The sequence below is a fragment of the Dermacentor albipictus genome, chromosome 2 (assembly GCF_038994185.2).
Source record: "Dermacentor albipictus isolate Rhodes 1998 colony chromosome 2, USDA_Dalb.pri_finalv2, whole genome shotgun sequence".
Taxonomy (NCBI): Eukaryota; Metazoa; Arthropoda; class Arachnida; order Ixodida; family Ixodidae; genus Dermacentor; species Dermacentor albipictus.
Window position 1 is genome coordinate 125,513,872 of NC_091822.1, and position 123,313 is coordinate 125,637,184.

At 46.9% G+C, this 123,313-nt stretch overlaps 1 protein-coding gene across 1 annotated transcript; it reads left to right on the plus strand.

Moving 5' to 3' along the window:
• The first annotated feature begins 44,835 nt into the window (after positions 1-44,835).
• Positions 44,836-120,275, plus strand: LOC139055539 (uncharacterized). The gene is made up of 13 exons (XM_070533042.1): positions 44,836-44,977; positions 47,676-47,789; positions 50,855-50,908; positions 53,807-53,845; positions 55,426-55,514; positions 63,902-64,213; positions 68,871-69,111; positions 78,164-78,335; positions 91,200-91,339; positions 96,881-97,013; positions 100,186-100,359; positions 109,084-109,218; positions 119,907-120,275. Exons 6-13 carry the CDS (start codon positions 64,120-64,122, stop codon positions 120,105-120,107), a joined length of 1,290 nt encoding a protein of 429 aa, XP_070389143.1. The 5' UTR covers positions 44,836-44,977; positions 47,676-47,789; positions 50,855-50,908; positions 53,807-53,845; positions 55,426-55,514; positions 63,902-64,119; the 3' UTR covers positions 120,108-120,275.
• The last annotated feature ends 3,038 nt before the right edge of the window (positions 120,276-123,313 follow it).

Consider the following 123,313-nt stretch of genomic DNA (forward strand, 5'->3'; position numbering starts at 1 on the left):
CAGTTCGACACCCAGTCCATCCACTGTGCGCTGATGGACGGCGGAGCACACGTATTTACCGAATTTTTTCGGACCTGTACCTTCTGTTGACAAGTGAGGCCACTCAGGATGCCAGAACCATACCATTGGGTTCGAGCAATGAATATGCAGGGTGATTTTTTTTTAGATTGTAGAAATCTTTTATAGAAAGGCTATGGAAATTTTCACAGAGAGGTTCCCAAATGAGGGAGATATAGTTCGCCTCTGAAAACGTGTTTCAAAAAAGTGATTAACGAGAATTTGTAAATTCAATTTTTTATAGCCACGAAGGCAATTCTTTATGTGGCCAACTTGGAATCACTCACATTCTAATCCACCTCTGTTTGAAAGAAAATCTTGTCAATCGTACTTAGAGATATTCATCACGAAATCGCAATGTTCAATACAGCCAATATCAAAAACGAGCTCCCAGATGCTACGTCAGACGGAAATTCCGTCTGACGAAAGCCGTAACGAAGTTTGAACGCTGATACGGCATGTCGTCGCAGATGCTTACCTCTCGAAACACACCTTATAAGTACGTGACGTGACCCGCCGTGGTGGCACATAGTGGTTTTGGCGTTGCGCTGCAAAGCCCGAGTGCGCGGGATCGAATTCCTGACACGGGGACGAAATGCTAAAACGCCAGAGTACCATACATTGGGAGCATGATTAACAACCCCAGGGGGTTAAATGAATCTGGAGACCTCAAGCGTTCTTTCACCTTAACATTTCTGCACATTTCTTTCTGGCAGCCTGGCTGTTAGTATGCGATGAGTCATTGGTGCCACTCAGCCCGACGTAAAGCTCCTGCACACTTATTGGGAACGTGTCTGTGGCCGATGTCTGTGTGAGGGCGAATGCCACGGCTAGTTTTTCTGCTTCCTGCGTTGTTGGGTCTGGTATGGTGGCGCCGACGAGGAGATACGTCTTTGTCGTCACCGCGACCGCTTCGGTTGTTATTCCACGGTATGCGGCTGCATCTGTGTAGAGCACCTCCGTGAGGGACCCGTAAGTCTTGCCCAGGGCCCCGGCTCTTGCTTCTGACCGCCCTGGGTAGTATGCACTTGTGGGGTTGGGGGTGTAGGGAGGAAACGTGAATATTTTTCTCTGTGGGATGGCTGATGGCGTGACGTCGCCAATCTTCTGAAGTTCTCTGGGTTGTCTATCATCTGTAGGGGAATCCCACTTGATTTGTTTAAGAACGTTCTGTCTTCTTTGGGTGCATTTTCTAACTGGAGAGGTGGCCCTCTACTAGTTCTTCAACCGTGTTATGGAGACCCATATGGATAAGGCTGTCTGTGGACGGGTTCATAAGGAGACCAAAGGTTTGCTTTGTGGCTTTTTGAGTGAGTGTGCTTAGTTTGTGTTTGTCGGTTTTCATCACCACCATGTACGGCGCTGCATACGTCAACCTAAATAGGATGAATGCTTGAACGAGGCGGATGGTGGCGTTCTCTTTCATGTCTCGATGTCCATTCGTTATTCTACGAATCATGTGTAAGAGCTGCTGCGTCGTCCTGGTGAGGTGTTAGAGCATTTGCTCGAATTTTGCATCAGCTTGTATGAGGAGTCAAAGGATTCGGAGTGTTTTGCAGGGCTTCATAACTTGACCCTCTAGGATGATCTGTACACTATCTTCATTCTTCTTGGTGCGACGCCGCCGGACCACAAGAAGCTCTGACTTCTAAAGCAAGCAGACAAGTCCGCTCTCCTTTCCATATTTGTTTACCGTGTCTGCTGCAAGTAAGAAGGTATAATGCCAGCCCATTTATAATACCAATAGCAACAAGCGACAGATAGAGAGATAAAACATCTTTATTAAAGAGTCCCTGCTGGGTTCGAAACGCGAACGAAAGGGCCGGGAGGCTGGCCCAGTAGAGCTCCCCTTTCCGTCATACTTACAAGTAAGAATCAGCATATATATATATATATATATATATATATATATATATATATATATATATATCAAAAAGTTTATTTGAAAGAAAAAAAAATGCAGAAAGCGAGTGGGTGGAGCCCCTAGTCCAGGGCCCCAATGGCTTGAGCGGTTCGCCGTGCTTGGTCGAGGAGCGCTAGTTGCATCTCCCGATCCTCGCTGGCGAGCCAAGTCTCCCACTGCTCCCTTCCGGAAAGTTTGCCGGCTATTTTTGGCGTATTAATATTGGGTGGCCTGTTCTGGCAGTCCCACGTAATGTGGGAGAGAGTTGGCCGGCCTCCGCACCAAGGACAGCGAACGCTGTACAGCGTTGGGTGAATGGCATTTTTCAAATAAAGGTTTGGAAATGTGTACGTCTGTATTCGGCGCCAGTCATAAGAGTCCTGCCTGGATAGGTCAGGGTGTGGTGGACTGTACTTTCTTCGCTCGCGCCGCTGGTGCTCAAGGATGTGTCGTGGTAAAAAGGGGTATTCGTCATAGTGGTCGACCGCTCGGTTGACAAAAGCACGAGCTGCGCCGTTCTCTCATTGCCCTCGAGTCCTGCGTGACCCGGGCACCAGATGATCATGTGTTTCTGCGTTAGGTTGGATCCTAATAGGTGAGTGGAGCTGTGTCGTAGCCTGCCGGTGAGGAATGGTCTACATGCGACTTGGGAATCTGTAAGAGTTATCGATGATTGTCCTAGAGCGTCCTTAGTTTTAATAGCTAGCGCGATGGCTGAAGCTTCTGCGGTATTCGCAGATGTAACTCTAGCCGTGGCGCAAGTCACAAGCCCTTGATATGCGACCGCTCCTACCACTGCGAGGGCGTAAGCACCACATCAAGCGACATCTTTGTAGACTGTATCCGGGTTTCCACCGAATTGCTGCATTAACTTTCGAGCTCGAGCACTTCTACGTCGGCGGTGGTATTTTTGACTCATGTTCTTAGGGATTGGGGCTACTACGATCCTTTCACGAAGGACTCTGGGCAGAGATTCGAGTTCTTCTCCCGCATACTGTGGACGAGTAGGGTAACCCACGCGGCAAAGTAATTTTCTGCCAGAGGAGGTTAAGTTAAGCCGCTCCCGTTGAGATATGAGCGTCGCTGCCCGTAGCTCCTCGTAGTTATTGTGAATCCCGAGGGCTAGCAGGCGTTCAGTAGAGGTTCCCTATGGTAGGCCGAGAGCCGCTTTGTACGACGTTCTAATCAACGCATCTAGGGCCTTTAGTTCTGTTTTCGTGGGGTCCTGGAAAGGGAGGCTATATGTGAGACGACTTAGCACAAAAGCCTGAACGAGCCGGATCGTCTCTGTTTCCTAGAAACCTTTTCCGTGATATGTTACTCTATGGATCATACGGGAGTTCTGTTTCACCGTAGTCCTAAGGGACTAAATCCCACCAGTGTCGAATAATGGTGTGGTCTACTCGTTTGTTGGTTTGCAGCCACAGTCCGAGGACCAGCATTTTCTGGACCTCCTTTATCTGGCTGTCTCCTAGAAAGAGGTTCACCGGCTCGTGAGTTTGACGGCATCGACCTCGTATCCTAATAAATTCTGATTTATCGGGAGCGCAGCTCATTCCACTGCTGCGAGCGAAGGTTTCAACAACGGTCGCTGCTTCTTGCAGGATTTCTTCTTTTTGTCCAAACGAGCCGCTGGTTGCCCATAGGGTAATATCGTCTGCATATATTGCGTACCCTAGCCCAAGTACGAAGTCGAGTTTTTTGGCTGAGCGTCTCATGCCGATATTGAAAAGAAGGGGGGAGAGTATCGCCCCTTGCGGTGTAGCTCTATTGGGCATGGGAAAAGTGTCTGAGCGCGTAGTGCCAATGCCTATTGTTGAGATGCGAGAGGTCAGGAAAGAGCGGGCGTAATCATAGATTCTTTGTCCACAACTGATGTCACTTAGCTCAGATAAGATAAGTTCATGTGAAATAGTGTCGAATGCGCTTTTTAAATCAAGAGCCAGGACGAGATGTTCCGCACCAACCGTTGTGTTGCATAGAACTTCTTCGCGAAGTAGCAGGAAAACATCTTGTGTCGACAACTGTTGGCGAAAGCCGAATATGTTAGTGGGAAATAGGTTGCGGTCTTCAATGTAAGACGTGAGACGTGTGTGGATCACCTTCTCAAATAATTTGCCAGGACAAGAGGTTAGTGATATCGGCCTGACATTTTGTAGATCATGAGGTTTTCCTGCTTTCGGAATAAGCATGATTTTAGCCTCCTTCCACTGTTGTGGTACTACGCCCCTCTCCCATATCTGTTCATTAAAATACCGGGTAAGCTGTTCTAGGTGCTCGTCGCTCAGGTTCCGGATCATAGCATTTGTGAGCTGATCTGGTCCTGGAGCCGTATTTCTCTTCGCAGCTTGCGCTGCCGCGAAGAGTTCTGCCTTAGTTATTGGAGCGTCTAGCACCGCGTTTTCTTGCCCTTGGTATGGCAAGGTGCATGGGGGAGTGATTACTGCTCCTACGTACTTCTCTTTAAGCTTAGTGAGGAGGGCCTGATCTGTTCCTGAAAACTTTCCGGCAAGTTTTTGAAGAGTGCGGTTGTTGGCCGTTTTTGTTTTTCCTGGTTCCATTAGGCTGCGAAGTATCGCCCATGCCTTGGAGGTGTGTAACGTTTCGCGAAGTGACTCGCAAAAGCTCGCCCAACTCGCTGTCTCTAACTGCTGTGCGTAAGCGTTTGCCCGCTCTTATATTTCAGCAATTCTGTGGCACAGTTTGCGATTAAGTCGCTGTTTTTTCCATCGTTTAGTTAGCCCCCTTCTGGCTTCCCACATATGTAGCAGATGGTTGTCAACTACCGGCGTTTCCGCTGTGAGCGCTAGCCGCTTAGATGTTGCTTTGTGAGCGTCTCGTATGTGTGTTGCCCACTCTTCAGCGTTTTCAGGTGATACCTCCGGCATGGGGATTTTGCGATAATTTACCCAGTTCGTGATTACCACCTGGCCACAGGGTCGCCGAGTTTTCGGGGAGCCTACCGACACACTGATAATGAAGTGGTCAATGCCAAGATTCTCTCCTAGATTGGTCCAGAATACCTCGTTGACATTATTTGCGAATGTGAGATCTGGAAAGGTGTCTGCACTGACACTGTTACCTAATCTTGTCGGGTTTTGAGGGAGAATGATGAGTTGGAGATCATATGCTTCGGTCGCTCGCTCGAGCTCCCGGCCTTTGGGGGTGTCTGTTCGGTAACCACAACTGGTGTGAGGAGCATTGAAGTCCCCAAGAAGCAGTAGTCTATCCTCGGTGCCGGAGGGACACATGACGTACCTAATGATGGCCTCAAAATCGGCCCTCCTTTCTTTAGGTGGGCTATACACGTACGTGATTATGGTTTTTGCCTTGCTACGCTTCTTCGGTAGTATTGTTACAATTTGATGGTTGATGCTGCTAGTCGCCAGATAATCTATACTGATTGCTATGTCCTTGAGCACCATCGTCGCGACCTTAGGGTAGTCTGGATGGGATATCGTGTAGTAGCCAGTCAATCTGACCGGCTTGTTACCGATCTCTTGCAAACAAATAACATCAGGTTTGACTAGCACCGTGTTAATGTATCGTTGTAGAGCTGCCGCCCGTTTGTGGAAGGTGCGGCAGTTCCATTGCCAAATTTCGAGATATTCGTGATGTACTCGCGTTCTACTCGCCATGAATAGTGCTTTCACTGTCCGAGGTCGATATGGGTCGCGGACGGCGGTTAGATTGAGCGCTGGGGCTAATGATGGCTCGCTTACGAGCCGCGCTCTTTGCACTGGCCACAGATTCATCGACGTAAGTTTTTAGGCTTTGAAATTCTGCGTACATCTGCTGCTGAAAATTTTGCATAGTTTGTAATTGATGCACAACTTGTTGGAGTGTAACCTCCACAGAATTCGGCGTCGTTATAACCTCGAGAGGCGTGCCTGCTGCTTTAGTATGTGCTGTTTTGTTCGTTTCGGTACAGCGACTAGCTTTGAGGGAGTCCAACTCTCGCTTAATTTCTGCCAAGCTCTCGCGGAGGAGTCTGTTCTCGTTAATGATCTTCCGATATTCGGGATTTTCTGTTATAGGAGCAGTAGTAGAAACGACCCGTGCCCAGCTTACCGTGTTATCTTGTGGCGCTTGCTTGGTCACAGTGGCGAAAGCCCCCGATTTAGGCGGTTTTGGTGATTGGTAATGAGGTGGGTTTTTGGGATTGGAGTTCTTGACCTGGATCGACGGCGAGTGTCTGATACCTCCGGCGAAGGATCGGATGCGGATTCTCCATCGTCGGAACTGAACCAACGTAAGCGTTGAGGTGGCTTCGTTGAGCTGTCCTTCCGGGTAGTCCGTTGAACGCCAGTCCTCTGCGTTCGTTTGGTTTGGGGTTTGATACGTTTTTTACAACTCCGGTCTCCTGTCATGTGACCCTCCCCACAGGCTGCACACTTGGGAGCACACTAATGTCCGGCTACAGGGTCCCGTTGTCCACATGTACGACATACTGGAATGTCCGGCTGGGGACAGACGTCCGATCGGTGACCAATTTGGTGACACACTTTGCACACCTGAGTGGTAATTTTGTAGGGATAGCAAGCAAGTTCTCCGCCGTTGTAGTAGACATACCGCTGCGTAATACCTCCAAAAAAGGTGATAACAGCCGTTTTAGTGTTACGGAACATGCGCGCTTGGAGAATTTCCACCCTTTGCGTGCGTATGCGTAGATTCGCTTTTAGCATTTCAGGCGTCGTGTGCGGGTCCAAGCCGTGAATGACACCCTTGGTTGTCCCGTCACTTGTCGCTACGTAGGCGTTGACCGAGTGAGGCCGGCCGTTGATGTTAAGCATTTCAATACGTCTAACGTAGTCCGCCACTGTCTGGTGCGGCGTGGACACGATAAAGATGTTAGAGGCAGGCTTGATTCTGAGCAGAAATTGCTCACCTGATATTTTCCCGTTGCATGCAGCAATCACGGCATCCGCCAGTAGTGGACTAGCCAGGTTCTTGACCGGTAGCCCTTGACGCGGTCGCACCACTATCTTAAGATCATCCTTTGGCAGGGGGGGTAACCGCCTGTATGCTGCTTTGTGTTTAGATTTTCCGGTTGCTTGACCAGCGGAAACTTGCTGATTCTTCAAGGTCCCCGAATATTCCAGTGCTTTAGTCTTCTTCTCTTTCGCATCCTTTTTTTTTTCTGCCGAAGCGTAAGGACCGTCTGCCAATCCCCATCTGTTTGTCTTTGGCTCTCTGTCCCGGCGTTCTGGTCGCTGGGTCCTTTTGGTGTCGTGAGGTTGTGAGCAGCGGAGTCTTGAAAATCCATGCTGTCAAGGTCCTGGCGCCGCGTGTCCGTCACCCGGGAGGGTCCGGGACGCGCAGGTGCGTCAGGCGGTTGATTTGCAAGAGCCATCGAGCGGTCGGTGGGAAACGGCAAGAAAGCCGCTTTCCATATGGCTTCCGGCGAAAGCGGCCCGGCCAAGGGCGGTCGGTGAAGATGGCGTCGTCTTCGTGGTTGGGGAGCGCGCCGACGACACGTCCGTTCGCTTCCAAGGTGATACTCTCTGGGGTCAGCTGGGATCGGTCGATGCCGCTGGCCTTCACGGACACATTGGTGCAAGCAAAACTTACATTCGAGGTAATTAACACAGTGTAATTGGCTAGCAATCACGGAGCCGATCTGTGGCTAGGGACGAACGCTTCTTCTTCCAGAAACAGCAGAAATAAAGTTGGGCGCGTTTACCACCTGTTTATCATCTCAGCCCATGCTATTGAATCTCATGTTTCCAATCTCAGTGATGCCACTTGACACGCTTTTATTAAACTCGTTATTCGTTTATTATAAGATGTGAATGAAGACAGCCATCGATTTGCTGCGTTTTACCGTTTAAAATTGCACTCGATAATAACTGCATTGTGGAAGACAAATACGCAGTAAAAGTGCACTTTGGTCACTTATCGCCGGTTGTTCTAAGAAGGACGTCCGCGGGACGAATTTTATATGCTGATGACACGTATTGGCTATATCGAACAAATTCTTGAACGAAGCCGCTCGGGTACTACATTGCGTTGTGTCTAAACTGCATGATTGGTTCGTTTCATTTTTATTTTGAAGACTAACATATGTTTTCACAGCTAATATAGATCTGTAGCGGATATTTTACGTAATCATAGCAGCAGCATTGACTTTGATGCATGCTCATGTCATTCGGTAACTCTGGTAAGAAGCACAAAATACCTAGGTCTACGTTTCGACAATACGCTGTCATGGAATGTCCACATTGAAGTGCTCGCAAGAGCGTTTGCATGCAGTGTGCCACTCATTTGCATGCCCTAATATGTTTGTGTGCTGCAATTAACTGTCTGTAAAGGGGTTTACTAATTACTTGGCGCATCAATTATAAGGTATGAAATAACCATTGTGTAGACAGAACTTGATTACTCGCATCATACAAAAAACATCTGCAGCCACTCTTATGGCACACCTTGTCGAGCACGTACCGGTGTGACATATTGTTTCTCAGGCTACGAGATCCCTTTGAGGCCTTGTATAAGAATTAATTTTCTACTAATTTATGGAACTTGAAGCTTAAACCTCTTGCTGCTTACGTCACATAGAAAAATATGTTGTGGCTGATGTGTGCACGAACTATGCAAGATGGCTCGTGTTTTATACATGGCGGCAAATTTTAAAAACTAAAGTAAAGTGGCACCTCAGGATCCTCTAAATAGGGAAATAATTGTTAAGGTAATTGGTGATACGTAATGCCGAGGTTTGCTAAACTTCTTTAAGGAATTTCTGAGCATGTATACAAATGGCTATATTTGGCTATGCTATCTACTTTTTTTCAATATTTTTCAACCTATCGGAAGCTGTTGCTGCTACACTGATTGGCAAGAGATATTTGCTGTCAATGTCTTTCTTTTACCAGACGGTCCAGGTCCGCAAGGCGATCTCTCAGCCCAGTCCCACTGCAGTACACGCCTCATACATGCCTCGTATCGATGGTGGCAATACGTTGTTTCAATATATTCATTCTATGCTAACGCATTACCGTCGACAGTCGTCGGGAGATGGGTTCTATCTCAATTTTTCATTAATTTTTATATGAACGACAAGCTAAAGCCGATCGGTGTTCTTTTCACGGTAAACTATGGAAATGCTTGGCTTCCTCTCCTGACTACTCGTTCCGCACATTTAGAAAATCCAGGAAATGCGAGAACTTCAATTCACCATTTGACGTGCAAAGATGACAACGGCTCGTAGAAAGAGCCATGTGTAACATAAAATTGATTTGTCTTTATCAATCTTCTTGTGCCTGCGGGCCAAATTGCTCAGGTACAAGCAACAACTACACTTTGCTAAGCAAACAACTATACGCCTGCAATGAGGCCGTGAAACGGCGAGTACAGAAGATATTCTCAGATTGAGTCCCGCATCTGCCAGTTTTGCGGCGAAGGTGTGATGCTCTTCTGTGGACCGTAAAGAAACCGCAGTTCTGCAGAGATTGCGGATGTACTGGAAGAATATTCGCCAGCCATCGTATTAAACGACATTGCACAGTATACAAGGAATGCTATTGATGAAGCTACCTACATAGGGAGCGAAATGCGGGGAGCCTTGGTTGTCCAGAGTTCTTTCTGTTCTTTTTTTCATCATTTTAAGTAGAAGGTAAAATGTGCGAGCTATCTAGCTTAACGGGACCAAAGATTTCAGTGCGCGTCGGTCAGTTTTTGTTATTCTTAATCAGGTTGCTCATTGTATCGCGGAAAACAGATGTGTAGTGCTCTCTTGGATCGTGAGTCTTGAGTGTAAAATGATTTATCGCTATTATGTTTGTAAGCCTCACTGGCTTGGCAGCTTATATATATTTCAACGACGTCCCCTACCTATGTGCAGCCTTGATGATTCTCTTTCAGATCAGCCAGTGATACAATGGCTTTAGTCTGTTAACCGGTGAGATTGCGGCGGAGCGCAATGCATACCCCGTACGTCTGCAAAACAGCAAGTTGCATGGCTCTGACATATAAATGGAGGCATTTATTTCGTTGGTATAGAGGAGAAGGGTCCAGTGCTTGTAATAAGGTAATGAGGAAAGGCTACACTATCAGGGCATACTACGTTCGAAGTTGCCTAGGTCGTGAATTAACTTAAATCTCCGGGGCCACTAAAATTAGGCCCCGGAGATAAGACACTATATTCACTAATTGACAGGTCGTGAGTGGACAGATATACAATATTGTCAAGGCTCCTTGAAGCATTTTTCCGCTGTGGGCGTGGGTATTTGAGCTGTAGCCCTGGTGGTTCTGCGCTGGAGCCATTAATGGTTCTTATTTTTTCATGTGCAAGCTTTTTGACCTTTTATTATTAAAATCAGCCAGCTTCTCGGCTTGTTTAACTCGCTTGATCTTGATTCTTGAGTAGTGCGGTTCCCCATTGATGCTTGTAATAGCTTCAAATTTGTGTCATCACGCTTCAACAGCAAAGTGTTCGTGAACATTATGCGCTGTTTCTGAGAGCTGTCGTTGATTTTCAGTGCTTTCCGCGTAAGAGAGTAGACGAGCATGGGTGCTGAGATCTGGCAGCGCGCCCAGCAAGAAACTGGCGCTACCAGATCTCAGAGCCAAATAAATTACGTGCGTTTGCTTGGTCTTATTATTTTCTCTAGATGAGGTACAACATAAATTCTGCGCCGGTGAAAGTTGTGGTCGATCGCCATGGCTCTGTTTCTATACATTTTTTCAGAGGGTACGATGAAGGGTAACTATTTCCTCTAAAAGACCTTGTTGGTAAAAGGACATTACCTGTTGCCTTCTGCTAGAACATCCTAGATTGAATTCCCGTTGTTAAATGGCCACAGTCCGGATTTCAGAAATAGCTCGACATTTTCCGCCAGTGTGCGCCATCCGCCGTGTGCCGTCTATTCACGTGATGCGCCCTGCAGCCCGGAAAAGAATTTGTTCCGCCACGTGGATTCACTATTGTGAGTAGTGGATTCCGCTTCATGAGTTATCAACGCACGAATATGTGATTGACAACGAGTCGGTTTTTATGACCTTGCTTGCCTTCAAATAGTGCACAGAACTTTTCGCCAAAGTGTTCTCACCAGGGTGGCGTACTGGCAGCCCATTGCTTTCCTCTCGTGTCGATGCCTTGTTCCCGTGGAGTTCGTGCCATGGTGGACACGGCGAGGTTGACGTAGCGGCCAAATACTGCTGCTGGCTTCATGTCGTCACTGTCGGCTGCAACTTACTTATGAGGCCTGGAGATGATTGCGACGCTCTTGTTTAATGAAGGCTGCAGCGTAGACTGGCGTCCATCCTCAGACACGTTAATTGGAGCTTCGTTGGTCGATAATCCCACCAGTAAACTGATAACGCCATAGCTCTTCTGTCGCACATTTGGAGGGTGTGGCTGGTCAGCAACAAAATACTCTTCGGGCATCGAAAACCTGGATCGAGGCCCTCAACTGCGAGGACGCTCACTAGGGGGTGCCACTAGAATTCATGGCCAAAGTAGCCAACTAGCCAGGAGCGCCAGCAATAATTGCGAAGCGGCCCATTGAATACTGATGCTTACTATAGTTGCAGCATGAAACCAATTTAGGTTTCGCATTCCTTGTAAGCGGTTTCCGCTTCTCGGCACTATGAGCGTCGCGTAGATTCGTCGAACTTCCCGACGTTCCTGCCTGATACTTTCTAATATGTCTCGATAATTTGCTAACGCTGCGGGTCGGAGACGGCCAGCTGCATCATTCGTTCCCACGTGAAGAACGGGAGAAGACGTTGAGTGGAGCACAAACGCAGCTGCTAAGTTTCATTTCGACGAATGTCGAAGCGTGCTCTCTAGTGGCGGAATCGACCTTAACGTGATGCATAGCCAGGCCGAACAGTAGGCGTAGATGGCAGTTGTCATAGTCTTGTTTGTAGCCCCAATTTGTAGCTTTTTACTGTTTTGGGGACGTGGAGTATATCATTGGTCCTAATGAGCTTTCTAGTGTACATGTTAGTGCATTTATTGTTCGCAAACAAGAGTTGTTTGTCGTGTATTTGGAATAGCCGTTAAACCTCATCAGGCGTTAGACGTAGAAGGGCCACGCCGCTTGATTCTGTGAACGCTATTATTTTCTTAGCCCCCGGCATTGGAATCTGGAACTCAATGCTATATTTTGTTTCACACGGAGACCTCAATCTGTTCAATCTGACAGCAAATCTGTCGGGTGAAGTTCTGCAGAAGAAATCCATAGGAAAAGTTGGTCTGCATGCTATGTGCACCAATCTCCAGTCGTCAATAGTTGCTGCTCCCGTTGTTTGTTTGAATTATTCTGCCATAACGGAGGTAGCACCGTAAAGAAGAAAAGCTAAGCTGGACTCTACGTAGTGGTCTCCATTAGGACGCAACCAACATTCGTTATAATATTATACATGCGTGCGCAGCATCGACGACTTTTTTCATCTGTTCAAGGTCAGTGTTGAGTTTCGGATCCTTAGCTCTTCACAGAAATGTTCAGTGACTCTAAGCTCGTCTTGAAGGCTTGCTGAAAAGATAAAGCAATTGATCTATATTTAAGCATGAGTCTCATCGGCGGACTCTTATCACCCTAATTTTGATTTTAATGTCTTTTGAAAGCCATATATGTATTCTTTAAGCTTTCCGCACTTGAGAGACAGTAAAGCTTTATTGAGAAAACATAAAAAAGAGAAAAGAAAATATTGGCGGAGCCCCTAGGCCAGGGACTCACTTTACACACCAATTCACACTATTATTGCGCATATTCTTCGCGTTAACCGCACTGTCGACGTAATATTGACGACGGTTGTTCAGCTATTTCAGTTTTATTGACTTTCAGCTTTTAAAATTTCGTATGTTCTTCCAGATTCGGCGCTTATTAGCCTACGTGCGTGATTTTTCCCTCATGGTTAGAATGTTATTTGCGTCCGCTCTATCTCCGTTATCTTGCATGCTAACTCACCGTATTTTAAGCACTCGCCACATCCACCTTAGATATTGCGACGTGGTGGCAGCAGCCGCGAATCTTTTGCATATTCGTCAGCAGCACGACTAATACGGAATGTCGAACGCCATAAGGCATCGCACGTTCTTGTTATTTTTGTCCTCAGTGTTTGTGGCGCATAGCCAAAGTTGAATCGGGTGGTTAAATTAAGAGAATAAAACCAAGAGAATTAACAATTTCAACGTTGCCACATCGCACTGGCAGCGGCTAGCCGATGACGCTCAACTTGGTCCTCCGCGCTCCAGTTCTCTGGTCGGCGTCTTCACCGCGACGCTACCCCACTGGCAATGGAGTGTCGTCCCGGACCAAGCTACGGTGGGGCACCGAAGGCGGGCACGAAGGGCTTAAAGTGACCAATATGAACAATGACCGCTTTATTGCGATATCAGTTATACGAAAAGTCCAAGCGAATTTTTGCCGTCGGCATCGGCGTCGTCGTCGCCGTGTAGCTCCGCATATGCTTAGGTATATTTAGGTACATATACAAAATGTTCTGCCGCCATATGCATACACAAATGTAAACTAACTTGCAGATAGCAGCTAGCTAGCAGATTACGTACAACCGGATGCATTGCATGCAACTATAATATTTCTTAAATGTGCTCGTGCATAAATACCCATGCAGTCCTGCATAAAGATTCACGGCTACAAGCATTTGAGATTTTTCGACTGATTCCATCCGCGTGCATGATTTTCGATGTGCAGTGCCGGGTGGACTACATATTTAGAGAAATTTCCAATAGATTGCTCATTAGCAACCGCAGCAGCGAGTGCTTATATATAATGGAAATGTATTTGGCAAAATGTATGGTTTACGTAGCTAGTATGTAGGGTGCGATCCGGACTATTTTAGCCAATTTGGGCAATGAAATTATAAGATTTAAAAAGAACATGGTGCAAGACATACTATGATAAAAAGACCAACAGTCCAGACCTCTGGTGGCTGAATTCCATAAGTCTTAAATTCGGATCTTACTGCATCGCCTTTTTTTTACATTATTCTTCGTTGAACAGCTTCACTAAATTTATGTTAGCTCGTACACCCTGTATTAACAATAATCGACAAATAGTTTAAGGCTACAGTCTGTAGATTAGCTATAGACAGATCTGCAGGAATCGTCTGCAGACAGCCTGTGTACTTATGACCTTACACTTTTTGTAACCTAGTAGAAAGAATGCGAGTCTATAGGCACTCTATAAAGTGTCTGTAGATTAATGAAAATTCTAGGTTGTAGACAAATATCTGCAGATTGTCTATAGAGAAAAGTGTATAGGAATATACAGTTCTACTTTTGTAGACTGAAGTCTATAGAGTGTCTATAGACAAATGTCTAAGATAGTCTATAGACATTTGCTTATAGACATTTTATAGATTTCAGCCTACAAAAGTAGAACTGCGGTATAGCGCTGTGTTTTTGTAGACTGAGGTATATGGAAAGTCTATAGACGTTCTGTACACAGTCTATAGATACTGACTTTTTATAGACTAGTCAATGAAAATGTATGGCCATAGGGCTATAGACTATCTATAGACTAGTCCAAAGAAAGGTCTATAGACAGTCTATAGACTCCATAGACAAACGTCTATAGACTGTCTATAGACTTTCTATTAGAAATTTCGTAAGGGTATTCCGTGTTTTTTTTTTTTGAGCGAGACCGCTTTCTCCTGAAGAGGCTTGTCCTTCTTGTGATTTGAGGCTGCGCTGGCAGCAACCCTGGGTCCCGTTGCGGTATAGATCCTGACTTCGCCCACCAGGGTCCTACGCCTTCACAGAGGCCGGTAAAGGTACCCCCGGCACCGGTCTTCAATGCGCATAGCGAGGAGTACTGGAAAGGCCAAGTGTTGACGACTCTAACTGCAGCTGAATCGGCCATTCGAGTGGCATTTTATTTCGGGGCCAAGGTCACGGTAAGGTTCTTGCGAAGGGAAAACGAACGGTGAGAGTGCGTCTGGGCGCTGGTGCAGATTAAACTTCACAGCAGATTCTTTTCTGATGATGATGATCCTTAACTGCAGCGTGCACTAAGAGCGATCCAAGAACCAGCCGGCATAAACCGTTATGCAGTTAAACCTACACTAAGGTGAGAAAAGAAATGTGCAACCAAAAAGGTGCTGCGAAACAAGAATAGCTCGTCATTTTCCAATTACAGGAAATGAAACGAAACCTTTAATGTAATTGTAACGCCGAATTTTGGAAATCCACCACTCGTCAACAAATACAGGCATTGTCGTTTAGTATGGAGCATCTAACATAGTGTCGGCAGTCGATAAATGTTAAGCATTGGACACGAGTGTTGAAGGTCTCATTATTTGAGAACAATACATTTGACACATTTCTGAAAACGAAGTAGATACATCATAGACTTGTTTTATAGTAACTTAAGATCATTCGCTTCTAACTGTGTATGAGTTGTACCTATGAAATTTGCATTTAATTTTAGGTTGGAGGGATATTTATAAATGTTGTGCCCTTTTTTGTGTGCTTTCGAAAACTTCTAAGGTTGCCGAAAGTAATCACTGCCCACACAAGCAATTCACAACTTTAGCTTTAATATTTCTTTCCGATGTGGTCGTCATCACACAAATCACTTTAGCGGCTGCCCAAAGAAAAGATTTTCGGGGCGTTTCACACGTACGGAGGTAAGTTCCATCAAATTTTAGTCTGTTCTTAAGACGAAGAAAACATTTGAAAGATTGTGGCATAATCCGATGCACCAAAACAAAAAAGAATTCTAAGATGCGACTGCCAAGTAGTTAGGACTTAAATTAGCTCCTTGGCGTACAGCTTGTTCGCTAGTAAATTAGATTTCGGCTCACTGCCTCCTTCTTTTTTTTCGCCAGAGCTTCTGGGGAAGAGCTGTTCTCGCACAGGGAGAGAAGTTCTAATTATGTCAAGAACTAAAATGTCGGAAAAATAAGCTTGTTTTCGGTGATTGACGATGAAGTGGTTTCAGAGGAGCCAAATATTTGCTAATGTTTTCATTCAAGACTGTATCCCTATGTGTACTGGTGAAAAATTACAGACTTGAGTAGATAATGCTTAAGGACAACGTCATGCTATTCACTACTAGCAGATTCACTATGAAATCGCTGTGAGACATTGACAAAGACAAAGAGAAACTATATAGTACGCCACGAATGTATATCTTCCGTAAATGCTACAAATTTATTGAATGATTGGGTGCCAGACCCAATCTATTCTAAAGGAAGGTCGTTCAGATAATTCATTATTGTTGGTGCTTCTCTACCTGAATAATATAATATTGCTCGAAGCTTCTCAGTTTATTGGATGTGGTTGTGCGTGCGATGTTTTGGTGCACATTCAATTTACAATCTGGCCTCTCCACCCCACATAACTTTAGCAGGAAAATATCCCCCAAGCATTCCGACCCCCATTTGCTATTGTCGCAATATTCCGTGTCTTCTCGTGCGCTAATGCCTTCGTACTGTCGCTTTGCGCTTTCGGTTGAACCAAGCGCATATATAAGTCATCGTTTTGCATTTCCTTTTCGGAAAAGATAGCTACAAAGCCTTCTTCCAACAGATTGATATCGTAGTGCTGACGTCGTAGCGCTCACTCAACTTTGTATGGCTAGATGTTCGTTCTCCTATTATGTGTCTTACGAAGCTCGAAACTGTTCTTGCAGTCTTTTACGTAAAATATAGTGCCAGGCTAGTAGTGGCGCCAAAGAACAATGCAGAAATTCATGCAAATAACTTTCACGACAACCTTGAAATGAAAGAAGCGTTTTTTTACGACTCACTGCTGAAGCAGCCTCTAACATGGTTCCATCCCTCTTTGCAGGACTTTCCCCGATACCAGGGATCTGCAGTTGAAACATGTCGTACGAAAGGCACATGAGGTGCTTGAGACTGATTGCATTAGTGCAAATTGTCATCCATCACGTGACCGAGCCTGCGCTCTCTGCACGTCGGACGTGCTCTGTTTTAAAGGCAGTGATGAAAGTTAACTGGAAAAGGGTAGGAAATATGTTTTAACTTTGAACGCGTGCACGTATACTAAAGCGAAACCAGCGTGATATCGTAGAAAATTTCGTGCATGGAATCTGTTGCAGCAAAGGTCTGATCGCTCATCAATGCTCCACACAGGTGCCATGTCGTCGGTTAAACGAGTGCCTTTGGGCAAGAGACTTGTTAGCCTACCGTGTTTAGTATGTCACCAGGTCACATGTGTTGACGGGCAGAGTATTAATCTTTCATTCAGGGTGAATATCGTGAGCTCCACGAATAATGCTGATCCATGGTTTGTAAAAGAAGTGTCAGAAGTCGAAGCGGCGCATGGTTCTTTACAGCGAAACCGTTAGTGCGACTCGCGCTCAACAATAATATGTGCCTGTTTTTGTGATTATCCCTAAAAACTAGATTAATCATGAAGTCTGTGCTTTAAGAAAATGTGAAATAAATTAGGGGTGATATGCAGCCAACTTTCTAATTGTGTGGGTTAATTAGGGGTTAAAATAAATTGGCAAGACCCTTGTTTTCGGCCTGCTTAGAGGCGGTATTGAATATCTTTACTGAGCTTTACCACCTCCCTGGAAGGACCGAAAACGGCCCAGGTTTCACATTTAGAGAAAAATGAAGGGGCCACACTAGGACGGACATCCACCGAAAGTTTGAAATGGGCGGGCTAATCATGTCATAGACTTGGCGCTCTTTGGCAATTGCGCCATTAAAACCTAGCAATCAGGCTAATCATGCGCTTGAAAAAGAATGACTAAATTCTCACAAGTTTCAAGCGGTATGCGAAGCGTGCATTTGGTTGTGCCGATCACCTCGGACAAGTATGCGGGGCACTGTTTATATTTCGCCAAAGTAGGAAGCACGGATCGCAGCTGTATAGGATATTTACGATTGGCTGTTTGGTTTGGAAAGATTGGCTGTTTAAAAGTTCACGAGTATCCTACTACCGTTATCCACAATGTTTCTCAGAGCCATAAAGCATATGTGAATGTCATGAAGTTCAAATGCGGTGAAAATGGAGGGTATACTATCAGTAATATGTGGCGAAACCTTTCTGTTTCTGGGTTCGATACACGTGGCGCAATAATTGCAGAAGATTCGTGTTTATCTTGTTTGCGTTTTGCGAAGTTCTTCGTAGGTTTATTCGGTTTATTCAACCAACCAAGTTAGTCACATTGTTATAGTTGGCGAAATAAGTACGACTTTAGAAGTAACGTGTAGGTAGGTCAAAGTGTGTGATATATTTGTGGTCTTTCCAACACATTACGTATACAGGTGATATGCAGCGTTATGAGCCTATTTTACGAGTGGGGAGACATTTAGCCCGCAAAATTTAATAAAATGGGTGCATTGCTATGGCACAACTGGGTGCGAAGTTGAATGCGCCTGCATCAAATGCAGTCTTTGTACATCATTGTTTTAGCAAATGCATAAAAGCGTGATACGGCCGTTCTGTGTTATCTTGAACTGTGTGCCGAGCAACCTCAAGGTTACATCAAGTTTACGTACGGCGAAAATAATGGACACGTTATGACTCGTGTGTACGCAAACTTAAGAATTGTTGGGTTAACTGCGGCCTTCGCAATGAATTACGTATTAAAGCGCTCCGGGGCGTTAAAGGAGAGTTTCACGAACGGCGACAAAGCTGGACGGCTGCTCTTACATAAATAAATATGCCACCGAGAACAATCTTACGATAGGGAGACTACTGTAGCAAGGCAGTACGTGAAGTGATATCAAGTGTAGAAACTACAGTTCGTCCTGAAACATTATTCATCAAGTATGCGAAAGTGTGATTTGGCCGCTATCGGCCATGTTTCCCAATTCCTCGTATGAACTTTACGTTCTCTACTCATTGCAGTTAGAGTTGCCCCCATTTCCATCAAGTGTTCACTTGGTGGAAATGGAGCTGTCATATATGTATTGTGTAGCGAAATTCAACTTTCCTGGGGCAATCAGGAGCACTAAAAAGGATTACTGAACTTTCATTTGTTTTGGTGTTTTCTTCCTTATACGAGGTTCGAAGTACGTTTTTCCGATGCCCTGGACGAGTTAAACGAGTTAACTTGTTTATGTTTATTTAAATATAGGCACTGGCTATGAGTGATGTGCAGTCAAAGTGTAAAATGTCTGAAATAATCAAGTCAATAACATAATGTTACGTATGTAAGTGATCTGGGACGCTATTGAAGTACTTTACGAACAATGAAGAATTTATAGCGCTGCACTGGGAAAACACTGCACGCCACCGATATCAAATTTAGCGGACACGATGCAAACAATATGGCCAACGTATTCGCAATGTCAAGTGTCTGTGAAGAAATTACTGCATTTATTAAAGAAAATTGAACAAGTTCAAAGGAGCGTTATATGCAAGCCAGATTTCAAGTGGGCTAGTCCTATTTGCGCACTATATTTAATGTATGTGGCTAATACTACATCCAACCTAAACTCGAGCTTCACGAAATACGCAGGATCACTGGTAATTGAGTTGTGAATCTGCAAGGTTAAGCAAATCACTTGTCTTGTTCTGTTTGCATTGCTAAAGTAAATTCAGTATTGTTTAAATGGTCAATGCGATCACTTCTCTATATTATCCATCCTTCATTCTCATTCACAATAGCTAACGGAGCCTGAGCACCATTCATTGCTGCTCCGGCAGTTGACGGTAATAGAAACAAAAAAGAAACATAAACATAAAAGGAACAGAGAATTTTCTTAATAAAGAAAGTTGTAGCGTAGAAATGAAGCGATTTCTCAGCATTTGGCGGGCTTATTCGTCAAATTTACACTGCCGATGAGACTGCTATAAGCATTCCGTCCCAACTACGCACAAAAGACGTGCGATTAAGTAGGCATTGTATAGTAGCCAAATAAGTAGCTTCCGAATCCATTTCTTAGCGAGGACTTTCTCCGGATAAGAGAATCTGATCTCAAAGGCTATGCGTTTACTCTCAGGATACGCCGGGAGCACTCCGTGATTCGGAAACACGTCATAGACGCCATGCTTTAAACATATACTTCAGCAAACGGTGCAAAAACGTGACACAAGAAAGGAGCACATGGCACAGGCGTTGACTCCCAAAGGACACGTTTATTGCGCCAGCGCGAAATAAATAGGCGGAGAAGCATGAGTGAAAACCTAAACGGCGCGATAAACATGAAAAGAGTGACTCGAGGTTGCAGATGGACGGAGATGCGTTAAATTTGCTGATACGAGATTTCCTTGCCTAATAACCGGATGGGCGGTGAACTGATGCATGAAGGAGCACGTCGGATAATGGCAAATGTCTCCATAGTTTCGCGAGTGTGTTGTTCAGCATGCTTTCCGATGGAGGCGAGTCGACTAAAACTGGAGCATGCATTCACACGACATGCAATGCCGAGCAGAGATTGCGGCTATAGTTTTTGTCTTTCGTTGTTGGCGTGCTCCAGGCGGCGATCTTTAAGGCAGTGTCCCGTTTGTCCTACGTATAAGTGCCCTCAAGCTCAAGGGTATCTCATAAACATCTGCAAGTATGCAGCTGGTGAAAGGCGCCTGGAGAAGTTGTTTCGGTGGCACGCCACGTAGCGGTTAAATATCGGTAGCATCGACATGCACTGACGACACAATGGTTTCGCACGGAAGGCATGCCTTATGGTGTCAAATAATTTGTTCGTATACTTTTCAGCTCGAGCGAGGACGGTGGCTGGAATCGCTGCACTACCCTAATAAGGAGGAAATATGCTACGTAATGCGTTTTTTTCCGTGGGCTGAACTCGTGACGCTCCAGAAGGGACCGGGGTAAAGTGCACTCTTTTATTGTACTGTTGGTTACAGCGGCACGTTTGTGGGATTTCTCGTTCTGGTTATTGTATTTGTGCCTGTTTGCCATTTGAACTGCGTGAAAATGTTTATTCTCTGCGAGCGTACTGCCTCACATTGTACAAAGCGAAGGTACACTAGAAGGGAAAAAAAAAAGATTCTGTTCTTTATTTCTTTCTTTGGTAGTGTACAGTATGCGTTATGGATCGTCAGTGCTGCATAAATGAGAGGGAAACGAACTAAATAGTGTGGAGAATACTACTAGCAATGACACGAACTCTTCTTAAATTTCAGTGCGGTTTTGTGAAAATGGTTCCAATGATGACATGTAAATTCAACGCAAGCTGGCAAACACGCACTTGCGCGAAGTTGAACTCCTTATCCCACTTATAGACGGGCTTCCCTCCAGCTGAGAGCTTCTGCGATGGCGAAAAAATCCGTGCCATCGAGTGGGATAGATTTCGAGAGAATCGTTAACGTCTGCGCGACATTTCCGGAAATAGACTCTTATATAGTGCCGCACGTACAACAGAAGCGTGCATAGCAAACGCACTATTGCTTATTGTCGGGCAGACGTTGCACATATTTAGAAGCCGTGCTTGCTTAGTGGCTTTGGCGTAGTGCTGCTAACTACGAGTTGAGGGGATCAAATCCCCGCCGTGGTGGCTGCATTTCAACGGGGGCGAAATACGAAAACGCCCGTGTGCCGTGCATTGGGTTTCACGTAAAAAAAAAAAAAAAAACTCCAGGTTGTCAATATTATCCCGGAGCCCTACATTACGGCGTCCTTCATTATCAGATCATGGTTTTGGCACGCAAAACCCGAGAATTCAATTTTTAATGTTGCGAATATTTGTATTTAGAGTAAGCAGATTCCTGCTTTTTTTCTTTTTACTTATTTGACAGTCTGTTTTACGACCGCGTAATGAGGGCGACAAGTCTTTGACAGCGTCACATATCCAGACCTGCAATTATTGCAGATTGCATCACAGCGTTGAGCCCTCGCTCGAACACCTGGTTGCGGCTTTCATCTTAGGCGCTGACGTCACCTTATCTCCACGCACCACCGCTACAAGGACCGCCAACGCTTATCCCCAACTGCATTCTGCGTTTTTCATTCGTTATTCGTAATTCTTCTGAACATCCACGCCACGGCCTGTTCGCGTAGTGCGGTTGTTACTAAGAAAATTCGGGCCCTCCCGCTTCCCCTTATTGTCTCTTACGTCACGTCGAGGTCGCGTCCCGACACATTTGGCTTGTCGCTTTCGAACGCTCCAGGGCATTTTGGCTGTGCTGCTTACATGCGGCCGGTCGAAATCAATTGCTTGGAACGCACTCGCCTGGATCATTTCAGAGCGCCGTGCTCCAAATCAGGCCTCTCGGTGACGCTCTCACCAGCGCGACCGAGATGCGACGTACTCGTTATCACGTGGCTCCTCCGATTGCTCTGTAGGAGCAGTTGGACGTTTGGCTCTGGAAGGATTAGTCTGGTTCGAACCTAGGGAGGGCTCCACATCTCTGCAAATGCGCGGTAGGCACCATTTGCACTATATGTTTGCCCAAATTTCACCTAGATACGCTTATTGATCTGGCTTCCAATTGGACAGTATGCGGCAATGTATACGGTGCAGATGTATAGTTAGGCAATAATGTTAAATTGAGCTAGTTTCTCAGCACTCGCTGTGAGCAGCTGTACGTTCTCGTAAAAGTACCAGCAGTCGCATACTAAAGACGAAGTCTTTTAAATTTTGTAGATGGTATTGTGACAGATATGTCTAAGACAGCTGTTTCAAATTGTTTACGAATTTACGGAGGCGACGCGTGCTACGGGCTTGGACGTGAGTGCAACAGGTGTGGCGGGCCACTCTATTTAACTGCTCAAACACAAATATAAGTTTCCAAAAGTTACGTTGACGGTGCTGCGGCCTAGTCTTGAAGCTAACAGTACCTCGTTCGCTGAACCAGGGCCCTGTAACGCAGACCTATTCCCATCTGCTCACGCCGAATTTACATAATCGCCGACGCAAGGACCGGGGGGTGACCCGCAGCGTTGCTTGAAAATGTCGTTAAACGCTCCCGTCGTTTAAGGGAGGACATTTTGTTTGATTTCAGAGCGAATTGGTTTGCCTTGACAGATTTCTTTCATCTTGGATGTCTGACCTGAGGCAAGAAGAACGCAGAAATGGAGAAGATTTCGATGATGCTGGATTAAAGCAGTGAAAGTAGATAACCAGCTGAGAAGAGCAGTCCCGACGTCGGCGGTTGGTCCGCTTCTCCCTGCTCAGGTTTCGGTGTCTCGCAAAAAATCGCGGTGGCGTGCAACGGAACAGTAAAAATGCTTCTAAAATGAATCTTGAGCTAAGAAAAATTGGTTGAGTGATGCCATGTACTTGCTGAAAGGGCTTGAAAAGGTAATACTGCTGAGCAAAAATATTTATTACACGCAAATGAATCGATTTCCCCGGCATGTCCATGTAGCCAGTGTCATAGCGATTGACGGGCAGCCATCTTCTATTCATTCCAGAGCGAGCAGTCTCCGGCTATTAAAAAAAAGTTCATTTTTGTTTCTCATATTATTGTACAAGGCCATCTGACGTGCTTAAAGAGAATTAAATTCTTGTGTTTTACGTGCCAAAACTATTATTTTGTTATGAGGCAGGACGTAGCGTTGGACTCTGCATTAATTTTCACCGCCAGGTGGTTTTTAACGTGTCCAATGCACGGGACACGGACGTTTTTATAGTGCTCTAAATCTTTCTAATATTGCACGACCAACTAGCCCACTTATCCATCCTTTTGGCAAACTGCGCCCTACATAATGAAGGCGCTAGAGTACGTAGACTGAAATCCTGCCCTCAGACGTAAATACATTTGCGTACCTCTTTTTTTCTTACCTTGGTAACTTCGTTATTTAGGGCACATTTTAACGCATCGTTCAGGCTTACTTGACCACGAAATAATGCGAATCTTTTTTTTTTGCGTGTGTGTCCAGATGTAAACATTTTTCTGCCGACGAGTTTCTAGTAGCTATAAAGTGTGGTGTAAATTATAGTGTAGTTTGCTTTAATTAATCTGGTGAACAACGCCCGCGCGCAAAAGAAGGTCTTGGACGTTCTCGTAACTCTACATACCCTTCAAGATGTGTGTTATGACAAGCGAAAAGCAACAGCTTTGGTTAGCTGCACTGTAGTTTTGAGGATGACAGAGTGTATTCCTCGTGTCTGTGATTTATATAGTTGAGATATCTAAAAAAAAACATAAGTGGATGTTTTGAGTTTACGGCTTTTAATTAATGGTCGGTACAGTCCCAACCAGATTATCCAGCTATCGAAGCGATATTACAAACCTTAAGCCAACAAATCTTGTTGTTTTCATGTAAAAGCATGGGAACGGAATGCGCTTGGCTTGCCAAACAGTATTAATCAAATCATGTCGTGGCATCTTTGTTTGATCATTAAACAATTTATTCTCTACAGAGAAGCCGGCTACACAGTAATTACCAACGATGCCAATTTAAATAACTCCACTCCTGTGGAGACAAATTACCCTCTCGCTCTTAATGCTAGAGCCATGTGGTCTCTTCCCTATACACAGCACAAAAATCTTAGTGGACTTGCAGATCGGGAGTGATAACGCGTATGAGGTTTTTTATTCGGCGAAGACACCAATCTGTATAGGTGAAGTCGAGGCACATTCCAACTTGCCACAGAGCAAATTGCGGTTCGCGCGCTTTTCGACTCATAGCAGCGACATATGTATACAGTCCATTCAGCTGTAACTTCTGGAGCATTTCACATAAATTGTTCCATCAATTTTGCTCAGGGATTCCTATATAATTACGTGGGCAAGGAGAAACAGCTTTTCTGGGCGACCACTCCTCCAAAGTTGATGAGATTGGTTGCTTTTATAATAAGAAGCTTAAATTTAGAGAGGGTAGCAGGCAGGTTCTTGATATACGTTGTCAATTTGTTTAATAGAAATTGTTGAAGGTGACAAATATTTCAAAAGACAACGCTCCCATGTTTACGACTCTCTAACTCAACAATTAGAAATCGTAATATAATTCAGTAAATTGCATCTTATACCACATCCAAAACGGACCAACTTGATGCATTCCAAATGGCTCCCAAGTACACCACTAATGCGTCAGTAGGAGTTTTTCAGAACCCTTGCATCATCCTCTAATGCATTCGCGTAAAATATAACTTGATGTTTTAAATTTAGTGCTTTAGTTCTGCCAACAGAAGTAGTTTACAAAACTACGGTGTCTGTTCTTGGGGCAGTTGCGGTTTCGTAAACTTCCTGCTTCTACTTTTTTGCAAAAATATTCCGATTTTTTTGTGTAAAATAGTTAAACCTCTAAATATAAATCCCGCTTCCAAAGGGTTCTAAACTTCAACTTTTTCTCTCAAATACAACAAGATTCACTCAAATCTATCCAGGTGTTATCCTAGAAAAGCATTTCTGCCTTTTACATATGTTTGAATAGGCGACATTGAAATTGGAGCCCAGCTAAAGCTCCCACTACACAAAAAAAATTCTATCAGTGCTTCAAAAATAGTACATGGACAATAATTGAGGGCGAAGCGGTGCAATATCGGTAAGCACTGCACGCCCACTTAGGCCATCAAAATATTTTTCTCAGAAAGCGAGGTGCAGTAAACGTGTGGAAAGCGTGAAGACATGGGAGCCTCCTTCTCGCGTTGGCCCGATCCGAAATTGATTTTTCGCTGAACGAAGTACGACGAAAGACGCTGACAACCGATTTTATAGGATACGGTGAAGTCACTTGAAGTTTTAACATGATCGCTTTAAAAGAGTGCCGCCAACAGGCAACTTATCAAGAGGTGGAGCCAGTACAGTTGAAACTTTGTCAGTTTGTGCATGTCCTTCAGGTGACCAATATATATATATTCATTGTTTTGACGTCGTGTCCATGCACATTATTTAAGCAACCACTCAAAACTATTTGTTCCGAACGTTATTTTTATTGGTGTAGCTTTTCAACCACGGGGCATCCACCCCGTCATGCTGCTCAGGGCAGCAGCTTTTATGTGGTTGCTCTTTCCCTTTCTATAAAAAGAACAAATAATTAATAAATAACTTGTCGAATAGTTATTTAAGCAAATAACATTGGAATAATTAACTGTTTACTTAACATTTTATTAAAAATATTATACAGAGACGGAAATGTCTTTACACCTTCGGACAGGGAGTCCATTGTAACGAAGAGGGCGAAAATAAGGGAAGCCGGGTGCAACAGGTCCTTCTACAATGTCGAAACATTACACAATTGCACAATTTCTGCAATAATGCCACAAATGAAAAAAATTCGGAAGCGACACTTAAGACTGAATACGTGTGGGAAAGGGAAAGCATTATAGTCGCTTTGGTGAAAGCTCTTTTTTACGCGCGTTCTTTGTACACGCAAGCTCTCGTCTCCGTTCTAGCTGCGTGTCGGTAAGGCCAAATTAAAGCGCGCTCGCTTAATTCCCGGGAGGAGTTCATAACTCGAAGAAAGACTCAGCGGCATACATTACATTTTAATTTTATACGTACATTTCATACACTCCTGACGTGGCGCCACCTCCTCCCCATTGGCTGCGCAGTCACGTGCCCAACGACGCACGTACTAGGCCACATGTTTGGTCAGCCAGATGGCTGTGACGTGACCTGTGCAATGACGCACAAACTAGGCACCATAAACTTTCCTACAGTATACTAGATTGAACTGTGGCGCTGCAGTCATAGTACTACCATGGGAATGATGGGAAGTATATGGATTTGTCTGATTTTCGTGCTTGTGGATTCAGACCTTCTTGTGACTTGTTCTGGTGATCAGTGTTAGGTAATGCCTAAAACGAGTATATATATATATATATATATATATATATATATATATATATATATATATATATATATATATATATATATATATATATATATATATATATATATATATATATATATATATATATATATATATATATATATATATAATGAGAAGCCAACAAACACTGACACCAAGGACAACATAGGGAAATTGCATGTGCTTAATAAATGAAATAAAGTAATGATAAATTACTAGTACTAGTTCACATACTAGTTTACTAGTACACATAAATACCCAAGAAAGTGGATGGGAAAACGCCGCCGCAGTAGCTCAATTGGTAGAGCATCGCACGCGACATGCGAAGGTTGTGGGTTCGGTTCCCACCTGCGGCAAGTTGTTTTTTCATCCACTTTAATTTCCATTAATTTATCATTACTTTATTTCATTTATTAAGCACATGCAATTTGCATATGTTGTCCTTGGTGTCAGTGTTTGTTGGCTCCTCATTATATCACTAATAAATATCGGGTCCCTCGATTAACCCCCATTCTTCTAGTTTATTACTTAACGAGGGTCTCGAATCCGGCAACATTGATGCCTTCAGGTAGCATATGTGGGTTTATTGACCAGCTGCCTTCACCCGAAAAGATCACGTTCTCGTGACGCCTGCGGCAAAAAAGACGTTCCACGTCCGCCGCCAAGGTCTATGAGTGGGGCCGCTGGCTAACACTCCCAGGGTTCTACTAGTACACATAAATACCCAAGAAAGTGGATGGGGAAACGCCGCCGCGGTAGCTCAATTGGTAGAGCATCGCACGCGACATGCGAAGGTTGTGGGTTCGGTTCCCACCTGCGGCAAGTTGTTTTTTCATCCACTTTAATTTCCATTAATTTATCATTACTTTATTTCATTTATTAAGCACATGCAATTTCCCTATGTTGTCCTTGGTGTCAGTGTTTGTTGGCTTCTCATTATATGACTAATAAATATATATATATATATATATATATATATATATATATATATATATATATATATATATATATATATGTAACGATAACCTGCGAACACTTGTTGCGATAGAGTTTAGCCCGAAGAAAAACATCGAGCATAAATGAATTTTTTGTGCCCAAGTTGATACTGGCTATCAGTATTTGCCGCTTCTAGTGCTACTATTTGTTGTACTATCATTATAATAGGTATCAATGCCAGTTTTTCCAGCATTGTCTTTGTTGACAAGCAACCGCATTAAAGTAATCTCAACATGGAAAGTTCTAAGCGCATGTGTAATCACGCCTCTGAAAGTTGGCACGATGTGCCCATATGTGAAGGATGCCAATTTATGAGCTTACAGTCACCAAATTCATTCCGTGACTAATTTTATAATATCATACTTTCAGAACTTCTGATGAGAAATGCACTAGAAGTTTAATTTTTGTTTCAATATGCAGACCGCGAAGCCCTCTATCAAGTCCTTTTTTCTACAAGCTGCGAAAGGATGGTGAGAAGCGATATATGTATGACCACGGTGAGTAGCGTCAGAAGCTGCAGTCACAATTTATTCAATTTTGGCATTATTAGCATTTCGCTGCTGTAAGTTTCCTTCGCAAACAAAATGCCACATCTGGCTTTCTTTCTTCGGCCTTTTACAAGGTGTAAAATTTTACCAAGTTTTGGACACGGACTATGCAACCTGGGCCCTCATTCACAACTGCTGGGAAGGCAGTAAGTAAGAGACCAACGAGAAAACTACTGAGATTGAAACAATCATTCTTAGTACCGGCAATAGACAATTGATAAGCGTACATACTATATTCATTCAAATGATTCGTGTCCAATTAAATTATTTTTTACTCTCATTACTTCCAACAGAGACTGGATCGTTGTTTATCATTGCCCTGAGAGAACCAACGTCAGAGATACCTGCGAACATAATGGCAAGGATTCAAAGTTCTCTTGCAAAGGCTGGACAGACCAAGAAGTTCTCATGGAATCGTTCTCGCTGTATGCTGCAGAAAACGTTCAAGGAAGATTCTCGTGCAAAACTGACAACAGATGCGGGGATAATCCCAGATAAGAAGGTGCCTCGTGATGAGCTGAGCTTGGTTGATGGACTGGTCCCAGAGCAGAAGGTGCCTAGGGATAAGCTGAGCTTCGTGGATGGCCTGGTGCCAGACAAAAAGGTGCCTCGTGATAAGCTGAGCTTGGTGGATGGACTGGTGCCAGACAAGAAGGTGCCTTATGATAAGGTGAGCTTGGTGGATGGGCGGGTGCCAGACAAGAAGGAGCCTCGTGATAAGCTGAGCTTGGTGGACGGGCTGGTGCCAGAGCAGAAGGTGCCTCATGATAAACTGAGCTTAGTGGATGGGCTCATCCCAGAGCAGAATGTCCCTCGTGATAAGCTGAGCTTAGTGGATGGGCTGGTCACGGACAAGGAGGTGCCTCGTGATAAGCTGAGCTTGGTGGATGGTTTGGTACAAGACAATGTCAAATGAGCCAATAAACGTTTTGCTGATAGCACGAAAGTATACTAAAGTATTTTTGAGTAAAATAATAACTGTATTTTTTCCGCGAGAGGTAGAATCCTTCTTGGATAGCCTGCACATCTACCACATCCCCGAGTTGTAAAATTGGAATCTGGTTGCTGTCACTTCGCGAAACGCAATAGAACGCTGAATGATACGAATGAGAACTAAGGAAAACAGCAGCAGTGCTGATTTTAAATATACGTTAAGAAGGGTTCGCTTCTTCAGACAGTCACCCATACCTATATCAAGGCTTTGTCTTTCATTATTCTTCTTGTATGGTGACATACATAGTCATGATTGCAGAGGTATCAAGCGGTTATATACATCTGAAACCATGCTTTGAACGAGACCTATAGGTCATATCTCATTTTACATAGTAAACGTTTTACCTTTCAAATATTTGCAGATTCCGTCCATCTGCTATCTTCCTTCCGTCATTTCAATTTTGTTAGGTCAAGTTTTCCCATAAGATCGCTGCAGTAGTTGCCATGCATATTGCTGTTGACAGATGTTAGCTTGAAATCCTGCAACAGAATTATTCCGCAATGATTGTGCACGTTTCACGCTTTGAAAAGGACAGTGTAGAATCATTGCATTCTGCCGGTGCTAACGTATGGGGTAGAAACTTGTAGCTTACAATGAAGCTCGAGAACAAGTTAAGAACCATCCAAAGAGCGATGGAAAGAAATATTTTAGGTGTTACGTTAATAGACAGGAAGAGAGCGGTGTGGATCAGTAAGGTAACGGAGATATTCGATATTCTAGTTGACATTACAATAAAAAATTGCAACTTTGCAGGCCACCCAATGCGTAGGACGGATAGGTACCGATGGTTGCGAATCGATGTTGAGGATAGCAGAAAATTTGGTGGGGTGTTGAAATTAAAATATGCACAAGCAAGTTGCAATCAGCTAGGGCAAAACAGGGGTCATGAGGGATCGCACTTCGCACTGCAGGGTACACATATATAGGCTGCTGCTGCTGCCGATGATGATGATGAGCTCGTAATAAGAAAAGAGAGACGAGGTGTAGAAGTGCGGTCTTCAGAGGAACTGCAATTTCCAATTTCATTCGTTAGTCACAAATGAGCGCCTCGTATAGTTTCCCTATAGTTCGATGTACTGTCTGTTGATAACATATTATTCTTAATTTTCCTAAAACCCTTTTCGCATGTCATACCTACCAATGAATGCAGAAATCACCCTTATAAGCAGATAGCGAGACGAATACGAGTGTAGGCAGACGACGAGGACGATGACCCACGAGGCGTGCCGCCATCCCCTACATTTATTTGGTAAGGCAAACGAACAGAGCGGAGACGACGCTGCGGCGACCAGCCCGGGCCATAACGATAGCGTGTTACGCTCGTGACCCGACCTACGTGATGTGCACGGACGTGGATGACTGATGACGATGCGCGATGCAAGAAATTACGCCACAGTGGGTATCCCTAGGGGATTGATATGATTTCCACGAAATGAATTTTAAACAAAGACTATGGAGCCAGAGGAAGCATAGCGCAAATTAAATTGTATTTTCATATGCGAAACCCACCATATACAAAATCCGCAGATGTGCCAATCTACAGAGCTTGTTGGAACTACCCAAGCTCGGGCTACAATCGTAATTAAGGTGTAAGCATAATATTTAGCGCTACAGTAAACAACAGGAATATGAAAGTGCCTAAAAGGACAACTTGCCGTAGACGCGAAAGCCAAAGCCAAGCCCTCATATAGGACATTGCGCGTGTTGCGCTTTACGAATTGTCCTACCGTGGTTGCGAGCTTTCATGTACTTTTCAACACCCGTTGATATGCAAAGACAAACCTTGCAAGTGCGGACCTACGACTCTCACGGCCATGACAGTGGACGTAGAACGTTCTTTATTGAACCAAAGGCATCAAGTAGTACGCAAGTTCAATTGGAAGCAACAGGCCAATAAGCTCAACCCTTTCCTGCTGCCTCACCCAGGTAGCACAAAAGACATACGTAAAGTTTTCGTAGCGTTTATCCAAGACGATAAAACGGTTAAAAGAAGACACGAATGAGAGAACTTCGGCGGGAAAACGTCGTGTATCTCTGCTAATGTCCGGCTGAGTGAGTGAGTGAGTGCGTAAAGTAACTTTATTTTGGTCCAGAGAAGACGCAGGGAAGACCCCGAGCCACCCGGCTAGTCCCACGTAGGGACCGCCAAGCCGAGCTTGACGGCCCAATCGCGGGCACTCTGGACAGCCAGTGTTTGGTCGTTGAGTTCGGGGCTGCCCAAGAGCGCAGCCCACCTATCGTCGCTGAAGGAGGAGTCGGTGCATTCACACTCCCACAACACATGGTCCAATGTTGCCCTTAGTCAACAGGCAGGGCAGTCCGCCCTGGGATACCTTTCAGGGTATATGGCATGAAGAACCGCGAGGTTAGGGTATGCACGGGCTTGTAGAAGTCGAAGGGTAACCACCCGCGCCCTACATAAGGCGGCGTGCGGGAGGGGGAAGACCCGTCTTGACAGATAGTAGTGCGTGGTGATCTCATTAAACGTAAGCAAGGGTTCCCCGCGGGGCTGGGCGACTGCTCAGGCGGCGCGGTCAGTGAGTCCTCGCGCGGCTTCGTGTGCGCCCTCGTTAGGGTTAGAGGGAGAACCTTCAATCGACCCCAAGTGAGCGGGAAACCAAATGAGAGAATACGGAGAGATACTTTTGGCGCTTTGGAGAATGCGGAGGGCCTGGGGGGAGACCATACCGGTTTGGTATGGTCTCCCCCCAGGCATGGTACTGGTTTGGTTAACATTGTACTAACAAGAATTATCAAGATGCTACTTTGTTTACATTGTCTGTCGTACTTACAAATATTGGGCAAGATTTTACGTAGTATTGTATAATTAGTGATTACTAACACACTGCATTGTTTATTTTCCGTACTTTATTGTTATACTTCCCGTTTTCCCACTCCCCTCTGTAATGCCTTCGGGCCTTGAGGGTACCATAAATAAATAAATAAATAAATAAATAAATAAATAAATAAATAAATAAATAATGGCTTCCTTGGAGTCACTATATATTATATTGCCTCTCTGCGACCATCGAGCACAGCCAGCGTGATTGCAACCTGTTCGGCTACCACGGGCCTCGAAGTGCGAACCGAAGCGCAGCAAGTGAGCCTTGAATTGGAGTCTACGATGGAGACGGCGAATGCCTCTTGTTAGACATATGCCGCGGCATCCATGAAGCTTGCCTCAATGCGGTTACTGCGGACATGCTCGAGTAGAGCTATACCCCTGGCCCGACGTCTGCCGACGTTGTTTGCGGGTTGCATATTGCGGCGAAGGGGCGCGATGTGCAGGTGAGACCTGATGTCGCTGGGAATCCGCATGGCGTCGGGGCACTGGTCGACAGGATTGAGGCCCATCGCGCCGAGTAACTTGAAAGGTTTACGATCATCTGAAGCTAATTTTCGTGGGTGATGGGCGCGATCAGACATCGTTGTTCAAAACACGCGTTTAGTTTCGCCTCGCGCGACTGGCCTATGCCGCGCAGACGTCGTCAGCTGCACCCGTTGGCACGGTCTAGGCCAATCGCGTGAGGTGAAACTGATCGGGCGTTTCGAACAACGATCTCCAATCGCGCCCCAGATGAGTAGAAGCGTCGGTGTTGACTGTAAGAGCCATGGCGCAGTGCCAAGTACTGTTCCCCGCGTGGCCGGCGAATCCTCTACCAAGTCGCACAAAATGAGCCTGTTAGGAATAATAAATCCTTAATACCTCCTTTAGTAAGCTACGATACTTACAACCACAATGGGAATGACATCCTCCAAAGAACAAATGGCCACGTCTTGTCAGGTGGCCAGACCAAGCCCTTCATGTCAAGAGTGCATGAAATGAGAACATTGTGACAAAGCAAAAACACTTTATTAAAGTGTAATGCTTATGCAAGGTTCAAACAAACTGTGTGAGAAATGCAAATAGAAGGAAAAGCACATCAACAATGACAAAAGTCGCAGAAAGGATTCGTAACGAACTCGAAAGTGAACATTCACTAGCACATAAACAAAATTCCAAGTACACATACAAAAATGAACAGAAAAACCTGGAGTGTACTAAAGTGTCTAATTTATCATAGTAAAGTGCACGTGCCATTAGATGGACTAGAGTTATGCAGAAGTGACATCGGAGCGAATGGAAGAAGTAGACTGAAAAATGCAAGAGCATGAATTGGATGGTAACTGCCTCCAAGCAATGTTACCAGTCAGCTAGAAGCTTGAAAAGAGCACAAAAAGAAATACCACCGCATACCATCATAAAGCAATACTGTGACAGTAATAAAAAAAATGGGAACAATGCAAAATTGCAAATATTGCCTTTAGGATATATCAAAGAAGGAAATGGCGAGAAAAAATAACCATACAACAAAAAAGCAATACAGTGAAATTAGTACAGAATACTTAAATGGGGGATTCAGTGTAACAAGTGAACACTACTGTAGTACAGCGAACGATGAGACAGTAATGCGGCATGTTGCCACTCCAGAACGTGAGAAATGAATACGCAAGCCTCATATTAGAAACTTACATAAACATGGTAATAAACTGGAATGCACTAGAAGCTGCATTTGTGTAACAAAGGAAGCAATGGTCATAATAAATAGTAAGTGTTTTATCTAAAAAGCCCTTTACAAGAGGCAAAGTTGTACCTCTATGGCAAAAACAAAGTTGCAATGAATAATTTGCAAACCAGCAAATACATTTATTAGCACACTGACATGTCACACTTTGCGCACATCTCCAGTCTCCTAAAGTAAAAAAAAAGCACTCTGAATGAGAAAAACGTTGAGAAATGAGAAAAATGAGAAAAACACATGTAGACCAGAGCAAATTCTTTGCCAGTTCATTCACACTTTCACATCCAAAAACATTTGCCACAAAGTCCAGGCACAGTTCCACTGATGTTTACCAATTCACCCCCACTTTCACGTCCAAAATATTTGGCACACAGTCCAGGCAGAGCTTCACAGATAAACAGCTTGAGAGCACCTTACTGATTATTGTGCAGTCCTGCTGCTGGAAATAGAACTGCCGCATATGCTGGTAGTGGTTTCAATGTAGACACACTTGCTGCGCTGGACAGGTATGCTCAGATATCTGCACTGCTGCTCCATTTTGTCGAAGTAGACACATTGATGCACTACGGTGGTAATTGAAATGTATGAATACACAAGTATTGGCTTCACCAGAAAGACTTACCCACATACCACCACTGGCATATATATGCACTTGCTCTTCATTCAGTAGCATTGAACCTAAAGTGTTCCCTATGTGGGAGCCATGTGTAAAACCGGTGTCACACGACCACTCTCGATCGCGATCAAGCCCGATCCGGATCGAAATTATCGATGCGACTGGCTCACTCTCGTAGCTTGCGCAGAGGGGCCAATCACGACCGAGAAATTCGATTTGTAACGGACCGCATAGCGGCTAAAAGAGCCCCGTGTGAAACCGGTATCAAATAATGCACAGACATTCGCTAGGAAACTGTGTTGCACAAGGACAAAGAACTGCGACATGCCCTGTTGTGCGAAGCGCGCGAACGGAACACATGGATAAATATATATATATATATATATATATATATATATATATATATATATATATATATATATATATATATATATATATATATATATATATATATATATATATATATATATATATATAACTGCGAGAGCGCTTCGCGAACTCCATGTGCACACATGGCACCCGCACGAGCTCGGCAGGCCGCCGTAAAGCGCGAAGGGCGCAAAGCGTACATTCCGAGACATGTCCCAAACTGCAAAGAATCGTACTACCTAAAGCATACAAGTTATTTTATACCAAGGGCATACTCGACGCACGTATGCAGTATCCACAAGCGAGTTATGCAGCGTACATGCTGTATACATTCGCCAAATAGTAAAACTGATAACAAGCACAAAGCTAAAGGGACTCAATACATTACTGCCATTTGAGGCGTCAAATAAAATCGGATTTGGCCGTTTGATATATTGGACACAGTATATGGACACATGTGGTACCCGGTAATACCATGAAATACGCATCACGTGGGTAAAGGGGGCGAAAACACAATCTAGAACCTGAAGCGCAAACGACAAAAGCACGGTATGGTGCACGCAAAATTCTGTCAGTGCGCTGTAGCGCGAGGGAAGAAAATAGGGCGAGCACTTGACCTCACCTTTTGGGATACCGCAAGAGTACTGAATCATAAAAAAAAAGCCTGTTTGAACCAGTTCCCTTGTCTGCAACACTCTTGCTAAACGGGAGACTGAAATACTACGATGACGGCTCTATTGCGGAGATCGGCAAGGTGCGCACAGACAGACATTTTGCCGCCTTTCTTCGCATTCTGCAAAATGCTTTCCTGTTAAGATCACGCATAGCGGCTGATCCCGACGCTAGGGACACACAGGCACGATTTCTTCCCTCTAACTTTCGTCCTTATACTGCCCTTAACGCCTTAATTACAGCGTCAGTGAAGAGGCGCCTCACATAACATGACAATGAACTTGAAGAGCTGATTAGTGCCCTCCACTCCGCGCCCTCCAATTGAAAACACTACTGATTTCCAAATTAAACTACACAAACAGATCGCACAACCCAAACTAATCACAGAACGTCGTTTTCTTGACGGCGAAACCCTGCAACACTTACATGACAAAGGGCAGCGGCGGCACATTCAGAACAGCCGCTATCATACCACAGCGCAATGCAAGTGCGATAACGCTATTATGCCCGGCTCAAACAGATCGCACAACCCAAACTAATCACAGAATGTCGTTTTCTTGACAGCAAAGCACTGCAACACTTATATGACCAAGGGCAGCGGCAGCACATTCAGAATAGTCGCAAACAGACCATAGTCCCATGCGAGTGCGATTACGCAACTATGCCCGGCTTCACGAACAACATGGCCGCCTTGGTCACATAACAATTGAAAACACTACTGATTCCCAAATTAAAACCACACAAACATATCGCACAACCCAAACTGATCAGAGAATATTGTTTTCTTGACAGCAAAACACTGCAACACTTACATAGCAAAGGGCAGCGGCAGCACATTCAGAACAGCCGCAAACACACCACAGCGCAATGCGAGTGCGGTGACGCGACGAAGCCATGACGACGCGACTATGCTCAGCTCGCCCGGCTGCCCGGGCATCACGAATCACGTGGCCACCTTGGTCACATGATTTGACGATGGTATCGCCACCTTGCGCAAGATTGCATCGCGTTGATGGGTTGTTGAATATTGTAAAAGCCGCTAAAGAGGCTGACGCGCCGTGGCATGGCGGTGGCGCCTTGAGTCGTTTTCAAAACGTATTCACCCCTCGTTTTTAAGCTGCCTGGCTTCCAACGTCATCAAAACGTATTCACCCCTCGTTTTTAAGCTATCTAGTTTGGAACGTCTTTGATGCGTCAATTTCGGTCAAAAATCGATTTCAGACGTTGAATCCCTTAATACGACATTTTCAAGACTTTGTGTGCTACCTGGGTCAGGACAGCAAGGCTGTAAAAGTCGAGGCCCTTGCTGAGCAATGATAGAGAACATTAAGGGAATTTGGAGAGCTAATTTCATCCCATTTCTTTTTCTAATAATATATTGGATCGCGTAAATGAAATATTTCGCCTGTGCTTTCTCACCCTCACTGTCTTTTTTCCTCCTATCAGCGTGAAAAATTAAATTAAATTATGGGGTTTAACGTACTAAAACCGCGTTCTGATTATGAGGCAATCCGTAGTGGAGGACTCCGGAAATTTCTACCCCCTGGGGTTCCTCAACGTGCGCCTGGCTTAAGTGCACGGTATTTTCGCACTGATAGAAATGCGGCAGCCTTCACATGAGTGTAAGTAAATTGTGAACAAGGTTACACTGTGAACCGATTGTTGCAGAAAGGTCGCGTATATTCTGCGCTAATCATAGGCGAAGATCCTCTACCGGTTTTTCAGTTTCCTGGCTTATCCGGCGTCCATTCTTGCGCCGCCGTGGTCGTCAGTTTCCTTACCGCGTGTTCAGCGGAACAACATTCGGATACCGCACCATTGCCCTGTGTTCCGTTTATCGCGCTCTTCTTCTCCCGTATGGAATACCAATTCATCCATCACTGAGTACTTCTAGGTGCCACGTCGATCGTGCTTTTTTTTTTTGTCAGTCACTAACAAAAGACATACATCACTCTACGGTAATGCACCGTGACTTGAACATCTCCGTCTAGTTTAAGTATTTGACGTGACGTCAGTGGCTTAGAACTTGACGCATGCAGCCGTATGCTTTCTGAAGGAAGCCCGTTTGTTTCTCAGAACACATCAAACGTGCCGTACTGAACGAAGAATGCAATAAAGGGGTCAATGATTTAGTTGGGAGAGAACGTGCAAAGCGGCTCGACCATCTCTGATTTTCCAGGCTCATTCAATGAACACATGAAGTAGTGCGGCATAGTCGCCCATATTACGTTAAGGCGCGAGTTTTGAATTCTTTCACTAATATTCGAGCTGCCTCCCTTGTCCGTGGGACGCCACCCGAACCCCATCGATTGCTATAATGAATTCGTTCAGGTTAGTGCATAAATGCTATCGTGAAGGTATCGCCAGTTTACTCTACAGAACTTCATGTGTGCATAAACACAGTTTATTTCTTCGTGGTTTGGTTGATCATCTCATGCACTGAAAAGCAAAAAATGGAAAATAGTTAGTTTGTATATAGCGTACAACCTTGATGTATATAAACAAACAATCTCGGAATAAGCAGTAATGAATAACTGGGATTTGCTAAATGAGCTAATAGCGTTGTGATGAAGCCTAATATTTCGGAAGGATGGTCTTGAAAGCCCAGCCATCAAAGTAAAATTTGGGTATTCTCTTGCTTCTTTTTCAAAATAAAAGTAACGTTCACACCATCGGTAATTAGGGTCGATGCCATATGTGAGCCTTAATTCCTGTGTTGTATATTCTTAATATTACAGGCTGAAAAGTTTAGAGAATAAAATAGATATTCAGCGATAAATCCTTCTATAGATAAATGTATTAGAACTTATGCTGTGACATTTGATTGAAATATGCCATGTTTATTAACCTTACATAAATCTTTGCAGGCTTCACATGTAAGGAAGCTTGTCCCACTGCTTTTGAAAAACTGAGCATGCATATTCGGAAATGATTACAGGCAAACAATGCAGGCACACCCAATCACAGCTCGAGTAAACCGGAATAAGATATGGACAAAAGTGGTTTATTATTCATTTTTAGGAAAGGAGGGGGGAAATATATAAGTAGAAGGCAGGAAGGTTAACCAGAATAACGTCCGGTTGCTTGCCCTACACCGGGGGGAATCGGAAAGGGGAAAAACAAAGATAACAGGGAGAGAGAGGAGGGAAGGAAATAAGAAAATTGCGGTGAGTTCGCTGACGTGCGTGATCTTACAGAAATTGCAATAATAGTCACAGATGGTCGCACAAGCCCCTCGTCCTTAAGAAGCACAAAGGCGCCCTCACTGCTTTATGGGCCGACGGGCGATGGAGGCGGTGTTCCAGTAGCACCTGCACAAAAAGCGGCCGATTGTCCAGTTTTTGGGAAGCTTTGGCAAGTTCTTGTCTCTCTGGGGTATATAGTGGACAGTGGCACAGCAGGTGGTCGATGTTTTCTTCGGTGCCACAGAGCTCGCATGCTGCACTGTCAGTCACTCCAATCAATGTAGAGTATACCTTTGTGATGGCAACTCCTAACCAAAGGCGACAGAGCAGCGTAGCTTCACGTCGAGGAAGTCCTAGTGGAGGTCGGAGTTGCAGGGAGGGGTTTAGTCGATGCAGTCGTGTAAGTCGTAAGTTTGGCGAGGTCCACTCGGTCAGTGTGAGACTGCGTGCCAGGTGTCGAAGCTGCCTTGCGGCGTCTGTCCTCGAAAGCGGAATTCGAACGCTGTGCTCTTCTTGATGTGCTGTGCGAGCAGCGTTATCGACGGAAACATTGCTACTGATTCCACAATGGCCAGGTACCCATTGAAAAACGACCTCGTGACTTATTTGTTGGACGTGATGGTAAAGTTTGACGACTTCGTATCTCAATTTGTCAAGGCATTCGTGTCGGAAAACTGACTGCGGGCACTGTAATGCCGGTTTTGAATCACAGAACACAGCCCATTTTCTAGGTCTTTCAGAATCAATGAATTCCAGTGCTCGACGCAGGGCCTTTAGTTCTGCCGCCGTTGAGGCCGTGACATGCGATGTCTTGAACCGCAGTGTCATTTTTGGCATTGGTATAACCATGGCACCACCAGAACTGCACGACGTAGTCGATCCATCGGTATAGATGTGCACGTGGTTGCTGTACTTTTCATGCAAATGAAGTAAGCTAAGCTGTTTTAGAGCAGGGGCCGGTAGATCTGTCTTTCTGTAGTCCTGCAATCATTATATGTACTTGTGGATGGCTCAAACACCACGGAGGAAACGCTGGCTTGGCCGCAGGTGCGTACCCTGAAGTAAACGACGCACGATGTGCACTGACAATACCGCTAAATGTCGAGCAGGGCCTTGCAGCAGTGAGGCTCGCCAAGTGGTGGGAAGGGGTCCTAGCACAATGCCTCAGATGCATACGCATTGTCTCAACGGTAATGTGCGTCGTGATTGGGTAATCCTACGCAAGGGCAATGGTTTCAGCCATTGATGCACTGCGTGGTAAGCCAAGACATATCTTAAGGGCTTGGGCTTGAATACTCTGAATCGCACGCAGGTTAGTCTTACAGGTGTTGGATATTGCAGGCAGGCTGTATCGCAAAAATCCAACGAACAACGCCACGTACAGCTGCAACATAGCGCGTATAGATACTCCCCAACATTTTCCTGCAAGGAACCTGAACAGGCGACAGATAGCAGTCAGCCGCTTTTTCACGTAATTCACGTGGGAAGTCCAAGATAGGTCTCTGTCAGTTACGATTCCCAAGAACCTGTGACTTCTGCTGTATGGTATAAGTTGCCCGTTAAAATATACGCAGTAAGCACACATTCGCTTCCTCGCGAATGCCACCATTGCGCACTTCCCGCATGAAATTAGAAGTCCTTGTTCACGAAGGTAGCAAGATGTAATTGTGGGTGCCTTCTGAAGCCGAGCGCGAAGCTGAATTCGTGTCACACCTGATGGCCAAATGCAGATGTCGTCCGCATAGATGGAAAGTCGTACGGTGCTTGGCAGGATGTCAACTAATCCATAGAGGGTGAGATTGGAAAGAGTCGGGCTAAGCACTCCGCCTTGAGGGACTCCTCGGCTATCGTAATGCTCGGATGTCGGGCCATTTTCTGTGTGCACGTAGAATGATCTCCTCTGTAAGTAGCTGCACAGCCACATATATGTGCCGCAAGGTTCTAGTTAGAAGGTGCTTTCAAATAATATTACATTACATTTAAATAATATGTAAAACAACACATACAAAAGAAAAGCGCCGGCTACGGGTCTGCGTAACAATCAGAAGAATGCTGAAATTTTTTCTATTTTTCTTGCTCGGTGGAAATAGAAAACATCGAGGCAGCTACTTCACGTAAAATAATTGACAACGAACTTCTCACGTAGGAAACGCCACCGCAGGTGAAACTCACAACTTATTTTTGGTCGTTAATTGCAAGCGGGAGTTACTTGCCCCATTTTGGAGGATTTTTAAGTTCATTTTAGAGAATTCCATGGTCAGAGATGTTAGTCACAGTACAATAAGTCGCACAGTCGTCAGCGAACATGTGAATTCTACAAGATACGTGCAGCGGAAGATCGTTAATGTACATTAGCAAAAGCATATTATACTATAAGAAAGAATATGTTTAATAGGAACTGCAGCATATACGGAAATTTCAGGAACGCCAAAGAGCCATACGGCGTGTTACCAGCATGACGACTCCTACAAATACCTGTCTGTAAAAAAAAGGTTGATTGCTCCCTCTCTCTCTCTCTCTCTCTTTCACACTGTGGTTACGTGGCAAATTTCTCACTGATCAGCAAGAACAAAACGAAAGCCTTTTTACATGTACGGATCGCGATGCATGGGGCAGTTGAACAGAAAGAAGTCTTGAAAAAGTTTCGAGGTAGAGCTTTATATCTTAATGTTTGGCTGCAAAAGCGTGATTCGCTTCTGCAGCGGCGGGTTAGTATCTGTATGTCGGGGTTGTGCTAGAGGCATGGTCACGTTATAGTAACGGGTGCTGCCAAGCAGATGAGGCCGTGAAGAAACTACTGATACACAGACATGGCGGCCATGCTGGGAGGGTACGTGATCATCAATGCTCGTATTTACAGGTGCGGCGAAAGTCTGCCTGTAACCATACCTCCGTAATCGCAAGTTACACAGCTACTGGTAGATTTAGGAATAGCGTTCAGAATTTTCGGGATGAAGATTTAATTACATAACTTGAAGAAAGGAACCGCGCAAAAGAGACTCGCTCTGCCCCCCCCCCCCCCCCCCCTATACACACACCACCAAGGGCGGCACGAAGCACGAGCCAAGGCCCTGGGAAAGACTTACTGGTCCCTCAAGGAGGTGGTCTACACAGATGCAGCTGCATACCGTGGAAGAGCCTTAGCGGTCGCGGCGACGACAAAGACGGATCTCCTCGTCGGCGCCACCATGCCAGACGCAACAACGCAGGAAGCAGAGGAACTGGCCGTGGCATTAGCCTAGCCCTCACACAGACATCGGCCACAGACATGTTTCCAATAAGTGCGCAGGAGCTTTAAGTGGGGCTGAGTGGCGCCAATGACTCAACGCATACTAACAGCCAAGCTGCCAGAAAGAAATGCTAAGAAATGTTAAGGTTAAAAAAATCTTGAGGCCTCCAGATTCATTTAACCCCCTGGGGTTGTTACTCATGCCCCCAATGTATGGTACACGAGCGCTTTAGCATTTCGCCCCATCAAAATGTAGCCACCGCGTCAGGAATTTGATCCTACGCCCTCGGGCTTTGCTGCGCAACGCTCAAGCCACTATACGCCACCACGGCGGATCGCGTCAAGTTTGCGTCAGGGCATGTTTCGCCCCGTAAGCATCTGTCACGATGTGCCGTATCAGCGTTCAAACTTCGTTACGGCTTTCATCAGAGGGCATTTTCATCTGACGTAGCTGCTGGGAGCTCGTTTTTGATATTAGCTCTATTGAACAGTGCGATTTGATGATGAGTATCTGTAAGTGCCATCGACAATATTTTTTCTTCAAACAGAGGTGAATTAGAATGTGACTGACTCCAAGTTGGCCACTTAAAAAATGGCTTTCGGGGCTCTAAAAAGAATGAATTTACAAATTTTTGTTAATCACTTTATTGAAACACGTTTTCAGAGCTAAAATATATCCGTCTCACCTAGGAACCTCTCCTAAAGATTTCCATAGCCTTTCTATAAAAGTGTTCTACAATCTAAAAAAAAACACCCTGAATATCCATTGCTCGAACACAATCGGGTGGTTCTGGCTGGCCTGGCTAGTCAAGAGAAGGTAAGCGTCTGGAAAAATTCGCTGAATGCATCTGCCTCGCCTTCAGCAACGCACAGTGGATGGACTGTGTGTCGAACTGCCTATTCTGTCGTTCTGCCATGCGCCAGTGGGGCTGCGCAGCATTGCACCACGCTTTCAGGATGCGAGACGGGCTTAAGACTTTCCGTAGGTGTCCACGCTCCCTTTGATTCTTCAACCAGTTACCAAACTTGCTCAAGCGAATTCACGGGCCACATTTGCACTGTTTTATAAACTTCGTGCGAGATGTAGTGCTTCATAGTCACGTGTGGCATATGTGTTTGATACCGAATGGTAAAGCAACGTTAAAAAGCAAGAGGCGAAAAACTTAAGGATGCAATTTTATTATTTTGAGGAATGTGAACAAGTTATAACCTTAAAGAATGCGCCTGCACACTTGCCGCTGTTTGATGTAATAATAATAATATTTGGGGTTTTACGTGCCAAAACCACTTTCTGATTATGAGGCACGCCGTAGTGGAGGACTCCGGAAATTTTGACCACCTGGGGTTCTTTAACGTGCACCTAAATCTAAGCACACGGGTGTTTTCGCATTTCGCCCCCATCGAAATGCGGCCACCGTGGCCGGGACTCGATCCCGCGACCTCGTGCTCAGCAGCCCAACACCATAGCCACTGAGCAACCACGGCGGGTGTTGTTTGATGTACCTGTTACGCGAGCCATTCGGGATGTGTCTGAATATGGGCCGCGTTATAACTTTCCGCAGACATATTTTTTTTTCTCTCAATGGTACCTGAACGCTGCGTATAATCCTGCTGGGAACTCAGCACCTCCCATCAACATGGAGGGTTCGACGTGTTTCTAGATGCTGCCGTTCAGTTGACTTTATTGTGCAGCAAGAAAACGCTTTCAGCCAATCGGTGTGGTGAATAAGCGAGAGGCGACAAAGACAAAATATAGCGTGATTTTCTATAATATCATAATGTCCTCGATCTATGCCTTTAACATTTCTGCAAAATGAAAGGTTTCATAAATACTGTATTGAACGGCTCCCGAAACAGTGCCGTCCTTCTTGCCCAAGTTTACCATTAATATGCTTTGACAGATGTCACTGACAGCGCCTTAAATGAGAGGGAAAAACCAATGTCGTCATCCGCAAAACCTGTCGCCTACTTTGATCTAAGTCACCCATCATCCACCGGGACAGCGGCACCGCTTACCTCATTTGTGGCGAGGTGCCAGCTTTTATCGCAGTGCTTCCCGCACCCGCATCGCAAGTCTTCAAAGTCTGGCCATATACGATCAACCGTAAGAATTTACGGTCTTTACACATGCGGACATTTATTCCTTAGGCTTTGCGAACCAAACATTTTGCACGTAGAAGTTCTCAGGAGTAGGTGCAATTAGTTCAAGAAACGCAGAAGGCTTTGCAAACCGCTATAAACAATTCCGCACTAAGCATTATAGAGCCCACATGACCCACGGTGAAAATTCACGCGAATGACTTTTTATCACAGAAATAGACAGTCACCAGAAATAGGCTCCAATAATTTCCAGAAGGGTCCTAATGAACGCTGATATTTCTATTCGGATGAAAGCTTTAAAGCAATTGACCCGCCCAGGTTGCTTAGTGACTATGCCCTTGCGCTGTTAATACGAGGTCATGGGATTTATTCCCGGCCATGGCGGCTGCATTTCGATGGAGGCGAAATGCAAAAAAAAAAAAACCACCCGGGTACTTAGATTCACGTACACGTTAAAGAACCCCTGATGGGTAAAATTATTCAGGAGTCCCTGTCTACGGCGTGTCTCATATAAACAGATCGTGGTTTTGGCACGTAATACGCCATGATATATAGTTAGTTAATGTTTTAGCGTTTAAGCGATTCCCATTAAAATATAAGACACCTGAAAACAACCGTCGACGAATATTTCATAACTGACAAATAAAGAGAATGACTAAATGCACAATGGGAGGTGAATAATTCTACTATACTACCTCTTAGGATCGATTCTAGTGCTATACGAACGTTTCTAGCATTTATCAACTATAAAGTGCTGAGGCAATGTGTTCAATAGCATGCTTATTGATATTGCAGGTTGTGATAACACGAATCCCATTTTCACTCTGATATAGTGAGTCTTTTAACAAGAATAAGACTGCAGGCATCACTGTCACAAACGTGCTTCGGTAGGACATTTATTTGTTAGAAAAAGAATGGGGTGCGGTTTTTTAGAGCACGAGCAAGTTTGCACAAGCGCGAGTAAGCAAAGAAGAAGAAGAAGAAGAAGAAGAAGCGAACCTTTCCTGTGCGCTCGTTCAGCTCGCTCTGGGTCTCAAACAGCATTTACGGCGCCTCAGCAGGTGACAGCAAGGTCGTCCCCGACTTCTACAGCAGCACCGGGGGTCCACCTACCGGCTTCACCGCGCCACGATGGGTAAGCGGTCCACAAAAGGCCATCAGGGGTCGAAATAGTGCTAGTAGCTGCTTAAGATCTCGTAAACCACCTAAATTGCGCCGGTAAGATCTGTAGAACCAGTATACAGTTAGGTACATAAGAGAAACCATGTCTCGAACGCGATGTTACGCGGCAATAGGTAGAACGAGAACAAGGTGAAACCAGGAGCCAACGTTTCGACGAGTGGACTTGTCTTCTTCAAGGGCTTGAAGCCTTGAAAAAGCAAGTCCACTAGCCGAAACGTTGGCTCCTGCTTTAACCTTGTTCTCCTTTTGCTGATTGTCTTGAATTTCCTTCTCCCGCCTTCCCTGTGTTTTCCCCGGGGTGTAAGTAGGCATACATAGACCCAGTGCCGACGCTGGATTTGGATTAGTCCTGCTGCATTTGGAGTCCCTAATGCGATACCATCCATGCGAAATCATGTTGACAGGTGAGCAATGCTGATATCAAGGACGCGAATTTGCGAAGAGTTGCTCAACGTCTAACTCAACTCTACGCCAATGAAATCAGTTTGTCTAGGTAGTGCTAGGGTCGGCCGATTACGTAAGAAGTACTCGCATGAGTTATCACCTGCAAGTAGCACCTCCAGCATAAGGTCCCCAAAGAAATCAATTTAAAATCGAAGGGAACATTGGCAGGGGCAACGCACCTCTGCCGCTGCATTTGAAAATTCCTGCGCGTAAGAAGAATTTTCCAGTTAAAATTGCTTTGCGGCATGAATAATGATCTGCTTCTCATCGGCTTTCGGAATAATACCTGCCGTTCTACATGCCCACCGGACGCTTCTTATACTAGCTCTGCTGTAAATTTTGGCAGTGTCTATATGGTGCCGTGCTCTTAGCTGTGGGAAGTCGGGTATCGATATGAGAATGTGATGAAGAAGAACGTGAGGACTTGGCAAATAGTTGAAGTGGCCTCATTATCCTCACATAGTTGAGCCTGTTTCCACTCCATGTAAACCTCGCGTATGCGTTAAAGGTGGTTCCATTTCAATCTTAGATTTCGACTGTGTACCTTAAGGTAATTCACCCGCCGTGGTTGCTCAGTGGCTATGGTGTTAGGCTGCTGAGCACGAGGTCGCGGGATCGAATACCGGCGACGGCGGCCGCATTTCGATGGGGGCGAAATGCGAAAACACCCGTGTACTTAGATTTAGGTGCACATTAAAGAACCGCAAGGGGTCAAAATTTCCGGAGTCCTCCACTACGGCGTGCCTCATAATCAGAACGCGGTTTTGGCACGTAAAACCCAGAATTTCTTGAAGTAATTTACATCACAGTTCTGCGCTATTTATCGCGTCAAGATATGCAATGTCGATGTAAGTGCTGAGAGCAAATTCAAAGGCGATACATACTCGGAGCGCGTGGCTGTCCGACCCTTTGTGCAATACCTGCCTGCTCGGGACAGTGATCCCATTCATTTTGTTATCAAACGAAAGCGAGTGCGTTGGTGATTGGATTGCGATTGTACTCAGCCCCACTCATCGATCACCCAGCGTTCATCGATGGTGGAAGAATGGTCCGTTCGGTCATAGTCTATGCCATCCGAGTATCGCATTTCAATTGTTCAGTGCTGCACAGTGCACAAGGAATGAAACGTGGCGGGGAGCATTTAGTAGAACCCTTGCTTATGTGCAAAATGCTCGAAGGTACAATGTTCCGTCGCTAGGCATGTAGCCACCAAAGGTGACGGGGACTCCAACCTAAGTTTTTACACCAAACTTAACTCTACGTGATGGCGGAAACGAAAGTATCTGCGTTAGTTAGCCCTAGACAGACACGTTTCATTGCGTGAGCACTGCAAACATATATTGTGCCAGTGCTGCTGCCGTCGTCCTGTTCCTCGGCCACTTCCTAAATGCTGTGTTCCCAGACTGTATGAGTGTCTTGAATTCCTGAACGACGAATGCCTGCCTTTTAAAGGCTTCACACAGTAGTAAGCAAGTGGCCGTTATTCTTAATTTTGTCAGGGGGATTTGGCATCTAGCTGCTATACCGTAGCGAGGTGATATTCTGTACTTCTGATAGAATCGTCACTGCCGGCAATGCGATCAACGATATTATTTTGTTATCGGTTAAATATTGAAGGCTACATTTCTGTCTTCAAAGCACCTCCAACAGTACATATATAGAGCCCCTAGAAATGTGAAATGTGCCCGGCTGTACTTGAACAGAACAGAAACACAGCCGTGCGTGACACTCTATTCGGTTCATTTTGCTTATTTACGAAGCTCTGGCGACAGAAAAGTTTACCGAGGACGGCTATATTCAAGCGTTCCGGCAAGGACTCAAGCAGGTCTCTGTGATTATTACGGAGTAATAGGGCGCGAAACAATGCGAAGGCCACGGCGTGATAGAGCGCCCAATTTTCTGCACACCTTTTTCACTCTCTTCTGACGATTTTCTCGCTCACGATTTCTTTTCCGTCCTTTTTACATCACGTTGTCTCGCATTACATTACATCGTAACAGGTAGGCACTAAATAGCACAACAAGTAGTGATAGACTCTGTGACATCGTAGACAATGTCTGGAGGCTTAGCAATTACACCTAAGGACCATTTTCTAAACCCTTAATACTGATCGGATTATGACACTGTTGAGGTGCGCTACTGGTGCATATGCGTACAGAAAAGAAACGCCATTAACACGAGGTGTTTGCGTGTCTACACGTCTGCAGCGGACCCAACGCATCAGGGGACAGCCACGTCGTCTACAATGCTAACAGCCTCTTCGACGACGATTCCAAGTATGAGTGTCGACGCCAGTGCGTCATCGCACCGCAAACCCTCACGTGAGTGCCTGATCTAGAATATAAACGAACAGTAGTGTTAGAAAGAACGGGCAACCAATAATCGGGGCCAAGTTGGAACATGGTTTTAAAATCTTACGCTGTCTTAAACATGGCCAGGCTTAGCTTGGTTAAGCCAAGAATGCGTTGCATATTGCGCGAGTTGGGGCCCAGCTTTTTTTCCGGCTGTCGTGATGTCACGTCACGTGGTTGCGCTCAAGGTCAATGGTGGCTGCCCGGCCGCGCCCAAGGGCTGAACTGAGTGAGTGCAATATGCAACGCATAAAAATAGAAGCAACTTAATAACAAACATAGCAAACTTAAAAGAGAATAGACCCACATATGAGACGCGCAGCAATGAAAAATGGCTCATACCCTCAATGGTGGCTGCCCGGCCGCGCCCAAGGGCTGAACTGAGTGATTGCAATATGCAACGCATAAAAAAAAGATCAGCAGCAGACACGCGTGACCGCGCAGAGTCGCCGACCAATATCTAGCGAAGCGGTCTCTGTCGATACTGCGAATTTCGGTCGCCTGTAAGATTAAATCAAACACTTAAAAACGTCGCCCCCATTATAATGCCGTTGAAAACGTTGAGTTTTAACCAAAGACCATATTTCACCAAACTCACGTCCGCGTTTGCGCGCACGTAAGCTACATGGTGCACCCGGTTAACCCTAGCGTTGATATAAGTGGCTGTTAAAGAGTTTTGCTACCACAGCGGCTTTAATTCTTCGCCGTTTGTGAAACGGTTAAAAGCTGTTTTCCTGTTGAGAGCGAAATAATAGGTGGAAAGAACGCCTTCAGAAACCATCTCAGGACGGCTGTTGACGTTAATGTGATTAGCATTAATGTAATACAGGTGCACATTGTACTGCCACAATTGCAACGCGTGACGTATGATTTGTGTGTTTGTTGCAAGCCTGTACTACTTCCCTTTTACATCAAACGTGACACTTGGTGTTACGTGCGATTTCCTCGAGACAGTGTGAAACACGGCGGATAACGACCGTGCAAAATTTTCCAGTACTTGATGAACGAACTTTTGCAAAGCGTGCAATTCTTCCGCACGCGGTTCGCTTCGCGTAGCCGAAACCCCCCTAATGTTCTCCTCTTTCCCGCCAAATTTTGTTTATGCGGAACTTTTCTCAGAGGAAAGCGGGCTAAGTTCTGCGCCATTTTTAACGGCGCCTGATTGACTCCGTAGAGCTTGCATACGTAATGTACTACAATCAACATACCTGACATACTAAGAAATTTCTCTGCATGTGACCCGCAACCTTCCTTTGTTCACTAAATATAAAGAAGGTGCCTTGCATACTTCACCGAGGTAAACAAAAATGTGCTATGTGGGACACGGAGTGCACACAAATAAGGAAGAATCGAGTATCCAGTAAATATTTGCAATGCTCGTAAATAACCTAGAAACTTTAATCATTCGGTACACGTCACCCCAAGCCTGGCCCCAATTTGCGCCCAATAGAATTCGGCGTCGCATGCAGTTGCTTTAGGACACTGAGGTACATTGCTGGTAAAGGTCGTGCAACACTTTCGAGCACTTGTTTAACGTATTCATTGCAAAATGCATGACTGCCTTAAGCTCGTGAAAGTGCGCCTACACGTTTCCCAGAACATGCCACGGAAACCATCGCATTGTTAATTTCGACGTACGTTTAGTGTTTTTTTGACGACATTAGGAAATCTCATGGATCATGAGATATGCTTCTAAGGCTTTTCAACACCTACATAAATATGTTTTCTACAAAAGGCTATAATTCGCCTAAACACTTTACACTTTCTTCGCAAATAACCTAGAACATGGTCCCTATTCTAACCGCATTTAAATAACTTGCTTAGTCTACATCACCAAGATGATCCCGAAGACCAAGTATATGCGTGAAATTGAACAAGAAACAAATTGGGTAAGCTGCGTCAGAGACGCCGCCACAGTAGTGTACGTGAATTGTCTTAGTTTCGCGCATTTGAAAGCCTACAAGTCTGACTTTTGTTATAGCTAGCGGGTGTATTTTTATGCGAAGCATATTACTAGAGCTCAACCCAGCTCCTCAGGCGCGGCGGTGTCGCCTTCAATACCACGTGACACCGTGACGTCATGACAGAGGAGAAACGGGGCTCCAACTCGCGCCGTTGCTCGCGGCGTCGCCTTCAAGGCTGACCACGTGACACCGTGACGTCACGACAGAGGAGAAACGGGGCTCCAACTCGCGCCGTCGCTCGCGGCGTCGCGGCGGTTAATAAGCAGCTGCGCTTGCCTCTGCTAGACACTCACGAGGTGAGATGCCTCCTGGATACAGAGCTGCTCATTGGAATGAGAAGCGAAGGTTGCGGCGTGCTACAGAGACTGTTTCTAGGTGGCTTTGCTACGGCGCAGCGACTACGTGCCCCGCATCGGACGCGGTGAGCGTCGAGCAACGCAGCGTTCGGCGCGACAACGAAATGTGCGCCTGAGCAAGCGCCGCACGCCTGAGCCGACGACACCGGCTTTTCTGCGACACGAGCTCCTTTACGCTGTCGCGTTAAAATTAAGGCTAGTATGCTTCGCATCCTGGGCTTAACCCTAGCTAAGCCACAGCCAGTTTTTGTCTAATTTTGCAATCGTGATTGCTTCGTATTCGCCCCATTTTTTCTAAATATGAACTCCGGGAAGGACATTGTCTCGACAGCATACCGTGAAGACGCCCATATAGCGGGCGCGAGCCCTTTTATTAAGACACATTGCACCACTGCAAAAAGTTCATATTTATGGTACGTTTGGCCACGATTATTTTTTCTGTGCAGACAAGATTTTCTCAAACATTCGAATTTAATCGTGCAATAATACGATATAGTTACGTCGGCTAAAGTTTAGCGAAAACCTGGTGCCATACGGGCCTTCTTGCGATTTCGTGCCACGAACATATGCGACGAAGTATCAGACATCTTCGACAATCGCGGTTACATCTCGTTGGCTGCCTAAAGCGAATGTACTCGTAAAGAATTTCGCGTTCGTTACCACTTTAAGAGGAAGTTATTTTTTCATTGCAAATTCGAAACTTTCATCCGTGCAGGGCGCTCTTCGCCCACGGCCACGAAGGCATCGACGGAAGTTCTACCACATCAAAGTGAGAAGCAGAATTTGTGCTTGCGCCGCTTTATCATGCCAACAATGGACAACGAATATGTATGCTTGGCTTATTACAGAAGCAGAGAACTAAGCAAATTCTCTAAAGCTAAAGCGTGCAGATGTGCATGTTAATGGAGCTTGTATAGGGACTAATTTGCCTTCCATGCCAGTGAGTTGCACTATAGAAGTTACTTGAAAATGCGACGAAAATGGGGTAGGTACAAAACACGAGGCGATGTGACAAATGGTCTCGCATGTTTCTTCCTGTTCGCCCCACCCTTGTTTTTTGTCGTGTTTACCAGTAACCTGAGTAGGGCAACTTATTCGCACATGTACAAGAGTGGTATCTGTACAATGAAACGTATCTTGCTTGTGTACTGTGCCGAAATTAAAATATATTGAAAGATTATCGCTTTTTTCACACACATTTTCGCGGGCGCACGGAAACGCTCACGCACAAGCACACACATACACCGATATGCGTACGCAAGCTCGCACTTAAAAGAATGTTGACAGAGATTTTTTATGTTTCTTTCATACTCGGACAAGGCAAGAACAGTTGACGACGGGGAAGTGAAACTTGTAGAGTTTTCGGTGTCAGCGGAGTTTTAATTGCTTCGTTTTAAATATTTCAGATCAAACAGCGTATGCTGTAGAAATTTGTTCGTATTCCTGCTGAGCTAAGCTGTGCATGGCTGTTTGTTTTGTAACAGAATTTGCTATAACTCTATATTTTGCTATGCACGAAAAATAAAGCCGCCATTAGCTCAAGGGACCGGGGCTTGTGGTAACCATTGTAACAAAAAAAGCTACGGCTCTCGAGACATATACGTCATAGGTGACCTTTGTCCATGTCAAATCGATATCAGCGATACTACGAAATAGAAAAAAAAAACGTTTCATGCAGCTAATACAAGAAGACGAGGGCTCAAGACATCGGTTGGTTAGATTATGCGTAATATGGAGTTCCATCTGTTTGAGAACACTGGCAGTTAAGACCAATGGTGCGACCAATATTATCAGAACTGCTATAATTTCGTTCATAAGTACAAATTAATGTTTACGAGAATTTTACGAGTAACAAGGTCACTTTTTACGCATTGCTCCAAATTGTGACGACTTTGTGGACGAAGAAAGAGCAGAGTTTACAGTTCTGTATTCTTGATCAAAGGTAGTTGGTGACGATAATCTCATGTAATTGTATTTCTTTTTAGGAGATGTGTAAGTATCATGGATTTCTACATCTCTTTGTAACCTAGGAATAACAACATTACAGTGTGTTGTGCGTCAGCACGTAGCACAAAAAAATTGAATTTAAGTGTACATGTTTACAGTACAACTGATATGTTTTCACAGCAGCACAGCGCTGTTCCAATGAAGATGCGTACGCAGAATTAATGAAAAAAAGGGAAAAGAAAAAAGTTTACGTTGTATAATACCAACTTTATAGGCAAAAAGTTGGTATTATGCAACCGAAACTTCTATACTGGTATTAAAACTTTTTTAGAGAAACATATTAGTGGGACATTCGCACTACCTTGCAATAGCAGGCAGGAGACGAAGTACACGCTGTGCGTTCGAAACTATAGCGATGGTTAAATAAATGGTTGGCGATTACAAAAAAAATTCCCCATTTAATAATAATCTATAGAGTTCTTGCAGTTCAGTATCATTTTCCCTTTGGCTATATAAATTATGCCTGCTCCGTATATGGAGAATAGCGTTAAGAACATCTTACAAAAAGCCGTTTTTGAACAACAGTGAATCTTGCCTACGTCAGTGGAGTGCGTTTCTGCGACAACTGCGTCCGCAGCGAGCACTGTAAAAGCCGTGTTGGCCTTGTGGCTATGGACTCATGCTTCTTAACACGCTGCTTAACCGGCCATGGCAGCCGCATTCTTGTGGGGCCAAAATGCAAAAAAAAACAACTTGAGCGTGCAGGGTGCATTTCGGTGCACGTTAAATAACCCCAACTGGCTCATAAACATCCGGAGTTCCCTCACTACGGCATGCCTCATAATAAAATCGTGGTTTTGCACGTAAATCCACAGAATTTAATTTAGTTTTAACATTTGGCTGCCAGAAGATTTTGATTCGGCATTCCTTTATTAAAAAGGAAATACCAATGTTGGACGAGATGCGCGGGACTATACCTAAAGAAAGTTTTCTGCTGAATATGCCGCAGCTTATTTCATGCTGCTTGCTGTAGCCTTTTTTTTAAGCGAAGGTTTCCTAATGGCCCTGAAGTTTCCTTTTCCGTGCACAGCGAAGGCCACGACTGACCAAAGGCACGTAGCAGTAGATGTATATTGCACGGAGTCATTCAATCGCCGTACGATGTGGTACTCGTTTACCATCCTCGATTCTCGTGTGGGGCACCCGAAGCTATGGCGTGAATATTTAGGCATCAATTTGTTTACGCTGATTTGTGACCTTGACTTCTGTGGTGAGATTATGCAAAATGTATCTACACTAAGAAAGTATAACGTTAGAAGCTCCATGTGCTTGAAAAAGTAAAATTATACGTCCCGGGGCATCCCGTACAAGAATTCACAGGGTGCCTTTTGGACTTAGCGCATTAGTAATCATACGTTATTCTCTATTACATTTCGTGCACGTGTGTCACCTAATTCGTGCGCATGATGTTTTTTTTCACTGTTGCTCGTATTTTTTCAGTGCTGTGGAAAGATATATTAAGGAATTATTTGTTGGGATAGTTGCTCAGTATTCTGTGTGAGGAAAGCTGTCATGAGATTTGTAGTGGCACGCAAAGGTACACTATTCTGTGGCCACCGAATCTGGCAGAAATCGTCTCCAGATTGAAGAAATATTTCGTGCGCCAACATTTGCTCTTCCGCTAGTGCAGTTTATCAAGTCGGGCTTGATATTTTTGCAGCCCGTCACCCCGGTATCGACAAAGTACTGGAGCTCCTTGGTAAGGGCCTTCTGGCTTTCTCAACGTCTCGAACGCTTCAGGCGTCCATAGATTTGCAGGCCTTTCAAATGCACGAACGTTAAACCTGGGAGTACGCCAAAGTAAATCTAGTTATTTTGTGGTGGATTCGTTATGAGGCGGTAAACTACCAAACAAAAAGAAAATGTTTTCAATGTTCGCATGCAATAACCCGAGGAGGATCGAAGTGTGATTTGGCTGCCGCGAAATTACATTAATAAATTTATACGTTCGGTCATATTGACAAGCGTACTCGTGTGTCCTTTCTGCAGGGACCGCGTTTCACGCTCTAACGAGTGCTAAAGGTATCCCCCAGTGCAAGGCGCACCCGTATGCATCGGAACTCTCCAAAATGTTATCGTTGATTATGCCTGATGTCAATGTTGTCGCTGAACATTGTTTAATCAGATTGTATGTGAGACGCGAATGTGCCGTACTTCTGGAAAGTACGTGAGCACCAGCTATTACGCCGAAGCCGATGACGAGCCATGTATAAATGGCCGGCATGTGCGACCTGTAGATCAGCTTTCGACAATCTCCGACTGCGCTTGCCGCAATCGTCGTGGTTTGAGTGGCACTGGCACAAGCTCGCCTATTAAAATCTTGAAGTTTTGAAGTGACGCTTGTGACAGCGTCTGGTTCAATGCAGTCACGACATCGTGAAAATATATTCCGGAAGCGTGTTTCAGTGGTCAAGCAATTGATTAACATCAAACATAATATATCTCAATTGAAGAGCTATGGCTAACATATTGCTGGCGGTATCGTCGAGAACATTCATTGCATATGGGTAGTGAAAACGCCCAACAAAATGTCGCTGATGACCAAGTGTTCTCGTCTGAACCATGACTCGGTGACAAAAGGTGATACGTTTCATTGTTTTCTGCTCACAACGCGACTATATCCGTTAAGTAGGTACCGAGTTTCGGAACATTTATCTATAACAACTATTTCAGTATATTTCTCTAGCTCTGCTTGATTATTCCGACACACACAACACCAACTGGGAGGGCACACAGTTTCACGAAAATAAGGCTCATTTTTGGCGTTGCCTACCAACACCACTAGAAAGAGACGCGACAAACGATGTCTCTTGATCAAATAAATTGCCCAGCAGGCTAAGCAGCTTCGCCGCTGACAACTGCACAAGCAGGAGGACTACATTTACGACTGATTTTACTGGCAATAGGATAATAGCAGGCTTACGACTATCTCTGCCCTTCAAGCTAATTTTGCCATTTGAAACACCGATATATATCGCTCTCCAATCTCTCCTATTTTGCATATGTTGAGAAGGGCCAGTGCAGACAAAATCGCGCTCTTTATAGTTAAGAGTTGACCAGATAGGCTTCTTGCATATGCCAAAAAAATTCTACATATATGGGTACTAAAGGCGCGTTCCTGAGAGAATTTAAACTGCGGACTCGCCGCTGCAGAAAGGAGGAAAGAAAATGATGAACAACGTCCGCAAGACTATTGCCGCTTTATTACGGTCGTCAGATTTTTTTTCTGAAGTGCACTTGCTAGTTTGTCAGGTATCTTCACCTAAATTATCTCCCCAGGCAAGCCAAGGCCGTCTTGAGTATTCTGTTCGCCTTCCTGGTCATACTGCTGGCCGTACTGTGCTACACCCTATTCAATTTCTTGACAGGTGAGTAAAAACTACGTCGATAAGCCTCGATTTTATAAGTAGTATTAGGAAAAGTGCACATGATGTTATGGTACCTTTATTGAGTGGGATAAACGAATTTTTGTATGTGACGCCATTTAGTGGGCGCCGTTAAAATTGACAAATGCTTCAAACTTATGCAGCACTTCTATAGCCTGGTACATTCATACCGAGTAATGAGCGGAAGCTCTTGGCTTTCTACGACACGCCGCTCTTTCTTTGCCGCCTATTCAGCTGCGGTAGTGATGGCTGCCGCTCTATCCATTAACTGATCGATAATAAAGTTACATTAGGTAATTAAACTAACCTACATCAGCACATATATAGCGTTCGGTGCCTTACGTACCTTAAATCCAAGCCTCCCAAGCAAATCAAGGCCATCTTGAGTTTTCTGTTCGTCTTCCTGACCATACTGCTGGCTGCACTGTGCAACGTTATGGTGTGCCTCCCGTACAATACTTATAGTTTAACGTAAGGAAACGGAAACATCAAGAACGCGTTCAGGCACACGGCATCATCTGGTGCCTCATGCCAAACCTATTCAGGCCGAGACAGTCTGTTGTCATTCATCGTGGCACTGTTATGCTGACGAGTCACGTAAGGCCTACGGATGCCAGAATAGCAAGACTGTACCGGAAATCGGGCACGTGATGCGTTCACAACCAGCGCTTCAGGTGAGTTGTGGGGAATTCAAAGTTTACTTCAACATTTAATTGTGATCAGCGACAGCAAGAGCGCATCCATCACAGCAAATCGCTCTGAAGCGGCAGCCGCGGGTGCATGCTTCCATGTTTGGCACCGCTAAATTTGTCAGCGCACGTGAATATCGCGTACGATAAGCTTGCCAAATAATGTTCGTTAGCATAGCGTAAGTAGATTACGGAAACGAATTAGCGTAGGTAGCATGCGCGTCACGACGCAATGCTGTTGCATTACGTACGTAATGCTTCTTACGTTTGCTTGCTTACGTTGCTCTAGAAGTCTATTCTGTCATCAGTGTGCTCTAAAATTTCACTCACCCTGGAGAACAGCGTCACTGCTTTAGACACGCAAAAATAGATACAAATGGGGTGAGCACACCGGCATACGACAATTCACGAGTAGCAAGACAAAGTGGTCACATGAAGATGGCCGCATGGATTGTTCAGTACATTCAATGTGACTTTGCTTCCGATGCGCGAAGCCCCCCTTGATTCGCTGCCGTTGGTCGATATTAGCAAGGACACAGTTTAAATTATTGCTAAATGAAATGTTCAATATGAGCAACTGAAGTGCAGCTTGGTGAAAATGAGGGCCTTTTGTTAGAGGTGAAGTACGAGACATTGTCACCTCTTTGTCGGCAATCAATTAGCGAGATTTAACTTAGTGCCGCTTCAAAGGCTCACAAGGTTCACATGACCACGTTATTTTGTGGTCAGCGGCACTACGTACTATTATTGAACAGCACTTGTGCATTTCAGACATATAGGACCGCATCCGTTCATTCATTGTTCATATTCAGGAGCAGACGCGGTGTCTGGAACTGTGGCTGCCTTGACAACAAAAACATCTCAAGGCACAAGTCAAATGCTGCGAGAATGCGCTTTCAGAATTTGTGTTGATTGCTTCTCGTCTTCGTCCCCGTGTTCATCAAGTTGTTTTGTTCCTGAACGTGTATCCAAATGAAATGAAATGAATTTTTTTTATTTTCATTAAAAAAGATTGAATAGTAAGTTTCGACTAAAAGCTGCACAAGTTGTTTGACTGGGGCCCTGAGACCTTGCACAGCAGTAGCGTACAACTGTTAGCATGACTCTATCCATGTGAACACTAGGAGAGTCTACATAAAAGCACGAAAAATACGTTCTAAATGATTATGCTGGATACCGCTGTTGAATATTATGCTCCGAAAAAGAAGAGAAGACGAAGTGAGAAACGAGCGTGGAGCCGAGCGCGCGCCTGCATTTTTTTAGTTGTTTTTGCAAGCGTCAAATAAAGAAGACGTTCTCTACTTCAGCTCCGCTTCCTGGTTTTCAACATATGGTGCCATGACCAGGATATCAGACCTACAGTTGAAGACCCCTAACGATGAAGCGAGCTACCTGAAGAGGACGACCGACCGACGCGATCAACGCGACGACGCTGCAACAGAATCGAAGAACGATCCGCGTCATCGCGAGGCCTACCATTCCCGACGTGACGACATGGAAAGAATACGACGGAAGCGTGCTACCGTTCGAGCGGCGGTCACCAGGATCATCAACGACATGACAACTCTTATGCAGACGGAACCAACGCCATATGGTGAGCTGACCGACCATCTTAACCTATTGAAGATAAAGGAAACTATGCTTACGGACCTTGATAACCAAGTAGAAGAGCAGGTTACCGATGATAACCTTGAGGACGAGCTTCTCAGCGTCGGACAGTATCAAGAATCTATCGTCCTCGCGAAGTCCCGCGCTGAACGCATTTTATCCGATCAGCAAACAACGACTACGCGCGAATCTCACGATGACTTTCGTCAAGCACGCGCACACGTTAAGCTACCGAAGCTCGATGTGCCGAAGTTTCATGGTGACCCCATTAAATGGCCGGAATTCTGGGATCAATTTGAGTCTACTATTCACCAGAACCGATATATTACCGACGTAGACAAACTGAAATATCTTCGGAGCTACTTGATGGGTAAAGCGGAAGGTGTCATCAGCGGCCTGTCGACAACTAACGAGAGCTATAGCACAGCTATAGAACTTCTCAAAGAAAGATTCGGTCAGAAGTCACTGATTGTTAACGACCACATGCGTCGCCTTCTAAACCTACGTAAAGTTCGTTCTTGCGAAGATTTCGAAGGGCTTCAAAGGTTGCATGAAGAAGTGCAGACTCGCGTTAGATCCCTGCATAACCTTGGCGTCGAAGAAAAAGAATATGGAGTGCTTCTGAAAACTGCTATAATACAAAATCTTCCGCAAGAAATGGTACTCCGTTATAATCAGCACATCTTGTCTTCGACAAATACAGGCGTTACTAGTGACAGGCTAAATGAAATGTCTGTTCTTCTAGACTTCTTGAGCCTTGAAGTAAGAAGCAGGGAACAGACTATAATGATGACTTCTTACAAGAGAGAACAAGCCTCAACAGCAAAACGACAATCTAATGAGCATTTCCAAAGTTCTGCATCTATGCTAACCGTGAAACTGACTCCAGAGAGTTGTATATTATGCGGAGACAAAAATAACTCGGTGGATGTCTGCACAACGGAACTAACATTAGACGAAAAGAAAGAGAAACTACGGAAATTAGGATGCTGTTTCCGCTGCGCTAGACAATTTCACAAAGCTAAGGAATGCCGAAACTGGAAGAGACTAAGCTGTGCGAAATGCAAGGGGCGACATATCACCACAATGTGCGACCCGAAATGGAAGCAGAAGAATACGGAAACACAGACAACTGTTTCCAGTTCGTCAACAGATTCGCCAAAGTGCACAGTTCTTCTGCAGACCGCCCAAGTTTGGGCTCTGGGCACTGGAAGCAAATGCTTTGTAAGAATGTTGATTGATGGTGGCAGTCAACGCAGCTTCATCACGGAAGAATTATCTAGGAAGCTGAAAGCCACTGTGTTAGCCGAAGAGCAGCTCACCATCTCGGGATTTGGAAACGTTTCAGCACCACGAAAATATTATCGAAGAGTACGAGTCACGCTGCATAGCCAGTACGACTCAAACTCACTAGAAGTTGAGGCGATAGAAGTTCCCGAAATATGAAATGACTTGTCAGCATTGACAGATACGAATGTACTTGCAAGGTTGAAAAGCAAGAACCTACGTTTGGCTGATGTCAACGCAGTTCAGGTCTCGCCTGAGCCTGGAATAAGCATCCTTATAGGTGCCGACTATTACTGGAAGCTTGTCAGCGGAAGAATTCATCGACTGGACGACTCCTTGACCGCCATCGAAACTGTAATAGGATGGACGCTTCATGGAGATACCAGAAGTCCACCTAAGTACTACAAGCAGGAAACCGTAAGGAACTTCAACATATGCCTAACGGAAGACAATGTTTCCCAGCAACTGAGGTCTTCCTGGGAAATAGAACATCTGGGACTGACTAACGAAGACAGACTTTCGAAAGATGACGCACACGTCCTGAAGAACTTCGCGGAACCAACTATTAGAAACAATGGTCGCGATAAAGTTGAACTGCCGTGGCGCAGCAATTGTTCCCAGCCTAAAAATAACCGGGATATCACGTTAAAGAGGCTGGAGTCCGTGCAGAGAACACTACATCGAGAACCAGAGTTTCCGAAGGAATATGACACTGCCATTAGGAGTTACTGTAACAAAGACTACGCTGAGAAGGTCCCAATGGACAGTACGAGTGAACATATCACGTACTACATGCCACACCGAGCAGTAGTGCGACGCGACAGAACTACGACTGAAGTACGGGTGGTAACCGACGCCTCTTCTCATGCTCCGGAGTCACCTTCACTTAACGACGTCTTGTGGACAGGACCGAATTTGAACCCCAACATCATCGACTTACGGCTGAAGTTTCGCAGCTTCAAGATTATAATTTCCGCCGATATCGAAAAAGCGTTTCTTCAAATATCGCTAGCTGAACAAGACCGAGACGCGTTTCGTTACATCTGGTTTGAAGAAGGATCTTCCAATATTAACGAACTGAGCATCACAAGAATTCCTTTTGGTGCCTGCAGCAGTCCCTTTGTCTTTGCTGCAACTCTGCGACACCGCTTCCAACTAGTAGAAGACAAATACCCTTCTACTGCCAAACTATTGAAAGATCTTCACAGGCTGGAGGCCACCAATAGTGTGCCGGCTACTCAAGGGCAGTCATGGAATTCTTGGGCCGAACCTACCTGCTTCAGGAGTCCAGAAAACGAAGAAGCTGATACAGAGGCAGAGACAGAGAAAAGAGAAAGCGATGCCATGAAATTAAGAAAAGAGGATATGGGACTTTTCGGATTTTGTCTAGCGTGGGATGATTTCTATTTAGTTGTGTGTGAAATATGTAACCAAGTCACAAAACCACACGCTCTGCGAAATCACTTGGAGCAGCGGCATGGGAGCACCGACACCTTTGGTAGGGGTGACGACACTGCTGACACGTGCGTGCTCCAACCGGCGGGTGGAGGGAAGTCCTCGGGGCACAGCTCCCTGTCATTGTCGTCCTCATCGTCGTCTTCAACGTTATCGTCTTCCGCCCTGCGACACTCGAGCGGGCCTACCGGGCGCCCGTCGTCAACAGCAAAGGCTTCATCTGGGTCCGCACTGTCAGGGAGGCACATCAGTGGGGTGAAAAGACTAAAACGCAGCAACCACACGCTGGCCCCCGTTGTCCAGGTGGAGCGAATGGCACTTCCACGACAGTCTCAAGCCATGGCCACCCGCAACAGCTCGCCAGGCCTTGAAAAGGAATTACCTTCACCCCAGCAGCCACCACCTTTAGCCCCTGGAAGGCTAGGAATGCTGTCTGGGCCGGGGCCAGGGCAGGCCAGTCACATAACACCCGACGCATGCACCATCCGCACGTCAGCAATGGTGGCTGCGACGGCTTCCACTGCGGCACCTACGCCCATCAGGAAGACACATGCCAGCAATGGTTCCACCACGAGTATAGCAAAGTGCTCATGGTGCCGACGGCTTTGCCGATGGCAAATTTCGCTCATGCAAAGTGCGCACTTCTAGTGGCCACACGTTGCGGAGGCCGGCACAGATGCGGTACCACCTAGAATCTGCTGGACAAGCTCCGTCTTGAAAAGGAACAAGCATACGCAAATTGTTCGGCCGGGAGCTGTTGAATATTATGCTCCGAAAAAGAAGAGAAGACGAAGTGAGAAACGAGCGTGGAGCCGAGCGCGCGCCTGCATTTTTTTAGTTGTTTTTGCAAGCGTCAAATAAAGAAGACGTTCTCTACTTCAGCTCCGCTTCCTGGTTTTCAACAACCGCCGAAAATCACAATGGTCGGCCACTGTACCATTCAAATATCTACTACTCTTCACCTAACGCAATTCACATGTAAGCACTCTGGTATTCTACATACAAGGAAAAAAAATTCTAATGAAACACATTGAATAGTGCAAAATATCACCATGATAGTAACATTAACATTCTAGTATCACAGCTAACAAAATGTGAACGAGGCGGCCGTTTCTTCAGGCCATTCGTATCCGTAGGTTTATTTAGAGTGAGTAGAAGGTTATCCTCTAAATATTGGTGTCCGCCGTGAAATAATCGCATCGCCTAGGTGTTGGAATTTCATGTGTTTATTGATACCAACAAACCCTGCTTCCAGCCTTGCTGCTAAGAGTTTTCCTGCGGGTAGGCCTCATATTTCTCTTGAGTCCCTTTCTGTGTTGCAATACCCATTTGCTTTGACTCGACCTTCTTGCTCTTTTGGGGCATTAAAGGGAAGCTGAAAGGCTTTCCAGAAAAAAATGAGTGAACATCTGTACATGATGGTTTTCAACCCTCCGAATTCGAATACCGTATCGAAATTGAGCGAAAGAAAGCGCAAATATATTTTATTTCGACGAAAAGTGCAGCAGCGGGCATGCCAAGCTCGCGCATCTCGTTTCCGCCTGTGATTGGTCGGCCGCCTCGTGACGTCAACTCTAGTAACCGACCACTGCCGCTACACATGAAGCGCGGTGCCAGGTAGTTTGGTGCTGTTTTTCTGAGACGGTACTGGAAAATTTAGAGAATGCGTTTTTCTGAGGAGTTCGGCGTTACTCCCTACATATACGAGCCGATTGCGAAGAGCCGGCCTCTCGAAGAAGCAAACGATGCTGGTGCGAGCAGTGCTTTCGACGCGATCGAAAGCAAAGTCTTGGGATCTCCTTGTGTTGGAAATGCTCTTTGGTGAGTATGTTTTTAGAGCGCAGCTCTTTGGCGTCCGTTCCTGGGTTTCGCGTCGTCGTCGGCCTCGTAACCAGCTCGCCGACGAATCTGCTCCGCCGCCGCGCATGCGCGCTGTCGGCTCTCCGGGCGAGGGAGGATGATGGAAGGGAGGAGGAGAGACTGTGGAGGAGGGCTGGCTACACAAATGGCTCTTTGGCGTCCGTTCCTGGGTTTCGCGTCGTCGTCGGCGTTGTCGTCGGCCTCGTAACCAGCTCCGCCCCCCTTTCATCCCCCTAGCGCTAGCAGCGACCGACTGATACCGCTTTCGTGAGTCCGCTACCGCACTCACGAAAGACGTCGTGCACTTCCTGCAACTCGCATTAACCGTCCATCGATCCACACCGATGTTAGTAGTGGGGGACTTTAATGTTGACATAAAGACAAACAGCAATTTCCTAACACTTATGCGGGAGAACATCCCGTTCCTCTCGCTCGTAACGCGTCCCACGGCTGTGACAACCTCGCGAGGCACTTGTATAGATCTCGTCTTTGAGAATCAAGCATTGGTGTACCAAGTCGAACATATATCAGTCTATTTCTCCGACCACAAAGCTTCCTTCATGACTGTCAAGAACTGTTAGTGGAGTCTTTGTTAAAGGAATACGTGTGAAAAATAAAAAAAAGAATTCTGTGATAGCGCATACATGTGTTGCTCGATTTCTTTGCCTCAATCTATCGAAAAGGTGAAACAGCTTATTTGCTGCGCTCAAATTTCGCATTAGGAAGTAACGTAATCGTCGGTAATTTTTTGCAAAGCAATCTAGTGATCTCGCCGATCTTTCGCCGATCTAGTGAACTCGTTTCCGGTCAAACAACTGTATTGTTGCGTTCCTGCATGCCTCCTCGTGGAACGTAAGCGGGGATGCGATCGTCGGCATTTGTGCGCTGTCCAAAGCTGTCGGCAATCGACAAAGACGGTTTAAACGCGTGAAAAGCTTCCCGGTTCATGTAGTACGTGTAGTGACCTTCATCTGTTGACTACCACGTTGACTACCACTCACGTTGACTACCACTCACGTTGATTACTACTCACGTTGACTACCACGCACGTTGACTACTACTCTACACACACGCAGACACACCAACAAATGAATGCAGGGTCGATCGAGGCAGATTACGATGGCACGCACGCAGAAACAAGTGCGGTCAGGCATGGTCGCGGACGCTGCGAAGGAACGAAACACTAGAGTTGACGTCACAACACCGCGGTTTCCGGTCTCCGCTCACATCGTCAGCGTCAGCAGCAGCGCGCGGCATTCGACGGGGGGCGGAGCTACAGCGCAATGTCAACCGACGATTACGTCGCTCCTAATTGAAAAAAAAACCCAAATTTTACCTACATGGTTTATAAGGTTCCCGCATCCGTATATGAGCGTCTTATTGAATTCGACAGACTCTTCAGCTTCCCTTTAAGTAATGGTATTTTTACTTCTGTGTAATTTCCTCCTTTCTTCTCTTATTCATGTCCAGCGGCGGCTGAGCCAACAGTGCACGGTACAGCGGCAACCGATGCACAGCCAACCACTGATACAGAGGAGACGACCACAGACACAGAATCACCTGCAATTCCTCCACGAATCCCGAGGCCGCCCCCACCACCAACACCAATTCCACCATCACGTACTCCGCCACCGGCTGCGCCTCCAACACCCAAACCAGTCCCGCCACCAAGTACACCACCACCGACTATGCCTCCAGCTTCCCACCCAGTCCCGCCATCAAGTGCTCCGCCACCGACTGCGCCTCCAGTGAGCAGTCCAGCACCGCCTGCAACGTCCGCACGTACGTTCAGTGCCCTCCCTTATCATATCTTATGGCGCACAAAAGCGTTTACCTTTCTACTTATAAACCAAGCAGGTTACATAAAACTTCTCGAGTTCCAGTGCCTGCAGCCGTCAACGAGAGCGAACCAAACCACGGCGGCCATATTGTTAGAGACAAATGAGGCGCATCACCAGGATAGGCGGCCGCGGAATACCCGTGGCATTAGTTTTCGTTCGTGGTTCCAAGATAAAAAATTGATAAGAAACCTCTTTCAGATGTACATCAGTTCACAAATGTGTGCTCACTTTGTTGTCGAATAAAAATTCCGGCAATCCATTTCTTGCCTGCAGGCTTCAAGAAATTCGCACTTTCTTGCTGTGGTAAAGTACGATTGTTGTCTCGGGTGATGAGACAGCGCAGTATCCACCACAGATTATCCGATGCTTGGCTAGAATGATTTTTCAGCCATCTTTTGCAAAGAACTAATACTTTCCACCAGGAACTTCCGACTACATGGTGCGACCACCGTCTTCATTTAATGGTTTATTTATCGTGAATGGGAGGCGGGGCAGGGAGGAGGGGGCTGTCGCATGACTCTTGACATGGGAAGAAACTGCAATTAACATTATCTGCTCCAGCTAGCAGTTTGAGAAAAAGCCGTCACGTCATTAGAGACCTTATTTTATTGGAAATATCCCGTTAAGAGCTCGTTATTCTTTTTTTACAATATTGCCAAGTTGGTTTTCTCAAGAGTGACAAGGCAAGTCATACATTTATCCCACAGAAACATTTCATATTTACATACTAAGCCCAGAGGCTGCGTCATCGAACTTCACTGCGGACGTTCTATCACAATTCATACGGCCATAAAGAAATCGATGCCTCTTATCCATGTTGAGAAAAATAATCCATTTAACATACACATTGAATGGGCCCAGTTGAATATAATCTGACAATTAACATAAACATATCCGCCAGCAATCCTACAAAAACAGAAGAACAGCAAAAAACAGTTTTCAGTGACGCTTAAACATTTCAAAATTTATATATTTGTTTGCCACAAACTCACTTTTGAACTTACCTTCTGTGTCCGTTGATTCTTAAAAAATGCATGTCCCTGAAGCAGCTTTCGCGCTCCACACAAAACGCTCAATTATATTTCTGAGCAATGTCGTGTATTCCAAGAAATATGCAACGCTCTAAAATCTTCCAATTTTAACTGAGCGCAAGCCCACTTTTATTCCATCCAAAATACAACACAATGCTTTCTCCGCCAGCCGGTACTGTATGTGAACGAACAGTAAGTCAGCGAGACATGGAGACACGTACACACGGAAAGAAGTGGACTGGATTTCAATTCCTATTCACCCTATATACAAGATATTTCTGGCTGGATGAGCGCCTGCATTCGTAATCTCTTTTTTTATTTTTTGTTTCTTACAGCGAAGCTTTTAGCCTCTATTTGGCCAGGATTTTTATTTCCGTTAGCAAAATAAACTAATAAATAAATAAATTTGAACCGAAAGAAAGTACGTCGGCTTCTAGTACCCACGTACCGACCGATAGAACTATGGCAGAACCAGGTACATTTATTATACTGGTCCATCGCGCTCATCGCCTCCTAAAGCGAAAAATTGTCTACAGCCCAAGACATCATTTGAAAGAATGTGTGCTTGCCGAGAGAGAGCATACTAAAATAAGTTGTTTCTCGGTAAATTGCAAAACCTGAAAGAACATTGTGATATCATTGTTTTATATTGAGTAAATTAAACAAGCATATAAATTAGTCAGCTGCCATCTTCGTCACGCGGTCGCCATTTCGTTGTCGTCATACCATACTGGTATTGCTGCTGTCGTCTTGAGCCATCATCATCTCCATCACCATCATTGGACCGTCGTCGCCCTGTCATGCCGTCAAGCAAGGTATGTCGGCGGCAGTTTGAGAAGCAATCGCCTAACACATATACTTAGGCGAGCAATGCATTTTGGAAGTGTCACCAGGGTGTCCAGTGTGGCACGTACAATAATGAAACTGCAATATGCGTGCTCGCACCGATGAAAAAGAAGCAGTCCGCTCGCTTCGGTGCACCCCCGCTGCGCTATCCAACACTCAAGCTGTAAAAAGCCTTCGCAGGCAGCTGTGCAAGACGTACATTAGTCGACGACCACCATCACGTGGACCACCGGCCACGCCCATTTGAGCGGAGGCAACGAAAGGGCCCGTGAAGTGGGGTGGCTGGCGACAAACTAAACGCTCCACATCTATAAACTCCTAGAATAAATGCGAGTCCGCTCCCAAAACAACACAAAAAACAGCAAACATAACGCGAAACCTGTAGGCCCCTCATTGCTACCGAAAATGCAGCGTCCTTGCCAAGCCATCCTTCACATGACAAGATTGCGGTTCACACACACACAATCCAAACATCGTCACCATCAATTGGAGAACGTGCATCGGAAAACACACCACCGCCATACAGAGGCGCGTTGAGCCTCCGCCACGGAACCACGAGATCGTCTTTTCGATGTATTCAGGGGCAAAAAACGTCAGAGCACAGCCTCCATCAGCCGTTCTATAGGATTGTCCATCCTTCGCGGAGCAGCGCAAGCCAGCGACTCCAGGGCTTCACGATCTGCTGCCATGCTTCATTGGTCGATTCCACAAACAAGAATGCCAAGGAAACGGCACTAGAACTCCTGTGGCACGGCCAAGAGACGGGTTCTTTTTCAGATATGAGGTGATTGTGGCGGCCGTACCCTACAGTGCCCATTCTCTTTCCCCATTTCCTAAGCCACCTCATCCACTGATAAACCGTGAGCCATTCGGTTCGTAATGAATTTTTTCATTAATTTCTTCTATTATTTAATAATTCCTGTGGTTCGCATAAAATATTCGCTCAATTTATTTCACAATCAGCGTCGATGGTTTCCGCCACAATTTGTTGTTTCATACATCAAGTTACCATACTGAAGACACGTATGAGAAATTTAATCATACTGTATGATGATTCAGTACGTACTGAGCAGAGCTAAGTACGTACCGCTAGCAGCGCTGTGGTATTGCTATTTTCAGTTTCTTCTACCCAGATGTAGACTTATTGGTCATCATCTACACCTGCTCGTCCGACAAAATATTAATTGCTGTGCCTGTATGGAGGACAGAAAAATCCTTCATTGTGAAATCGCATTTTTCTTTTTGATAGCAGCACAACAATGATAACTAGCAGTCTTAAGCAACATTTTCTTTCCAAGAACAGTTGAACCTTTACATTCAATACGATGAGTTCATGCAAGGTACAACTGTATTTCTTAACCAAGCTCCTGTCAGGTGACATTCACGCGAGGTAGTTACAAGGCCGTGCTTATCTATCATGTGGGGCACCGATACCGTGAAAGCGTTCGCAGACAATATAACAGCTTCTTTAAGAAGCGAATTGTAACAGCGTGATTTCCTCATTAGCGTACGTAAGTTCCTCTCATCATGTTGTCAAACAGCGCAACTGCGTTTTAAAATTAAAAATAAAGACGCTTCATAGGACTCTAAATTATTTAAAAATAAAATTGAGTAGGCGTTTCACTCTGTGAAGGTGAATGACCAGCTAAGCTGCAGTATATCACACGGGTTAGGCAAGGGTACATGCCTTTATTCTCATTATTTCGTAATTGTAGTAACGATAGCTTTGTGATTGCGGTGACATACAGTGATTTGCCTTAGTTAGAATCTTAGAATCTTGCCCAAAGTTCAGGCTATACACGACCATTATTAAGCATTTGAGTAACTTGGCTTGGTGTGGCACTTGAAACCAAACTCTCCTAGCAAAAACTGAGGGAACCATCTCTTGATTGCTTTTGAAATGTCCACACTGAAGTCTCCAACGATGATCACACGGGTGATGTCATCACGGCTAACCCATACAAGGTGTGTGGCCATTAAGTTCTCGATGTGGCACTTGGGTGTTCCGTAAGATAAACAGTGTCTCAACTCTCATGCACTAAGATTTTTAAATATGTACATGTCACATAGCTGTACAGAACCAGGCTAATGTTGTGTGCCGCCGCATGGACATACTCAGATTATTTTTCGCATTCCGCCTAATTAGATGACTAGCCTTAATAATTTACCAACTTCTCAATTATCATAAATAGACGAAAAGTGTCAAATGAGAAAACTGCAGAGCAACATGAAACGCTACCCATACAACTTTCTATTGCTAAATACATGCTACATTAGAGTGTTTTTCCGAGCGTGAAAGAAGCCCACGAATACACGCAAAGTGCCTCGCGCGGTCATTCATACGGTAATTTTGCATGTATTCGCGGGGTTGGTATGGTATGACAGCCACCTAGCGTGTGGCCGCTTTTATGCCTGCCTTTTAATCTTCATTCAAGAAGCGTTCGTGGCAATCAGGTAACTTCGAGAACCTGTCGCAGTCTCCCCAAGGGCTTCCCTTTGGAGCGCCTACAAAGTGATACATGACAGCCGCTCTTTCTGGAAAGCACTATAGCACAACCAATAGTCATGTCTTATCTGGTATTGTCATCATTCAATTCGGCGACTCAAAGTCTGCGCGAAAGAACTGTTCCTATCTCGAGCTTGCGTTTTCACGTCTAACGTTGTACTGCCTTGAGCACCGCGTTATCCCTGGTTCAACGCTGTTCTTTCCTTCTATTACAGCAAGACCTACACCACCCCCCGGGAAACGTCCCATGGGCGAAGCTCCATTGTTTTGCACTTTCGGCGTTCACTTGCAAAACTACGACAAGATCAACGCCGACGCCTGTGACTATGCCTTCATTCCGTACTACGTTCGCGGTAAGGACACCTTTACGGACGACAGTGACACGCTCACGCGAAAATTGCTCAACAAAGCGTTTACATCGACTAAGACGTCCTACGCCATCAGCGTTCCCCATGCGTAAGTTATCTCTGCCTATTTCCGCTTTACCTTTTAACCTACTAACAGCGGAGACTCAGATGCTGGTCTAGTTCTTGTCTGGGATGTTGTAATCACTGACATAATTGCAGGTGCCATTAATATTTTATTGACGACTGTGACCCACAGGCAACATACCGAAACAAAGCTTTTCCCGCCGAGGTTCGGGTATTAAGCACGGAGTTTCTAAATGTACTCGGCGAACGCTGAATGAGAGCCAGCACGTTTCATTTGTTGGTTTGGAGCAAGTACAGTGGACGAGGATGAAGAAGTTTGTCCCGCTATTCGCTTTCTTTTGAGAGCACAGTAACAGAAAGACGGATGCAAGATCTCCCACCTGTAGTGGCGCCAGAATATGCAAATTTGTAGAAATCAAATGCAGTCATTTCGGTCATATGCCGCGAGGTCTGTCTGTAAAAATTTCAAACGAATGGGGCGAAGCCCGCTTACAATTTTGTGCCAGTCGTTTCTCCCTTATTGATGAAAAATTAGCCACATTTTTTTCCTTGAATACGCTTATTCTTTCCGTGTACTGGCCAGTTAGACATAAAATCAATATTTTTTGGTGTATGTATATATGCAGTCATTAAAACGTTATTAGGGGACTATTCAGATGAGGTCAGTTGGGTTCCCACAGTTCTGACTTAAAAGAAAGCTGCGAATATTTCGCAACATTTTTGTGGTGTATTTAAGAAAACCATAGATTCGTTGCAGCGCACCAGAAGACAAGTGCTAGTGTTTTCTAGGTCCGTCCAGAGTAGCGGTGGAAGCACTGGTCCTAGGAAAAACTATGCGTGGGTGATTTTGCGCTAAATGCAGGAGAAATGCGTGAACGTTACGTCGCAGCTTTTTGAGCCCCGAGACCCACGTTTCAAGCAAATTTAGCACATTGGAAAGTGTTGTTCAGAAGCGCTATTGATACATGTTTTGCCTCTACGACAAGCCAAGTGAAACTTACAGTATCCTCTGTTTTCAGCTTAGGAGGTATCGGCCTTCGAGAATCATTGTGATAGTGTTAAGCCTCGGCTTACGTTCGTTTCGGTGGACATCGGTGGTGTGGCACAGTCGGACCCAGAGCTTCGACTTGAAGATGGCGTGTGCCCGCGGCACACGCCATCACTTTCTGACACGCCAAATTTCTGACATGCCCTACTGCTTCCAAGTCGCAGTGTACTGTTGCTCTCCTTCACTTTCTTTAGTTCGAACTTTCGTTAATTCGAACTGAAGCGACTTCCCCTTGCGGTTGGAATTAACGAGCTTTTACTGTATGTATACACGAGAGTACGAGTGATGAAGGGACACCGAGGGGCTCGATTTTTGTTAACCAAGGCCAGATAAAACCAGCAGTCCCTGAAGCCAAGAAATGCACCGAGGAAGTTCGCTGTAGTTGAAACTTAAATGTAGAACATGACGATATAATGATGTGAGATGAAAGTGGACGAAAGGATAACGTGCCGAACCTGGGAGCCCAAACCACAGCATCCGCATTATACGTGCGTTAAAATAGAAATTTTGCTTCGCGACGAGTGTCAATCCATCCACTAACAGGCTAAAAAGGATTTTCCACACTCGCCCACCATGCCTTTGAGTGGCTCTGGTTAACACTCTCAGGGCTGCTCTAAATACCCAAGTTAGTGTACGCATTGATATTCGTCGTCGTGTCACAATGGGTAGTGCAACGCACGCGTAGTGCGAAGGTTTTGGGTTCGGCACTCACCGGCGGCAAGTTATCACGCAACTTTAATTTCATTTTTGTTCATTATTTTCTACATTTTAATTTCCACCACAGCTAATTTGCCCGATGCTTTCGTTGGCTTCATTGTTTCTTGGCAATATCTGATCCCGATTATGTATGTATGTATGTATGTATGTATGTATGTATGTATGTATGTATGTATGTATGTATGTATGTATGTATGTATGTATGTATGTATGTATGTATGTATGTATGTATGTATGTATGTATGTATGTATGTATGTATGTATGTATGTATGTATGTATGTATGTATGTATGTATGTATGTATGTATGTATGTATGTATGTATGTATGTATGTATGTATGTATGTATGTATGTATGTATGTATGTATGTATGTATGTAGGAACGTACGTAAGTACACGCACACACACACACACGCTCTTCTGAGCTCTCCCATCCCCTCTCTACTTCTACCACGTCGGCAGTTTCCCAAACATCGCACAAACGTTTTTTCCGCTTTGACATTCGAAATACTAACGCAGTAATATTGACGAAAAATAAGTTTGCACATGATGACACGGGACCCTTAAGGCAAGAACGACGAAGTTCGTGGTTGCGCGTGTGCTCTCCGAGGACCAGCCATTGCAACAAGGCAGATGTTCCTTTGCCAATCTGTCGGAGGTAAACTGTTTTAGTTGTAATAGCTGGGTAACATTTCTGGTGGAAATGCGGGGCACGGTCGATGTTAACATCTCCGGAGCATACCCAGCAGTTCAGTTCAGTGCAGCAGTTTAGCAGTTCAGCCGAGCTTACCCCTGTGCACGTACGTGTCAGCCGACGTCTCCAGCGACTCCAGCTACAGCAGGGTCCGCTACCCGAAGCAACTAGAATGTCGAACCAACCACCTCCTGCCACTCTGCAGCATCGCACGTTGTCAATCACATCCGGACGCAGAATCTGTTCCACGGAAGTGCTTCAGAGGACGCCGACGACTGGCTTGACAATTTTGACCGGGTTGCCAACCTCAACGACAGGAACCACGAGCGTAAGCTACGCTACGTGTACTTCGCTCTTGAGGATTCCGCGAAAACATGGTTTGAGAACCGCAAGGCGACACTGACGCCATGGGAAGAATTTCGTACACAGCTCCTCAATGCCTTCGCCAGGGCGGACAGGAAAGAGAGGGCGCTGTTAGCGTTGGAGGCTATATGCAAGGCCCGAATGAGCGAGTGACGGCGTACGTAGAAGACATGAATCGGCTTTTCAGACGTGCGGACCCTTCTATGACTGAAACAAAGAAGGTGTGCCATCTCATGCGCGGCGTCAAAGAGGAAATTTTCGCTGGCCTCATTCGAAATCCGCTGACGACACCTGTAGAGTTCCTTGACGAAGCCACTACTATAGAAAAGGCCCTTCAACAACGGGTCAGGCAAAACAACCGCGACGCCATGATTTCAAGGGAGCTCTCTGCCGGTACCCTCGGTAGCGACGTTGGCGCCTTGCGAGAACTCATCAGGGTTGTCGTCATGGAGCAACTGCAGAAGATTCAGACGACCACTTCCCCTGTGGTACAACTATCCATTGCGGAAATGGTGCGCGCCGAGGTCCGACAGGCCGTCCATATTCCTGGACAGTACGAGGCACCACAGCAGGGACCGCACGCCGAAATGAGTTACGCTGAAGTACTACGCCGTCCGCCACCCTCAAGTGCGTGCAGCATGGTACACGACACTCATAAAATGGACGTAAGCTTCAGGCCGCCTCGCAGCCCACCGCACATCGCCGAAGCAAGGACTAGGAAGAGCAACGTCTGGCACACCATAGACTACAAGCCCCTTTGTTTTCATTGTGGCGAAGCCGGACACATCTACAGAATGTGTCCTTATCGTCATGTGGGGCTCCGTGGATTCTCGCCGAATGCACCTCGTCCACGACCTGGTGAGCGGCCATTGGAAATAGACAGTTTCGTCGCGAATCGTCGCAATGTTGATCAGCGATGGTAGGAGCCCCGTTAGACGTCTCCTGCTCGTTACAGGTCACCATCACCGAGCCAAGCATTCACTCGCGGCGCTCTGAGACGCCACTCGCCTAGCCCGGCGGGTCGGGAAAACAGTTAAGCGACATCCGGAGGTGAGGCCGCTGACGACGACCGTACGCAAGATCCTCCACTACGACGACAACGACGAAAACAGAACGACGCAGACGTACAGATGGAGTCAAACACCTTACGAGAGGTAGTAACGTCGAACATTCCCGTCACCATAGACGACGAAGAAATAACGGCGTTAATCGACACTGGAGCGGACACCTCAGTTATGAGCCTGGACCTTGCCTGCGAGCTGAAGAAAGTTTCTACCGAGTGGACTGGGTCGCAGATTCGCACTGCAGGAGGCCATCTGCTAACCCCGGTAGGAAGATGCACAGTGCAAGTGAGTATTCGTGTGTTTACATACCTCGAAGATTTTGTTATCGTCCCAAGCTGTTCGAGGGACCTAATTCTGGGAATCGACTTTCTGCAGGCTAATGGAGCTGTGACTAACTTACAGAAGTCGCAGGTAACGTTTTCGGCAGCGCAGGCCTTAGCAGGGAGCAGCACTGACGACACGTATGTCAACGCCTTGAGGATTGTTGGCGAGAACATCACGGTGCCGCAAAGGAGCAGCGTATTGACCCTCGTCACCTGCGACGCATTCGACGGCTATGAGGGTATTGCAGAGGCAAATATCCCGCTGCTGCTCGAAAGACACATCTGCATCGCCCGGGGCCTTGTTCGAATACAGCATAAGTGCTCGCAAGTTTTGTTGACAAACTTCAGACATGAGTATCAGCACGTCCCTCTAGGTACAGCTGTGGCATTCCTGAACGACATTGCTGACTCCTCATACATCGGCACATTACAAGTGACTACACCGGATGCAAAAACTTACGCGAGCCTGAATACCCGCGTCCGCAATAATGCTGACTTAGCAGATGTACAGAAGGATCAGCTGCTGGGCCTACTGACATAATTCTCCGCCTGTTTTTCCACGGAAGTCAAAGTCCAGCGCACTTCCGTTACGCAACGCCGGATCGTTACAGAGGAGTCGGCGCGGCCTGTTCGTCAGCATCCGTATCGCGTGTCACCTATGGAGCGGGAGGCGATTAAGCGTCAAGTTCAAGAAATGCTAAATGATGACGTCATCCAGCCATCGACAAGTCCGTGGGCATCGCCTTCGTACTAGTAAAAACGAAAGACAACACACTCCTATTCTGCGTTGACTACAGACGGCTTAACGCTTAACCGAGTCACCAAACTCGACGTTTATCCCCTGCCACGGATCGATGACGCTTTGGACCATCTGCGTCATGCTCAGTTCTTTACTTCGTTAGACCTAAAGTCAGGCTACTGGCAAATCGAAGTGGACGAGCATGACCGTGAAAAAACAGCCTTCGTGACTGCCGATGGGCTGTACGAATTTAAAGTGCTGCCTTTCGGTCTCTGTTCCGCTCCTGCTACGTTTCAACGAATGATGGACACTGTACTCGTTGGACTAAAGTGGCAGACGTGTCTAGTGTACCTAGACGACGTTGTTGTGTTTTCCAGCACGTTCGATGAACATCTCTCCCGTCTACGAAGTGTCCCCACCACAATACGCAAGGCAAACCTCACCACCAAGCCTGAAAAATGTTACTTTGGCTTCCAGGAACTCAAGTTTCTAGGCCACATGGTCAGCTCCCAAGGAGTACGACCAGACCCAGAAAAACTCGCTGCTGTTGCCGAGTTTCCTCGTCCTAAAGAGAAGGCTGTTGAGTGGTTCCTGGGCCTCTGCGCTTACTACCGCCGTTTCGTTGAAGGCTTCTCAAGGATTACTGAACCACTCACGAGACTGACGCGACACGATGTGCCCTTTGCGTGGACGGAAGAGCAAGAGCAGGACTTCACCGAATTGCGTAAAAGCCTTCAATCCGCTCCAGTGCTGGCGCATTTTGATGACACCGCGGCAACTGAAATACACACCGACGCCAGCAACGTAGGACTCGGGGCCATTCTGGTTCCATGGTAAGATGGAGCAGAACATGTAATTGCGTAAGCGAGTTGTAGTCTGACAAAAGCAGAAGCTAATTATTCAACGACCGTAAAACAATGCTTAGCAGTCGTGTGGGCCATCAGCAAGTTCCGACTCTACTTATACGGCCGGCCATTTCGAGCGATCAGTGATCACCACTAGCTCTGCTAGCTTGCCAAACTACGAGACCCGTCAGGTCGCGTCGCTCGTTGGAGCCTCCGCCTCCAGGAATACGACATAACTCTCTCCTACAAATCCGGCCATAAGCATAGCGACGCTGACTGCTTGTCACGTTCTCCTATTCCCTTGACATCCTCCGACTTGGAGCTAGATTTGCCGTTTCTTGGTGTCGCCGACGTGGTGCGCATGGCTGACTATCAACGGGCAGACTCTGAGCTGCTTCCAGTCATCCGATATCTCGAGGGAGCTGGCGTTGTTGTCCCACGCCCACTTTCACGAGGATTGAGGTCGTACTGCCTGCGAAATGATGTCCTGTACACGAAAAATTTCGAGAACAGCCAGGAAACATTCCTTCTCGTCGTGCCGACGGTACTGCGCGAGAAGTTTTACAGGCGTGCCACGACGATCCCTGTGCGGCCACTTAGTTTTCGCGAGGGCATTAGCGCGCATATGGCAAATTTACTATTGGCCACACCGATTTTCATCAGTTCAGCGCTATGTGCGAACGTGCCGTGACTGTCAGAGGCGTAAAGTTCCACCAGTAAAGCCTGCCGGCCTCCTTCAGCCTTTGGATCCGCCTTCGGCGCCGTTCCAGCAAGTGGAAATGGACCTTCTTGGGCCGTTCCTTCCGTCATCCTTGCAAAATAAGTGGATAATCGGGGTAACTAACTATTTAACTCGCTATGTGGAGACGAAAGCTGTGCCACGGGGAACTGCTGCTGGAGTCGCCAGCTTCTTCGTCCACAACATCGTGCTTCGCCACGGTGCACCCGCTGTACTCATTACTGACCACGGTGCAGCGTTTACAGCGGAGTTATTGCAACAAGTCGTCACACTGACGCACACCGACCACTGAAAGACCACAGCCTATCATCCCCAAACTAACGGCTTAAAAGAGTGCCTAAACAGAACATTAGCCGACATGCTCTCCATGTACATTGATGTGGAACACAAAACATGGAATGAAATTTTGCCATATGTCATGTTTGCTTACAATACCGCCATGCAGGAGACCACCGAATTTATACCATTCGAACTTGCTTACGGACGTCGCGTTACAACCCCCTTAGACGTCATGCTCCCGGTAGACCACGGAGCCACAAGGAATGACACCACTGTAGATTTCGTCGAGAAAGCCGAGGAAGCTCGCCAGCTTGCTCGGAATCGCATCCACACCCAGCAGAATACCGACGCCTACCGTTACAATCGGACCCGACGAAATGTCCAGTCGGACCAGGCGACCACGTGTGGGTGTGGACACCTATCCGACACCGTGGGCTCTCAGAGAAATTCTTACGTCGCTATTTCGGCGTCTGTGAAGTTGTACGTCGCCTCAGTGATGGGAACTACGAGGTGGTGCCTCAAAGCTCTGATCCTGGTTTGACCCGACGCCGTCCCCGTGCTGAAGCTGTCCACGTAGTACGGATGAAACCGTACTACGCACGCGTGGGATAAGCAATCCTCACAAACCGCTTCAGCATTGTGTACATTCCTGTATGTTTTTTTTTCTTCTCTTGTTGACACTCCTGCCCATAGTGCGCGCCCGCTGCCCTTGAAGTGACCGGGCCGGTCGCTTTTGAGAGGGGAGCAATGACGCAAAACAAGTTTGCACGTGATGACACGGGACCCTTAAGGCGAGAACGATGAAGTTCGTGGGTGTGCGCGCGCTCTCCGAGGACCAGCCATCGCGAAAAGGCAGACGTTCCTTTGCCAATCTGTCGGTGGTAAACTGTTTTAGTTGTAATAGCTGTGTGACAATACCAGCGGTTGCCTGAATACAGGCATATTGCCTCTTGTGATATTTTCACTGAAAATGTAGTGCTCAGAGGTGATCTTGATCGCCACTTTCCTAACAATGAATACCTTTGAGCGTCTTTGAGGGAATGGGCGCTAAGTACAGCGTCGAAACCTATTATGCATGTAGGCTGTCACTCAAAATATTTCAGTGAAAAGCGAAGCAAAATTTTGTTTGACACTGTATGCGCACAAGTCTAGAACCCCGACAAAAGGCTACAAAAATGCCTGAGTCGGCTCATGGCCCCCATAGCTAACATGCATAATCTACAGAAAAGTGAGATAATAGAGAAAAAGTGTACCTAAATTGCCAAACTATTCTTTGTGTAGAAAGAAATTTGCTAAAACAATGTACATTACCACAATTCTAAATGTGTCGAAGCTAGTGACAACAGTGAAAGTCTCTACGGGTGCTCAAACTTCGCGCTGGTCGCTTGCTTTAAAAATTGTGCATAGTGCGACTGAAATAGCTTAAATTGTTCACGTGGCACTGTTGCATCAACCCACTCTTTCATCAATTGACTTGTTTGTGAGTAAGAAAATCATAGTTGGATCAGAGAGATCCCCTCTTTATAGTGGCCTGCTTAGCCAAGGTGGGATACATTTTGACATTTCGATTTTGGTCCCGGGAGGACTTCTGCAGGACCATATGTTCGGAGAATATCAGCCATGGCAGGCCATGTGCCTTCGGTATGGGTATTCTCACCACTTAATACCAGTGGTGAGAATGGGGATACGCCAATGATGATTTCTTGGCATCCCCTTTCAAATGGCGCAGCGATAAATAGTCACCTAACCCGTTTCATGTAAGCAGGTGCACTATACATACTTTCCATTCTAGGATATTTGTATACACCTCCTGAATAGTTTTTTTTTCTCGCCCTCAAAACTTCTCTACCTATCTTGCACCGCTGCCTGCACGCAACGGATCCGGATGTATCGATCTCTTCCCTATTTTTTGTCCACCAAAATTCTAAACGTTTCTTTCTTCTCTCGACTGCTGACGGGCTTATGCTTCCGTCCACTTTAAATCCAAGCGCTTCTGAAAGGCGTACGTTAATTGCGGGTCTTGCTGGGTGAATCCGTTCGCATTCTATGGCTGCGCAAATGACGGCCGCTCTACCACACGGCTTTGTCGTATCTCACCGGGGGCTCTACGAGATGAAATTTGTTGCAATGCTCTACGTATGCGGCACAGTAAAAACTGTCGTCCAAAGTAGTACCTGTATTTGCTTGAATTTTGATGACGCCTCTGTTTACATACGACCGCGCACAATCTGGAGCCTAAGAGGATGGTGGACCTTTTGCACTTCAGGAACCGCACAGCAGCATTAATGGATGTGAACAGCCCAGCAGGCCAAAGCACTCTCGGGGAATACTGGACTTCAAAGAACATATACCACTACGCCGTATTCGACATTGGCATCAAAGATAATGAGGTAGCCGACAGGATCAAAATCCTAAAAGAAGCTTTCGACCTCCTCCAGGTGAGTCCATCTCACTAGATTTTATCGCTAGATGGCGAAAAGTATATAACTATAAAGAACACTGCGCACATGAATGCGAAATAAGCGTACTGCGTATAAGTTCAAGCATTTAATCTCGGAAATAAACGGAGTATAATTTGACAGGAAGACACGAATCGCGTCACATGTGTCAAACAGGGGTAGCTTGACATGGAAAACGCGTAAATTTAGTGGCGAACGTGAACATGAGCTCTGCAGCGGTCAGAAACCATGCAGCATCAGACGCATCAGCCTCAAACAAAGAAAATTAAGTGCTTGTTGCGATGGTTGACGGGTGGAGGCAACGCCCCTCCCGTAGTGAACTAGACAGTCGTTCCAGCCGAAGAACGCCGGGTTTATTCACGCTCGGAAATATAAAGAAAAGATAAGGGGAGAGGGAAGGTGCGACAGAAAGAGTGCGCACAAGCGCACTGAAGGAAATAGCTTTCTTGGCATGTTCATGGGTTACCGCAGTGCCTATGCTTCTCGCCTCCACTTGGCACGAGTCACGTGGCCTGATTCAAACAGCAACGAGAGCCGCGACAAAGACGCAGCACGGATTTGTCTTTGAAGCTGCGGCTCAGCTCGCCTCTCCAGACGCGGTGCCGATAACTGCGGCCAATTCTTGGCTATTTATTGCCTCCTATGTAAGTCATTAAACCAAAGCTTTCTGTGCGAACGCTGTTGCACTCTGCTGAACGCAGGTGGCGGAGATTGTGTAAACGAAATAGAGCTGATCGCGGAGATGAAGTAATCAAAGCAGGGCCAATACAGCTAACAGTGTTCCCCGCGGTCATGTGTGTCACGTGGTTAGTCCCCGCATCTTACCGTGTTGCGAGCGCATGGACGCAATCTATATGCTGCAAAATGTGGTGCAGAAGATGAGCACTTGCGTACATGTCACCGCGGAGACGAATGACACAAAACTTATGCGATGAGAGGATAATACGAACATTTCCTCCAGGGGCGCCGCACTTACACATCAAATGGCTTTGTACGCATGGTTTCTGTCTTTGTATTTCATTGGATGTAAACGTTTCAAGAAAGCGTTGCCTAACGTTAATTCCACAGAGTACTATATCTGACAAAATGTATTCTTACTTGAAGCATCCTCCTCCAAATATCGGCTGACGTCACAGAAGCGTATCGTAACAGGAATCACGGGAACGTGTTCGCTGTGGGTTGAAAAAATGGCTGTGGCTTAGCTAAAGTTAAGCCCAGGATGCGAAGCATACTAGCCTTTATTTTAACGCGACAGCATTAAGGAGTTCGTGTCGCAGAAATGCCGGTGTCGTCGGCGTCGGCTCAGGCGTACGGCGCTTGCTCAGGCGCACATTTCGTTGTCGCGCCGAACGCTGCGTTGCTCGACGCTCACCGCGTCCGATGCGGGGCGCGTAGCCGCTGCGCCGTAGCAAAGCCACCTAGAAACAGTCTCTGTATCACGCCGCAACCTTCGCTGCTCATTCCAACGAGCAGCTCTGTCTCCAGGAGGCATCTCACCACGTGAGTGTCTAGCAGAGGCAATCGCAGCTGCTTATATACCGCCGCGACGCCGCGAGCGAGGGCGCGAGTTGGAGCCCCGTTTCTCCTCTTTCGTGACGTCACGGTGTCACGTGGTCAGCCTTGAAGGCGACGCCGCGAGCGAGGGCGCGAGTTGGAGCCCTGTTTCTCCTATGTCGTGACGTCACGGTGTCATGTGGTCAGCCTTGAAGGCGACGCCGCGAGCGACGGCGCGAGTTGGAGCCCCGTTTCTCCTCTGTCGTGACGTCATGGTGTCACCTGGTATTGAAGGCGACGTCGCCGCGCCTGAGGAGCTGGGTTGAGCTCTAGTAATATGCTTCGCATAAAACGGCCATGCAACCAGCTGCGGCCATGCCACGCTGCTGGACATCACAGCAGACGTGTTGGTTCACCAACCAAGCTACGCCCCGTTTCACTTTACTCGGGACTAACACTCGTGTAACGAGGGCACTCGTAAACTCCTTTTACCTCCTTCGCCTTTGTTACGAGACAGAGGCACACGGTCGAACTTCCCCTAAGAGAGCCCATTGCAGGTTTTGGTGAAGGTGTTAGGCGATATCCCTTGATGGATGAAGTGAGTACTCATGTTACCACAGTGCTCCGGATGCAATTTAAATTTTTTTGTCAGCATTAAACTTACATTTGCTCGGAAATGGAACAATCTTGTTTCCATAATAGAACAGTCATAACACTGCTTGATCAATAGCAAGTTTTCCGCAGCCCTATATTTTCGACCCAGAGTCCCTTTACTGTACACACAGGCGCCACCTTGTTTACTGTGAGGTACACTGCGCCTGTGCCGTGTCATGGCCGTGCTTGCAAACTGCGCGCGAAATGGCCGGTCACCCTAGAAGCTGTGCAAGGTCCTAGCCGAGCTAGGGAGTGTTGTGAAATAGTCCGGCGCGCAATGTCGTGATCGGTGTGCACGATTACACCTACAACCGCCAAAAATTAGCAGCTGTGCCACACCGTGCACAAAAGCGGCTGTAAGCACAAGGCTTCCAGCGTCGCTGTAGTCATCGCTATTTTTAGTGGCACGAACATCTTGTGACACTCTTGTTTCTTCCGCAGCACTTGCGTTTCACCTCCTGAGAGACCGGGGACAAAATTCACAATAAATAAAGATGAAAAAAATATATTACAGCGCAAAAGTCATGGGTTTCATTATAGATGGGATATCAGACCATAAGCTTAGTTATGAGAGACTGAAGTGTCCGGAATAATTATAATTATTTAGAAGTCCAGATTACCGCACACCAAAGCACAGAATTGTAGACTTTAGAGACTCGCCACGTGACCACGGTTTAGTCGAAATTCCTGGAAACCGGGAACTAGAAAGCGGAAGTAATGACGTCACTAATGAGGTCAAACAAAAGAAGGTGGCATGGTATTTAACCGGATAAGTAATGAAAAAAGAAATTACCTGGCTTAATCTGAACATCTGCCTAGCAGAGAAGATGTGACAACACTACGTCCTCTCTCGCATCTACTATCCCGGTGCTGACCTGCTCACTCCAGCATCTGCTATGTGAGTGCCCCTACTTTTCGCTCGCGCGCGCGTCTCTTGCCCGTGTTTACCGTGAGCACGGCCTGCCGTGCGACACCGTGACTGAACTCCTGCACCCCTCAGGCTGCCCTTCACGACTCAGGACACTACTACGTGCGCTCCTGACATTCGACGAGGCTGTCAGTCTCGCCGACCGCCTTAAGCTCCATGACATTTCCGCGGCGTGCTGCTGTTTCTGGTGCACTTTCTCTCCCTCTACTTTCATTCCCTACCCCCTGTGCAGCGCGGTTGAGGCGTCCTCTGCTGAGAGACAGTTACTGCGCTTCACTTTACCCCAACCTTTCCTTCCCATCATCAAGAATCTCCTCCTCTCGCTCATTCGCTCGCTTGTTGGCAACAGCTGTGCGCGCGCGCTCGTTGTCTGCACTGACGACAACACCGAGAGGGCGCCTGAGGTGAGCTTCGTGTACCGCTCGCTAGGCGCCTACGCCTTGTCCGTAGGCGCGCACTGCGCTTCCTCTTCGCCCTACATCGCTTCTCGCCCGCATATCTTGTCAGAGGAAAGAAGTTCGCTCGCTTAACCTACAGAACACCAAAGCCGAGGCGCGAGTGCCCCTAAGAGACACCTAATTCAAATATTAGGGTCGCCTACCATTTTTTATTGAGCCCACTTTAACTATTAGACCATTAGTGAATATGTAGCGCAAAAGTTTCATAATGCACACTTTTCCGGCAACATAGTTCTAGCGATAATTAGAGGTGAAGCTTTTGTGCTTCTAAGTTACCCCAAAAAGCGTCCACTATGCTCCGGCAGCTTTTGCTAAGTACTCGTTAGTGACCATGTGGAACGAACGAAAATTCCTTAAGTCGAGCTGTATTAGGATGTGTCGAGCTCCTTAACTTTCAGCGAGGTCAATGGTGCCCGTGTCCAACGGGTATAAGTGCGAGTCCCAGTTTATTTATGTGCGTTGAAACAAAGTTGTCTTTACGCTTAGCGAACACCTTTCTTTGGCAAACCGGCCGTTTTCTATATAGGTGATGGACGATTGATGGTTCTAACTTTAGCACCGCCACAAAGGCGCCGACGCAATGGGCTATTGCTCTCTCGCAACCAAATCGCGGTTTGTGTATTCGTCTCTGAACGCCAGCAGTTATGATACACATGTTCTTGCATGAGAGAGGAAGATGGCAGTCGCTTTAGGCGCCAGCGCTCGCGCTGCTACAGACAACACACGACTAATAAGGTTGTATGTACAGCTACCTATGCTACCGCTACAGCTGTGCTGCTTGACTACTACGTTCTCTGCGGAATTACGCAACGAAACGTCAAACGTTTCCCGAATACCCTCACTGCAGTAGACATACTGCAGCAAGAGCACAATTCGTTTAATAAAGCCAATAGCTTTCTTGAAGTGTCCTGCTACTCGCTTACATGGTCGATGGTTTCTGTAGTATGTTATAGCACTTATAAACGAGAAAAACATCGCCGAGTTACTTCATTCGTGGAGTGATAGTAGTAAGCTGCACTGTGAGCAGAGAGACGCCAACACGCGCACGTTGGCCGCCAATGGATATTGAAACTGCTGCGGACGCACTGGAAAATTTTTTAATCTGCTGGTATTATAGGGCTGTTTTCTGTAAAAGCAACAACGTGCAGCTTTGTTGTTGTTGTTAATGTACAATGTGTATATAAGCGACGTGTAAGTACGCGGTGCAGTTCCTTCGGTGCATTTCATAACATGACAATCAAAGCAAGTTTGCTCGTAATGAGAGCATTAGCTTTCACATATGGGACTTTTGGTGGCTATAGCTTTCTTGAAAGCAAGGTACTCTGCTCGAAAGGCTAATGAGCCGCAGCTCCTCCCAGGATCCTTTTTGCTCGATCCCTGCAGTTATGCAAACAAAAAGAAAAGTAAAAACTGATGCATAAAGGCACGTCTCGTGCTACAGACTTTGGGAATGTTAAATGGACATCGACAGCGCTAAAGAAAAGCGATGCCTTCTATGCTCAATATTCCAACATTATCTTAGCAGCTTCACACAAGAAGCCACATATATTTCTTTGTATTCCTAACAGCAGATTAGGCATCACTAATTATTACCTGGGTAGGCAAAAATTTAGATCACACTGTCAATACAAGGCCTGTACAGCACGCACAGACACACCACTTTCAGTTATTTGTGACGTGTTACCGTTTGCGTATATTTTCCTTTTTCTTCGTTCTAAACAAAGCCTGGCAACCATACAAGTCCACCGCAGTCTGATGCTTGCGCACCACCGCCGCTTTCTTTTATGCACAGAAAAAGAAGCGCTTGGCAGACAACCGAAAGTGCTGTTTTCAAGCGTGCATTACATTACTTACATTACATTACTACAAGCTCTTGCACTAGGTCTGTAACAACGTGCAGATGGCGTCATTCGCACAAAAGGCTTTGCTTGTTTTAACATTTTCACTCCCTGCAGGAATATTCAATCTGTTGTAACAAGTGAATATGTCTACTCCTAAGATAGCCCAACATAGAGCTGAAAATGCCAGTGAACGAATGAATTACTGAATGGTTCATTTCTGGCATACAGTTTGGAGGTTGAAGCAGCCATTTCATACACCATGGCTGGACAACGTGAAGATCATTTCATCATACCGGCCATGGTTTACGACATGGTTGCTTCAACCTCCAAAATATATAAAGAAATGAACCATTCATTCTATAATTCATTAACATTGTCAGCTCTATGTTGGGCAATGTCGTAAACCATGGCCGGCATAATGTAAAGATCCTTTCGTCGGGTGGCGCTGTAAGCACTGGAGGTGTGCAGATGTGCTGTACGTCGGCTCTTTCATTTCGAATTTTCCAAGCGCCCAAGCAGTCCTGGCACCACTAGGATCAGTAGAATACCTTCGTAAACATCAAGGGGACTCAGCGGACCCGAAATTTGGGGAGCCACAGTTTTTAATACCAACGAGAGCCCAATTCGTTTGGCCATGCCACCGGTAGTGTCAGTCCTAACGCCAAACGCTGGCGCGCGGGAGCTCGGAGACCCGCAAGAAGCCACCGCGTCTGCAGTGAGACCCATCCCGGAACGCTACGATCGCGCGAAACCCAGGCACTATTGCCCATCAACACACCTACACCGAAACTATGGACATTCTATCTGAGAGTCACCCGAGACCCCTGCCTGACGAGGCCTTTCCCGGGCCGTCTCCCGTTCTCTCAGTGCAGCTCCACAAACAAGAACCCCAGTGGCAATTCGGTTGTTTCCCGTCATCAAAAACGCCGCCTGCAAAAACAACAATCGAGTGGTGAACAAGACCCAGTCGGGCAAGCCCTGACATCGAAAAGCTCGCCGTTAGGGCAAGCTCTAACTCAGGCGCCAGCCGACACCGCGAAAGACAGGTCGCGAGCTACCTACAAGGAGCGAGGAGCCCGAATGCCTACTTCTGAAGACGTGGTTGCAAGGAGCAGGCCTCGCCGACGCGCGCCTCCGCCCCCGCACACTGACATGAGAATCATCATGCGCCCGACTCCAGGCATCATCGTTAGAAAACTACGGGCACATCAAGTGGCCAAGGCGATTGTCTAAGCCACCGGAGGGGTACCGACCTGGAAGGGGGACGACTTTATCGTTCGCCTGCGACACAACTCGAACATCATCATCGTGAGCACCCCTCACCAGGTAAGGGCAGCCACCCTCATGAAAATTACGAGCCTCACCTTCCATGAACGATCACACCTTGTGAAGGTTTACCTAAGAACACCGGAGGGTCTGCTTAAAGGTGCCGTAGAGGGCACCGACGCAGGCACCGGTGAAGAAAAGCTTATGGCGAACTTTCGGGTCCGCACACATGGAGTCTGCATCGTCTGCCCGTATGCTCGGATAATCCCTGAGAGCCCTGCTCCACTTCGAGGAACCCCAGGTGCCTAGATCTATGTAATTCTACGGAGGGGAGATGCTTCGCCGAGACTACCAGCCGACAAGGCAGTTCTGCTCCATCTGTAGAACCACCGGACGCCAGCCAGACGTCTGCCATATTCTGACAGCTCGTGCGTGCAATGTATGCTACCACCTTAACCCAGACGCCGGACACACTTTTGTTCCGAAGTGCACCTTGTGCGGAAGTGCCCATTTCACGGTCACAATAGAGTGCAAGAATAAGCTCAAGCGCATACCCCAAGATGGAATCCTGCCTCCACTACCACACCCAAACCCAATGACAACCGCGCCCGTTCACTCAGTTGACCAAGACGGCTGACCTTCACCCGCGGTGGCTCATTTCCAAGCGGGAAGACTCCGACTTCGACTACTCGGAGTCTTAAGAACATCTACCAATCCCGGTCCGGTTCCTACCCGAGCTCCAGATCCTGCTCCTGCTTTCGCCCCCGCCCTCACTTTCGGTCGCCCAGAGGGCGATCTCGGTCGACGCCCAAGCAAGATCAGCAGGCGAACCAGCCACCGGGGCAGTCAAAGACAAGGGCCCCCAACAGTGCCAACGATAGGCCAAGGCAGCTTCATTCAAGAGGAGTACCACCAAAGAACACGAAATAAGCTGGTCAGAAGTAGCCTCCCTATTTTATAAAGGACCACAGACACCACCATCTATGAAATTTGAACAGGAACTCGTGAGCATACGCGCACAGACGCAAACACTCACACCAGAAAGCAGACAACTCAAAGAAGTGATACAGCTCACACAAATACCCCAAGAGATGGCACGACACCAAGCCATCATTGAACTATAAACCCATGTCGATGCCATCTGCACCCAGATGCAAGTCATCATGGACGCTACACGCACCCAGATGCAACACATAACACATGCAGACTGCAATACAACGCACAGAGGCCGCAATGAAACATATGGAAGCCAGTGTAGACAGCAATCCTAAGGACCAGCTTCACTCCATAAAGCTACAAAAGATACTGCGACAGAACCAGTACAAGGTCACATCTGTAGCAGGACCGAGGCAAATACACCAGATCTTAATACCACCGACGACAACATCCAAAATGCCTAGACCATACAGCCTTGAAGAAGACAAGTCCACATGTCGAAACGTTGGCTCCTGCATTCACCTTGTTCATGTTTTGCTCATCGTCTTGAATTTCCATCGCCCGCATTCCCCGTCGTTTCTCTAGACCGTACAGGCAAGTCAAAGAAAACTTAGAACCGAAGAAAAAAAAAGTGCTGCTGACACAATTGGTTGCTGATTCCTCAAAGCCACCTGGGTCACAGCCCTGCAAGAGCGCGGTACCCGACCAACACTACATGGCTACGAAAAATACCACACAAGTCAAGACGACAAGTGGAAGGTACCCACGATAGTAGACGGAAACATCACAATCATACAGCACAATCCCATGGACGATGTGGACGTAGTGCATGTAACGGTCAAACTCGTCTACAAAAGCAAGCGCAAACAGAGCGCCTTCCTCCTAAACATTTACTGCCCCCCATCCCCCACCCCTCCCCCGAGCCAAAGGCGGGCAAACATAAGCAAGGTCTTTACGGGCACCCTCCACCTCGCCAAAGAGAGCTCCCTGGTAAACATAGGCAATTTCAACGCCCAGAACACGCTGTGGCGGTACCAGAGGCAGGACTGGACGGGTTCCCAGCTAGAAACGCTAATTGAACAGTGTCACCTTGCACTCATCAAAGACCCGATTACACAGACGAAGGAAGGATACAGCGTAACGCGCGAAACCACTCCCGACCTTGCCTTCATCACACAAACTATGCCATCAGAATGGCTCAACACACTCGAAAGCTTAGAAAGTGATCACTACATATTAAGCATAACACTACAGTCTGGACGCTTACGCAGGGAGATCCGCACAGCTAAACTCGCTGACTGGCGAAAAATCAGGCAATCTCAAGAACAGGACGTAGACGCAATCACGAATCTGGAAGACCGGTGCGACAACCTCCGTGGACACAAACAGCACACAAAAGAAATTGCCAGAACGGAAGAGACTCCAGAGGCCGATCCACACTCACTGCACCTTGGGATGCCAAACGAGGCCTAATCCGCCACTGGAAAACCCAACAACAGGAAACTGAAGACACGCATAGCACGAATAACAGCGGTAGCAGAACAATCTGCCATGCAACTCGCCTAGGACTGGTACAGATTCTGCGACTCCTTCGGTGGCCCCCTTCATACGGCGAACATATGGCACATCCTCAAAGCCATCCTGGAGCCTAAGAAAACCAAAGGAGAAGGAAACAAGGCCCTGAAGCTGTTACTACACACCTACCAACGTAGCCAACAAGACCTCATCGACGCCATCAAGACCAAGGGCTACGGAGGCCCCACTCCCACACAACCATGTACAGCACTCTACACAGTACAGCCCAACCCACTAACGGACAAACCTATCACAGAAAACGAAGTGGGAGCGCTCATCGTAGCCACTACCCGTAACACAGCCGTGGGCTGTGTTACGAATTCCATGATTATAAACCTCAGCGATAAGTCAATCTCTGCGCTCGCGGCTTTTCTCAACCAACACAGGGTACAAGGTACGGTGCCAGCGATGTGGAAACGTGCGAATAATCATGACCCTCCAACCGGCCAAAAAATTGGCAGTTGAAAACCTCAGAACCATCTCGCTTGCGTCCTGCCTCGGCAAGGTGTACGAAAAAATTATAAACGCGAGACAACAGAGACACTTAGAAGACAACGAACACCTGCCGGACTCCATGTTCGGTTTCCGCGCAGGCGTGTCCACACAAGACGTGCTACTCCAAATCAAGGAAGAGGTCTTCAGCAATATTCCCCGCAGTGGCGAACACGTCCTCTTAACAATCGACATTGAAGGGCCTTTCTACAACGTTAGCCAGCAAGCAATCCGAGAAGGGCTCTCCGACACCAACTGCGGCGAGCGAACGTACAACTCAAACAAGGGCACACCACAAGGTGCAGTCATCTCACCCACGCTCTTCAACGTCGCCATAATTGACCTCGCAAGGAAACTGCAGGACGTGGAGGGTCTTTGGCACGCAATCTACGCAGACGACATAACACTCTGGACCAAAACAAGGTCCCTCATTCAAAATGAAGAATGAATGCAAACTGCAGCTCACCTCTTCCAAGAATACGTCAGCGAACGTATGTACCACGTACGTACCACAATGCTGCCTCACGTACGTACCACAATGTTGCCCCGAGAAATCTGAGCTCCTACAAGACTGGCGAGGCCGGGGTAACCGCACAGTCCCAACAAACCCAACAAGAAAACTCGAGGTACAGCTCAACTGGGGCCTCATACAAGAGAAGCCACTGCTCAGGATGCTGGGCATCTGGCTGCAGTCCAACCAGTGGGCCACACAGACACTTACACTCCTCAAAACCAGTGTCAAGTCCATATCACGCATGACCTCCCGCGTAACATCTAAGAGCAAAGGCATGAAGGAAGGGGACACCCTTCAACAGATCAGAAGCCTGGTGATGTGCAGAATCACATACAGCCTGCGCTACTACCATGTAACCGAGTCCGAGATGAAGCAGTCCGACAAGCTCTTGAAGATGGCTCTGAATACCGCTCTCCGCTTGCCGATAAAAGAAAATTTATTGGCGCTAGGTTTACACAACACCCTCAGCGAACTGGCAGAACCCCTTTACGTCTCGCAACAACACAGACTTGCGCAGACTCGCACGGGCCGGCAGGTCCTACAAACCTTGGGTTTCTAAGTTATAAGAACACGAACGCAAGAAACCTGCTCTATACCTCGTCGCGTCTAGGATAGGTATCATGTTGCCCCGATACCACACAACATGGACCCTAACGTACACTCCAGTAGGAGGAGAGTAAGCGCCCAGTACATGCAGAAAACATTCAGGTTCCATACCACGGCCCATTTTACGGACGCCGCCATGTGTCGGACGAAGAACAAGGGTGCAGTGGCAGTGGTATGCGACCGACGAGGCCACATTACCTCCGCTGCATGTACCCACACCTGCTAAATCACGGAAGCCGAAGATATGGCCATCGCATTAGCCATGCGCAAAGGCGAACACGCAAACAAACCACTGACGATCCTCACAGATTCCCAGCAGGCCTGCTGCAACTTCCTACAGGGAAGAATCGGAAGACCTCTGCTGCACAAGTCCTAGCCCAGGTACTGAATGAGTACCCTAAGGACATCACCACTGAAGCCATCATCTGGATACCGGCTCAAACTGGCGCTACGGGTAACCTGCAGGCCGACAGAGCAGCTCGAGGATTCATGCATAACCGAGCAGTCATCAGGGTGGCAGCAGAAGACCCGGGCCCTGCTGACCTCGAGTATTCAGCCATCGTGAACTACCACAGAGGGAGTTGCTTGCGATATCCATCAACCCATCGAAATCTTAAAGGCATGCCGCGGCCTGGCGTAGGCTACAGACAGGCACTTACAGGAACCTACAGATATTACATCGCATACGCCATACAGCCTACTGGGACGAATGCCCGTGGTGTGGGGCCACACCAATCCTATACCACATTGCGTGGGAGGGTACGCTACAAAACATATAACACCACGACACGAACAACACGAGGGAGCAATGGCAGGCTCTGCTGTCCAGCTCGGCCCTCATCGGCCAGCTCAAGCTGATCCAGAGAATTGAGAAAATGCCAAGAGCCAGCGGAGCCCTGGATTAGGGGTCCCGACCATTATCGACTACCTTGATTATTTTTTCGTAAGTTTACCTGTCTGTCTATCCTTTCGCCGCCCGATTCTGTACCTTTCTTAATATCTTCTATCCCAACAAATCAGTCTCGCTAAAGACTTATGTGGAATAACTATTGGAATACAATCATTACTTTTGCCCCACTGGGGCCCTACAACCTAAAACTATTCCGATATGCTTATATATCAATCTACTGATGTCAAATTTGCGTAATTGCCAACGCATGCATCGAGCGGTCACCCGCGGGGTTCTCCAAACAGACCAATCAAACGCCCTCCTTGTTCATAGGAGGTCACTTTTGTTTTCTTGAGAAATGAATAACATCTCTTACATTGAGCGGATTGTATTACATAACTGGCTGACAAGAGGCGAGAACCACGCTCAAGTGGAGAAGGATTCAATGGGGCCGAGCCACTGCACTGAAAACCGATAACTGGATGAAGAGGGTGGTGCCGGCGTCTGCGATTGGTCCGCTTTCCTTTAGTTAGCTTGCGGTGTCTGGTAGAAAATCACAGCGGAGTGCAAGGGAAGCTAAAAAATGACGCTAAAACGGATCCTCAGCAACGAAGGGTTGGCAGAACAATGTCGTAAACGTGTCGAAAGTGCTCTAAAACGATACACGGCCATGCAAAAAGTTTTGCTATACGCAACCAAACCCATGCTCTCCGGCAGATATGAATAGCCAGTGCCTGAGCGATAGGCGGCAGCCACCATTCATTCATTTCGGAACGGGGCAGCGTGCGGCTATTCAGAAGAAAATTCAGTTTTGTTCGGCATAGTAGTGCATCTTTAACGCATTCAAGTCACTTTGACGCGGTGAGGTTTTGCAGTTTTAAGACGTCGCGAGACAGGCAGGTGAAGTGGGTGCAGCCCAAAAACTTTTAACCAATAACCGAAGGCTAATGGCCGATCCGATCAGGTTGTGTTCCGCAAGGCATGACGTCAGCGCCATCGTAGAACGGTAAGCTAAAATTGTCTAAAAAGCCCGGAGAGGCCCACAGAAGATTTATATTTTGTCTTTACATCAAATCAAACGGACGGGTTAGGGGCTTGATAATAAGTACACCTTGCCTTTTTATTCCACAATAATTTTTCCTATAGTGCGAAGAACTGAATAACTATGTATTTCTTTCGTTTTGTGACAGGCATTCAGGACCCAGCAGGATAAATTGAAGGCCGCCAATCCGTCGCAGAGCAAGCCTCAACGTGGGTTTGTCGTCGCAAGCATTTACCTTTGGCAGGCCACCAAAACACAATTCCTCTTCTCTATCGCCGACAGCTTCAAGTAGGCATCTGTTAACATGTGCTTTGTAATTTACTTCTTTAGTGCACTATCGCCTTTCTCGGCACTTACACAAGCGTGGCAGTTAGGGCGAGTCGGTACATATTGACTTCGTTTACTTAATGAAGAGAGATGGAGAGAAAGAAAGATGGACAGAAAGAGAGATAAAGAGGGGCGTAGTCTGTAAGCTCCTACAAAAATTTTGAGAGCGATCACAGGCGCTGCGATCCTTGAGCAAACACATGGATGATGGTTAGTCTGAGGCTTGTCTTTGGGCACGTCCTTGAAGCTTGGCTTGCTATGATCTATCTGCCTTTATTACCACAAAATTTGAAGCTATCCTATTTTTCCAAACGCAGATATCATTAAGACCCTGTGCACATGCACAATTGACGTGACTTGTCGTATTTATAACGCAGTGTTTTGTTAAAAAGATAATTAGCATAGCATCAATGCTGTTCGAAGCGAGAAGGACTGAGTAAGGCGTGTCCATGCACTAAACATCATTCCCATGCTGGCTCAGGCTTACATTTCCTGTTTACATTAACGCCAGTGTTACCTGTAGCAAAATGTGTTGGAAAATTTATCTCCGTAGCGTTGCGCGAACTCCATCTCTCTTGTTGTGAGTTTATCGGCCGCGTGTATATGAAGCCTAAATAACGCTAATCCTCTTGGCACGCGCTTACAGGCTAAGCTGCCATAGGCGTCAGCATGAAAGTATAGCTTCTAAATGTTGAATTATCCCTTCGTACTGTTCTCAGGAATTCCGGGGGAATTGCAGTCGTTCCTCTCGGGGTGCACCAATGAAGAGTCAACCATCTAATTTCATGTTTCAAAGGAACACTGGGGTTATGAGATGCCGTAATGCAGGGCTCAAATTTGGTGTGCAATACACGTGGGCTTTCACAGGGGGTCAAGAGTAACAAGTTACGCCTTAGCCAGATATGGAACCCTACATGCTGTATGATGAGCAGAAATATTGACGAAGACCCTGCCTCAATGCAAGAATGCGTTTAGAATGCTTTAGGAGTTAGTTATTTCTGACACTATCTTGCATTATGTATCATAGCTGGCGCTCCCCTTAACGTTCCTTCTATGTATGCGGAAGCCAACCGGCGCTTCTATGCGACTTCCTCAAAGACCTGTTCGAAACCCCATGCAACGTCAACGACCGCCTCTATTCGCAGACGCTGCGACATGTGGCTTATCGGCCTCAAAAGACAGCGTCCGCTTCTTTGACCAGAGGCTATGGTGTACTGGCGTGATGCAGTGTGTCATCCGTACAGCAAAATAATTTGCAGAAGGGTTGAAATCTGGGCCAGTTGGTACATACTTGAACGAAAAAACCAGTCAAAAACACAAAGGACAAGAGAAGAAGTTCACGACACAACGACTGGACTATCAACTGTGGTTTATTAGAATTGGTGTAGTCCCAGCAAGGGCAGCAGAGCATGCGCACCCGCATCATCACTTATCACATAGCATGAAAAGACCGCACCGTTTCTATCGGGACCGACTTAGAAATTCAAATTCTTTTTCTTGTAAGCGCACCGAGGTTGTACTAACGCAGTCATCACCTAATATACTGATGAAGTACGCTTCCAAGATTTCACGCTCTTCTATGCCCTTGCCCCTACCAAGAATCATAACATTGCTAAACAATGGATAACAACCACACTCATTGCAATGGCGAGGCAAGTTTGCACCGTTATCTGACCCCAGGGAGGAGTGGTGCTCACGCAGGCGGTCATTAATACATCGACCGGTTTGGCCTATGTAAAATCTTTCGCACGTGAGGGGGAACTTATAAACAACCCCTGCAGCACATGCCGTGAAACGATTTTCATGCTGCGTTGTGCAAACATGGTTCCTTGCCCTGCCTCGAGAAATGCGCGAACACAGACCCGAAAGCTTACAAGGGGCAGAAAAAACAACACTTACTCCCTGTTTGGCGGCAACTTTCTTAATACTGTGGCTCACTTTATGTACGTACGGCATAACTTCAAGTTTCTTACGTTCAACAGCCCCACCATCTACCAGCTCCGTACGTTCCTTCTTTAGCCTCTGAAGCAGCGATTCAGCCACCGCTTTCAAAAGAGGCGAAGGGAACCCTGCGGCTTCTAGACGTTGGTATTGTGCGTCAAAGCTACTTTTAATGGCGTGGTGACAGCTTCTTTCAAGTGCTTTGCGGAAACAATTCATTGCAATCCCTCTTTTTACACCCTTGTGCCCTTGCTGGGACTACACCAATTCTAATAAACCACAGTTGATAGTCCAATCGTTGTGTCGTGAACTTCTTCTCTTGTCCTTTGTGTTTTTGACTGGTTTTCGTTCAAGCAAAATAATGTTAGAACCGTGGAGGCTTCCGAGATGACGCCACTAGATGAAGCTGCGATCAACCGGTGTGCCTAGCAGACGAAATATCTTCATCTTTATTTTTATTTACAAGGTACTGCAGACCCAATGTGGGCCGTAGCAGAAAAGGCAGAAATGCACTCAAAGCTATATAATACACATAATGTAAGAAATACTTACATACAGTTTTTAAAAATCCCCCTATAAGACGTTATTTTCTCATTAACAGTAGTAGTACAACTAAGTAAAGCAGAAATATTCACTCATATATATATATATATATATATATAGACATAAATGCAGCCTATACACATATATACCGCTAAGTACACAAAAATATGCTACACTGTATTGTCAATCTTGAAGGGTTTCGATTACTTTTATACCATGCAGTGGTGACAGAGGTAGTGAATTGCACTCGTCCGTTATACATAAACAAAACGAGAATTTGAAAAGACCAGTTCTGCTGCTATACGCTGTGAGTGATTCTTCCTGCCAGTGCTTTGTAGTTCGTGATGTCAGTGGTGTTACGTAAGGCTCAGGATTGCGCAATAATTTGCGATTTGCCCCTTGTAAAATAAATTTTAGTTTGTTCATTTTTCGCCGTAACAGCAGTGTTTTTATTCCGTGAAGAGTCATTGTTGAGTCGGAGAGTCAGTGGGATGGTATTTAGAATAAATGAATCTAACTTATTTTCGTTGGGTCATCTCCAGTGCTCGGGTGTTCCGTTCTGTATGGAGTCCCAGAGAATGGACGTGTATTCAATCTTGGGTCTCATAATGGATGAATAGGCTAACAATTTGGCATCAGCTAGCATGTGCTTAACTCATGTCTCAAAAAGCACAGTTTACGCATGCGGATGTGCAGATGTTCGAAATATAAACGTTTCAACTGACGACGAATTCCACTAGTCGATCTGGAGCATGTTTTGTCGCTCCGTGGCAATGAAATTGAATTCAACTGGTCGCTCTAGGGCAAGTTTGCGTTTTCCACTGGTCGATAGGGAACAACCGACTCAGCGACGGAGCACTCTTAGTTGATCTGCCGAGCAGAGACGGATTTCACCGAACTCCGACGACGCATTGGCGCCATTTCCACATTGGTCGGGTGGCTTGGCTGTTTTCAGCCATTTTTGAGGCGTTTTTTGGCAGCCCTGTGCAGTTGTTTACATTCTCAAAATGGCGTCATTATACCGTCCGGCACTGCTTCTTGCCTTGAGTGAGACTGACAGCAGGTCTAGTTCCTGGGAAAGTAGCAGCAGCAACAACGTGAGTTGTACGCGCTTTACTAACTGGTATTTAAGGTGCAGATGATGAACTCGCCATAAGGCTAGAGGATATGGCGTGCGCCGTTCTTGCACTGCACTCCCTAACCGAGCAAGCTTATTTTACGCTAGTCGACCTGGATTGGGTCACCCCGTGCCGGATTTTATTCGTCGCTCGTGGATTCAACACCCCACTCTAAGTGACTAGTGGAATTCACAATGAGTGTATTAGTTATCGCGACGCTGACGTATTTGTAATAAGTCACCTCTGTTAGTTGCCGTGATCAAAGACTGTGCAGAAAAAAATAGGATGTTCTTCTTGGTACTCATATTCACAAAAACCATTCTTTAGACCCACCAACCAATATATGTTCTGGAAAACATTCTGGACGTATACACTAAAATTCTCTCAAAACAAAATTGAAATTGCTATAATGTGCAAACAATAAATAATGCGAGTGGTCAGGGTGCATCCATAGATAATGCGGTGTTCCTAATCGTCTTCTCAGCGCTCCTGTTGCAGAAGACAAACAAACTCTTGTATGGTCCCTCCTTTCCGTAAGCAGGCCAATGTTCCTGTTATCACAGTATATTGAGACACACGACGATGAGAAGCCCGGAAGTAACACCTGTACTGGGCCTTGTGGGTTGCACCAGATTCCTTTCATGTTGTATAAGCCAGAAAGGTGGTCGCTAAGTTTCGATGAAGTAAAAAAAAAACCTAATGCTCTGTGACTAATTCAGCCACCGTAGTTGGAATATTTCCTCCGCAAAAGGGCGCCGAATGGCAAGAATACAGCCAATGTTCTCAATGTTCTCGACCTGAAGAAGGCCTGAGTTATAATCGTTCTGCAGCCATCTCAATGAAAAAAAAGAAATACCTTTTACAAACCCAGCGCTTTCCGTACACACACACACAAAACAAAATGTGCGAACGCGGCAGGAAAAACCGCAGCGAGCAATCAGGAGCTCCACACGGACATGCATGATTATCGCGACAATCATAATTTCTGATCCCTGAGGCCCTGTATTGCACCACTATAACTCCACCTGCCAGCAATGACTTCAGGCTGCAGGGACAGATGACGCTGTAGTAGACCGGAATGCTCCAGCCCCGAAGGTCGTCATCGTAAAAAGGCGCCACGTTTTCGGTCATGGACGCCACACTGCCCAATTTCAATACACGATACAGAAGCACATGGATGGATGGATGTTATGAGCGTCCCCTTTGGAACGGGGCGGTGGGTTGCGCCACCAAGCTCTTGCTACTATACTGCCTAATATTCTACCTAGGATAAACAATGAAAAAAGACACAAAAAAACACTATAAACTACCACACCCAAATTTTCTGATCCCCTATTGTGAACTGTGCTTTTGTTCGTCTCCGTATTTTTCCATTTCCCTACTTTTCTTCCACCAATCCTCCAGTCGCCTCTTACTAATCTCTATTGCGGACATGTTTGCTTTGCCACAGCTCCCTCTGAAGCCAAGGGCTTCAAGGAGGCCAGTGGTGCCTAAATGGACCGCTGGGTAGACGTCTTCACATTCTAATAAAACATGCTCCGTAGTTTCCCTAGCTTTACCACAGCAAGCACATGCTTCTTCCTTCTTATATCTCGCTTTATAGGTGCGTGTTCTAAGGCATCCAGATCTCGCTTCGAAAAGTAATGATCTTCCCTTTGAGTTATCATAAATGGTTTCTTTCCTGATTTCGTTTTTTCCTCTTCTCAACGAAAGCGCCCTCTAGCGCGAAACAGCATTATTTCTAGTGCAAAACAAAAAATACCATTTGGCGGAATATTTCTTCATTGCTGCGGAGATTCTTGGTGAAATATGACTACAAACTATTCGCAGGTCATTTTAGCATATAAAAATTTTGGATCTTGGTTTGGCCATGTAGTTATGACGAATACCATTATTTCAGACAATTTTTAGTGGATGGTCTCATCATCGTGACACACTTGACCGTAGACGAACACGAAGCAAAACTGGAATGCTTCATAAGAGGAGGGGCGCCTTATAAAAGCACCTCTCAAAACCCGAACCTGCTCGGCATGGTGAGTGGGAAACGAATTTGCCTCCAATTTTTTATGACTTAAAATTTGCTGTTCACTCTAAGAACAGTTACACCTTTTGGGGTGTATGTTTGCCACACAACGATAATCGTAATCTGTCTTGCCCGCATTTCTTTTATTAACACTGCGAGCCCGGTACTTCCAAGTCACTAACGCCATGCGAGTTATCAGCATGACAGAGCGTTCTCGACAGAAAAGAACGAGTGCAGCGTTTTCAAGAAAGGAAATGCAAGCGAGACAGATGACGATTATTTTCGTTTGACAAATATACGCCCCAAAGGGTGCAGCTGTTTTCAGAGCGGGGTCTCGGAAATAACGTAGGCAATTTTTTCGCTGTGATTGCCTCAATGCCTTTCTTTTTTCAATATAGTTCACTGAGATGTATGCACGTTTTTATACTCTGAAACATGCGCCATTGTCTGCGTTATACTGTAATGCCGAGGGCTTCAGCGACGACTAAGAAAATTGTCTTGGAAGTTTAGCACAGACGCATTCGCAAAGTACATCTGCTTCGCTTTAACAGATCTTGAGGAGGGTCACCTAAATTTCCAACTGGGGTCTTAATCAGTTTTTTAATCTAGCAGTTTGGAATACACTGTTTAAAATCTCGGTACGGCGTATGTATGTCTGCATAAGAGGTGCTTCTTTTATTCTGCTTTCAAATAAACAGAGACTACACGATAGAGCGGTAAAAATTACTTTAGCTTGCATTCCAAGTGTACCGAGTTATGGGGAGAGTTGTGACCAAAGCCGGTGTCGATTTACACGATCCCAGTATATAATGGAAATTTGCTACGTATGTTTTTTTTATTTGTCGCCTGAATTTTTTTCTTGTTCACTTGATGGCGCCACGCCGTAAAACGCCATTAGACTTCACACATCGGTAGCAAATCTGGTTCCTCCCAGTTTACAGATTCTGAGTAACCAGTGAATGATTTCTTCATTCTTTAATGCCAACGTGAGACGTATCGTTACGAAGACCAAAGGATAATGAAGTTTAGATAACCTAGAAGCGAAATACAGCCTTCAATCAGCCGGTTATCAGATTCAATAGGCAAATATTACGGGAAGCTTGTGAAAGAAGAGCTGGCTGGAGGACAATTCACAGCGCGGCGTTTCGTTTCTGAGACATTTTAGGGTTCCAGATGCCCCGAGTGTGCGTACAGCGACGCAATTTTAATTCGAAACACCCGTGCAGTCAATGATAAATTTCGCGTGGGAATTGGTGGCACCCTTTGGATACGTTACGCTGGTGCTATGATACGCGAACGTTCACACAGTTTCACCATAATACTCAATAAAGGTATTTCGCAGAGAGTAGTGCTTGATGACAGATTGCTCACGATGATTATCTCTTTCCTGTTTGTTAGTAAAAAAAAAACTCTACACGTTAATCCAGCGCTCTGATTAGACAGCGCAGTCCTAGAGTATTGCTGCTGAAAATGTGCCGGTGAAAGTGTTATGACCATGGCGAGTCACAACTGCTGAAGCGGCAGGGCTATCACAGCTGTACCTTTCCTGCTAACTGTAGTTTTGAGACATCGGGCTCCCCAGCTCAAGAAAATACAGCTGCTACGTAGGAGAGAAAGGGAGAGAAATCGATTTACAGAAATGAAGAGAGGTCACTGCGCAGAAGTGTAGGCAAATGCTTCGAGTAGGAAAGGTTTGTGGAAAGGGTCATGAGCATGACGGCGTCCACAGGAGCGGGAGCTTCGGCCGTCTCTAGAAAGTGTTCCTTGTTCCTACAGAAATTGTATCCGTGCAACAATGTGTATGGTGTTGCGCGGGTGCACAATTTTTGAAGCGACGATTTCTTTCCCTAGCATGCCATTCCAGGTTTGGCCTTAGTCGGTCGGTGGTCTGCCTGCCTGTTGCTCAGCCGCTTCTCGGTTTCTCGCCGAATACATTCAGCCTTCTCTTGAAAAAAATGAAGAAAAATAACAAGCTAATAAAAAAAAGAACTTCCGGTGCGAGATTTGAACCTCGGCGCACCGGCATAGATTTCCGATTATTTAACCATTAGGCCACAGACTTCTTTTTTAGCCCACTTGCAAGTTCGCTCATTAACCACACCCAAGTTCAGAGAATAAACACGCGAAAGACGTATGTAACATCTACCGACCAGCAGGATTGCAATCCCACCAAATTCTCTTAGTTTTGTCAAGAGTCCTAACCTCGACAACAATTCAAGAGGGTACTGTTGAACTTCTTGCGCCTCCTCATAGGCGTTTATACTTTCTCTGAAGTACATTCGCGCGGGTCGTGCGTCTGGAATTTGCATTGCAGTAATACCCAGCCGTTCTGGAGCGCCACAGTTTGTGCACTGTGGGTATGTACCCACCAAAGGGAATCGGCCAAGAAGTGTGTCCTCCTATTCTTATTATGATGATAACATCCACACAGTGGCACATATCGGCATTGGGCTCTCATTCAAAAGTGTACGGTATATTTAAAATACAGATGAAGAAATGTGTGGCAATATACAACATATGTCACGCTGTGTCGTACCGGTGCGCTAGAATAGGCGCGCCCACCAGTTTGCTTTGCGCTAAAGACGCACGAATGAAATGGGGGCATTGATAGCATTTCATTAACTTCTGCACGAAAGATTTGCTCTACATAGATTTCCACATGTCCGTTAGATTCGCATAATTTTTCTTCTGTTTTTACTTACTTCCCATCACGATTACCAACGACGCTTCACTGAAGCTGTCGAGGGCTGGATTGTTTCGTCTTGGCCTGCTATGCGACGCGTTCCTATTACCATATTACGCCAGAACAAGTTGGACTCGAAACGGTTAACCATTTTCACTCATTGACACGCGCTACTAAATAATAAATGTACAAATAGAAGGGTTTGAACATTACAGTACATAAATATTTACCACATAAATAATATGGATTTTGCAATTGCCTTGGCATAAAGAAAGCTTCATTTTTGACCCCTCAAGAGCTGATGGAGGCAACTCAAGCCAGCGCAAGTTTCATCATACTCCCGAAATAGATGGCAGGCATACTTTTAATTCCCCGCAGCTTTCAGAAACCAGGATTGCCTAGCATCCGAAACATTTCGCTCGTGGCTATGCAGCCAATGTTTTAGTATCCTGCCCAACAGTGATTGCTGCAAGCTCTCTCTCTCACCCTATTCGAACAGGATGATATCATGAGACAAATTTCCAGACAGATTGCGTGGAACAAGGTCCCCTCATTGGCAATCTCAGTTTCCATGTGCACGCGCGTCTACATGCCAGCCGAAGCAGTGACGCCAGATCAGGAGCTGGATGCCAAGTGTGTTGACCACCTGCGCCGTCCCAATAGCACCGCTGCCGTGAGTGACCAACGTTGTTGACTACCCGTCAAACCCATTCACTGAAATCAGGCATGAAATTTGTGAATTAGCATATTTGATAATTAGCAAAGTATTACGACGTGTCGAGTTTCATTTTCTCAAACCTACGGCAGCACCATTTCGTGTACACTTCGCCGATATCGCAAAATGCTTAACTATCCGAGAAGGCGACGCGCTGCCAATGTGATGAAACTTCGCATGACCAGATGCTTGGCGTATTCCCTTGCGTCGTCAGAGACTCAATGACAAACTCTAAATCTATGGTCTTGTTAGTTGTCATCAGAGTTTGTAGCATGCGTAACAGCGATGTGCCCGTCTTATATACGATAAGAGTTCCTTTCTATTTCCTTTTTAAATCAAGAGTCCAGCACTAGCTTGTGTGCGACGACTCATACCTACCGCACTTTGAAGAATTACGATAAAGTAATCGCTCAGCAGTAATCGTTTGAGAAATGCAGGGAGAGTCATCCCTACAAAGGAGTTTGCCGGTTGTGATTGTTTTTTATGCGAAAGCGTTAAATGCCTCGTCTAGCGAAAAACCTGGCCTCTGTGTAGCCGCAAATTGGCATCTAAGCTCCAATCACCATTGGCTGCTTCGCCACGTTGCGAGCGTGCCTTGACGCAGCAGAGTGGTCGAAATGGAACACCGGCTGGGACGCTAGCGCGCCAGGTGTTTGCGTGGGGGGAGAGGGAATCTACGCGACGCTTCATTATCTTCGTTATCCGCGCGTTCCTTGTCCGCAGAAGCTCTCGTCTGCCTTCTAACTGAGTATTGATAAGGCCAAATCAAAATGTGCCAAGCTTCTCAACGCATTCGCCTGCGCGCGAGGAGTTCATAGCGCGAAGGACCGTTGAGCCGTGCTCAAGTGGAAATTAATGCTTTCGCATGCATGGCTCATGAGAAGTGCTTAGGTGTGTTCAGAATATTTAAGGTGAAAGCGCCAAATGCCGGCGAAGAACTCGGCACCTGTAATCTGTAGCAGCGAAACGGTGCCTAAATTTGCAATGCCATTGGCTGCGACGCCATGTTAGAAACGCTCCTTGACGGAGCGGAGCGGATGAAAGGGGACTCCGCTAGCGCGCGACGTCACCATCGCTCTCGGCGCGGGCGCTCCTCGACGGAGTGGAGTCACGCTTGGGTAGAGTGGGCGAAAGGGAACATAGGCTGAGGCGACGCGTCGATAGCATGCGATGGTGGCACCGCAGGCTGCTGCTGCCTTCTGGCTGGGACATCACATGTTGCTGTGTTATGTTACTTACTCGTAGCAAAAAACTCTAAGGACCGCGCAGACATGAATTGATTGGACATGAATTGATTGCGTTAGCGTAGGAGTGTCAAAGTGAAAAAAAGTGTGAGTGTGAAGTGTGGGAGGCCGGTCACATGGTAGCTGCAGTGTGTGTGTATATATATATATATATATATATATATATATATATATATATATATATATATATATATATATATATATATATCGACCATTGCATACCATGGTCCAGACGACGCTTTGCTCCGGGAAAGAAATAATGGCGCCGCCGATACAAAAACCAACACAAGCCAAAGATTGATGATGACTTTGTACAGATGAAAATGAGGTCCGCATAAATGCTTGCACTAATTTTCCCCGTGGGCGGAAGCGGCCAGCCTCGCCGCACATTAGACAGTGGAACGGAGATGAAAGGGCTTCAGGCAGGAAACGTGCACCATCTCTGTTCCGTGGCAGCGTCGGTCAGTTAAGGCATCAACAGGTGTAACGCGTTAGTTCACCTGTGGGGACTGCCCTTTGACTTTGCAGGGTCAGTATATCGAGACTCGAGCTTCTCACATAAACCGGGTGTCCGTGAAGGTGTCAATAGGAGCACATCGTCACCAGGGCTGTAGGAAACGACGCGGTGGGAGGCATCGTACCGATGTTTGCGATCGTCTTGGCTGGCTTCAGTTACGGGCGCGACGACGATATTGGGCAACACGAGACACAAATGGCACTATAACGTAAAACTATTCCAAAATCTTTTTATTCCCATCTCCTGACGTGAAATTTGCGTAATCGCCGAAGCAAGCATCGGGCGGTCACCTGCAGGATTGTCTGAACATACCAATCAAACGCTCTCCTCGTTCATAGGAGGTCACTTTTGTTTGCTTGAAAAATGAATGACATCCCTTACACTGAGCGGCTTGTCTTATCTAATTGGCTGACAAGAGGCGAGGACCACGCTCAAGTAGAGAAGGATTCGATGGGGCCGAGCCACTGCACTGAAAATCGATAACTGGATGAAGAGGGTGGTGCCGGCGTCTGCGATTGGTCCGCTTCCCTTTAGTTAGCTTGCGGTGTCTGGTCGAAAATCGCAGCGGCATGCAACGGAAGCTTAAAAATGGCGCTAAAACGCATCCTCAGCAACGAAGGGTTGGCAGAACAATGTCGTAAACTTGTCGAAAGTGCTCTAAAGCATTACACGGCCATGCAAAAAGCGTTATTATGCGCAAATAAACCCGTGCTCTCCGGCAGATGCGAGTAGCCAGTGCCTGAGCGATAGGCGGCTGCCATCTTTTATTCTTTTCCGAACGGGGCAGCCTGCAGCTATTCAGAAGAAAATTCAATTTTGTTCGACATATTAATGCATCTTTATCGCGTACACGTCACTTTGACGTGGTGAGTTTTTGAGGTTTTATGACGTCGCGTGAGATGCAGGTGAAGTGGGCGCAGCCCGAGAACTTTTGACCAATAGCCGAGGGCTAATGGCGAAGAGGCGTCGAACCAGAAATAACTATTTTTCTTTTGTTCGTTCAAATCATACAAAATCCGTGTGTACACGTTATATGAGATGCGGAGCTTTTGCGGTTCTCGTGACGTCGCGTTACAGACAGGTGAAATGGGGCCGGTCCAAGAAAGTTTTTGACCAAACGAGGAGGGATGATTGCAGAATCGGAATAGAAAAATGTGGAATAGTTTTACGTTATAGCGCCCAAGTGGTCGCAAATGAACGGTGAAGCGTTGATGGGGCCAGAGAAGAAAGAAACGTCGACTGGTGGCGTTGGGTGGCTGCCGCATACTAAGAAAAACGGAGAGCATGCGGGAGGTCCATTGACAAGACGTGTTGTATGCAAATGTTACAAACGGGCGTATCGCATCCCAGTTACGATGGTCAGGTTTAATATACATGGATAGCCTGTCGCGCAGCGTCTGATGAAATCGCTCTGTTAGGCCGTTGGTTTGAGGGTGGTAGCTAGACGTTGTCTTGTGCATGGTGTTGGACGCTTGCAGAACGAGATGAAGAGTGCCGGAAAGAAATGCCTTGCCTCGGTCGCTCAAAAGAACGTGAGGCGCCCCATGACGTAAGTAGACAGCCTGCAAGCAGAAGTCCGCTACTTCTGAGGCCGCTCCAAAACAGTCTGTTTAAGCCTACCGGGTCAAGTGGTCAACAGCAGTGACGATCCATCTGTTGCCGTCTGGAGTAGGTGGGATTGGCCCAAATAGGTCAATGCCGATGACAGAGAAGTGTTCTGCTGGACAAGGAAATGGTTGTAGCGTCCAGACTGGAGCAGTAGTAGGTCGCTTACGGCGTTGGCAAGGCGTGCACGAGGCAACATATCTAGCTATGCTCGTGGAAAGGCCTAGCCAAAACAGTCGGCTGCGGATGCGCTCGTGTGTTTTGTGGTAAATCAGCTGGCTTGACGTAGGGTCATCGTGTGAGACCTGCAGAACTGAGGCGCGAAGACAGCGCGGTAGAACGGGAGCCCATCGATGGCCTACCGGGTGAAAATGTACCGGTAGAGCATGTCGTCTTCGAACTTGAACAGTTTGAGCTGTTTCGGTAGCCTGGCATTGGGTGGAGATGAAACACCGATAAGGCGATTGATGATGCCGTGGCAATAAGAATCGGCGCGCTCGTGAGTGGAAAGCACTGAAGGGTGATTTGATGCAGTCAAGGAAGAAATCGGTGCAATAGACGATGCGTCCTCCGTGCGGCCAATTTGACAAGGTGATATGATGTGCTCCCATGATGGAGGTAATGGGCATCGTGAAAGAGCATCGGCATCTTGGTGCTTACTTCCGGATTTGTATATGACATCGAAATCATATGCTTGACATCGGAGTATCCAGCGGCCAAGGCATCCAGACAAGTTTTGGTTGTCGACAACCAACATAGGCATGGTGGTCAGCCAAAACCATGAAATGTTGACTGTGGCGATATGGACGAAATTTCTGAATGGACCAGACAACGGCTAAACACCCTTCTTCGGTTATTGAGTACTTCTTTTCCGCGGAAGTCAGAACGCGGCTTGCATATGCAACAACCTTTTCGCAACATTCGTGGTGGCGCTGCAGCAGTACGGTACCTGTTCTTTGACCACTAGCGTAAGTATGCAGTAATGTGGGCGCCTTGTCATCAAAATGACAACGAACAGGTGGGGATGTAAGTGCGCGCTTCAGTTCTTGGAACGCGGCTTCACTTTGATCGTTCCAATCGAAGGAACTGGAACTAGCAAGGAGCTTGTGTAGGAGCGAGACAATGCTCACGAAGTTCCAGATAAAACGTCGAAATTATGAGGCGAGTGCAATGAAGCTGCGCAGTTCTTTTGCACGAAAAGGGCGTGGAAAGCTGAGCGCTGCGGAAATTTTGTCCGGATCGGGCTGGATGCCGTCATTGCTAACGAGATGATCTAAGACATTAACCGTTGCGCTAGCGAAACAGCACTTCCTCGTGTTTAGTTAAAGTCAAGCATTAGAAAGGCATGTGAGCACTTCATCAAGCGTTGCAGATGGTCAGTGAAAGTCGAGAAAAACGCGACGATGTCATCGAGGTAACATAGACAAGTTTTCCACTTGAGGCCGCGATGAACAGTGTCGATCATTCCCTCAAATGTGGCGGGAGCGTTGCATAGACCGAAAGGCATTACGTTGAACTCGTAAAGATCATCCGGAGCAGAAAAGGCGGACTTGTCTTTGACCGCTTCGTGCATTGGAATTTGCCAATATCCGGAGCGAAGATCAAGGCTGGAAAAGTATTGCGCACCTTGCAAAGAATCAAGAGCGTCATCGATACAGGGCATCGGATATACATCCTTATGGGTGATCTTGTTTAGCGCGTGGTAGTCAACGCAAAATCATACCGATCCAGCCTTCTTCTGCACTAATTCGAAGGGTGATTCTGATAATATATGGTACGCGGGCGTGGAAAGTATAAACAGATGAAGGCTGTGCGCCATGCGGTGGCGAAGAGGACACCGACTCTTTGCGAATACCCGCAAGAGAGCCATCATCATCATCGGCACCAATTCGGGAGTGTCGGTAGTGGCGCCTCAAAAAGCGTGGCGCGAGAGAGTGTCGCCTGTGGCGTGAGCAGTGCGCGAGGTTCGGCGTTCGACGGAAAACAGCTTCCTCACTGGGCGTCTGGCCCATAGGAGCGGTCGCCGCCCGCGCTAATACGCCACACCCGAGTCAACGCTGTCGCCCGCTGGGAAGTTACCTCGCCCCGCTCTTCCGCTGGGCAACTGGTCCAGGAGGGCTGGCGGTCCTGAACCGGGGCGATCGAGCGTTCAGGTGAGCGGCCACAAGGCTACCCTGCCAGCTGTGGACGCGACCCGGTGACTGCGGCCGTGGGCTCCCGAGCGCATACCCCACCGGAGGGAAACCGGGCACGCGGAGGCTCCCGTCTATCGACTATTGCGCAGGGCCACCTGAGCCCCGCGAGGCGGTCCGACCCTGCTGTCTGACCCGGCTGTCCGACCCGACCGTCCGATCCGGCCGTCCGACACGGCTGTCCGACCCCGCTGGCCGACATCGGTTCCACGAGGTCTCCGACACAGCGACACAGGCTTCCGCCGGAACTGTAGGCCAATTATAATCCACCGATCCATAGATATAGTGCATGGCGTCTATGAGGCATTTTGGGGAACTGTCACGCGTGTGCCGTTATCTGTGTTGTGTGCGTCAGTACAAGTCTGATGTGTGTTTGTGCTTCCACGTGCTGCTTCTCCCTTTTTCTGGAGTGATCCGGCCCCAATAACATCACAGTGATGACCAAGAACTGGCGGAGGGGCGTATAACGTTTTTTTTTCAGCATATCGGCGATGTTCTCCTCGATGATTTTGCGTTCGGCCAAAGAGACGCGGTAGGGACGACAGCGTACAATAGTCTGGCCATCGCTGTCGATACGATGGAGGTTTACGGAAGTCTGTCCGAGTGACGAAGTATCCATATCAAAGGAGGCCTGATGCTTCGTGAGCAATTTTAGCAACTTATCACGGAAGCAACGGCAGAAGAAGCATATTTGCCCCGTTGAGAAAGAGCTTGCGAGGCGGCAAGAAGAAGCAGGGAGACTGGTTGGCTATCCACATAACAGGTCACTGTGGAGCCTTGAGGTAGGAGGATTGCCTCAGTGGTCGCGTTTAAAGCGATGATTAATGCAGAGCTTTCGTTGAACTACACCAGGAAGGAAGCGAAGACAATCCCAGGGCCAAGACAGCGGCCGTAAGGCGTGATAAACACGTCGCCATCGGTGATGTCCGTAGAAGAGAGACTTTTGGTTTGCTCGTGGCCGGGAGGCAGTAGAGAATCGGAAGCAGTGAGAAAACGCAGTCATGGTTCATCAGCACTCCCGCTGCAACGAACTGTCTCGGTCATATGGACTACACGTTGACGGCATGAGATTAAAGCGGACGCTGACGAGAGAAATCCCCAGCCTAAAATTAGTTCATGAGCGCACGGGAATAAAATCGCGAACTTAATGTGATGACGGATACCATAAATGAAGACGCGTGCTGTACATTGGGCTGATGGCCGAATTAATGCTCCATTAGCCCCAATCAGGGACGATCCAGTATAAGGCCTCTTCACTTTCCGCAGACGAGCGCACAGGTCCGCACGCTTAACAGATATGGGAGCTCCCGTGTCAATCAGCGCTAACAAGCACACGCCCTCCACAGACACCAATAACATGTTCGAAGGACGTTCAGGAGAACTTGGAGCGCTTCGCGGCGATGCAGTTTTCCCTCCCAAAACTACACTGGTTAGTTTTCCGGTCGCTGGACATGGCGTTGGGAGACAGGTCGAAGTGGCAAAACAGAACGTCGGAGTGGCGATGGGGAGCGGCGTCTCGAGGCACGTGAGTTGTGTGCGGTGTTGGAGAAGTCGGCCGGAGACGGAGATCGGCGAACGGGAGGATTAGCGTCATAAGTGTGGTAGACGCGAGGAGGTGGCGCATCGCGTTCAAAGGCACCGTAACCAAGACGTTCGTCTTGCTCGCGGCGTCGGCAAAACCGGGAGATATGTCTTCGAAAGCCGCAGTGGCACATAGGCCTTGACGAACGCCAGGCAGAGTAGTAAGGCGGGTTCGGAGCTCGGGCGACTAAAGGTGCCAGGTGATCTTGAACAGGCGCAGGTGCTGTGATTGGAGACGGCAGGGCCCGCATTGCAACCTGAGCGTAAGAAGCCGGTTGTGGGCAAGGAGGCTGTGGGTTGTGGGTATGGTGGGCGTTCTGCAGGGAGGCCAATTCCTCCTTGATAGTGCCGCGCAGGTCAGTAGAAGCAGGTTGGACGTGAGCGCTGCTGCAAGGCGGTCAGCCATGCGCTTGCAATTCTTCACGAATTATGGCTCGAATGATGGACTGGAGCTCAATACGGTTTGCCAGGGGGTTGTCCGGTCGCAAGCGGATTGAGTGCAGGGCGTCGAGGCGCTGCCAAAAGGAGACGACGTCCGACACCGTCGAATGGTTTTGCGCGGCGAATGCGTTGGAGGCAGTAGATCCTGTATCGTTAAGAAGGTGACGCGCGCGGTCAGTTTCTGGCATGGCACTGTCGACACGGCAGCAAAGCGCGAGGATGTCCTCAATGTACGAGGTATACGACTTGGCATAATGCTGGACTCGCTCAGACAGCCTCTTCTGCGCAACTTTCGAACGAACCATGGGTGTGCCAAAAATCCGTCGTAGCTGCTCCCTGAAAGACGATCAATCACGGAAGTCTCGTGATTCAGGAACCATGTCTTGGCTACTTGAGGAACGTAAAATGGTACGTTGTTTAACCTCGATGACTCGTTCCAGTTGTTGTATTCACTGACACGATCGTAGTTATCGTGCCAGTCTTCAACGTCCTCACCAGGCAAGCCAGAGATTTCAGGATCGCGATACAGGTTGTTGGCAAGGCTGGGAGTGGGGTGGCTGGCAGTTGAACCGAGTCTGTGGACGCTGCGGTCCCGTCTTGCGACATGGCGGCCTCTTGGCGCAAGCGACGTGGCGAACGCAGCTCCAGGAGAGACCTTGAGGTCGATTGAGGTCGAAGGGATCTTAAAGAACCTCCTCCATTTGAAACACCACGTTCGAGACGACGCTTTATTTCAAGAAGGAAAAAAATGGCACCGATGCAAAAACGAACATGAGCCGATGATTGATGATGACTTTGTACAGATGAAGATAAGGTCCGCATAAATGCTTACAATATATATGTATATATATACACACATGTACTGCTGCTGATGGCGGCCTGCTCCGGACCACCATCAGTTGCATTTCGTTCCTCCAAGAGGCAGGAGGCAGTACTGTCTCTAGCGACCTCCTGAACAACGTGCAGTGTGGTGAACCCGGTTCAAATCGTGGATCCGGTCCTCAAGGAAGGGCGACGTATTGCTAACGCGTTTCTCCCGCATTTACCGCTAAATCGTCACTGAATTTTTCAAGACGGAGTGACACCGCTTTTACTCTTCCAGTTTTGCGATGACCCAATGTCCCTCTACGCCAACGCCAAGGTAGTAAGACTGGGTCACTTCACTGGAATTTCAATTACCCCGGATACTTCGCAGCTAGTGTCAACGTACGAGACAAATGAAACCGTCAGCGAAAAGGTAAAATCAGCGGCCGTATAGCCCGGGACATTTACCTTTTACTTTTGCTTATCGGTAAAAAAGGAAACAAAGAACTCACGTGTTTTCTCCTCCATCCCGTGTTTTGGTCTTTATTTTCGACCCAATAGGGAAACGAACTACACGATCCCGTCTACGGCCGTCAACAAAGATAGACATCTTACCACTGCGGTTAATCGCAGGTGACGGACAGATACGATAAACACCGAAATAACGCCCAACAACCTTGCCCATAGCAGCCTCTGCGACGCTTGTCGTGTGCGCGACACAGTAGTTGAGGCAGGAGGCACGGGTTTTCTCAAGCACGAAGTAGGCGCATTGCTAAAGACAGTGGCACGCTACGCACTCATGCTGCACATCTCTTCGACAATAACGCATTCCACCACAGTGCGGCTTTCAATGCGACAGTCGGTGTGTTTAGCAGGGAAACCGAAAAGGATAAAAGGCCCAAAGCACAATGAGACCAGGGGCGGCTGCACGAAGCATTTTAGTTCGTGAAAATTTTCCGGTGTCCTAAGTTGACAGCGCGCTGCATCTATAGCTGCTGCCGATAATACGCGTGCATGAAAGCGCTTACTGCAACCGTACACGGTAGAAGCAGATTGACGTTTCGTTATTTTCTGCTCATTTTTCTCTTTTCTTTGTTCGCATGCGTCCTTGCACTTTTGTTACAGAATGGACAAATGCTTTGTTCCGGGTGTCCAATTAAGAATGACATACTCCTTTATTCCTTTACGGAATGCCAGATACAGGGACCAGACACGCTAAATTAAAGAAATAGAAGAAGGGTCAATCTGCTTTAACAGTGCACGTTTGCAATAAGGTGCGTGAAATGAAGTGCACTAACCTGGTGAATTGGCTGGTTCCGCTTCTTCAAGGCAAGGTGAAAGCGGTGCGCAATACGGAGCGCAATACGGGACGCTGTCAATTCGTGCGCACCAACCGCATTCACTGCCGTCACTACAAAAGTTCCTGTTGCAAAAAAAAAGAAAGACGGATCTTCAGAGCAACGATTGCTTACAGGGACACAGACATTGCCGTACTGCGGCACGTACTTGGCTCAGAGTCCTGCCGCGGGGGGGCGATGCAAGCGATGCCATTCCGATCGAAGCGAAACCGGTTTAGATGTTCCTCATTGTCGAGCAGTCTCGTGCGGTCTGTAAAGACGCGCTGTCATTTCAAGGTTCAACAAGAGCGGGTGAATGCGCAGCGCTCGAGAAGCAGCGGCAGCCATTTCGACGGAATTCCGACCGGCGCCATCGCACCAGGGCATAAGGACAAGTGGCGCTATTCTGGACACGCATGGCGGCTGGACGGCGGCCATTATCCGCCATGTTTACTCTCTGATTGGCTGTCGAGAGGTCACGTGTTTTGACATTTGTGCCGGGAAGCGGAAGTATTGCAAAATTCAATTTTGCGTTTTCATCAAGATGACGAAAAGTGATGTGGAGCTGCAAATTTTATGGACTAATACATTTTTTTTTGCTCCTTGGCAGCTATATTGCGATGTTAGCGCTTCAAAAAGAATGTGAGCGGTAGCATTCACAACCAGTGCAATGCATGTGCAATTGCACGAATATGTGGTGGCGATCCGAGATATGCGCCATGCCAGCTTGCTGACTGGCTGAAGGAATATCTCGTGAGGAGCGTCACAGGAAGGGCTGTTTCGTAAACGTCATTTTGACAACGCGTGACGTTACGCTGGGCCGCCATTGATGAGATTGTCCGCCATAATTGTTGCTGCGACGAGCCGCGCGAATTTTGCTAATGAGCAGCCATATGCAATGGCAGCCGAGAGGAATGCGTATCGCCACATTTCCCCCTTCGTTTGGCGCCAGGAAAATTTTTTGTTCATAACGCGTTCTCATAGTATTTGCATCGCTCTCGGGTGGTGTTGGCATTTGTGTTTGGGGCCATCATTTTTTAAAGGAACGCGTTTACACGAAATAATATTGGTTCAGCATAGCAAGCTTTCGGCAATGTTGTCCACTTTTCACTGCTGCATTTGTATTGTAATCAAGATTAATGCCTTTTCGCGCAATCAAAAGTTATGAAAACGGCCTCTTTCTAATTTATAAAAAGAAATGTACGCAAGGCGACACCTTGAAGTTCACTCCCGTAGAGCCCGCGGTGCGAGTAACCAGCGAAATGAACAAGAAATGGCAGCACCGGCACTTGCGTCGCGCTAGGGAATATCTCTGGCGCCCGCAACGCTATCAGTGATATTCGGCCGTTTCTCAGCCAGCCGAGTCGGGCTGAGTCACTTGCGTTTCACGAGATAGCGATAACGTGGCCTAGAACGTGCGCGCATCACCACTCATATGTCGCGTATGTTGTCTCAAGCAAGAAAACAAGCGCGTTGGCACCAACGTGCGATGACTCATTCCATTTTCCGGGGACACGCATCCTAGCTGTTGAAGCAGGCGACAGCTTGTACTCAGCAGACGACGGAAGCGAGAAGCGTTTTCGACGGAATAATCATACGCTTTGAGATAGCTGCTTTATTTTCACTGCGGAGCAAAAATGTTTTGCTTTACCGATAACGCTACATTCAGTGCCTTCATTTCAGTTTCTTAGGCGAAACGTCAAGTTGGCGTCGCGTTACGTAAGCAAAACGGGGCCACCCGCGCCATTTTGTTTGCGTCGCGCCTACGTCACGCATCGAAGAAAATGGCGAAATGTCCAGAATAGCGCCCAAGAATCCTCCCCCCCCCCCCCCCCCGCGAATGGCTTCGCTTATCTTTGTTGTTTTTTTCCATGATAAAGAGCGAGCCGCCAGCATCATCGTGTCGCGTTCGGCGCCCGGTGGGCGCTGGCCTCGGGAGCTGCTACATGCAGCGCGGCGTCAACGTAGGGGACTGGAGTGCCTTTTAGACCGGAATAAATTTATCGCGAACTATAAGGCTTCGTACAAGCCGCCTCAGATAAATTCTTAGCGAGCCAACAGAATGCTTTCAGTTCGAGTTGTTCGTAACACGGTGTCCTGATATTAGACACCTTAAACATGCTGAGTCTTGCATAATGTCTTCTCGGTACTGCGGTGTGCGCAAGCCGAGCTTCATCGTTTTAACACATCGTCACTGCCTACCTTGCTGCAGCAGCTATAGCGCCTATTATGGCTGTAGCAATTTTACTTTACGTGTTGCCACTAGAGGCGCGCTGAAGGCATCGCGCTGGGCTTTGCCGATGCTCCGTTGTTCCATGCGAGAGCGAGCTTTGAAAGTTCAGAAGTGAAGAGCACATGAGGGATACAAGCAACGTCCACTTGAATGGTGCCTGCGCAACAGCCATTGCCGCGCTACAGGCTAAGAAAATCCATCCTCTAGGATGGATTTTCCCATCAACCCAAAGAAAATGCATTCCTCTAGGATGGATTGCCTATTTACCACCCTTTCTGAATGCTTACATTTGACTAAATTTTCGCGAACGGGTTTGTCAGCAAAAAACCCTCATGCAGCTCACATAACTTTTAGACTGCCGAACAGGTGTTATGTGCGAAGCACACCTGGCAGAATGTAATGGTCATCTGACACTTTAACATTTCAAGCGAGTAAAAAAAAGCCCTGGGTGTTTCTATGCCAGGAACGATTTGTGCGTAGTCATTGCTTCAGCAAGCACGTCATGTGGACCCAGCTTTAGGCTATATGTAATTGTTCTCCTTCGTGTATATGGTGCCTTCTGTAGAGCGGTGGAGAGGCAGGAACCGTGAACAGGGCTTTTTTTCCTCTTTTATTTCCTATCCTTCATGTAGCTACTGCAATTGCCCCTGTCTAAAGTGTTTTACTGCAGAGTTGTTTTATCGATAACCTGCCAAGCCTCAGGAAATCATAGCGTGTCAGCCAATCTTAATTCTTAAGGCGCACGTCCTCTCCGGCGTAGTATCGGTGACGGCACATTGTTATGCACTGTTTCGTGCAGTATCGGTTGCAGTATACATTCGCATTTACGTGTGTAGCCATACACTACTACTTGAGTGCACAGCAATTATTGTGGAGCTAGCGCGCCCCAGTCGTAAAGTGCGGAGACACAACTACTTTGCCCTCCTCTCCTCTATCATGCTTTTCAAACTTTACTGCCAGCTTAAAGAGCAAATAAATTCTGAGGTATTTCATGCCAAAACCATGATATGATTGTGAGGGACGACGAAGTGATTAACTCCGGATTAATTTTGACCATTCGTGGTTTACCGAACACCCAACCTGTTATAACTCAACTGTTATGACTGCTACCGGGTGGGAACGGCATACGGCCGGACGGCCAGGAGCATAATAACGCCCACACAAGAACTGGAACACTGCACCCCTTTATTTAGCGACAGCCCTTTATTCAGAAGTTCTCAAGTCGCTCCGGCACGTGCGATGACGTCGGTCTCGCCCCACGGCGAACGCGGTTTTCTCTGTCTTCGTTGTCGTTTTCACTTTGCAGCACTCTTCCCTCCTTAAGGTGAGCACCGCTGTACGGATTTTCGTATACGGGTTGATCTAGGAAGCACAGCTGGTTGAGCCTCTTCTGGTAGCGTCGGTACACCAGCTGGTTGATCTTGCGAAGGTTGCGCCGGCACAGGACTGTATCGAGGACGGACTTGATCCATGTGACGCTGAAGCTCACCTTCTGCCATTTCAACGGTGATCATTCGGTATCCTCTTGTTTCTTTCACTGTGGCTGGCAGCCACCTTTCTCCCTCTCAGAAGTTGCGAGCCCAAACAGGAGTGCCCGGGTTCAGCTTGTTTTCTTGATCTTCCTGTGGACAGATAGGAAAGGTTACGGGTGGTGGAAGGCATGTGTCCAACCGACAACGGATCTGGTATCGTTAAAGTCGTTGAGACGGTGATCGTCCATCATCCAGGGGCATTCTACGGTATCTAAAAAGCAGTTTAGCCAATCGCTCAGACAAGTAACCTGACCTAACCTTCTTGAGGCCATCTTTCAGCGTCCGCAAGGCGCCTTCAGCAAGCCCGTTCGATTGGGAGTGATATAGTGCCGTACGAAAGTGCTTCATTTTATTTCCTGTCAGAAACTTCATGAAAGTATCTGACGTGAAATCAGTTCCGTTGTCTGTCACAATGGTTCTTGGTATGCCTAGCCTGCTGAAGATTTTACGCAAGGATGTAACGGTTGATTGTGCTGTGGCATGACGCACTGGAATTGCTTCGATCCATTTTGAATGTGAATCTATGGCCCCTAGGATCATGGTGTTATTCACTGGACCAGCATAATCCAAATGGACACGTTGCCAATTCTCGTGCGTTAGTGGCCAGCTTATTGGTATTTTCGCCGGTGGCATTGCGCTTGCTTGTATGCATGTAGTACGATTCCTACTGATTTGTTCGATAGCTCCGTCGATGCCGGGCCACTACACGACAGTACGGGTCAATGCCTTCATTGCAGACATTCCCTGGTGCGTCTCGTGAATCCAGCCTCGGGAATCACGACTCCGTGACCCCAGTAACTGAGACCTTTGTAAACGATTAGCTCACTTTTTCGTGCGAAGTATGGGTCCAACCGTGGATAGGAGCCTTGCGCTCCTTTGGCCAACCATGAAGCACGTAGGACTTGACATTTCCAAGTACTTGATCCTTCACGGTCAACTGTCTCATTGCTTGTGACGAAAGGGGCGTGTCATCCAGCTGCTGCAGCGAGTACACGTACTCGTGTAGCTCCTCTGATGTGTCCTCGGTGGTTTCTAGAGGAAGCCGACTGCGCGCGTCTGCATTCAGGTTGTCCGAGCCAGGTTTGTACTCTATTTAGTACTGATATGCTTTCAGCAGCAAGGACCAACGCTGAATTCTTGCGGCAGCCATGATGGGCGTGGGATGATCTTCGCGAAATAGACCCACCAGCGGCTTGTGATGTGTGATCAAGGTGAATGTTCTTCCCAGTAGGTAGTCCCGAAACTTTGATACCCCGAACACTAGGGCCAACGCTTCACGCTGCAGTTGGGAATAATTCCTTACCGCTTTGGTAAGTCTTCGAGAACGAAAACCTATAGGCTTGTCAACGTTGCCAACGCGATGGGACAATACCGCCCCGATTCCGTTGGGTGACGCATCGCACTTCAAGCGCAGCGGCAGTGAGGGATCGAAGTGAGTGAGCATTTTGGCATTGCATAAAGCGTTGCTTGACTTCTGAAACGCTTTCCGCTGTTGACAGCCCCAATTCCAGTGACGTTCTTTGGTTAGCAAATCATAGAGCGGTGATAGCAGACTGGCCATATCGGGAAGGAACTTGCTGTAATACGTGAGAAGGCCCAAGTAGAAACGCAGTTCGCTCACGTTCTTGGGTGTTGGCGCCTTCATGATAGCACCCATGTTCTTCTCCAGAGGTTGCAGCCCTCCAGTACTGATGATGTGGCCAAGATACGAAGCGATCGGGCATCCTGAAGGTGCACTTGTCTTTCCTTAGCTTGACGCCGTACTCTAGAAAGCGCTGGAGAACTGCCTTGAGGTCCTTTCCGCCATCATTCCCCTTCTCGGCAACCAGAACGTCGTCCAAGTACGCCTGGATTCCCGGCAAACCGTCCAGGAAGCTGTCCATTATTCGCTGAAAGATAGCTGGGGCAGAAGACACACCAAATGGCAGGTGATTAAAGCAGAATAATCCCCGATGTGTGGTAATGACCATCAGCTTCTTTGACTGCTCATCCAGGGGAACCTGGTTGTAGTCGTCTCGGAAGGTCCAATGTGCTGTAAACGTCACCCTCGTGCAGTGCAGCAAAAAGGTCATTGATTACCGGGAGTCGGTACTGCTCCGTCACACAGCTGGCATTTACCGTTAGCTTGTAAGCGCCACACAGTCGAACTGTTTCATCTTTCTTCATTACCGAAATTATCGGCGTCGCCCACTCCGAGTGAGCCACCGGGGACAGGACTTAACAAGCCTGTCCAGCTCGTTGGAAACATTTTCTCGCATTGCATACGGAAGTGGCCTGACTTTGAAGAACTTTGGAACTGCATCCTCCATGTATAGATGAGCGGGCGGAACCTTCAACAGACCCAGTTCAGGTGTAAACACGTCCTCGTACTCACACAGGATCTCTTGCAAGTTTAGCCCTTGCTCCTTAATGCTGGACACGCTCAAAACCGCAGGCCCTTCGCTGTTCAGCGCCTGGATGAAATCACGGCCACACAGGCTCGGTCCGGAGACGAGCACAACGGTCAGTGATGCCGTAACAGTCGTGCAGCAGTATGAAACTGGGAGCGTTAGCTTCCTGGCTACAGGCAACGGACCCAAGTAGCAAGACAACTTAAGCTGGATTTTTCAAGGCAGGGCTAGCTTTTGCGAAGTTGACAGTAGACGTCCCAGGACACCACGCACACGGGTGAGCCGGTGTCATTTTCCATCACGATGTCGACTCCGCCCCAGCAAAAATTGCGTCGTACCGGGCTGATGGTTCCGTTGTCTGCGGTTGGTTGCGGCTTTAGTGTATACAAGTATGTGGAGAGCTCGGCTTCGGCATTTTCCATTGAGCCCCTGCTCAGCGCTAAGTTCTGGTGCGGTCGCTTTTCGTTATATCGACAGACGGCAGCTAGGTGCCCCTTTTTCCTACAGTTGAAACCTTTGGCATGTTTAAAGGCATAAGTCGCCTCACCGTGCTCGCGGTTTCCACACCGATGACAACCTTTATTATGCTCCTGGCCCACCGGCCGGATGCCGTTGCCGCCCGGCAGCAATCATAACAGTTGAGTTATAACAGTGGCGACAAGCAACGAACCAGCACCTTGATGAACTGGAACGCCGTAGTGATTAACTACGGATTAATTTTGACCATCCGTAATACACCGAACTCCCAACCCTTACAAGAAATTATTGAGAAGGCATTGAATTATCATTCTTGTATGTTGAGTTTTTATTGAGGAATTATGGAAAGTTTAGAGGATTGTTGGGTTGAGTGTTCATGGCTCTTGAATATTGGCCACTGAAATTTAATTCTCGTTTACGTATGAGCTGGAGAGCATGGCTTCCGCCTATCCTAGCATGTAGAGGCGCTTCACAAATTTTTTTGATGCTGTGTTATTCACTCTGATTAAGTCAGCATAGTAGCCGAGACGTTTGGCAGCAGCCTGTAGTACCACCGTGAGATTCCAGATGCATGGTGCTGTGTGGCTTTTTCTTTCTTTGTCACTTGATTCATTGATAATCACCTTGGAAAGCGTTTAGGGATTAATTCAAGGGACATCCATTCGACTACTGTAGTGGCCGAATAACAGGTATCGCTGTAAAAAGGAAATGCATGCAGGTAGACAAAGCACCTAGGAAGGGTGCAATAAAGAAAGGGAAACACTTGCTTATACGAATGTGTTAATTCACTCCAACACCCTTTCTAAGGGTGTAAGGGGGTGAGTTAAGGACACAATAAACACGCTTAAGTATGCAAATTTCTTTGATGTCTATAATGCATTGTTGCGAAACATTCCCACAGGAAGAGGAAAAGAATCTGAGCTGGGACACACACACACACACACACACACACACACACACGTATATATATATATATATATATTTATATATATATATATATATATATATATATATATATTTATATATATACGATCAAAAACAGCGCACGGCGTGGCTTATCCACCGCGCCCATTTATTACTGTGCATTTCTTTGTGCTCCGAGGAAAAGTGCACCGTGGCACTGCCTTCTGCTATCCCAAGTCCTCTGTGCAGCATTGGGTGCGATTGCGTAATTGCGCTCTGTGAGTTTAAGCAGTGCTTGCTACTGAGATTCGGCTGTGCAACTGACGCAAACGGCGCCTGAAAGGACTGCACAGATCAACAGACTCTTGGATGCCATCTCCCAACGTATTTCTGTTGCAATAAAATACACTCAGAAGAAAGCACAAAAATATGGTCCTACTATGTGAAAATAGGGAGCGTTAGGACAGTTCTGCATAAAATGCGAAACTTTAGCGCTGCGGTTTTTTTTTGCTTGTAGAAGATGGTTATGATGGGTGGTATAGTGAATCGCGTTATTGGACGACGCTAGGGAGATTTACCGATGATACGCTCCGATTTCACGTTTCTGATGCTAACGTTGAATGCAGGTACACGTTGCTGATAAACTGTGTTGCATGGTGGTTCTCGTGTTTTAGTGAGTCGCTTGTGTTGGGTGCTTGTGGACAAAAAAAAAGATGTCTCAACTGATCCCCGCTTGGGATCGACAGGCATTTCAGCGCGCAGCTCTTAGGCGCCCGTTCATGAGGCAAGCGTCGGCGTTGGCATTTTCGGTGTAAGCGAGGGAACGAGCAATGCAAAGGATGGAAGAGGGAGAGCAAGGGGGTGATGAAATATGGTCATAGCGAAGAGAACGCGAGGAGGAAAGCGGAGGAGGAGGGTATGGCGATAGCGTGACAAGAAAAGGGAAGTGGCGCGCAAGACTTGCTCTGCGGCGACGATGACTACAAGATCGCGCCAGAGTTGAGCGCATCGTCTATTCACCCATGACGCCACCGATACCATATATGGAAACAAAACGCTGTATACATATGTGCGGATATATGTATGCGGCGGCTGCTGTGAATCGCGTCCACACGTCGCCCACGCACTGCCTCTCGCGGCCTCAGGATGAGTGAGGCAGTCCCGCCAAACTTCGCGCCGTTTGCTTCGTGCCGCACGAGACAGATTATCCGCGACAGCCACGAAATCGCGAAATAAAAACACGTGTAGAGCTACCCTCAAGTTCAACTAAATAAATTTCGTTTCAATACCACGACCTGATTATGAGGCACGCCGTAGTGGTGGACTCCGCAAAAGCGGACACCTGGGGTTCTTTAACCTGCTGCTAAATCTAAGTACACGGGTGTTTTCGCATTTCACCCCCCTCGCAGCGCGGCCACCGTGACCGGCATTCAATGCCGCAACTTCGTGCTTAGTAGCCCAACACCATAGCCACTAAGCAACCACGGCAGGTTGCTCAACTTTCGCATGAGGGGGTGTCGCAATCGTCGGTGAATGTTTTAGAGAAAATAATGTTTGCTCTAGAACGTTAGTACGAAGAATCTGTAAAGAATCAAAACTTTCTGGATTGGCCAGTAATTTTTTCAATAGCTTTAACCTACCTTTTGCGCATTATTTCGACGTTACAATAGACAGTTTTAGTTACACGTACGTAGAGGCTTCACGTACGCAAACGTGAAAAGCCTACGTATCTTACGTGCACGCCATCTGAAACGCTTTTAGCTACACGTAAGCGACGCACGCCAAGAGGGACCCCGTAGCCCCATCTATCGGGTAATGTGAACACGGCGGTAGCCAATTCAATCCTGTCGCCGTGTGTCGATGCGAGCCGTCTGCGCGCGCGCGGCCCGCTATCGCTTGTTCGTGATCTTGCGGAACTCCCGCGTGAAGCTGTCTACGTGCGCAAGAAACGCACGCGCGCGCGTCTCACGTACGTCCGTGAAACGCGCGCGCGCCCGCTACGTTATACGCATGCGCACTGCTCACACGTAGACGCTCTACGTACGCAAAGGCTCTACGTAGGTGTAACTAAAACTGTCTAATGAAACATGTTGCGGCTAGTTCTGCCAAAGTTTTTTTTAGCTTAATTTTCACGTTGTTGTGATTAAATTGATGTTCTGGCATTGCTCTGGCGTATTCAGCCAACGTTGATTGTCTAAAGTCGTTTAGTCGTCGCAACTTACCACCCTTATTCCTTTTTCTCATTTCAGTACTGCATGGTCAGGAACGAATATGAAAGCATTAAGTTTGGCTTGGCCTTATACGACCTGGAATGCGAGGATTGGGAGAAAAAGTGCACCTCGGTGAATTCTCCCATCGCGGGCACGCAGAGATTCGACGGCATCGTCGAATGCTTCGGCAGAGTGTCCAAGCTAGCCCCCGACCAGCTGCCCTGCCCGTCTAACCCATAGCACTTGCGCAAGAGGCACCTCTTTTCTCAATCGCGTAATTGATGACTTTCTGTGCCTTCTGTGTGCTGTGGTCGCCAGACCTTCGGACGACGTTAGTAATTCTGAGGCACAGGCAGTTGAAGATTGGGTGCTTAGCATTTTTGCGTGTAAACATGAGTGGCGCATACAGTTCCCGCGCACAGGCTTATTATTATATTTATGTTTCTATAGTTTCCGAAAACTTTCGAGCCTTCTTCGAACCGCGTGAAAAGACACTGCGATTTTATGTCTCGCTGAAGAAAGTTTGTTTTTGGGTTTCGCGTGTTTAACTTAATCTAACCTAATGTGCGATGGATTCCGGGTACGTGTAGGAGCTGCAATGCAATGCAAAATTTTGTGGAACGCTTGCTCCTGCGACTTCTCGAGCCTTCGTATATTTTGTTTTTCGATTGTGTGAACGCAAACCTTTTTTCCTTCTGAGCTCGACTGGTCGTTCCGCTAAATGTGATGCATACAGGGTGATTAAAATGGGAACAGAAAGGAGGAACTAGCAGTTTTCCTCCTTCAGGCCGCCGGTATGGGCCTGCCTATCTCGTTTTGATGCGCGAAATTAGGATGAGGAGAAGGTTAAAGGGAAGCTGAAGCGGTTTTCAATTTCCATGAATTGCTGGGATTGGGAAGAACAGACCTAATAATTTACGGTTCCGAAATTTTTTTCTTCGTTTTGTTAATATAAGGGGCGGAAATCGCTTTCTAAATCACCCCCGCGGACACGCCCCCATCGCTTCCCGGAGCGCCGGGTGAGGAGGTTACCAGAGGAGAGAACCGGCGAGAGTGACGTCACTGGCGGGGACCGAGCTGCCGGACCGGCGTGCTGGCATCCGCTGGCATGCCTCTTTCCGTGCTGCGCTTTACTGAACGACGCTACGAGAGATTTGTCGCCGCCGCCGCTCACGTTTGTTTTGCGATTTTCGTAAACTGTTCTTTCCTTCTGTGCTGCGTGAGTGCCTACAGCCAAGGGCGCCCAACATGCCCTCGTTCTGTGCAGCAATCGGCTGCGCGAACACACGCGGGCGAGACGATGTGGTGTTTCACAAGTTCCCGAAGGACAGGAAGCTTGCAGCGCAGTGCGGTGAGGAGAGATAAGTTCGTGCCGACGAAATCAACTGTGCTGTGCTCGGACCAATTCCGCGATAGCCGGATAGCCTTACGACAAATGCGGAAACGCGTTGTTGCTAGCGTTGCTATACTCCGTTTCATACATCAGCTGCAACGCTGTGGAGGCTTGAGATACTTCTTGCAGTGGCTGCGTTCGCACTTAGAAAAAGTTCGGTGTTTCTTGACCCGATTTTTGAGAAAACTTTTCATATATAAGCTCAGTTCTGAATGAAAAAAAAAGAATTTACCCATAGAAACAATCCGTGTACTTATACGGCTGCTAACACGTTCTTTTAAATCAATTTTCTTTTCGGCATTCTTTAATTGCAGCCCGTCGCGGCAGCTTCACGTGCATGCTCGCGCGAGCAAATGCCGCTGGCACGCTGCGAACCATAGACGGAAACGCGCGCAGTAATAAATTTTGGTAACCGGACTTCGTGCGTAGCTTCCACAGCGTTGCACCTGAGGTATAAATTGGAGTATAGGCTTGCCTAGTGACATTCGACGTACGGTTGCAGTTATCATGTTTACCATACGGCGGTGCTAAAACTGCCTAATATCTTTATATCAACACTAGCATGGAGCGCGCATACCGATTCTTGATCGAGCCACAATCGCAAAGTCGTCGAACCATATTCTGAATATTGCACATATAATCCCCCTGACCATCTCGATCTGGATGTGTATGATAAGCAACTTCCATGACTGTACCTCGCAGCATTGCATGTGCGCGCTTTGAAACGCGGCACTTATGTTCGCGATCGTGTATCAACGCTCAGAAAACCACGGGACTTCAGACAAGCAGCGGCAAGGTGCTTGACATCGCGAAATTGTACCCGTGTTTACAATCTAATGAGAAGTTAGTGCTTCGGCATTCTTCCAGCAGCAAGTTCCCAGTGACACTTTAGCGTATTTTTTCTCCCGTCATTGGAACGTGCAGCTACATGAAAAAAAAGCATACGTAACAGCTAAGATTTCCAGCGCGCGAGAAGGTGTACACATCTCTCTCGCTTTTGGCACACTCAACATCGTCGTTGCCGCCGTTGCCGCCATCGTTTTCCGTATCGGCTGTCGGTTCGAACATGTACGGCGAAAATACAAGCTGTCCGAGACAGCGAGAACGTTCCATAATGCTTACAACTCAGCTATGCAGCCAGAACAGAACAGCGTGCTACCATAGAGAAAGAAATTGTGCTACGCTCTCAAACGGCGGCGCCGACCGGCGACTGCCGCCACTGACGTCACAGCGGCTCCGACCAATCACGGGCAACAGCGGCGTTGGCGCGATACCCTGACGCGCTGGTGCGCGTTTTCATGAAAAAACAGCCGCTTGCGCTTGTTTCCGCCCTTTTTGAACGAGATATTCGTGTTCAGGGGACTCAAAACTGTAGAATGCCGTAGAGAACTCATTTTTTTCGAAAAGTGTTTCAGCTTCCCTTTAAGCTACCTCAAATGCATACATTTTTGGCCGGTTTGAAGCGCCATCCGCGGCGGTTTCGAAGCGAAAGCAAAGTACGTCTGCTATAGCGCCGTCCGCACTTAGCTGGGCGGTGTGAGCGCATCACCGCCGCAATCGACGCCGTCAAACCCACAGCTGGAACACAAACTATGCCGCCAGAGCAAGGAGATGCTCGAGCGCACCATGCAACCACATATACAACTGCGTATCCAGCGTCCCTTACGTGCCGGTTCGTCCGCCTCTCCGCCAGCCAGCGGCGGCTTCTCCGTGATGCATATACAGTGTAGCGTGCACGATACTACAGAGACCGGAAGCACCAACCAACAATAGAGAAGATCTATTTCCTAGAAGGCGGGGTACAAGGAAACGTCCTTGCATAAAGTATGCAGAAAATAAATTTGAAAAATGTTTTCACAATTTGCCGAGTTCCACGTTGTAGTTTTGCACATACAATCTAAGAAGAAAGGGAGAAAATAGGGCATTGAGGTTACTCTTTTCGGGGAGAAACTGATCTGCCACAACCAGTCATCCCCTCAGGCGGTAACTGCGAGGGGGTGAACTATTACTCCCCATGCCGTTACTCCTTGGAGGACCAACAGGTGATCTCTTC

Bases quoted from the DNA above. Each gene is read 5' to 3' on its own strand.
- LOC139055539 (XM_070533042.1), top strand. From the start codon at position 64,120: ATGCCTCCAGCTTCCCACCCAGTCCCGCCATCAAGTGCTCCGCCACCG. The intron at 97,014-100,185 runs GTGAGTGGGAAA...CTATTCGAACAG, and splicing joins ACCCGAACCTGCTCGGCATG to GATGATATCATGAGACAAAT. The intron at 109,219-119,906 runs GTAAAATCAGCG...TTCTCATTTCAG, and splicing joins ATGAAACCGTCAGCGAAAAG to TACTGCATGGTCAGGAACGA.